The sequence below is a fragment of the Cryptomeria japonica genome, chromosome 3, assembly GCF_030272615.1.
Source record: "Cryptomeria japonica chromosome 3, Sugi_1.0, whole genome shotgun sequence".
NCBI classification, from domain to species: Eukaryota; Viridiplantae; Streptophyta; class Pinopsida; order Cupressales; family Cupressaceae; genus Cryptomeria; species Cryptomeria japonica.
This window is the reverse complement of record NC_081407.1, coordinates 65,899,681-66,043,859: the sequence shown is the minus strand read 5'-3', so window position 1 is coordinate 66,043,859 and position 144,179 is coordinate 65,899,681. Positions and strand designations below refer to the sequence as shown.

The window sequence follows — 144,179 nt, the reverse complement described above, 5'->3', positions numbered from 1 at the left end:
ATTTCACAATATATTTTCAACATAATTTCTTGCGTCCTCCTTGTCTATTTTCATGTCCCAATGAAACACTTTATGTATTCCTCTTGTATCTCCTTGTGCATATAGCATGATGTGTTGTGTTATATAATATTGTAGCAATACTTATGCTCTTGGACAACCCTGTTTGCTTCATGCAATGGCACCATGACCATGGTTCTTAAATCACCTGCAAGTGCAATATCAGACACCATTGTTCTCTCTATCTAATTTGAGACCATTATCTCTATGCAACCTCCATGCATGTACATTCAACCTGCACAACTCTTTTATCCTAATGCAACACTATATCAGCCAACCTAATCTTCCTTTTGGGTACACATCTTGCATCTTTATCAATCTAAGACCATACCATTTCTCTGCATCTCTATTGATCCTCTCTCTCGAACACTCATCCTCTTAGACCTTATATCTTCATCTAGTACTGCAACTGTTGACATCAATCATCTCTGCATTCCTGCAACTTCATCAACTCAGTCATGCACACACACATTTTGACATCAATGACAACCTTAATGCCAACAATCTCCTCCTTTGGCATTGATGTCAATACCAAGATTCACTCTCCCCCTTTGACAACAATGGCAAAGGGTCCTGATAGAAAACATACTCAGACTTGTTCTTCTCCCCCTTTGAATCTGCAGTATGTAACATGAGATATATCTCAAACTTTGTATGCCTTGACTTGTCTGTGCATTTCGCCCCCTAGGACACATGATTGTATACACCATTGTAGCTAGATGAACCATTATTACAATATACAGAAATGATCCAAAATTACAAAAATAACCTATGATCAAATCTTCTCAACTCCCACTATGACAATTGCAATCAATAGCATGTTGTAAGCATCAATGACACATTTCCTTGTATGACTATGCCCCTGCAACACTTGCTATCATTTTGCTGACCCAGTTCAACAATAGTCTCCCCCTGGGAACCATAATATTTATGCTCTATCTCCCTTGGAGTGAACCAACCTTCTCAGGAAGGTATAATCTGAAGCTATGATCTCCCCCTGAACCAAATACTCTTTTCCTTGATCCAATTCATGTATCATGATTGCATGCAGACATGTAACATCTCTTCTTGCAACGTTGTGACCTTTCAAAATTATTTTTGTATTGCTGAATTTGTCACCATCTTTTCACTTTTGATTGTATGTCAATTATTAGCTCATAGTTGCATCTATTGTCTTGTCATCCTTATGAATGGGCTACCTCTATTTCAATGTGCATTAACTCCATACATCTCTTTCCTTTTCTCTGCTACAAAGTTCTAATCAGATTTATTTTTGATTTCACACTTACTGCTACAAATATTCTTCCATTTGCCTTGAATCAATCAAAATCATTGATGGTCATCCCTTTGTTCTCTTCTATATTGTTGTAAGCATACTCTCAACTTCTCTCCTTTGTTCTGTCAAATCTCTTGTGTATGCTACATATTCTTTCATGTTGTCACCATCTGTTTTGTCCTTCATGTCTTGTTGTATCAAACAATCCTCTTGCAAACATTGTATTTACAATCACATAGCATAATATCAATGGTTTCATACACACAACTCTTGTTTCCACATTCATTTGTCCATTCATCTTCAATATACATTGTCTTCAACCACTCAAACATCTTCACAATGTGGACTGTCATCAAAATATCTTCAGCACTTGCAACTATATTCAACCTTATATATTTAAAGTATGTAGCGACAATCAAAGGCAATTTTACATTAAACTATAATTGTATGGCAACAATGTTGACCTTAATCTCTGCCAAGGCATAAAATTCTCTACCAAAAACAACTACTACTGATATGTACTAACTTCAATAAAAATTATACAAAATTTTTTGTCAAACACAATCAACAATTGAACTAAGTATATACAATCATCATCCCTATCAACTTTTCAAACAATTATTCTTCTAGTAATTAGGGGGTTAATGATGTCTTCTATTGGAATCAAGGAACCCTGAGAGGGGGGGTGAATTAGTGTTCTATTGGTTAACAATTTTTTTTATTTAACTATAAACCACTAGAAGCACAAGTATGAAACTGAAATGCAGAAACTCAAAAATAACCAACCACAAAATCATAAAACCAAGATTTTTACAAGGAAACCCAAATGGGAAAACACGATGGGATTTGAACCCACGATATTATTCAACTATGACTAGTAGAAAAAAAATATTGCATGAGGGGGAATGCACAAGCATTCAGGCACACTACCTAGAGCTCTCTGCTCAATTACAATAAGGGATACAACCCTGAAAGGCTCAATGCCTTACTGATCAATTACAATGATGAAATACAATGAAATAAATCTGAAATAGAATCTAACAATTACTAGATGAGTTTCGTTTAAGTGCCAAATCTCTGACTGTATCTACCCTACAACTCTTCTCTGTTTCCTATCTCAATCAGCTATCGGATCAAGAATGTGCACATGAAACTGCGCTATAAAGGATTCTTGATCACCACTCACTCGCATATCAATCATAACACACACCAAAAAGATCTTCTACACCAGTCTTATATATCCATAATCACAAAATAATCATTTATCAAGCCCTCCTGTTGATGTAATATGTAATCATGAGTTGACTTGAACAGATCTTCAAAAACAAATGCAGATCACCAAATTGATGATAAAATATTCTCTATGTCAAAGAAATCATCCCATGCATGATTCATAACACTACAATCATCGGAAAGCTTCCAGACCAAAACTACTCTACTCAACCTATAATATGGGTTAACTGGCTACCAGTTGACATCCACTTCCAGATATCAAGATTCGTGATTACTGGGTAGGAATATTAAGAAGAGTTTCCATCAATGACAACCCTAAACCATTAATTAAGCATCAACCACCACCAAATGAGTGTCAATTTCCAACAATCTCCCCCTTTGGCATTGATGGCAACACTCATGAAGAATGACTAAGTGTTGAAACCTATACACCAGATCAAAATTGCTAAGGCTCTCCCTTAGACAAAGAATTCAAAAAACCTATAAGATGCACAGTACATTACACTCTTCTACTATACATTTTTCACCTTTACTCTCCCCCTTTGACAACCATACCAAAGATGGGGTGTTGTCCAAAACTTATATACAAAGATATCTACTAGAGACTTTACAAGTACTTGAAGATATCAACAAAAATGTTCTTCAAAAATCCTAGGTGAGTGTCCCACCCATTCTTCAAATTGTCCAAGACTTTAATGAATGCACTAAAAACATATGCATGGATATCTACATCCTTCAATTCAGATGGAACAATTTGTCCCATAGACTTCATAAAATCAACCTTATTGCTCAACATGGTGTCTAGCCGAGGGGCAATCAAATTCCGGAGTTCACCAACTCTCCTCAAAATTATATCCTTATCTACATTAAGGCTCAAGATTTGATCATTGAGATCCATTATCTTCCCTTCTACACTACTGGTTAGGGATACATTAAGATCAAAAGACTGTGAGATACCAGTAAGTTTATCCTGGCAAACACTTATTTGCTTGTCTATATCTATTATGAACTTTGGCAAAATTAGACAAGACATATATTTTACCGCCTTTAGCCAATGCATCTGAAATAGTATACAGACCTTTATTCAATCTTATTCTATCATCCTCTATCATTTTCCAGAATGTTTGCATTGTTACCTCCTTAAATCTATCTAATACTCGCTTAGTAGTAGACTTCTCGAAAGAATCAAATTTGGTATTTACATTGTTAAGAAGTTGCAATAGTTTTCTGGAGGGGCTAGAATTGGGATCTAGCTGCAAACATGGTACCACTTCCTGCAATACATCAATAGACATTTGGATCAGCTTCTTATCTTCATTTTCAAAATTGACCGGATCCTGACTGGCATGAGCCTATACTACTGTTGCAAGCATTAGCTTCTCAGTAGGTGACATTTGTCCAATATCAAGAGGGCCATCAATATTAACTAAGATTTAGGGTAGGGTCCTTGTGCCTTTGACTGGAGGAGTGTCAATTGTCAGATCAACAACTCCCTTCCCTTTTTCTACCTTTGTCTTCTCAGGCTCCTTTTCCTCATCTTCATCCCCTTTATCTTGTGCCCCAGTGTTGCCACATGGTGCAGTGTCATCCTTTGGAATCTCAGGAACATCTCTAGAACTATCTACCACTAGAGGATTCACACTAATCTCAACATTAGTGTTTGTATTGCCTTAATCTTCTATATGACCCTCAGTCTGAGTTTCATCATTTTGATCACTGGAGACACCTTCCTTTACTTCCGGTTGAGAAGTCTTAACTGCATCACTATACAAAGTATTGTTCTTCACGATTCTTCTCCATATTTCCTCAGTTTTATTCCTCACTTCTTCCACCCTGTCAATCATCAACTTGTTCACCTTGTTTCTGCTTTTGAATTCTTTCTTATTATCTTCCTCAATGAGCCTTTTTGATTCATCTTGGGATACATAGGTGCAGACATTGATCAATTCTCTTTCTTTTATTTTCTTATCTATTTTACTATTTTTTAGCCTCCTTGCATGAATAATGTTATATAGATCCTTCGGGATGCTCTGCTCTAGTTCAATCAAAGATTTACTCAATTTATGCAAGTATAAAACAACAACTTCAAATTTTCTTTGATCTGCCTTATCTATATTTTCATAATATGTTCCAATATTCTTTAAATTTACATCAACAATTATCTCATCAATCAATTGATTTGTTGTTATTGGAGGAACAAATGTGTATTTATCTTTCAATTTGCCTATTTCAAGATCATCATCCAATTGATTTCTGAGCTTTCTTTCCCCTCTTGGGTCTTCTGGTAAGGGTAGGTTCAGATTTAGCTTTCTTTCTTTGTTGGGCTCCATCAAACTGCACTTTCTTCACCACCCTAATAAATTCACCTTTCTTCTTAGCCTTGTCTTCTTCTTCATCTGACTCAGTCTCAGATGCCACCAGAGATACAACAACATAAGTTTTCTTAGGATTCTCCTTTTTCTTCAAAACTCCCTTTCAAGATGAGCTTTATCCTGTAGATGGTGCTACCAGAGTAGGGGCAGACTTGGTCTCTTTTAGCTTGGCTTTAGAGAGAACCGGTTCAACCTTAGGCTTCTTGGATTCCTTCTTAGCCTCCATCTGAGCATGTTTCTCCCTATATTACTTCACTACCTCTCTGGTGAATCCCATTTGTACAGCTACTTCCTCAGCCATCTTAGAAACTTTTCTCTTCCTAGCTGGTGCGGTGAACTGCTTGTGCAACTCTAGGTCTTTCTACTTAAATGTGCCAAACCTTCCTTCTTTCTCATTAACTGGCTGACTCAACATATGTTGATCATATGCATCTAGGGTAGCAATATCAACTTCATAACCCATTGGAACAATCCACACAATCCTTGGCTCAACAACTTCCATTAGACATTGGTCTTTTTCAACCATGAAGCAAATTGTTTTCTCATACTTTTCCATTATCTCTTTTGGGATTCTTTCTCTGCTCTTCATTGTGGCTTCAAAGTTTTTGAAATAACCCCATAGAGTGGATATCCTCATTTTTCCATCACCAATCCCCATAATCCCTTCCTTGATTTGCATGGCAACTGGCTTGTCATAGGCCCATTGGACCTTTCCTTGAACTCTAGGGATTTCATTCATGAAATATAAAGCCAAACAGATAATAAGGGTGGCAAACTTAAAGGTTTTCTTCTTGTCTTGTTTAATTTTCTTCAAATTTCTCAACAACTCATTCAAGAGAACCATGCATAAATCATACCTCTTATCTTCCTTCAACATCTGATAGGCAGAGTGTATTGTTGTACCGGAGATAGAGTTTTGTCTGCTAGACTGGTATACTTTATATCCAACCACCATTGATGCAAACTTGACATCATGCTCTAGAATATCATTGATTGTCATTGATTTGCTGTCAAATTGAGAACTAGTGGCAAAAATCATAGTGTTGTTTGATATTTTCCTTAAGATAGGAACTTCATCGGATGCACTTAGACAAGTCACGATCTAGATTGCTTGCTTAGTGATCTTGTAAGGCTTATCCAACCACATAAATTCATCATGAGTTCTATTGAGTATGAATTGGATCCATTATTTCTCATCAAATGTTTGAAAGTGTACGAACATAGAGAAAACCTTGGCCTAAAACTGCTAATACTCTATCTTGAGATTCCCCAAGTTGTCCACCAGATGCTTGTTGTACAGGGTCAACATATTGGTGCTCTCGAGTTCTTCAAGATCACAATGGATATATGCCCTTAAGTCTTCATTATGAAGAATGTCGTAGGGTAGAGAAGAAAATGCTCCTTTGGGATCATCCTTGATTGATTTGAAAGGATGTTTCTTGAAAATAGGTTGAGCCCTATCCTTGATTTCCACAACCAGCGAGGTAGCAATTCCAGATACTAAAGCCATTGAGAACTTAGGGTTTTCAGAAATTGATAGCTTGAAATAGATAAATACCTCAATTTGCAACTGGACATAGGAATTCACTTTGGGATCATTACAATCACTGTATAGATCACCAAATTACTTTGCTCTACTTCTCTATACTTTCTCTTGATTTCATTGTGAGAAATAAAGCTTCAAAATGCCTTTTTAACCTTCGAAAACCTAATTCTACATTGTACTAAATGCTACAACCAATTACCTTTATTTTTATGGAGTCACTTATCGAGCATCAAATCTTCACTAAATCTTTTGGATAACATCTGCATATATGATTTAAGCCTTCTACAAACTTCCAGAATCGATTGTAGATCTCCAAAGACAGGGTTCTTAGAATCTGCATGAAAAGTTCCCCCAAGGCAAAAAGTCCTAGTTACTGGATGAAAATCCTGCACCAGATTCAGGTGTAGATCCATTGTCTTCTTTAGATTCATCCTTTCTAACCCACATCTTCTCCTGCTTGTCTTTTATCTCCTCTACCTTTTCCTTTCATTTCTCATCTAATTTGTTCTTGTCTACCAGAGAACTCTTGTTCACATTTTTGCTTTTGCAATATTTTGCAATGTGACCGGTTTTATTGCAAGCACGACAAACAACATTTCTATACATAGGTATGAAGTTCATTTTATTTTGTCTCATCCTACACTTGTTAGAAATATGTCCAAACATCCTACAAGCATATAATATCTTGTTTTGAAAATTATTCATTGTTGCTCTACACATGTTTGACTTGTGACCAAAATTATTGCATATGAAACACTGACCGGTAAAGGTAGGGCCATTGTTCACATTATTCATTCCATTATTCATCCTACTTCTATATTGATTCACCATATGACAAAATTTATTGCAATTAAATCATCTACCATTGAATTTATGAGCATTAGGTTGTCTTATCAGAGAATTATTTCTCTTCTTCTGATTAGGTTTTGTATTTCTTTGTCCAGATCCAGAGGATTCTCCTTTATCAAATTCGAGTCCTTGTATGTCCTTTCCATATTTATGACTTTCCACCATCTCATCAAGCCTTGTTGAGATAGCTTTGAATTTGTCTTTCTATTCATTTGTAGTAGCAAGTTAATTTCTTAGGGCAACAATCTGGCTTTCAAGTTCTTGACCATTATTCCTTGATTTTGTCAACTCAAGCTTCAACTGATCATTCTCATAGGTAAGCCTGAAGGATTCATCTTCTCTTTCCTTCAATGATTGTGTCAAGTTCTCTTCATTATTCTTTCATTCTTAAATATCCTTGGTTAGCTTCATCAGAATGGATTGCATTTCATTCTTCAAGACAACATTCTCTCTTGCAAGTTTGTCACATTTAGCAGCTTTTCCTTGATTCCTCTTGTCTCTTGAAGTGTTCATTTGATCCTTCAAGTCATTAATAAATTCATAAGAAGAATTCAAGTTTCTCTTCAAGGAAGTGATCTCATTTCTTGCTACATCAAGATCCTCAAGTGCCACACCAAGCTATCTTTGAAAACCGGAATCCATTGATTCAATCTCCTGGACCATCCTTAAGTGGTTAGGCTTCCTCAGAGGAACTAGGCTCTCATACCAATTATTGGAATCAAAGAACACTGAGAGGGGGGGATGAATCAATGTTCTACTAGTTAACAAATTTTCTGATTTAACTTTAAACCACTGAAAGCTTAAGTATGAAACTAAAATGCAACTCAAAATAACCAACCACAAAATCATAGCACCAATATTTTTACGTGGAAACCCAAATGGGATAAAACACGGTGGGATTTGAACCCACAATATTATTCCACTATGGCCAGTAGAAAAATAATATTACATGAGGGGGAATGCACAAGCATTCAGGTACACTACCTAGAGCTCACTGCTCAATTACAATAAGGGATACAATCCTTGAAGGCTCACTACCTTACTAATCAATTACAATGATGAAATACAGTTAAAGAACTCCAAAATAGCATCTAACAATTCTTGGATGAGTTTCAGTTAAGTGTCAAATCTCTAACTGTATCTTCTCTACAACTCTGCTATGTTTCCTATCTCAGTCAACTATTGGATCAGGAATGCACACACCACTCACTCGCTTATCAATCATACCACACACCAAAAAGATCTTCTACACTGGTCTTATATACCCACAATCACAAAATAATCATTTATCAAGTCGGCCTGTTGATGTAACATGTAATCATGATTTGGCTTGACCGGATCACCAAAAACAAATGTGTATCACCAAATCAATGATAAAATGATGTCTCTATGTGGGCCCAATCACCCCATGCATAATTCATAGCACCGCACTCACCGGAAAGCCTCTAGACCAAATTTTCTCTACTCAACCTGAAATATCAGTTAACTGGCTACCGGTTGACATCCTCTTCTGGATATCAAGATCCATGATTACTGGATAGGAATCTCAAGAATATTTTCCATCAATGACAACCCTAAACCATTAATCAAGCATCAATAGTCACCGAATGAGTGTCAATCACCAACAGTCTTTATGCATAGCTCCCCTCGGGGATTTACTTCTCCTTGAGATTGAGGAGATATTGTTAGGATTCCCAAAGATACTGAGAGGGGGGGTGAATCAGTATCTAACCAGTTAATGGATTTTCTGAACTTATTAAATGAATTACATTCCAAAACAGTGTACCGGTAAACAAGAATTAATGCAGTAAATAAGAACAGTAAACACAGCATAGAAAGCATACCATAACACAATATTTTTGGTGAGGAAAACCGATGTGGGAAAAATCTCGGTGGGATTTGTGACCCACAATATTCTCTCACTAGCTAATAAGTGAATATTACTTACAATAGGGGCTGCACATGTAGGAAGGCCAATTGCCTAAAGCTCACTGCTTAATTACAAAAGGGAAGTCTCACTGACTTACAAAAATGGATTATACAAATCCAATATCATGTACTGCTTTAGTTCAGCATCTTCTATGCCAGGTTCAATACCAGTTTAAGCTCATACAACTTCCATAAACCTTATTCCAAAATATACCTTAATATTTGCATCTGCCTATTACATTCCTTTCTTGCTTACACAAATCATTTACAAGATCTCATACTTATATGAGTCCTATTACAATTCACCTTGTCGGCTTAACAAAAAGATTTTACAATTACATACAAAATATAATAAACAAAATCCTGTCAGCCAAGGTGTCAGTAATCATCTTTGTCGGTGCCTGTGTTGGTGCCATAGGATTGTAAGGTTGCCATCAGTGACAATACCTTCTGTCATGTCCAAAATTTAGGGCAAAAACGGAATGATTTTTTTTTTTAAAACAACTAGTTAATTAACATAGTTTGCTTTCACGACATGTGTTAACATGTTGGTCATAACAAAGTTTAAACTAACTCTTGATACTAACTAAGTATCGTAACTTAATTAAAATCTATTTGCGGAAAACTAAATGTTTTAATTTATTTTATTTGAATAAACTCATTTAAATTGTAGACGTATAAAATAAAATTGATCTTCAAAGATTCCATATTGTCTGAAAGACATTTTAAATCATTGCTTAGTTTAATGGATTATCGTGTCAAATAACTTCTCAATGACATTGTCCGATGAGGATAATTAACTTTCAAAAAAATTCAAATTTAGTTCTCAAGGAATTAATTTTCCCTTCCTATTTATTCCAAGGCTCCACAATTAGTTAGTTCTAAAAATAATTAAATGGAATTAAAAATTCCCCGCCTATCTAATATGAAACCCTAACTAATTTTAATTATAATATCCCACTACTAAATAATAATTATCATGAAAAACTAATTTAAAATACACTATAAAAATTACTTCTTGGACTCCTTTTTATTTTAAAAATAAACTTAATCTTATTTACTTCCCCTCTACCCTAGCTCTAACCGAGCTAGGGTTTCTTTTTTTTTTTTTTTAAATTTATTATATTATTTTCTTTTTGGTTTAACCCCATTTCCACACAGGGCGGCCATGGCGGATTTAGCAATACGTAGGAGGAGGCAAAAATGTGGAGGTCGGCGTTGCCGAAGTCTTCACTGTGCAAGGCACAGTGGGCTCGGCCGCCGGCCACTATGCATCGTACAGTGAGCACGGCCGCCGGCCACTGTGCAGTGCACAGTGAGCTCAGCTCGCCGGCCACTGTGCAATACACAGTGCGCTCGGCCCGCCGGCCACTGTGCCATGCACAGTGCGCTCGGCCCGCCGGCCACTGTGCCATGCACAGTGCGCTCGGCCCGCCGGCCACTGTGCCATGCACAGTGCGCTCGGTCGCCGGCCACTGTGCATTGCACAGTGCGCTCGGCCCCGGCCGAAAACCCTCTGCTATCAAGTTTTTTTTTGTTTTAAATTTAAAAAAAATATATATATATAAATATATTATATATATATATTTACATATATATATATATACATATTTACATATATATATATATATGTTGGTTATTACGAATGTAAAAAAAAGAATACTGAAAGAAGTTTATATATTTTATTTTTTTATTTTTTTTCTAATACAGAGATGAATAATGCATATATTTTAACATTCTGATTTTATTTTAAACTGTTTAATATCAAAGGCTTAAATTGATTTTCTGCTAAAATCTAAAGTAAATAAATGTAAAATAAAATCACAGCAAAGTAAACAGATATAGATTTATTTCCTACAATAAAATAACCATAGATATCAATAAATTTCAATAGCATCTTATCATTCTGAAGTTTAATAAACTCAAGTTAAGGAATTAGAAGAGAGGAATGCTTTAGATTTTATTCCTAAAATTAATTGTGTAATTTCATTCTTGCAACTATCATTTTCTATGATCCAAAAACTTAAATCTTACAATAGGAAATTTAAACTGCAATATACGCCTTTAATACAACATGCATACATTCATTAAAATATTAACAATAATATTACTCATATTTTTCTGCAAGTAGAATGAAGGTAAAGTTAATTAAAAACTGATTTTTCCATATTACAAAAGAAGCTTTTGCATGCAATTAAAAGCAACCCTTTTCTTTCCAAAATAGAAATAGAAGCATATCTGGTTTTTTACAACTCTGTCAATATTCTGCAAAATTACAAGATGTTTCCTTATCTATCTACAATATTAAATCTCATGTCCTATTTCAAAATTACAACTTGCCTCTCATTCAACGAATGAGAGTATATTTCTCCTATCAAATTTAGACAAATAACTGCAAATGGATTTAAGTATCTTCAACAATAATCTTCTGCATCTTTTCACTGTTCCTGTTCTCTTCTCCTGACTTTCCTGCATAATAAATCACAATATGACCACGGAGTGCTCAACTCCCAGCCTAGGCTAATTGGTAGCCACCCCCGAGCTCAGAGAACCAATTCCTAGACGGGTAACAAACATGCAAACTCGAAGAAGACAAAAAAATACACACACAGATTTTCAGGCACACTCCCAACTTGGCTACACAGCACCACACTTTGGTGATGATCTTTTCAAGGGTGGTAGTGGACCAATACCCTGAGGAGAACTGCAAGTATGGAAAAACAAGTAGCCACCTCATGGCACAATAAATACATCAAGAATCTCAACCCCTTATTCCTTATGCCCCCAAAGGCATTCTAGCCTTATAACCCTCCTTATGACCCCCATTGCACAAACAGGCCATGCAGCAAGGGTCACACAAAGATCCCTTGTGATCACTCTCAAACGAGAGTCTCTCACTTGAGGGTTGTCACTGCTACCACCCACAAGATCCTCCTCTCTCCCAAGGGTAAGAGGTCTTGAGGAAACTCTCAAAACACAACAAAGCATAATGCAAAATTTTCAAATGAATTTCTAAAACAAGCCATTCAAGAAACTCAGATTTCTTCACCAATCATACACTCAAACACATGCAAGAAAATAACCATTTTAAAGAATAATCAAACTAACCTTAATCTGCCCAATGGTAGTATAATATTTGAGGAAGAGCTGCCCAATCCACGGATCTTCTTCTTCTTCCCTTAGTTAAATTTTCTATTCCAAAACTATTCTTTTCTTTTCAAAATTTCTCTTGTCTCCAAAAATGGAGAGTGGTTGATTACCCTCAAATTCTCAAAATCTTGCTTAAGAAGCTCCTTCTCTGAGTTCTCACAAGTTTCTAAAAACCAAAAAAAAGAAAGTAAAGCAGAATGGGAAAAAGACTCCCATTTGAATAGGAAAAATCTAAATTAGATTTAACTTCTAATTTTTCAATTTTCGCACAACTCAAAAAAGCCAATTTTTAAAGCATCAAAAAGATCATTTAAAAGTAGAAACTTGCCTAAAATTACCCCTAACCCCTAGGTATACCTTATGGGCTTTAGGAAACCCTATTAAACTACCCCTAGGTGTTCATTTAACCCATTTTAAACCCCTCTGAAGTTTATTTTCGGGTCAAACATATGTTGACCTCTCCAAGATTCTTTTCCCAAAGTATTTATGACAATACATTATATTATTAAAAAAAAGACTATAGTTAAACACTTTCCCACCAAGAGACAAAAATAAAACATTTAAATTTAAATCCACACATGTGTCAAGTGACACAAATAAAACACTTTTACAAAATAAAACATGAAATTGTCTCTTGTGGTTTTTACACATTAAAGTTAAATAACACTTAACACTCATGCAGCATATACTGTTACGAATAAAATACAACACAAATGGGGTGTTGTCTCTCCAAATAGACAACCCCTGGCTTACGAACATACATAAGTCTAGGTTTGATTCTCCGTAATTTTCCATGGTCACATGGTAAATTTCCTGCGCATCTCAATTTACACATTAGTACTTCCAAATATCCATATATAATATAATTCAATAATATAACAATACACATCATCACTTGCATAAAATTTTCATCTGCATAGATTAAATTCATCTTTTATCAAGCAAATTCTCATAAGCAATTTCATCCCAATTCACATAAACTTAACCATACATCATAGTTCTATATTCATAGTAAAGTCCTGCAAATTCAATAACGACATCTATCATTGCAATATCATCCTATCTAACAATCATGTAGTGTTCTATCTCATAAAGCATGTAAGTAAATCATCAAATCATAGCAATGTTATCCAAATCCTGAAATCATATAAGTTCTAAGTCTCAAAATGCATCGAAATAAAGTATCCATAATAGTCTAAATATAAAATCCACTGAATGTCAGACTGAGTCGAGGTGAGGCCTCACATCCTCCCCCTCTAGGCATGAACTTCCTCCTGGAGTTCATCAAAGAGGTGGGGGTACTCTGATCTCATACATGCTGCATCCTCCTATGAAGCCGTAACCTCATCATAACAATCCCACTGGACCCTAACCTGGTCCAGCTCTCGACCTCGAAGGGACAACGTCCGGCATGCCAAAATGCGAATGGGCTCCAAAGCTAGCTGCCCGTCTGACTCCACCTGCAAGGCATCCCAATCTAAAATGTGAGACTCATCATAGATATATTTTCTCAAAACTGATACATGAAACACATCGTGGATGCGTGACAGGCTAGGTGGCAATGCTAAATGGTAGGCAACTGGGCCTATCCTCTCAAGAATCTCAAAAGGTCCTACAAAGAGAGGTGCGAGCTTAGAACCCTTTCCGTAACGGATTGGACTCTTATGCAGTCGCACTCTAAAGAAAACTCTGTCTCCAACCAAGTAGCTACGATCTATCCTCTTTGTATCAGCATATTTCTTCTATCTATCCTGAGCCTCTCCAAGACACTGCCTAATCAAATCCACCTGCTGTTCCATATCCCGAACTATCTCAGGACCAATAACAACTCTATCCTCTATGCGATCCCAACTCAAGGGCATCCTGCAAGGCCTGCCGTATAATGCCTGATAGGGTGGCATCCCCAAAGAAGTATGATGCCCATTGTTATAGGCAAACTCCACTAAGGGAAGATACTCCTCCCACCGGGTCTGATGATCCATGATGTACATGCGGAGCATATCCTCTAACACCTGATTGACCCTCTCTGTCTGACCATCTGTCTCCCGGTGATAGGCTGTACTGAAATTGAGCTTAGTGCCCATAGCTGCCTATAATGACTTCCAAAAGGAAGAAGTGAAAAGAGAATCCCTGTCAGATATAATCTTGCGGGGTACGCCATGTAGTCTAACAATGTCTCGCAAGAACACCTATGCTACTGCTGGAGCTGTGAATGTAGTACGAACTGGTGAAAAGTGAGCTACTTTGGTCAACTTGTCAATTGTCACCAAGATAGTATCATGGCGACGAGAAGACATAGGAAGACCAATGATGAAATCCATGGATATAGTATCCCACTTCCACTCTGGTATAGCATGAGACTAAAGCAACCCACCTGGATGGCAGTGCTCCGCCTTTACCCTCTGACACTCGAGGCATTGAGCTACTATCTCAGCAATGAGCTGTCGCATTCCCAGCCAATGATACAACTGCCTCAAGTCAACATGCAACTTCTTAACCCCGGGATGCGCTGCATAAGGAGCTCTATGAGCCTCCGTGACAATGCACTCTCGCAATCCTCCGAAGGAAGGTACATAAATGCGCCCTCTGTGGCATAACAGTCCACCGGAATCCAAAGAATAATCCACATATTTCCCTTCTAGAGTAACCTGAGATCGTATTACCTGACCAACCTCTGCATACCATCCATCCTCTGGCAAGTGCTGTAGTATACGGTCTCTCAAGTCCGTGCCCATGGATATGGTGTAAATCTCGTGACGTCTCCTACTCAAGGCATCTGCAACTACATTTTCCTTTCCCTTGATGTAGTTAATGTCAAAATCATATTCGCACAAGAACTCCATCCATCTCCTCTGACGTGCATTAAGGTTCGGCTGAGTGAAGATGTACTGAAGACTCTGATGATCTGAATGCAACTCGAAGTGATGACCTAAAAGGAAGTGTCTCCACCTCACAAGTGCATGCACTACTGCTGCGAGCTCAAGGTCGTGAGTGGGATAATTAAGTTCATGAGTCTTAAGTTTCCTAGACTCGAAAGCTATGGCCCTACCATCCTGCATAAGAACTACCCCTAAACCCTCTAGTGAAGCATCTATACAAACCATGAAGTCAGCTATAGGATCTGGTACAACAAGGATAGGAGCGCTAGTAAGTGCCTTCTTGAGTTCCTGAAAGGCCTTCTCGCACTTCTCTGTCCACTCAAATTTCTTCCCTTTACGCTGAAGAGAAGTAATAGGGTGTGCGACTCTGGAGAATCCCTTGACGAAACGTCGGTAATACGCTGCTAAGCCCATGAAACTCCTGACCTCTGTCACACTGGAAGGTACTGGCCAATCCATAATAGCCTTAATCTTTGATGGGTCAACTGAGATCGCATCACCGGAAATAACGTGCCCAAGGTACTTAACCTCAGACCGAAAGAAAGCACACTTCGACAAACTTCCAAACAACTGGTTATCTCGCAAACACTGCAATACCTGTCTCAGGTGCTCCTCATGCTCCTTCTCATTCCGAGAATATATCAGTATATCATCGAGGAACATAATAATAAAATGGTCCAGAAAGGTACAGAACACCCCATTCATGAGGCTCATAAAAACTTCTGGGGCATTCGTAAGTCCAAAGGGGACTACGGTAAACTCATAGTGACCATATCTAGTGCGAAAAGCAGTCTTGTGGATATCACTTTCCACTATTCTCAACTGATGGTATCCTGACTTCAGATCGATTTTGGAAAAGACTTTGGCACCCTGAAGCTGGTCGAATAAATCATCAATTCTGGGCAAAGGATATCGGTTCTTGATGGTTACTTTATTTAGCTGCCAATAATCCATACACAATCGAAGAGATCCATCCTTCTTCTTAACGAAGATGACTGGTGCACCCCAAGGGGATACGCTAGGACGAATATGACCCTTCTCAAGGAGTTCCTCGAGCTATATTTTAAGTTCATTTAGCTCATTTGTGGTCATCCTATAAGGTGCTCTGGAAACTGGCTCGGCTCCTGGTACTAGGTCTATATGAAAATCAATCTCTCTATGGGGAGGCATTCCCGGTAACTCTGAAGGAAATACATCTGAATATCCCTTAAGGATAGGATGGTCATTGAACGATGTTTCTTTTTCCTCCTCTTCTCCTCTGTCACTGATAGTGATAGCAAAAAGTTGACATCCCTTCCGCATGCTCCGCTTAAGCTGCATTGCGAAGATCATACGAAGAGACACGGGCCTCTGAATCCCAGTGATGACTATGGGTGAACCATGATCATCCTCACACTCAATCTTTTTCAGGCAGCAATCCATCTTGGCTCTGTGGGCATAAAGCCAATCCATGCCAAGTACGATTCTGTAAGATCCAAGTGGAGTCACTCTAAGGTCTACTAAAGTGGTAGTCTTGCCAATCTACAGCTGACATGGCCTAACCTCTGATTCCACTGACACTAGCCCCTGAAGCTAATTCCACTTCCCAACTGACACCCTGTCTAGTTGCCACTAGCCCGCAACGCTCCACAACCAATGAAGATATAAAGGAGTCAGTAGCTCCTAAATCAAACAAAATAGATACATTATTACCTTTGATTATACCTATAGATTCGATAACCGTGGCCTGATGTTCAGCCTGGCAGTTGTCAACCGCTACGAATACTCTATGGGACCTGCCCATATCACCAACTGTCGGCTCTGAAGCGATCACTCGTTGACTCCCTGCTACCTGTCCCTGAGGGCAATCCCTCTCCATATGCCCCATGGCTCCACACGTAAAGCAAGCACCCCGTGCCTGGAACTGGGCACCCTGAGGCCTAGAGAATGCCTGACCTCCTATCCTACTAGATCCGCTGTACCCACCCCTGGAGGACTGCTGAGTCCCCGCCGGCTATGTGTACTACCCCTGTGCTCTCTGATCCTGTTTCTGTCCCTGAGTCTGCCACTATTTGGGCTTGGAGCCTTGCTGATACTGTGGAGGCTTTTGCCTCTGGTTCTGTGGTGTCTGTTGCGGAGGAGAGGGTTTGGAGAATCCCTGAGAATTTTGGTTGTTTCCTTTCCAATGTGGTTTCTGGAATCCATAAGTCTGAGGTGCGGGATTTCGGTTCTGAAATCGATCCCTATTGTCCTGTGGTCTGACCTGAATTTCCTCGGTAATCAGTGCCTTCTCCACAGCAACCCGAAGGCTCTCTAGAGCGGACATCCTAACAGGCCCAACTATATCGGCATTTAATCCCCTGATGAAGCGGTTTACAAGAAGTTTCTCATCCTTTAGATAATCTACATAAGGCAACAGCTCAAAGAATTTACTCTCATACTGGGTTATTGACAAGCCTTTTTGTTGGAGATCATGAAATTCGTCTATACGACGCTGCCTGAAGTGTTCTGATAGGTACCTCTCATGGAACCTCTCTATGAATATCTCCCAAGTGAGAGTATCAGGAACTAATCTGCATTTGTACTCTTCCTGTCTCCACCAAGTGGAGGCTGTCCCTCTCAGAAGATGAATTGTGACATGTGCTTTCAAGTTGCTCTCATAAGAACGCAACGCAAAGCACCTCTCAAGACTCAGAAGCCATGCCTCGGCCTCTACTCCATCTATAGAACCTCCAAAGGATGGTGGTTGGAGGCGCATGACCTCCCTGATGAGATCCCCTGGATCTCGACGAGCTCTCTCAAAATAAACTGGTTCCACTGCTGGAGGTGGTCCTAGCATATGCACAGACTTTGGCTCATTACCACCCTGACTCTCTACAGGAATCGGAGCTGGGCTCCTGCTTCGTTCTCTATCAATAGATCTATGACTCCCAGAGTCATGACTTCTAACCTGAGGGTTCTCTACTGGGATCCTTTCCTGAACTATGCCAATAAGATTCTGGATTGCTGCTAAGAGGTCTCGGTTAGGTTCATTTGGTTGTTCGGGAGGTGCTCCTAGGTTCTCCTCTGGAACCAATGCCTCCCTCACAACCTCTTCGCATGCTATGCGCACACGTCTAGGACCCTGTCCGCACTTGCGAGCTTGTCGCATCGTCGGAGGCATCCTAAGAGGAAAATAAAGCCAATTAATTAATTAATTCCTTTTTAGAATAATATTAATTCAATTAAATTCAAAAGTCTGATAAAATCAATTTAACAAAATAATTTAAATAATCTAAGGCGAAACGTAAGTGGAGTAAGGTTCCTAGTGTGGAAACCTTGCTCTGATACCAAAATGTCATGCCCAAAATTTAGGGCAAAAACGGAATGATTTTTTTTTTTAAAACAACTAGTTAATTAACATAGTTTGCTTTCACGACATGTGTTAACATGTTGGTCATAACAAAGTTTAAACTAACTCTTGATACTAACTAAGTATCGTAACTTAATTAAAATCTATTTGCGGAAAACTAAATGTTTTAATTTATTTAATTTGAATAAACTCATTTAAATTGTAGACGTATAAAATAAAATTGATCTCCAAAGATTTCATATTGTCTGAAAGACATTTTAAATCATTACTTAGTTTAATGGATTATCGTGTCAAATAACTTCTCAATGACATTGTCCGATGAGGATAATTAACTTTCAAAAAAATTCAAATTTAGTTCTCAAGGAATTAATTTTCCCTTCCTATTTATTCCAAGGCTCCACAATTAGTTAGTTCTAAAAATAATTAAATGGAATTAAAAATTCCTCGCCTATCTAATATGAAACCCTAACTAATTTTAATTATAATATCCCACTACTAAATAATAATTATCATGAAAACCTAATTTAAAATACACTATAAAAATTACTTCTTGGACTCCTTTTTATTTTAAAAATAAACTTAATCTTATTTACTTCCCCTCTACCCTAGCTCTAACCGAGCTAGGGTTTCTTTTTTTTTTTAAATTTATTATATTTTTTTTTTTTTGGTTTAACCCCATTTCCACACAGGGCGGCCATGGTGGATTTAGCAATACGTAGGAGGAGGCGAAAATGTGGAGGTCGGAGTTGCCGAAGTCTCCACTGTGCAAGGCACAGTGGGCTCGGCCACCGGCCACTGTGCATCGCACAGTGAGCACGGTCGCTGGCCACTGTGCAGTGCACAGTGAGCTCGGCTCGCCGGCCACTGTGCAATACACAGTGTGCTTGGCCTGCCGGCCACTGTGCCATGCACAGTGCGCTCGGCCGCCGGCCACTGTGCATTGCACAGTGCGCTCGGCCCCGGCCGAAAACCCTCCGCTATCAAGTTTTTTTTTTGTTTTAAATTTTTAAAAAATATATATATATAAATATATTATATATATATATATATATTTACATATATATATATATATATATATGTTGGTTATTACGAATGTAAAAAAAAAGAATACTGAAAGAAGTTTATATATTTAATTTTTTTATTTTTTTTCTAATACAGAGATGAATAATGCATATATTTTAACATTCTGATTTTATTTTAAACTGTTTAATATCAAAGGCTTAAATTGATTTTCTGCTAAAATCTAAAGTAAATAAATGTAAAATAAAATCACAGCAAAGTAAATAGATATAGATTTATTTCCTACAATAAAATAACCATAGATATCAATAAATTTCAATAGCATCTTATCATTCTGAAGTTTAATAAACTCAAGTTAAGGAATTAGAAGAGAGGAATGCTTTAGATTTTATTCCTAAAATTAATTGTGTAATTTCATTCTTGCAACTATCATTTTCTATGATCCAAAAACTTAAATCTTACAATAGGAAATTTAAACTGCAATATACGCCTTTAATACAACATGCATACATTCATTAAAATATTAACAATAATATTTCTCATATTTTTCTGCAAGTAGAATGAAGGTAAAGTTAATTAAAAACTGATTTTTCCATATTACAAAAGAAGCTTTTGCATGCAATTCAAAGCAACCCTTTTCTTTCCAAAATAGAAATAGAAGCATATCTGGCTTTTTACAACTCTGTCGATATTCTGCAAAATTACAAGATGTTTCCTTATCTATCTACAATATTAAATCTCATGTCCTATTTCAAAATTACAACTAGCCTCTCATTCAACGAATGAGAGTATATTTCTCCTATCAAATTTAGACAAATAACTGCAAATGGATTTAAGTATCTTCAACAATAATCTTCTGCATATTTTCACTATTCCTATTCTCTTCTCCTGACTTTCCTGCATAATAAATCACAATATGACCACGGAGTGCTCACCTTCCAGCCTAGGCTAACTGGTAGCCACCCCCAAGCTCGGAGAACCAATTCCTAGACGGGTAACAAACATGCAAACTCGAAGAAGACAAAAATACACACACAGATTTTCAGGCACACTCCCAACTTGGCTACACAGCACCACACTTTGGTGATGATCTTTTCAAGGGTGGTAGTGGACCAATACCCTGAGGAGAACTGCAAGTATGGAAAAACAAGTAGCCACCTCATGGCACAATAAATACATCAAGAATCTCAACCCCTTATTCCTTATGGCCCCCAAAGGCATTCTAGCCTTATAACCCTCCTTATGACCCCCATTGCACAAACAGGCCATGCAGCAAGGGTCACACAAAGATCCCTTGTGATCGCTCTCAAACGAGAGTCTCTCACTCGAGGGTTGTCACTGCTACCACCCACAAGATCCTCCTCTCTCCCAAGAGTAAGAGGTCTTGAGAAAACTCCCAAAACACAACAAAGCATAATGCAAAATTTTCAAATGAATTTCTAAAACAAGCCATTCAAGAAACTCAGATTTCTTCACCAATCATACACTCAAACACATGGAAGAAAATAACCAGTTTAAAGAATAATCAAACTAACCTTAATCTGCACAATGGTAGTATAATATTTGAGGAAGAGCTGCCCAATCCACGAATCTTCTTCTTCTTCCCTTAGTTAAATTTTCTATTCCAAAACTATTCTTTTCTTTTCAAAATTTCTCTTGTCTCCAAAAATGGAGAGTGGGTGATTACCCTCAAATTCTCAAAATCTTGCTTAAGAAGCTCCTTCTCTGAGTTCTCACAAGTTTCTAAAAACCAAAAAAAAGAAAGTAAAGCAGAATGGGAAAAAGACTCCCATTCGAATAGGAAAAATCTAAATTAGATTTAACTTCTAATTTTTCAATTTTCGCACAACTCAAAAAAGCCAATTTTTAAAGCGTCAAAAAGATCATTTAAAAGTAGAAACTTGCCTAAAATTACCCCTAAGCCCTAGGTATACCTTATGGGCTTTAGGAAACCCTATTAAACTACCCCTAGGTGTTCATTTAACCCATTTTAAACCCCTCTGAAGTTTATTTTCGGGTCAAACATATGTTGACCTCTCCAAGATTCTTTTCCCAAAGTATTTATGACAATACGTTATATTATTAAAAAAAAAGACTATAGTTAAACACTTTCCCACCAAGAGACAAAAATAAAACATTTAAATTTAAATCCACACGTGTCAAGTGACACAAATAAAACACTTTTACAAAATAAAACATGAAATTGTCTCTTGTGGTTTTTACACATTAAATTTAAATAACACTTAACACTCATGCAGCATATACTGTTACAAATAAAATACAACACAAACGGGGTGTTGTCTCTCGAAATAGACAACCCTTGGCTTACGAACATACATAAGTCTAGGTTTGATTCTCCGTAATTTTCCATGGTCACATGGTAAATTTCTTGCGCATCTCAATTTACACATTAGTACTTCCAAATATCCATATATAATATAATTCAATAATATAACAATAACACATCATCACTTGCATAAAAATTTTATCTGCATAGATTAAATTCATCTTTTATCAAGCAAATTCTCATAAGCAATTTCATCCCAATTCACATAAACTTAACCATACATCATAGTTCTATATTCATAGTAAAGTCCTACAAATTCAATAACAACATCTATCATTGCAATATCATCCTATCTAACAATCATGTAGTGTTCTATCTCATAAAGCATGTAAGTAAATCATCAAATCATAGCAATGTTATCCAAATCCTGAAATCATATGAGTTCTAAGTCTCAAAATGCATCGAAATAAAGTATCCATAATAGTCTAAATATAAAATCCACTGAATGTCAGACTGAGTCGAGGTGAGGCCTCACACCTTCAATCACCTACAATTTCTCATTGGAGTATGCATTTTCCAACAATCTCCCCCTTTGGCATTGTTGGCAACACTCATGAGAAAAAGCCAAAATTGTATCCAAAAAGTGTTGTCCAAAAATCTTACCAAAACTGTCTACTCCAAAACTATGTGCTTCCCCTGAGCAGATGATCTCTTCTGCCATTTATTAATTGTGTGATCCTTACTCCTTTTTCTCATCCTGTACTACTCCCCCTTTGGCATCAATTACAAAGGCTATCATTCAATGTCAATTGAGTGTATTTCTTGTCTGGATCCCTGTAATCGATTGGTTACAATCTGATACAGATTCGCTAATGCAAAATTTAGGCTGTTATAGAACCTCTCACTATCCTTTAGTGTTGCTTCTATCCTTTGGATTGTATCGATGAGTATGTGTATTTTCTCTTCCGGTGTCTTAAGTCCTGGAACAAGAGCCTTAGAAATCTCTTTTCTCAAAGAGATGAGGATATCTAGTTTAGGACCTAGTCCGTATTTCAGTTCCTTTGCCTTAAACTTTAATCTCTCCTTATCTTTTTCAAGTTTTTCAATCTTCTCTTCATAGTCAGTAATTTCCTGTTCTACTACTGATATGGAGTTTGATAAACCTATTAAATTATCAGCAATATTATTGATTTCCTTCTATGCTTTGCTGATCTTTGTATCTATATCCTTTGTCAGAAAGTTGGTCTTACATGTATCTCTATACAATTTCTTAAAGGCCAAAATTATCTTTCCTAGTGCTGGTAATAATGTATCAAGATGTTCCTTACTCTTCTTTACTGTCTCCTCAAATAAATTTTCCTTCTCTTTATTTATTTTCTCTCTGAATGTCTCCTTATTGATTTGATCAATTGTTAGTAGGTTGTTGGTTATGTACTTAGACAATGTGTCTAATTGGCTTAAAGAATCTTTGCTTTCTATGTTACACTTGGGTGCAATCATCTTCAAAACTGGTATGGTGTCATCAATTGCCTTATATGCAAGTGCATTACAATCAGTTTTTTCTTAATTGAATCAAGCAATACCTCTGTTACATTGGTTGGCCGGAATTCTGTCAGTGAAGAACCAGATGATTGACCAACTGCCTTAATGATCTGTAATCCATTGGTGTGAGGAACCTCTTTGCTTGTGGTGACCTCTATTAGGTCAGTTTGAGTCTGCATTTCTACTACCAAGGGTTTTGGTTTCTCAGCTGATATCAGTGGCATAGTCTCTATCTGAACCTTTACCTCATCCTTCTTCTCTTCTGATTTCTCAGTGTGTATCTCTGCCTATTTCTCAGAGCTTTCCACTATCGGTTTCTCTGATTGTGACTATGGGTTTTCTACCAGTTTCTCTGTGTTTACCTTTGAATTGTCTACAACTAGTATCTCAATAGATTTTTCAGTGTCAATAGTTGTCGGTTGCTCAGTAGATACATCAGTATGTACACCAGTGGTATTTGCCTTTCCTATATCCAGGGGGTTAGTTGACTATTCAGTTTGTTGCTCAGCCCCAATTTCAATATGGCCAACTGTGTCCTCAACATTTGTCTCAACTGTAATGTCTTCTATCAGTGGATCAATTGCCACATCTCTCTTTTCAGTTGTTTCCTTATCAACCATAATGTTGACTTCCTATGTGTCAATATTCATTGTATACAACACCTCTGAATCAGGATTTGTGTCCTCATGTGTTGTCTCCATACTCTCAACATTATTTGTTACTGGTGGTGTATCAACAATTTGTGCTGGTGGAGTATGAGAAGAAGGTGGGGGCATGTTATCTATTATCTTTATGCTTGGAGGTCCACCTACCTTACCTTTACCTTTATCCTTTTCTTTTTGATAGACTTTAAAAGTCTTTGGTCGTTTAAGCTCTCCTTGCTTTTCCTTGTCTATAAAGAAGATATCTCATTTATCCATAGTCTCTTTAGTGATCTCATTTATTCTGCCAGCCATTAATGCTACATGCCAGTGACTTGTGGAAAATACAGTCTTGTTTGCCTCACTTATTAGTTCATCAATCTCTTCTGTTGAATTCACTAGGTGAATTGCAAGTAGTTTTTCTATTTTCATCTTTTTATCTAGTTCAACAATTTCTACTCTTCTTGCTTCTAACCTTCTATACAAGTCATTGGGTAAATCATCTACAAACTCAATAAAAAATTTCTTGTAGATATCCAAGTCTAGGATAACACTGTTTTCTATGCTTTCTTTTTCTTCATTTGAAAATGTGTTATACAACTTGCTAATGTTTGACAAGTTACCATCTTCAGTTATTTCATGTAGAAGATTGTCAAGTGGAGGGACAACTTTTTTTTCTTTCTTCTTTCTTGGAGTCATCTTCTTTGTCGGAGGCCTAACTCCCTGTTGTTTCTGTCTTGTTTTCTTAGGTGCATGAGAGGGTACTGGTGAGGGTTTTCTTTTTCTTTCTACCCTTTTAAACTCTGTCAGTAGTTCACTGTCAGAGGAGGTAGAAACCAGTGAAAGATGTGTTTCCAGTTGTAATCCTTCTAAGTCAGTCTCCTTAATACCAGTTTTATTCAATATATCTTCCTTGATTGCTTTTTCCTGCCTTGTTCCTTTTCTAACTATTTGTTTAGTTTTCTTTATTCTTTTCTGTGATTGAATTTTACTTTCAATTGTTTCTGCATTTCCTAATACTTTTTTTGTTGGTTCTTTGGGGGCTTCTAGAAGAGCTTTTGCATAAGTTTCTATTATGTTCTCATATGCCTCATATACCATTTTTGTAACCCAAACTGTCCTTAGAATTACTACCACCATCCAGATTTCATCTTTCTTTATCACAAAGCATATTTCCTTTTGATATTTATCAACTATGGATTGAGATAGTCTTTCCCTAATTTTAATTCTAGCCTTCAATGCCTAAAAATGTTCATTTATATTCTTCTCCCTATCATCTCCCATGTTGTTTAGAATATCCAGAAGTTATTTTCCTACCGATATGTCAAATCCAAAATCCTTTCTACCAATACCGAGAACTTCCTTGGTGATATATAGCAATAAGCATACAAGTAAGTTGCCAAATCTGAATGTCCCTTTCTTGTCCCCTTTGATTTTCTTACGATTGTCTATTAGCTCATCTTTTAACCATTCACATATGTCAATCTTTGCATTGTTGTTTACCATGTCATAAACACTTTTGATACATAAGCTAGAAACAGAGTTTAATCTGTTGGCATGTGTAGCCTTGTATCTAAGAATCATGCCAATGAATTTTACATTGATATCCTTTACATTGTTGACTCTCAAGGATCTCTTGTCATAGGTTGCACTAGTTAGGGTCATTACAGTGTCATTTGGAACCTTTTTAGTTTTGTGAGGCTTGCTACCGGTGGAAGGTAAGCCTATCACTACCCTAACTACCTCTTTTGTTATATTGTGAATGGAATCCAACCAAAAGAACTCCCCGTCTACTCTACTTAACACAATCCTTATAACATCCTTTGGAAAATCAGGGATACTAAGAATCTCCACAAAACCTAGGGTTTCAACTATCTTATGGTCCGGTTTCACATTTCCATTAACATCACAAATTACTGCTCTATACATGTTCATTATATCTTCAGCTCCTAGTTCTTCAATATGGAAATGTATGTAAATTCTAGGATCTTCAGCATATACAACTCCTTTGGGTATTTTTGAAAATACTCCTAGGGTATCATCTTTCTTCACAATTTTGGGAATAATTTTAAATACGGGTCTAGGGTGCTTAACAACTTCAATTACAGTAGGATTTACAATGAATTCAGGTGTAGAGGAGGAAGCCATTGTATAAATACCTTAATTTGCCTTTAGGTACGAATGCTTGAATGATTTGCTTCACTTCTCGCTATGGATGCCTTCGCTCGATATTTTCACGCTCTAAGGAATTTGAATGCTCGGTGAATGAAAAAGAGCCAAAATACTTGCTTTATAATGTCATTTCCTTCAACTACCACATTAAATGTCTGTCAGTTAAGTGAAACTTAACACATCTCCCAATAAAGAAGTAATTCAACTTCTCACCATCAACCGAGGGTAAATTAGCATGTTTTTAAATTTTTTGTCATACCCCCAAAAGGTTTCTTTTCAGTTAGATGAAGAATCTCCTGTCGGTGGAGTGATACTCTATTCTACCGATGAAGGAATAGCTTCATTAACATTCTGATCTGACTTTCTAATCCATTGTTTTGAGAATTCTTGTTTTACCTCTTCAACCTTCTCTTTACCTTTCAAACTGGGTCCTTTGTTATTTGTCGGTGATGCCTTACTTCTATAAAAATTTGCAATATGTCCAATCTTGTTACAAGCATAACAAGTCACATTGTTTTTTTGAATAGCTTTTCCATATCCTATGCCAATATGTGTTCTGCATTGATTAGATAAGTGTCCAAATCTTCCACAAACATAACATCTTACACTCATTTTGCAATTTTCTAAATTATAACCAACTCTATTGCATTTAATAATTGACTGGTGGGTGCATTGGTGTTCTGATAATTTCTAGATCTACATTGATTTGCTTTATGACCATACTTGTTATAGTTAAAGCATTTCCCATTAAATTTGTAGGCATTAGGTTATCTTACCGGTGTACTGTGATCATGATTGTTTGCAGTACCAGAGCTTTCACCAACTTCAAAGCCAAGACCATTAGTATCTCCATTAGGTTTCTAATTTTTCAACATGTCATCAAGTTCTTCTGAAATTTTCTTGAATTTCTCCTTGTGTTGATTTGCAGTAGCCAACTCATTTTCTAAGAAATCCTTTTATCTCATGAGTTCAGTTTTATCATGCTCCAATTGAATTATATATGTCTTCAACATATCATTTTCATGACTGAGTCTTATATTTTCATTTCGAGCATCATTTCTTCTCCTAGTAAAGTCATCTTCATTCTTCTTTCGGTCTTCAATGTCTTTACAAAACCTCATAGTCATATCTTGCATCTCATTCCTCAAGGTCATGTTTTCTTGCTTCATCTTGCTTACAAGATCATTAAGAGTTTCTTTTTCACCATCATCACTATGAATCTTCTTAGAAAGTTCTCTTCTTTTGTTCCTAGCAATAGTGAGATTTTCCTAAAGTTTTTGAATGATTTCCTGTGCAGCCTTCAGATCATCTTCAAGTTTCATATTCTTCAACTTTTCTGCATCATAATCTAAAAGAGCTATTTCCAATTGCTTTCTCAGGTTTTCCATCTCTATCAGTGTCAGAATCTTCCTCAAGCTATTAGGCTTTTGAAAATAGAGGACCAGGCTCTGATACCAATTGTTAGGATTCCTAAAGATACTGAGAGGGGGGGGGTGAATCAGTATCTAGCCAATTAATGGATTTTCTGAAATTATTAAATGAATTGCATTCCAAAACAGTGTACCGATAAACAAGAATCAATGTAGTAAATAAGAATAGTAAACACAACATAGAAAGCACACCATAACATAATATTATTGGTGAGGAAACCCGGTGTGGGAAAAACCTCAGTGGGATTTGTGACCCACAATATTCGCTCACTGGCCAATAAGTGAATATTACTTACAATAGGGGTCTGGACATGCAGGAAGGCTAACTGCCTAAAGCTCACTGCTTAATTACAAAAAGGGAAGTCTCACTGACTTACAAAAATGGATTATGCAAATCCAATATCATGTACTACTTTAGTTCAGCATCTTCTATGCCAGGTTCAGTACCGGTTTAAGCTCATACAACTTCCATAAACCTTATTCCAAAATTTGCCTTAATATTCACATCTGCCTATTACATTCCTTTCTTGCTTACACAAATGATTTACAAGATCTCATACTTATATGCATCCTATTACAATTCGCCCTATCGGCTTTACAAAAATATTTTACAATTAATTACAAAATATAATAAACAAAATCCTCTCAGCCAGGGTGCCAGTAATCATCTTTGCCACTGTCGATGCTAGTGCTTGTGTCAGTACCATAGGATTGTAAGGTTTCCATCAGTGACAATAACTTCAATCACCTACAATTTATCATTGGAGTGTGCATTTTTCAACTGATATCACTTGTGCATGGTATGCATAATGTATGTTCACGAATACGTTCTTTCCATTCTCATTTCCTTGGCTGCCCTTTGTCCTCCAGATTTATTTGAGCTCCCTTTGTCTTTCATTTGCAACATTTGGAGGAGCATAAATTTTCTTCTTGTGGTGAACAGTCCTTTCTTTACAATATTTTGTAGTGTGACTAAGGTTGTTGCAGTAGTAGCACACTATGTTCTCACCAAACAGATGATTAGAGGGCCTTCTATCAATCTAATTTGTTCTCCTCCAAACCATGACTTTGTAAAAAGATGATGGAACAAAAGAATTTCTTGACCTTTTAGGAGCATTTCTGATCTTTTTCCATATAGAAACTTGTCTTACATAATGATCATTGTAGTTATCATTACACTTTTGTCATAGGAGGAGGTGTAGGGGTTGCCATGATATGACTTTCTTCTACATTCATGACTTTTATGACCAAGTTTATTTCAGCTACAACATACAATATTTACATTTCTTGGAGTAGAAAATGGACTCTTCCTATCGCAGATAGGAGAAAATCTATGCATGTGTCTACAACTTGACATGTTATGCCCATATGCATTACATCTTTGACAAACTACATACTTATTTTTAGAAGATGCACTTTGATCTTTCCTAGACCTTTTTCTACATTCACTTGCCTTATGCCCATAACCTTTGCATGAAAAATAATAACAAAAGAAAGAAGGATTGTAACTTACATATTGGTTTTGCCAAACGTGTGGAGATCTTGTTGACTGATTTCCTCCATTTCTTCTTCCTTTGTTGTTGATTGTGAGATGTTGATTTGGAGAGATCTCATGTTCTGATTTCCTCCTGTTCTCAGTCTTGTGTGTAGTAGCATTGTTTGATCTTCTATATCTCTTTCTTGGGTTCTTATCTCTTATGAAGCCATCTCCATTCAATTTTCCTTTTCCTTTTGAATCAACATTGTTCTTTCTTGTGGTGGCAGCCAGTGCATTTAAAATTTCAGTTGCAGTGGTCAGATCAATCTTCTATTGGCATGATTGGAATAACTGATGCAGATGAAGAATGGTGATTGAACCGGTAAAGGACTATTTGTGATGACATTGTGATGAAGAGATTGAGATTGCAAGATCAAATAAATTTGATCAGTTATTTGTGTTGTCATTGATGGCAACTAATGTTTACTATGTTGTATTTTGTCATCTAAGTCTTTTTGGTCTACCAGAAATGCATTACCAGTATTATAGACAATGAACAAAGAATCAAGAGGTAGATGTCAACATATAGAACTCCACAATAGAATGGGATAGTAGAGAGAATGAATAGAACAATTGTTGAATCTGCTAAAACCATGTTGATTCAAGGTCAAGTACCCAAAATATTTTGGAGAGAAGTAGTTAGCACTGTTGTTTACACTTTGAACCAGGTACTTGTCAAGACAGGTAGCAACAAAACACCTTATGAATTATGGCATGGAAAGACTCCTATTGTAAGTTACTTTAAAAAATTTGGGAGTAGATGTTTCATTAAACGTGATGATTACACTGGAAAGTTTGATGCAAAGTGTGATGAAGGTATTTTTCTTGGTTACTCTACAAAGAGTAAGGATTTCAAATGTTATAACAAGGGAACAAAAAAGATCATTGAGATTGATAATGTAAAGGTACATGAACTCTCTGAGATATCTGATGAGACCAGTAGATATGAACTTGAGAAAGATGAAGATAAACTTGTGTTTATTGAACCAGAGGTACCAAAGAATGATGAGCATAACAATGCATAAATAGGTGCCCAACTGGTAAATGAAGAGAGTGACAGAGAAGATGAAGAACATGAATCAGAAGGCACAACACCAAAACCGGTAATGCCAAGATATGTCATACTAAATCATTCAGAAGAACAAATTATAGGAGACAAAAATGCTAGTGTACAAACAAGAAGGAAAATCAGAGAAAACTCTTGTCTGATTTCAACTATAGAGCCTAAAATAGTTAGAGAGGCATTGAAGGATGATGATTGGATTAATGCCATGAATGAGGAATTAGATCAGATAGATAAGAACAAGACATGGACACTTATTCCTAGACCGGAAGACAAGAATGTGATCGACGCTAAATGGGTCTTTAGAAACAAGTTGAATGAAGAAGGAAAGGTTGTGAGTAGTAAAGAAAGGTTGGTATGAAAAGGCTATGCACAAGAAGAAGGAGAAGAGTATGGAGAAACCTTTGCACCGGTGGCAAGATTGGAAGGAGTAATAATGTTACTTGCTTATGATGTATTTAAAGGATTTAAAGTCTACTAGATGGATGTTAAATCTGCTTTTCTTAATGGCATCCTTGGGGAAGAAGTGTACATAGAACAACCAGATAGATTTTATTTAATTGAAGATAAAGATATGATTTTCAAGATACATAAGGCAATGTATGAATTGAAGCAGGAACCAAGGGCATGGTTTGAAAGATTGCATGCACACCTGATCAAGGTAGGATTCCAGTGTACTAGTGAGGATAGTAACATATTTATGTAAGACTGATGGAGACAAAGTGTTGACAACCAAAGTATTTGCAGATAATATAATTTTTGGAGGTGATGATGATTTATGTATGGTGTTTGCTAAGGAGATGAAGAAAGAATTTGAGATGTCTCTTATTGGTGAGATTAAGTATTTCATTGGGTTGCAGGTCTAGAAATTGGATGGTTTAATATTTATCTGTCAGAGTAAGTATGTAAAGGAAGTGTTGAAAATATTTGGCATGGAGGATTGTAAACCGGTTGGTACTCCGATGGTGACAAGTTGTAAACTATCTAAACAAGATGATTTACCCTTTGTTGATGAAAAATAATATAGTTCCATGATTGGTAAGTTGCATTATGTTGTTTACAGTAGACTTGATATTGCACATTTTGTTGGTTTGGTTGCTAGATTTTAGAAGGATCCCAAGGAGACTCACTTGGTAGCGATGAAAAGGATATTCTGGTACTTGAAAAACACAATAGATTATGGTTTATGGTATCCTTATAAAAATGATTTTTTGGAAGTGTTTACTAATGCATATTGGGTAGGCAATGTTGATGACCAAAAAAATACTATCGGTGGAGATTTTCATCTTGGGGGTAGATTGGTTGCTTGGACAAGTAAGAAAAAAACATGTGTATCATAGTCAACAGAAGAGGCAGAGTATGTTGCAGAATCAATGAATTGCACATAGGCAATCTGGATGAGACATGTATTAGAAGGTTTTAAACTTGATATGTCTGAATCGGTAACTATTTATCGTGACAATACAATTTCTATTAATATCTTAAAAAATATTGTGTTACATGCAAGGACAATGAACATAGAATTGAAATATCACTTTCTAAGGGAGAGAGTCCAGGAGAAGCAAGTTAGAATGGAGTATGTGTCCAACAAAGTGTAGACACTTAAAAATAATTATTTTAATTATTTTAAGTTCTTTGCATAATTAATTTATTAACTGTACCAATTCCTATTTCTCCTCAACATTGATTAAATATAATTAATTTTGTCACTATAGTCTATTGATTGATTTAATAAATCAATCCACCTTTATTCTTCTAAAAATCCCTAATATTAAGTCTTCTCAAATTCCTCCTTTTAATTAATTAATTTCAATTAATTTATTAATCTAGGTGATTCCTACAAATCACCTTTTTCCTAATAAATCATTAACCTAATGAATTCTTCTAGAAGCTCCCTAAAACCACTTAGCATTATTCTTCTAATTTTTAATTCTCTCCACTCATTCTCTCTCCTAGTCAAATCCTCCTACAAATATTATCTACCCTAATCTCATCTAATCATTCTTCTAATCCCTCTCTTGGTGAGTTTCTAGTGGCTAATCATTATGATTAGCCACAAAATCATCTCTTTGTCCCTTCCATCCAACCACTTTCCTTAAATGCTCCTTTCCTCACATTCCTCTACACATCCCATCCTCCAAAAAAAATTTAATTCCTCCTTATTCCTCCAATCCCCATGAACATCCTTTTTGAAGAATTTTTAATTCTTCATCCCCATCCCTCAAGGAATATTTTATTCCTTGTTCTTCCCTAGGCACATTGGGAAGTCCTCCCAATGAGCCTTAAGGAGTGTGGAGACAAGAAATGCCTTTAAGGCATATCTCTTGGTCTCCACACTTGTCTTGTCATCTCCTCTTGGGCCTTGTGTGGGATCACAAGAGATCCTGACCCTCCATCTTGGGTCAATCCTAGCCCTCCATTTCTCCTCTTCTCCTCCTATAAATTGAGGACTCCATTCCCTTATATCTCATCTCCAAGTTTAGTAAATCCATGCTGCTATTTTGTGCCCAAGAAATCATCCTCATACCCTTATCATGCCAAAATTTGCACTCATCCATACTTAGCCATTTCATATTTTGATCATCAATCCATTTATCCTATATCCATTGTGTACAATATTGGAGAGCCAACCACATCATTCTTATCGGACCAATTAGATCAAGCTAGGAAGAGGTGCATTCTTGGCTTCAATAAGAGTCCAAATCCGAGGAACGAGAGAACTCTCTTGGCAAGGTATAAAGATTGCTTTCATATTTCATTATTTGAATGTTTTGTGTCTTTTGTTCATTGATTCAATCTAACCTTGATACCAAGACTTTTCCTTTGGTTCATTTTGGCACGCCCGATGAGACCGAGTCCCTAAAAATTTAATGTTTTTTGATTTTTTTGTAAGTTTTTGATCGCAGGTATCGGAACAACACGAGCGCTTGCAAATCGATGCCATAGACTCGGGTTCAGCGCAAACGAAAATAATTTCAGTGCGTATGTAGGCACATTAGCGCGAGCGCTAAGAATTCAAATTTTTTTTATCACTCCCCTGCAGGTCTGCACATCAACACGAGCGCTTCTAGAACAGCGCGTCTGATCTCAGAACTCACTCCCTAATCTAACAATATTCTCTATTTCTCATTCTTCTTTTTTATCTTTCTTTTAAGATCCAAAAAACACCTAAAAATTAAAAAATCCAGGAATTTTTTTTTAAGTTAGTTTTACTAATTAGACATTTTTTTTTTCAATATTCCCGGTTCAACATGAGCGACCTGCGAATAGCATGGTCGCTCTACCGGGCCCCCACCTAAATTTAAAATTTTTAATTTTTGAATACTGCTGACTGTATTGACCTCTTTCAGTGTGTACACTCGTGCTTCAACGCAGGTGAATCTGTATCGGCACGACCGTTTCTCAGAATACTGCCCAGCTTAAAAATTTTGAATTTTTTGTTTAACCGCTAACTTGTTTCTAAGTTTCTGTGTTTTTAGTGCGAGTGCATGCGCTTCAGCGCAACTGAATCAAAACATTGCGACAGTCAGGTATAAAACAACAATTTTGTTTTGTTTTATTTTTTCCATTCTTTTTTTTGCTTTCAGTCTACTTTAGCGTGTATGCGGGCATTTCAGTGCCTGCACAGGCGCTTCAACACGGTTGACTACAGATCAACGCATGTGCTATTTCTGTAAGCATGTGTCTACTAATTGCATTTTTTTTGTGAGTTTTGCAGCTTTGTCGATTGTCCAAGACCTAAAAATAAAAAAACTACTAATCAAGTGGTTTTGCAGGTTGCCTAGGAGTTTCAAACAAACATTGTGTTTCTTTTATTAGGCACCTAGATCTAATTAGCGGTAAATGAATCATTGTATTTCATGTTTGTGAAAAGTGTAAAGGTAGGAGAGTATGATATCATCTATCTAGACGATTAGAAATCCAAACCCTCCAAGTTTTTCATGTTTAATGCATGTTTACCCTTAGTGTGTCTGCCCTCCCGAGTTTCTCTTTGAGCTGGTGAGAGGGGAACAACCCAAGTGAGTACACCCGAACCTGGGGTTCCCAACTCACTGTAATAAATAGGCCATTGAGATCAAAAGAATCAATGGTTGGGGCTATATGAGAGTTCACTCTCACATTGGGTACTTAGTAGGATCCTAGAGATCTCAATCACACTTGTGTGACTACTAAGTTCTTGGTGCTTCGTTGGACTACAGGCCTCAATTGTGCTTGTGCAACTATGAAGGGTAGCTCCTAATAGGAATCCATATTAAACACCTTGTGCATAGTGGCCAAAAACCTTCTATTCATTGGTGTAGGAGGTCGGACCTCCGAAGCCAGCCATATATTTTGGCCCTTAGTAGAGACACAAAGTTTTCCATGAGGAGTTTTCATGGGAATTGATGCTTGGTTGCCCCAGAGAAGTGAGTGTCATGGAGGGGAGCCAGTGGGGTCAAGCATCTAAGTGTCCGCTCTAGGTAAGCGTAGTTGGGAAACCAATTGGGATCCAATGACTATTGTCCTTGCTATCCTTAAGAGTGTTGTATATGAGCATGAGTGTCTTTGAGTTAAAATTCAATTGATTATTGTGTTTTCTTTGCTTGATACTTACTTGCCAAGAGTAGATTAAACACATCATTGTCCTTAAACACATTGCAAAAACACTTGTTTAAAAATAAATAATCATCCAAGTCAAAGTCCTAGTCACAATTCCAATCATAGTCATACCCAAGTCACATCCTCCCCATTGTGTCAAAACTCCGTTCATCTCATGTTTCATAAACCCAAGTCATATAAGCTTCCCAAGAAGTCAATCCACCTACCTATCAAGAAGAAGAAGCTCACACAAGCATAACTCATTAGACGTCGGAGGTTTTGGTACACAAACCACAAACTCTTGCTTAAACATAGGACCTTCTTGCATCATTACCATGATTACGTCCATGGTCATAGCAATGAGTTTGATGCTAGTGACAAATTAAGAGTTTGTACCCTCCATCAAGGTTCAAGTTTGTCTTTTAACACCAACTATCATCAGAATCAGGGTGGTCGTATCCCTTCATACAACTTGTCATCCAAACCAATCATCTATTGAGTCATGTTCATGCCAAGGATAACCTAGTCACCAAATTTCTTCTAATCATCACTATCATCCCTCTTCAATCAATCATCATCAATCTTTTCCTAAGGACTTAGCACATCAATTGATCACAAAATCAATCACCTTCAATTATCAAATAAATTCTCAAATCCAAATCAAATCATCCTTTAATCCAATTTAACCTCACCTTAAGGTTGTATGACTCATGAAGTTTCATTTAGACCTCATCCTTAATCAATCAATCACTTGGCTTTGTGCTTGAAGAAGAGTCCTCTCCAAGTACTTTTTGTCTATCCTTTGAGTCAATCAAGAATCTTATCTCGCGTCTTTATTTTGCTTAAGGTCACTAGTCAACCCTTAGTAGAAGAAAGGCTTTTGATCATCATTCCAAGGTCTAAATTTTACCCAACCTGGGCATTACCTCGCTTGTGATTTCATCAACATTTCCCACCTAAAATCATCATCCAAGGACTAAGGTGCAATCCTAATCAAATCTGTGTCCTAATCCAAGGACCCTATCAATCAACAAAATCTGTTTTCATCAAATCCAAATCCTAAAAATCCAAGTGCCTTGCTAAGTCCTCTCATCAAAATTTCTTCCTTCTCCAATTGATATTTTCTAAGGTTATTCTTGTATGGTCACAACTCGATCTCAAAAGAAAAAGATGGTCGAATAACAATATGGTATGCCAAACATTAGCATCTTGTATGAAGACCCTACAGATGATCCTACACAAAGTGTGCAACCTAGCATTCAAAATCAACCGCAAGATCCTAATATGGTTGACCAAGATGAACTCTCTCCAGAAGTGAAAAATTTCTTAGAAGACTCTTATAATCAAGAAATGTTGGAGAAATTTATCTGACGCAATCCTATTGCTCTTCTAAAGACTCTCCTTGAAAATGGAGCTCAACTCCCACTTGATTTTGATAGATCCACCCTTGGTCAACAACCGCAATGAGACCTTGCTCCTACTCATACCATCACACCTGTTATTCAAAATCAATAAATTGCACCCCCACCAATCATTCTACCTTACCTCGAGGTTCTTGTCCTTACCTCGAGGTTCCATTACCTCCTTCCTAGATTTAGCAGAGAAGTTCATGGCACACTATGCCTACAACATGGCTAATGATGTTTCCATGATGGACCTTTGTAATAGAAAGCAAAGGCTTGGAGAAACTTTTGCTAACTTCTTGCAAAGATGGTGACACCTCATCAAGAAATTCAATTGGGACATGCCAAAACAACACCAAATTGAATTATTTCAAAATAATCTAGTGCCTGAACTATCAAGGCCTCTAACATCTCAATGTATTAAATCTTTCCAAAAATTGATTGATAAGGGCCTAGCCCTCAAACATGTCTTGTTAGAGGAAGTAACCTTGAAACATTACCAAAAATCAAGTCAAAATTATTCCTCTTATCATAATGATAAACCAAAATTCTGGTCCAAAAACAAGAATGTAGTCAATGATGGTGTAACTAATGCAAAATGGGTCCACACCGTGGCCACTCCTCCAAAGCCCACCAGCACCAATCGCCAATTCAACAATCAAAATAATCAAAATCAATATCAAAAACTCATAACAATGTCTCACTCCAGGGGCGACCACCTCGATCCAATAATAGGACTCCAAGAGATTTCACTCCTCTTGCTGAGCCCATTGAAGTGGTATTTAAAAAGCTTGTTCAAGCAGGCACAGTGGTTTTTCTGATTACTCGCTCATTTGATCCCAATCAACCCAGACCTAGGTGGTATAATGAGAATGAATATTGTGAGTATCATCCTATCAAGGGGCATGATACACGAAAGTGCATGAAGCTTAAAATCTACATACAAGATCTCATTGATAGGGGTGAGATTAAGGTAGAGAATTCAAAACCTGGTAATCGAAATGACAAAATCAAAATGTACTAGGACCCCTTCCCAAAACATGATAAAGGAAAAGGCTCATCATCTAAAATTATGAACTATGACTACACTAATCAGATAATAGGCTTTGACTCTTTAGTAGGTCACATTGATCCCGCAGACAACCATGTCAATGTCATAACTATCCAAGGAGCTAACCCTCCCTCTTACCAAAGAATACCTAACCCTACTAGGATAGCCATTCAAGGTGCTACACCTTCCACTTCCCACTCTCAGAATGACTGCAATGTAACCACCCACCGAGGCAGAGTCACTATTCAAGGAGCCCCTCCACCACCAAACCCTCCCCCCATGTCTTCCACCCGCCGATATGACCTCCTTGACCAAATCGGGAAGACCCCCACATAGATCTCCATCCTAGAACTCCTTAATAATTCCCCTGTCCATAAGGGAATTTTGGAACAAGCCCTCCTTGAGTCTCATGTTCTTGATAATATCAATGCTACCCAATTTCAAGCTCTCATTGGAAACCTTTCCACCCAACAACACCTTGTGTTCACTTCCAATGATGCTCCTATAGATGAAGACCATAATAAACCTTTTCACATCGAAGCCCTTATCCAGAAACACAAGGTCAAACGTATCCTGATAGACGTTGGATCCAGACTCAATTTGTGTACATACAAGTTAATAAAACAACTAGGATCTTCTGAGGACCTGGTAGATACATCAGGAAGGATCACAATAAAAGCATATGATGATGCAGAAAGAGTTTCTAAAGGCATGATCACCTTACCTCTTCAAGTGGGCCCTATCACAATTGAAACCCCTTGCCAAGTCCTAGCTCTTTATCTTCCCTACAACATCCTTCTCATTCACCCATGGATTCACTCCTTCCAAGTTGTACCCTCCACTTATCACCAATGCATCAAATTCCCCTTCAATGGAAGAGAGATCACTACCAAAGGTGATCCACAACCTTTTCAATATTGCAAGCTCCTAGAGGGGAAGCACCCATATCATTGCCCACTAAATAGACCCTCGCCCACTCCTCCATCTGACACATCAAATGTTGCCTCCACCTCATCCCAAGCGGACCCACAAATCAAGATCCTGGATAATGGATGCACAAAATACAAATTGGAGGATGTCTTATTAATAGGCAACCTTCCCTTATCTCCCGAGTCATTTGGTAAACCAAAAGAACTCAAAAAAGATCAAAAACTGGTTATACAATGCAAAGATACCACCTATCAGCAATGGGGCCCACTTGATGAAGAGAGCCTCGACACAGATGTCTCTTCATGGTTGTATCATGAAGAAGATGAAGACCCAACAAAAATACCTAAAATAATGTATCCAAAAGCATCAGCTATAGTCCAAAAAATGGGTCACATTGGACACGACTTGGGACTAGAGGAGAAAGAAAGAAATGAACCCATAGATCCTATCTCCTACAAGTACAATAGAGGCTTGGGATACACCTAGTTCCTAAGATCACTATCACTGGTTCTCCTTCAAGTCCTTCTTTGGATATCAAAAACTCTGACGAAGAGGAGTTCCATGAAATGCCTTATGAATACGAAAAATGACATCTTCTTTGACACTCACATCAACACCATCACTCCCATAACCCCTCTTATTTCACACAAGCTACATCTTGTCCATCCCAAACTCATAGACTGTGGCCAACAAGACAAACCCACTTTAGATATCTGCACCAATGATAACGCTCTCATTACTCTTCTGACTATGCAAATTTTGGAAGACTGCAATAGAGTACACGGGATTCAACTACATGAAAAGGGATACTTTGGTAGTCAGGTCAATACCCTTAGCCACAAAAAAGGTAATAAAAAGAAAAACATGATTCCCTACGTGAAAACCTCTCCGAGGCACCTTTGGATGAGCAAAAAGTAAAAAACAAAGGGCGTATCTGAAAGTGAAAACCTAGAAAAGGCACTTGAAGATGAGGGACTTGACATCCCTACCACTAGTCACCTTCCATGGGACAAGTCAAATTTGTTAATAGAGAAAATAGACAGTATCAATATGGGCACCAAAGACATTCCAAAAAAAGTGCTCATTTCCAATTACCTCATAGAGCAAGAGAAGCAAGACTTCATCAATTTCCTCATAGAGACAAAAACCAGCTTCGCAAGGTCCTATGATAACATGCCAGGTCTAGATCCTGACTTGGTGGTTCATAATCTTGTTGTCCACCCAGATGCAAAACCCGTAAAACAGAAGTTGCACAAAATGCATCCACATATTGCACTCCTAGTCAAGGCAAAACTCCAAAAGGTGTTGGATGCAGAATTCATCAAACCAATAGACTACATTGAATGGATATCCAACATTGTACCTATCGAAAAACCTGCAAGGGGGCATCCACATCTGTACTGGTTTTTGAGATCTAAACAAGGCTTTCCCTAATGATGATTTCCCGCTCCCCAACATAGATATGATTGTGGACCTTACAACGAGACATGAGATGCTATCACTTATGGATAGATTTGCTGAATATAATGAAATCAAGATTGCAGAAGAAGATCAACACAAAACTACGTTCACAACACCATGGGGGACTTTCTATTACCGGGTCATGCCTTTTGGCCTCAAAAATGCCAAAGCCACATACAAGCGTGCCACGACAATAATTTTTCATGACCTCTTGCACAAAATTATGGAGGACTATGTGTATGATCTTCTAGGAAAATAAAAAACAAGACAGGAGCACATCCCTATCTTAAGGCAGATATTTAAAAGATGGGAAAAATACAAACTGTGCCTCAATCCTAAGAAGTGTGTTTTTGGGGTCACACCGAGAAAACTACTAGGTTTCATTATTTCTCACAGAGGCATCAAGGTTGATCCTACAAAGGTGAAATCCATCATGGAAATGCCTCCCCCAAAGACCCTCAGACAATTGCGTAGCCTCCAAGGAGAACTTCAATCTATTAGGTGTTTTATTTCACAGCTTGCAGATAAATGCCATCCATTTGCACACCTATTGCACAAAGACACAAATTTCAAATGGGACTACTTGTGTCAAAAGGCCTTTGAAAAACTCAAAGAATATCTAGCGTCACCTCTAGTTCTTATGCCTCCTACTCCTGGAAAGCCTCTTATTTTGTACATATGTGCTACTACAGTGGCATTGGGGGCATTATTGGCACAAACAGATGATCAAGGGAAGGAACATTGCATATACTACATTAGTCGTACACTAGTGGGTTATGAACTCAATTATAACCCCATTGAAAGAGCATGCTTGGCATTGGTATTTAGTACACAAAAACTCTGACACTACATGCTAAACAACAAAACAAAACTGATTGCTAAGATTAACCCTCTTAAATATCTCTTGTCAAAAGTTGCCCTCATGGGAATAATTGCTAAATGGGTCATGTTATTAAGCAAGTTTGAAATTGAATATGTAGATAGAAAAGAAATCAAGGGACAGGTTTTCACAGACCAACTGGTTGACGCTCCACTTCTAGGTGACCATCCGATCCTTACAGAACTTCTAGATGAATTCATAATGTTTGTCACCACTTCCTCCACATGGGAGTTGTACTTTGATGGCTCTTGCACCCAAAATGGATTGGGGGAAGGAATAATATTGATCACACCTCAAGGAGATTGCTTCCCAAAGTCAACCAAGATAGCTTTTGCTTGTACCAACAACATCGCAGAATATGGGGAACTCATTACCAGGCTACGCTTGGCTATCCAATGGAAGATAATGAAATTACAACTCTATGGTGATTCCCAACTTGTCGTAAAGCAAGTCAATGATGAATACCAAACAAAAGATGAAAAAATTCTTCTCTATCATAGCATGGTTGAAGATCTTAAGCAGCATTTCATAATAATCAAGTTTGATCAAGTCCCATGAACAAACAACAAAGCTACAGATGCAGTGGCCACCATTGGGTCCCTCTTTCAGATGCCAACACATAGTCAGAAGTGTGAGTTCTTGGTTGAGAAATTATTCATACCAACATATGATCTACCAGAATCCAAAATGGTGTGCGTACTCGTTGGTCCCAAATCCCCCTAGTATCAAGAGACCTTCACTTTCCTAAAAGATAACACCATTCCCCCACACCTTACCAAAACCCAACAATAGATCTTCATCCACTGATGTGCTCGTTACACTATCCTTGGAGACACCTTAATTAGAAGGTATTTCAATGGTTCCCTCCTAAGGTGTTTAGATAAACAAGAGGTTGAATGGGCACTAAATGAAGTGCATGAAGGCATCTATGGGGAACACTCAAGTGGGCTCACCTTGGCTAAAAAGATTTTGAGAACAGGATATTACTAGCCTAAAATGGAAGTAGATGCATATAACTATGTGAAGAAATGTATCCCTTTCCAACAACATGGTGATAAGATCCATGCACCATCACAAGAATTGCAGTCATTCATCACACCCTGGCCCTTCTCACAATGGGGACTCAATCTCATTGGTAAAATCCAACCTACATCCTCCAATGGGCATAAATTCATTATCACTACTACCTAATATTTCACCAAGTGGGTAGAGGCCATCCCTCTTACTTTCACCACTGGTAAGAAGATATCCAAATTCATCCTGAACTACTTGATCTATCAATATGGGATCCCAAAAGTTCATTACAAATAATGGTAGAAAATTCAAGAACTAGGATGTTAAAGAAAATTGCCACAAATTCGACATCCAACATCGCTTCTCCACCCCATATTACCCACAAGGAAATGATCAAGTTGAGGCTTCTAACAAAACACTAATCAAAATCCTCAAAAAGATAGTCAATAAAGCTCGTCATGATTGGCACCTCCAACTCCACCCTACTTTGTGGGCCTAGCGCACTTCCATCCGTACACCCATAGGTGCCACCCCCTATTCCCTTGTCTTTGGCTTTGAAGTCATCCTCCCGCTTGAGATCGAGATCCCCTCTCTAAGGGTGTCACTACAAAATATCCTACTAGATGAAGAATACAAAATTGCTAGACTACAAGAGATAGAATTGTTGGATGAAAGGCACCTCAAGGCCTTGAACCATCTCTGGGTATATCAGAATCTCCTACGCATGAGTTACCACAAGAAGGTCAGAACCCAGGAATTTGAAATTAGTGATCTTTTCCTCATGGTGAATCAAAAAAACCTTCAAGAAAGAGAAAAGAAAGGCAAGTTTGATCCTAATTGGCTTGGACCATATGTAATCATAGCCAAATATAAATTAGGGGCCTATCAGTTGGCTACTCCTAAAGGAGATCCTTTGGATGATCCAATGAATATCATGCACCTAAAAAACTTCTATGCCTAGTCCTCAGAAAGTCATCAATTGTCAAAAAGAAAAAAAAGAATTCAATTTGTCCATCAGTGAAAACCACTTTTTGGCGCTATGGGAAAGTACCTTGGTGAAAACCCACATACAAGAGCCAAGGTAAATAATCTAGATTCATTATCTATCAGGTAGGTACTCCATCACCCTCATTATCCAATTCGCCCATCATGACATCCCCCCCTCCTACCTTGGAATAAATCATGTGTATGATGATGAGTCTTCACCTAGATCATGAATAAAAAGTGTCCCATCAAAGTGAGCTTGTGTGCCTCTGTGTGAGCTTCATCAAGTCTTGAGGTCAATCCCAAGTCCACAAGTTAATCTTCAAGGTCATCTGATCACTTGCCTAATCCAAAAATCCACCCACTCTATCCTTTTCCCTAGGGATGAATCCTTCCCTCGCCTGGCAATTTAATCCTCCATCCTAGTCCTACTCTTGGCAAGAGGTGTCAGTTGGTCATGAATGAGTGACCTATTTGATTTCTTGGATTTTTTATTTAGACTTGCATCTTTTTCCCTATGACTACACAGATTTTCCATATCCAGGTATGTTTACAATAGGTGCATACTGGGGCATATTTACATAACATGGCATGTTTTGGATCTCGCTTGTATGAACTGGTGACCTGGTACTAGTGTTTATCAACACTTACATTCTCATGTACAAGAGTTATCGGTGTGTTTGAGGGTTTCCTTGCATGTACCCACAACTTTGTATTAGTGTTCCTCAACACTTGCATAGCTGTGTGTAAGGATTTCCTGTTTGACTATGAGTCAGTCCATGCCTTGGGTTTCTCATGGAATCCTGATTCCTATAATAATTGGTGTAGGTTACCTAGGGCAATATCAAACTAGGTTGGATCTCCACATTTTTGTGCACAACTCTCACCATCATTCCATAATGTCCTAATCTAATAACCCCATGGAGTCCTTAATTCCCCCCCCATTACTATTCCATATTCTTCTATTTTCTATCTAAGATCATTGTATTACTACCAACATATTCCCTCTTTGCATTATCCATTCATTTTATCCAATTAGGTGACATTATTCATATAGATTTCATTGTTTATCCATCTAGGTTGCATTACCTATTCATTTCATTACACTACTCATTTAGATTCTTATTTTTCACACACTTACCACATAGATTGCATTTAGATTTCATTGAAGTTGCATTATTCATTCATAGTAGATGACATTAATTCATTTATTTACATTGCATTACATTACACACACATTTCATCATTCATTTACATCACATCATTTGCATAGCATTAATGATTTACATTTCAATAGTTGTATAAGTGACATTATATTCATTCCTCATATAGATTGCACCTACGTTAAATAATCATTCATCATAAATAATTTACATGTACATCTATTATTGCATCACATATCCATCATACATCTACATATACAACATATACACACCAAAACCATGATCATTCATCTTGCATCGATAAACATGTCAGCAACATATCATAAGTGTACATATATATGCATCCACACTGCACCACAAACAAGCCAGAACAACATATCCATAATCATCATCCATGCATCACATCATAAAATAATAAATAAAATCCATCATAATAAACTACACACATCATCCACCACTGCAATTCATATATATGCATATAAGCTCAAAAAGATGAATATGTCTATAATAATACAATGATCACCCCGAAGGGTCAAAATATGATACACAAGCCAAAATGGAGCTAGCTCTCCCCTCTTGATCCTCCTCCTCTAGGTGGCCTAAAACACAGTAATCCACCAGTCTGTTGGCTTTGTGTGGGTTGTTGACTCTATGTCATGTGGGATCGTTGATAGGGATACCCTAGTTTGCTCACACTTCACCTAGTTGGTATGCTCAATTCCACCAACCTCATCAAATCTAGCTATGCTTCAAGACCTCCAATTCCTTCTCAATCTCTTCTATAACTCTCTCTTTTCCAATCTTAAGGTGTTTACAACATGTGTTTTGACTAGGAACTCTACCAATTCAATATGCTTCTCATATACTCAATCTTGCAACCTTGACAACAACTTGTCAACTTCTCACTTTTCACCCCCATACTATTATGAGACATTGCACAGGTATGGAGGTTATATTTACCATGAAATGAGGTCAACTAGGTCCATTTCAGGGTTTGCAATCTTCAATTCCCTTACCGATTTCATAAAATTGCTTAGAAATAGGGCTACAAAGATGAGCCCCAATTAGGCCTCCTAAATCCGGTCTTTTAGAGATTTTTTGGTCTTATGGTCCAAAAAACCCTACAAAGAGTTTTATTTTTCTTCAATCACTCACTGAGCCCCAAGAGATTTAGTTGGTTTTAGACCCCCAAGTGTCCATACAATGCCCTAACCCAAAAATGAGGTTTTCCTAGGGTTTAAATGGCTTCTAGGACTGTGACTATCCAACTTTGTGAAAAGGGAATCAAATGGACTTGTCAAGGATCCTCCTTACAATTGCAACTCTATATGGGCCTCTTGAACAATTCCAAATTATTAGGCTAAGGTTTTGATTTCACCCCTGCAATCTTTTGTCATTTCTCCACCTTATCTTCCTAGTCGAGTTGCAACAAGACTCACCTAGAAAAAGGTGGCAACAATGGTAAAATTCACTTCTAGAAATCCTCCTTGCATATTTACAATGTACATAGGGTTTCCTTCCATGTCCAAATAGTTCATGATAGTATCACAAAGGGATTTTATGGGGCAACCATTTTTCACTGATAAGCTATTTACAAGCCAAAACTGGTTGTTTGAAAACAAAATAGTAAAAGAAGTAATAATATCTATTTACAAAGAATGAAATGGATAAAATGGCACTAGAACACACCAAATAAAAACTATCCAAGGTTGGATCAATGGATTCAATCTATTTGTATTTACTTTTTATGCAAAATAAGACAAAAACAATGATAACAGTCCAAAAATGAGTGGTTTTAGATTGTCATACAAAAAAATCAATGCTTCCAACCTTGGTATCCATGCAAGAGAAGGTTTAAATAGTCTTTCCCATGTGTGGAGGAATATTAGGTCAATTTTTTAACCCCAAATCCACCGCTAAGCTCTTTTAGGACCAAAGTTGTCATGACAACTTAAAAATTTGTCATGACAACTTTTACATTTTTCCACATTTTGCCTTTCCCACTTAGGCAACCTATCACATGTCATCATTCATGTCTTTTTCAACATTCCTAAGACTATTATAAACCTCTCTAATGCTCTCAACAAGTTATGCCTCTTTTGACCATCAAGAAGGCAATTTAACTACTCAACCTAACACCTACTCACAAAGTGCAAACTGTTGGGTCTCAAATCAACAGATTGGATAGGTTCTAAGGAAACGCCAGTCCCTATGGTCAAACCCTCCAATTGACTTGGCCAACATGTAGAGTGAACCTGTTTGGTTGCTTGCTCTCTCACTTTAGGCTCTGCAGGACCTAGGTAGGTATACCTATTCACTGAATGTCTTCAATAAACAGTGCTTTTTATAGCAGATATGTTATCCTAATCTGATATCTCCTGATCTTGAAATGGCATGAGTTCCTTGAATGGAGATATAGCAGATGAGTTCAAGATTGTTGTTATGATAATTGTTTGCTTTATGTTTCTTAATTACTTCTATAGCTGTCAAAATGAAGAAATGATGAGGGTAATTTGTAATTTAGCCAGTGCCTTCTTCGTTAATTGGGTTGCAGAGTCATTACAATTTTCTTCAGGACTTATGGTGCGAATCTGTGAGACAGTTTTTAATTCATCCCTTATGAACCTATCAGTTACTATTTCTGTTAAAACCAAATGAATGCTTATATTATATGCTGATTGAGTGAATTTAACCCTACCCTTAAGGGACCAGTCAATTAAGCTTTGCAAGGAACAATTACAATCCGCAAGCAAAACTTTTGTTGCAACATTATAACATAAAGCATAGATTTGATCTTAAGAACATGAATAACCTTATCTTTATCAGACAATATCACAGACGATTGCCAAAAGAAAATGAAATAATCCACAACACACATGTAGGGAAACAATTGATCAAGATTTGTATTCCATTATAGTTCGTACACAGAAGACTTACAGGGTGTCGTTCTTTCGCTCTTAATCCTATCTAATATCTGTCCCCTTACATTACAAAAATCATTCTCATATATATATGAGGATGAAAGCTCTTCACGAAGAGACACGACCCTTTACAATATTAATCATTAACTTTGGATATTTCTAAACTTAAGTAAAAAGAGATTTAAGAGCCCCAAATGATGAATGTAATCATCGTCTTTGAATGTTTTGATTCGAGGAGTTTGCTTCTTCAATTCATCCCCCAACGACAGATACTTGAATATTATCTGGTTGACAGTAGGGGCCATATCCTTACTCCGATCAATCTCTGACAAGGCCCAATCCTTGACGCTGATGAGTTCTTTTCGCAGATCCTCCAAAGATATCACCTCTCCTTCCTTGTAGACGGAAGGCATTCCAACGGGTTTATCATCATCTAATTCTTTTAAGTCTCTCCTCAGCGTATCCTCGAGTTTGACATGATTGTCCATATACGCGTTTCCCTCAGCCTTTTCCTCTGGTGGCATGGTATCGACATTGCTCAGTACTCCCTGCAATCGTGCTCTTAACCGTTCATGCTCTATTAGCGCTTTTATCGTTCCATTGTAAACTGTCCAATATGGTTCGACCTGTAAGAGCATGGTGTTAAACCGATGTCCTATAATGTCGTTGACCAATTTGTCCATCTTTTGTTGGACATTGTCTGCATGTTTATTGGCCTTTTCTGCCTGATACTTCCAGTACAGAGCATCAGAGACGTCATCCAAGCTGCGTCCTACGGGGTATGAGGTGTATTCGTTGATAGGAGTCCCCGTCTCTAATTGCAATACCTTTGCCTGTAGCTTCTGATTTTCCTCCTTGGATTTTTCATATAGTCCCTTATATGTAACGTTCTCTCTGACCAAAAACTCTGTCTGGTCCAAGTTCAATCTTGCAACATCCAGGTTGAGCTTTGCAGTGACCCTAGGATCAGTCTTTCCAACCTGATGAACCATGAGATGCCCAAAGGTTTCTTCTATATCCACAATGATAGGCCTCTTCCCCTTTGGATATAGTGCCCACTGTAGGAGAGCTTTCTTGTCTGGATCATATCCAGAGCCTAGGAACAGTTTATCTACCTCCTGGGGCAACAGTTGTTGATTCAAATCTTGTTTTTTCAAGAAGCCATCAAATAAGAGTGCTGAATTGATATCCCAACCAGAGAAGATGATTACACCGGCCTCTTTTAATAATCTCCTCCCCTTTTCAGGAGTCATGTCTTTCATGAGGACATCAATTTCATCCTGTAATCTCTTCACCAGTTCCTCCTCTGGTCTTCCAGCCATGCTTCGTTTGACATGAGCCCCTTTGTATTGGTATAAAAATGAAAGGAATTCCCTAGAGGAGGCGAATCCATCATCAGCAACGAAGTCCTCATGCTCAGTCATTCTTATGTCAACAACATCCTTTATGTTGATTTCTCCTGTGTCCATGTTCATTTCTGTTTCGAAACCAGGAGGATAATCCTCTCTAGGAGAATCAGGTGGGATACTACTGGCGGTTGATTTTGGTGACATGTGAGCTAGGGGTTGACTGTCCTTCTCAGTATTAATGAAGTGAAGGAATTGTGAAGGAACTCTGTGCATAATTTCTGCTTCATGTTGAAGCAGCCTTTTAGCTACTTCTAGAGGATCTTGGAGATTTCCAATTAGGTCTCCATCTATCATTCCCCTTGCCCTTTTCCATTTGTAGGCCTCCCAGACTAACTCACTCTTTCCTTTTAAAGCTTTGGCCTCCTCTCTTTCAAGGTTCTTAATTAGGTCATCTGGCATTTTGGCCATATGTATCCCAGCTTTGAGTTTCTGTGAGGCTCTGGCAGCTCTTGTATATCCTTCAGGATCAAAATTCTCCCTAGGCTCACCCAGAGTCATGCCATAGTAATCTAATTTATTCTGTAATAAATGATAACTCTTTGAACTTTTGACAATGAAATCAGAGAAAACTAATAAACCTGGAACAATAGATTGTTTACCAAAATCAGTTAAATGTTTAGCACTGGCAATAGATAATTGCCTTATAATCTCCAAGCTAGCCACTCTGTTTGGTACCGTAATTGGAAGCATGTGGGGTTGTCCTTCAAATCCAAATACCCTTATTTCTGTGTGATTATCATGGCAATACCAATCACCCCAATTATGTTCAATCTGTGATTCTGGAGAGAAATCCTTTGGCCTGAGAAATCTCTTGATTTCAGGAGACAAAGTGTAATCCCTGTGTTGCCCAAAAGCTGCACTGAGAGGTTTCACAAAGTATTCTTGAAAATGCCAATATTGGTTATTCATAAACCTCTGGTCCCATGCTGATACCCACAACTGAACTGGCTTCTTTAGACCATTCTTATCATAAGACCTAATGCTGAACTCTTCTGGCCAGAAGTTAATTTCTTGTCCACAATAGAGAAGAATATGCATTAACATGGAGTATAATGAAAAGTGAACATTCACAAGGTCTCCTTTCAGTTTTTCCAGCCCATGATTCAAGGCATCTGCAACATAAGTGGCAAAATCAAATGACCTAGGGTCTTTTGATTGTATATCAGCACATAGAACCATAACCCCAATATCCATGAGTGGATGAGCCTCTAGGCCTAGTACTTGGGCTGCAGCATAATACGTATACTTGAAATATGGATGGAAGTGGTTGACATCAAACGGCACCTTGTCATCTTTGCCAAACTGAACAAATGACCCACCCACTTTTGGCCTGTGAACAGGTAGCCTCCAAGTCCTATAGATATTTTCCAAACTAAAGAATTCCTGTGAAAGTTTCTTCATATCGATAGTCTCCTCTACTTCCCAGTCCAAATCAAAAACCATATCAATAGTCTGCTTATTAATCACTACTAATGTGTTCCCTCTATAATCACATATGGTTTTGGTTCTTGGGTTGTAACAATCTACCAGGGCTTTCATTAATTCTACGTCCACAAACACATTTGGGACTACTAATTTGCCTAATTTCTTCTTCCATAGATTATTTATGGGTTCAGGTGCATCCCTTCTTTTGTAGCCAAATAAAAATAGCTCATGCCCTCTTATCTCAGTCCAAATGTCTCCTAAATTTTCAAATCTGTCTTCTAATCCTTCTTCTTCACTTTTGCTCTTTTTTGACCTTACACTAGACAATGGACACTGGTCTAATAAGTCCTGAGTCAGAGCTCTCCCTTCTTTCTTCTGTCTTTTGGGCTTCTCTTCAGGGTTCAACTCTTTTCCTTTCCTACTCTTTTTAGAAGAGGAAGATGAAGGTTCCATAGTCACAGTAAAATAAGAGAGACAACACTTACTTGGTGAATGCTCAATTTCTCTGGTTATCGCTTGCAAGTCTCTGCAGGTTCTTCGCAGCTTTCAATCTTTTAGCATCGATCTGATTCTTACAAAAATTCACTCAGTTCAACTGTAATCGAATGGGCAACTTGTGCACAGTTAATGTTCTGCATCTACAATGGCTACTCAAGTGTTTAAACTTAATTGCAGATGTGACACTTTTCAATTGGGCCTTTAACTCTTTCGTGGGAAGTACAGTTCGCTCAAAGTGCGCACATTTCAAGTCATCGATGAAACCCTTGTCTTCGACCGAGCGTTTAAACCTTCCATCGAAAGCTCATTTTCTTCGATACAATTGTTTTGGTGAACAGCTCATGTCGAGAGGCCGCTTTTAAGACTCATCGAAATCACTCTTTCATCGATAGACCCCTTTTTCGATAAGTCGCTCGCAAGTTTCATCGATGTCATACTTTCGATGAGTTTCTTTCTTTGGTGTAGGCTTATGCGCGTTCATCGATATCCCTTTTTCATCGATATCCTTCTTTATCGATGAAACAGCCTTACTTTTGCTCGACACTACGTTCATCGATGAAAACTTGCATTTCGATGAATGCCTTTTGAGTTTCTTCGGTAATGACATCCCTTCGAAATCACCTTTTTGCCTTTTCGCCTTTTGTTTTCACTTTTTCGATGAAACTTAGAGTATCGATGAGTGGTTTTCTACGTTCATCGAAGGTAACCTTTTGCCGAAATACCTTTGCTTAGTGCTTGTGTCGATGAAAACACTTCTTTCGATGAAACTTCCTCTGCAATGCTTGATACAGTTTGCTGGTTGAAATATCCATTAGTCTTCATGCTTATGGAAACATACATTTTTTTTTTATATATTTTTATTTTTTAAATATAGTGCTCAACACAAACCTAGAAAGAAAACTAACTCAACTAGGCATACACTTGACTCAAACCAAATATTACACACACACTTTGGACCTTGCTGGAGTCCATATTAGAAATCTGACTTGGATAAGGTCATTACAAGCCAAAATTGAAGGACTATTAGCCTAAGTCCTAGGTTCTCCTGCACCATTATCCCAAGCAAAATAAAATTAAGTCACCTCTTTTGGGATCAGATTATGATCAATGCCTAACTTCTTGAACTCTATCTCAGGTACCCATGTAGCCTCTGGATCATCCATCCCATTCCACTTAACTAGGTTCTCCCAATAATTTTTGTGTCTAGTCTTTGTAGCGACCCTTGAACTCATTATCTTTTCAGCCTTTGGATTTGGTTTTGTTGGCATTTGAAGGTTATTTGCATCATCTGCTATCTTTGTTTGACTGTGATCTAAATCTGCTACATTGAAAACTAGTGACAATCCTATTTCACTTGGTAGGTCCACCTTGTATGCATTTTCTCCACACTTGGTCGGGATGGCACATGGACCCAATCTTCTCATCTGCAATTTATTAGGTACCCCCTACTACAACCTTGCTTTGTTAAGGTGTACCATGACAAGATCTCCTACTTGGAATTGTAGGTTCTTCCTTCTCTCATCAACCTTTTGCTTGATCTTACTTGTGTTCTTCATCAATGCTTGCTTAACTGATTCATGTACCTCTTTCATTGACTCAGCAAAATCTTCAGCATATCCACTCCTTGTTGTTGTATTTCCTAAATCCCTTAGCTCTAGAATACCCCTTGGGTGAAGACCATAGACCACCTCAAAAGGACTCTTGCCTATGGTTCTATTTATAGTGTCATTGTAATCATATCCATCTTGTGATAACACTTGATCCCATGTCTAACCATACTCCTTGATAAGGCACCTCAATAGGTTTCCTAAGCTCCTATTAACCACTTCGGTCTGCCCATCTATTTGTGGATGGTAGGCTGATCCAAAGGATAGGTTGGTACCAATTTTTTTCCAAAGTGTCTTCCAAAAATGACTCATGAACTTTGAGTCCCTGTCTAAAATAATGCTCATGGGTAAACCATGTATCCTTATCACTTCCTTGAAGAACAAATGAGCTATATGAAATGCATCATGAGTAGTCTTGCAAGGTACAAAGTGGGTCATCTTACTAAACCTATCCACTATGACATAAATTTTGTCAAATCCCTGCTTTGTCCTTGGCAAACCCACTACAAAGTCCATACTAATACACTCCCAAGATCTATTTGGTATTGGAAGAGGTTGGTATAAACCGGCATTTGGAGATGTGCCCTTGTCCTTTTGACAAACAATACAAGTTTCCACATACTTCCTAACATCTTGATTCATCTTAGGCCAATAGTAATACCTTTGGACTAACTCTTGAGTTTTGTTGACCCTAAAATGACCACTAAGACTTCCATTATGCTTCTCTTGTATGAAATTTTCTCTTAATGAACCTCTAGGCACACAAAGTTGCACACCTTTAAACAATAACCCATATTGCAAGGTATAATCAGGAAACTCACTATGGAAATGGTTTTGATACTCTTTTCATACCTTATAAGCTTTGGAGAAGTCTTCATCATCTGAGTATAGGTCTCTAAAATTGCCAACACCTATGCTTCTTAACTGAATTTCTTGGACTGTCAAGAGTCTCCTGCTCAATGCATCAACAAACCTATTTAATTGACATTTTTTTTAATTTATTGTAAATGTGTAGGCTTGCATATATTCTACCCACTTCATGTGCTCGTGACTAAGCTTGTCTTGTGAGTTTAGGAACTTAAAGCTTCATTGTCTGTGTAGACTACAAATTCCTTAGGAAGGAGATAGTGTCTCCACTTCCTCAAAGCCTGTACTAATGCATATAACTCCAAGTCATATGAGGAGTATTTCCTCTTAGAATCACTTATATTCTCACTATGAAAATCTATTGGTCTTTCTTTCTGACTTAGGACAACACCTACTACAACATTGCTTGAATCACATTCTACTATGAAGAGTTTCTCAAAACTAGGCAACACCAAAACCGGTTGAGTGGCTATCCTTTCCTTCAAGGTTTTAAAACCTCTATTTTCTTTTTCATTCCACTAAAAATTTTCCTTCATTCCACCTCTAACAGTGTCCAACATTGGTGCACATATAGCACTGAATTGCCTAATGAATTTCCTATAATATTGAGCTAGACCATGGAAGCTTCTCACCTTTGTTGTTGAATTAGGAGTAGGCCAATTTACTATGGATTCAACCTTGCTAGGATCCATCTTGATATCTCCATGTGACAACACAAACCCAAGGTAAATCAACTCCTGCTTTATAAATTCACACTTGTCTGAGTTCATGGTTAGCTTCTCTTCATACAATCTATGTAGTACAATTTGAAAATGCTTAACATGATCCAGCCTTATCCTTACTAAAAATGAGAATATCATCTAAATATACCACCACAAACTTACCTATGAAGTCCTTCATCACCTCATTCATGAGCCTCATGAAGGTGCTTGAAGAATTTGATAAGCCAAATAGCATTACAAGCCATTCATAAAGACCCTATGTTGTCTTGAATGTTGTTTTCCATTCATCAACCTCCTTAATCCTAATTTGGTGGTATCCAGTTTTAAGGTCAATCTTGGTAAAATATGGCTTCCCCTAAGCAATCCATTATTTCCTCTATTATAGGAATTGGAAACCTATGTCTAATGGTTATTATATTTATAGCCCTAGAGTCAGTGCACAATCTCCAAGTACCACATTTCTTTGGGGCTAAGATAGTGGGTACAACACATGGGCTAATTCTTTTCCTAATTAGGCCTTGGTCTAAGAGCTCTTGAATTTGTTTAGCGATTTCAACATTGTTTGGGGAGTCATTTTGTAATCCTCTTTGTTAGGTAAGGATGCTCCGGATATGAAGTCAATTTGATGGCTTATGGCTCTTTCAGGAGGTAAGGTGGCTAGTTGTCCATCACTCACTATCCCTTTGAACTATTTCAATAGGTCTTGAACCTCCATTGGCAAATTTGATTTCTCCTTATCTTCCTATTTAGGTTTCATCACTAATGGAAACCCTATTCCTTCACCTTCCTCAAGTGTCATCAAGAACTATTTTTCACTCACCAAAAGGACATTAGGACTTGTTGCTCTCTTTTTAGCTTCCTCAAGGATAGATTGTATCTTGAATGTGACTCATTCTTTCCTGAATGAATATGCATTCTTGTCTCCATCATGAATAGATTGTCTATCAAATTTCCATGGTCTTCCTAATAGAAGATGGCATGCATCCATTATTAGGAAACTCACAGATACTCAGAGGGGGGGGGGGGTGAATCAATATCTAACTAGTAATTAGAATTTTTCAACTTAAAACATGCAGAACATATTGTAACAGTGTACCGGTATACAAGAAATAATGCAATAAACAAAAATGAAAGAAACCACATGAAAATCACACCATAACACAATGATTTAATGAGGAAACCCAGTGTGGGAAAAACCTCAGTGGGATTTGTGACCCACAATATTCACTTACTGGCCAATAAGAGAATATTACTTACAATAGGGGCCTACACATGCAGGAAGGCCAAGTGCCTAGAGCTCACTGCTCAAATGGGAAGTCTCACTAACTTACAATGTGGATTATACAAATCCAATAACTTGTACTGCTTTACAATAGCATCTTCAATGCTAGATTCAGTACCAATTTCTGCTCTATTCTTTACATATACCCTTTAACCTATATTTCGCATAATAGGTCTGCCTAATCTTTTTCTCCTTACTTTTTGCTTACATCACTTCCTTACAAAATGTCTACAATGATCTCTTTTATATATAAGAGTCATTTTACAACTTGCCAAGTCGGCTTACAAGGTTTTTATAATAATAAACAAAAATGTAATATATCAAAAATCATGTCGGCCTCTGTGTCGGTATGCTTCCTTTCTCTACGCCAGTGCCAGTGTTCTGAGTGCCGGTGTAGAGTGTGTTCTGTTGATGCCGGTGTCATAGGATTGTAAGGTTTCCATCAATGACAAAACCTTCAATCACATACAATGTCTCATTGGAGTGTGCATATGCCAACATCCATGGGTAGGACATCACATAGCACTTTGTCCTTATACCTCCCAATGGTGAAATCCACCCATGCTTGCTCATTTACTAGGACATGTTGGCCTTTGTTTAGCCAAGTAACCCTATATGGGTTGTTGTGAGGTATCCTTTGTAATTTAAGCTTACTCACTACCTCTTCTGACACAATGTTGTCTGTTGACGCTGGGTCAATTATCACCTTACAAACTTTGCCCATAATCTTGCATTTGATTCTAAATAGTGATCTCCTTTGGCAAGGCTCTTTCTTGACAAGCTCTTTTATCAGAGTTCTTCTTATCATTAGGTTTTCACCTACCTCTGATTCTAAAGCCACTTTTGAGGTCTTACTACTTGAAGATTCTTCTTGAAGGTAGTTTACCCTTCTCTCACCACTATGTGATGAAGATCCCTTCTCTGGACATCTATATGCTCAATGACCAAGATGATTGCAATGGTAACATTTCATTATTGAAAAATATGAGGAGCCTCTACCTTGTTCACTAGTTCTTCCTCTAAAACCACTATTTGATCCTCTTCCTCTATTGAATCCTCTTTTACCAATGCCAACTTCTTGCTGCTCAGTAAGTTTAGACTCACCTTGTGTTCTTTGCTCTAAATTTCTTCCTCCAAAGCCTCCCCTATGGCCTCTATATTATTTCCCTCTACCTCTACCCCTGCTACTAATTGAATCATGTTTCCTTTTAAGTTTTTCTTCCACTTTAAGGGCAAGCTGATAGCTTTGATGTACTATCTTTGGGCTCAATAGACTGATTTCTTCTTGGATATTCCATCTTAGTCCATTTAGATATCTAGCTACTTTTAGGCTTTCTTCTTCCATAACATGAGTCCTAAGACTAAGTTTGTGGAACTCCTTTGTATAACCACTTACATCAAGGTCTTTTTGTCTTAGGTTTTGTCTTTTCCTATGGATCTACACCTCATAGTCATCAGGGAGATAAGCTTCTTTGATTTTGACTAACATCCCCTTCCAAGAAGAGATGGGGGTTTTACCCACTTTCTTTCTCTCATTCTACACAAATTTCTAACATATGAGAGTGGCTCCCCTCATCCTAGACTTGGCCACTTTGACTCTTTGAGCTTCACTTATGCCTTCACATTCAAAATTGTTCTCCATGCCCTCTATCCATTCTAGAACCACTTCTACTTCCATCTTACCAATGAACAATGACAATCCTTTTAGTGATTTACCACTCATGGCTTTCAATGCCTTTAGGAAAGGTTCCTGTTCCAAAACAAGATCAGGTTCAGGTACACTGTCTATTTCTGACACCTCTTTACCCTTCTCTTTTTCTCCTTCAACCTTTACCAACACTTCATCTTCCTTGGTTTCAATTACACCAAGCTTACCTTCCAATTCTACCAATTTTTCCTTCAGGAGCCTAGTCTCTTCCTCCTGATCATCCACTTTCTTTGCCAACTCTGCATTTGTAACCATGGTGCTATCTCCTACTGATTCCACTGAGGATATCAACTCTCCTAGCCCAAATCTTATATTCTCTTATACCAATTTGATAGGGCTACCCTAGTTTGCTCACACTTCACCTAGTTGGTGTGCTCAATTCCACCAACCTCACTAGGTCTAGCTATGCTTCAAGACCTTTAAGTCCTTCTCAATCTCTTCTAGGACTCTCTCTTTGCCAATCTTAAGGTGTTTGCAACAAGTGTTTTGACTAGGAACTCTACCAATTCAATATGCTCCTCATATGCTCAATCTTGCAACCTTGACAACAACTTGTCAACTTCTCACTTTTCACCCCCATACTATTATGAGACATTGCAGAGGTCTAGAGGTGGTATTTACCATGAAATGAGGTCAACTAGGTCCATTTTAGGTTTTTCAATCTTCAATTCCCTTACCAATTTTTGCTTAGAAATAGGGCTACAAGGATGAGCCCCAATTAGGCCTCCTAAATTCAGTCTTTTGGGGATTTTTTGGTCTTATGGTCCAAAAGACCCTGCAAAGAGTTTTATTTTTCTTCAATCGCTCACTGAACCCCAAGAGATTTAGTTAGTTTTAGACCCCCAAGTGTCCATACAATGCCCTAGCTCAAAAATGAGGTTTTGCTAGGGTTTCAATGGCTTCTAAGACTGTGACTGTCCAACTTTGTGATAAGGGCATCTGATAACTCAATGATGAATAGATAGTACCAAACTGATACTGAGAGGGGGGGTGAATCAATACAGACAAAAACACATTCCTAAAACCGGTTTGTCAGCAAACAATGTGCTTTGGTAAACAAACAGTAACACCGGTCTTAAACATAGTACAACCGGCAAAACCCATAATAACTAAGACAAGCATAAACCGTATTCACACTTATCTTTCCACACAATCTAATACCTCATTTCCATTTCACCCTAGTGCATGAACAAGTAATCTATCATCAAAAATATATAAACAACTAGATCAACATGATTTACCTTCAAACACAAATCACTTAAACCATCACATGAATAACACCACACATGACACATAGATTTTTCACATGGAAACCCAACTGGGAAAAACCATGATGGGGATGAATACCCATAAGCTATTTTTGAACTCTTTAGAAGTTCGCTCTATTAGGAGCCTTGTCCGATTAAAGACTGATACAATAGGTTCTGTTAGGAACCAATCCTATTAGGGATCACCCAGTTAAGGGTTAAACCCTGTTAAAGGTTACCTTGTTAGAGGATTTCAAGAACTCAATGGTTTTGATTCACCCTGTCAAAGGATTTATAGTAAGCCGGTTAAAGCTACCCTGTTAAGGGATTTCCCAACTATTGAAGTGGTTAGAGATCAATAGGTATTACAATGATTTGGTAACAACACTCAATGCCAATGCAGATTCGCTTTAGCTCCTCTTCACCTTCTGCACTTACACTCTATAGGTATCACTTCTCTCCTCTGGTCTAGCAAGAATCACGTATCTCTTCACTTGGATACACACACACAACTTTTTCCAACAACCTCAGAAAGAAACACAACATTGACCTTATAGGAAATAGATAGGTCGGTAGCATAAACCCTAAACCCTAAACCTGTTAGGTTAAGCAATTCAAATGGTTCAATCCTGACCGTTGAGCTCATTGCATTAAATGCAATAGTCTTGAATCGATCTCAAGATGTTCTCCATCATTTTTTTTCCACCACTTTCATGGCGGATGATAACCCATCATGCATTTTCACCATTTACAGACTTCACACATTCTTGAGGTAGATAGGAACAATCTCCTTCATGCAAGATCCTTCACGCGCACAAGGTTGACGTGGCAACACGATCTGTTCTTCATTACAATGCTAACTCATCACACAAAGTCACCGGTTGAGTCACACAGGCTTGAAGCACTTCAACCGGAAACCCTGAAGCTAAGACTACCAACCGATAGTCATACAAAGCTTCCATGTACCGGTTCCCATACCAACATGCTGGTTCACCTTGAACAAACACACCGCTTCACTTTGGCACATATACCAGTTCACAATGTTATACTGGTTCTCACATATACCGATTCTCTCTTCTTCAGAATATTGACATCAATGACAACATACAATGTCATCATGTCCTCATACCGGTTCACATAATTCCAACAATCTCCCCCTTTGGCATTGATGGCAATATATAAAGATATCTCTCTACTTCACATCTTCTCCCCCAATTTCTATAGATATCTTCTTCACTTCACTTCTTCTCCCCCTTTGTCAACAATGCCAAAGTGGAGGCACAAGCTTCCCTATTCCATTATGCTACTCCCCCTGAGGAGTAGCATCCTTCAACACATCAATCCTGAAAAAAAATTTGACTATGCAATACCTGACTGATGTGGAGCATATACCTTTAATTTACCTCCTGAAGGGGTAGCACCCCTAATTCACCTCTTAAGTACATAAATGTAGCCTTTGGGAGAGGTTTGGTGAATATGTCTGCTAACTTCTCCTTACTGGAAACATGTTCTAGTGCAATCTCTTTGTTCTGAACCTTTTCCCTCAAGAAATTATACTTAAGCTCAAAGTGCTTGGTTCTAGAATGTAAAACTGGATTCTTAGAGATGTTAATTGCACTCGTATTGTCACAAAATATACTTACCGATTCAGATACATGAACTTTGAAGCCATTCAATACATGCTTCATCCAAATAGTCTGGCTACAGTTCATAAAGGCTGCTACATACTCTGCTTCCACTATAGACTGAGAGATACAACTCTGCTTCTTACTCATCCATGAGACCAGTTTACCATCGAGAAAGAATGCACCATAGGTTGTGCTCTTCCAGTCATCTACATTACCAGCCCAATTAGCATCTGTGAACACTTTCAAGTTAAAATCATTATTGTATGGATACCATAACCCATAGTCAATAGTTCCCTTCAGATATATAAGAATCCGCTTGACTGCTACCAAGTGGGATTCTCTAGGGCTTTGCTGAAACCAAGCGGTAATACCCACTGCATGTGCAATGTCTGGTCTTCTATGCACTACATAATGCAACTTACCAATCATTGATCGATATTCCTTCTCATTAACCAGTGCTGAGTCATCCTCTTTGGATAGTTTACAACAGGTCAGCATCAGTGTGCCAACCGGTTTGCTATCTTCCATGCCAAAGGTCTTCAACACCTCATTGACATACTTGGACTGAGTGATAAAGATTCCATCTTTCATCTACTAAATCTGCAGTCCAATGAAGAACTTAATCTCCCCTATGAGTGACACCTCAAACTCTTTCTTCATCTCATTTGCAAACTCATGACTCATCTTGTCATCTCCACCAAAGATAATGTCATCAACAAATACCTCACAGATCACGATCTGATCTCCTTCAGATTTCAAGTAGATATTTCTATCTTCGCTTGTTCTCTCAAATCCAATCTTCACAAGATGGGAGTGCAGGCGTTCATACCATGCTCTAGGTGCCTACTTTAGACCATATAAGGCTTTATGTAGCCTACACTCCATGTCATTGTCTTCAGATAGGGCAAACCCATCTGGCTGCTCTATATACACCTCCTCTTTAAGTACACCATTTAGGAATGTAGATTTTACATCCATTTGATATACTTTGAATCCTTTAAAAGCTGCATATGCAAGAAGCATATGACCTCCTTCCAATCTGGCTACAGGAGCAAAGGTTTCTCCATAGTCTTCTCCTTCTTCTTGGGCATATCCTTTACACACTAGTCTGGCTTTGTTTCTAATCACTATGCCATCCTCATTCAGCTTATTTCTAAAAACCCATTTGGTACCAATGACATTTTTATGCTCTGGTCTGGGTACCAAACACCATGTACCATTTCTCTCTATCTGGTCAAGTTCCTCTTCCACTGCCTTGATCCAATCTTCATCTTTATGCGCCTCTTTGAATGATTTAGGTTCAAATTCAGAGATCATACATGACTTTTCTCTGACCTGTCTTCTTGTAAGGATTCCTGCATCCTTATCTCCTATGATCTGCTTAGGATCATGATTTATCTTGACATACTGAGGAATGGTCTTAATAGATTCCTCTTGCTTTTCTTCTTCATCCTCATCTCCATCAGTATCAGCATCAACATTTACCGGTGTAGGAACACTGTTACTGGTACTTGGTTGACTAGCAACTGGTTCCCAGAAGGTTACAACTGGTTCATTTATTGCTTGCTCACTACCAGTTTCCTTAGTTTTCTCAGAGGTTTCATCAACTCTCACGTTGATGCTTTCCATAATTTTATGAGTCCTATTATTGAAACACTTGAGAGCATTTCTCTTGGTGGAATACCCTAGGAATATTCCCTCATCACATTTTGCATCAAATTTGCTCTGGTGTTCACTCCTCTTGATGTAACACTTGCTACCAAACACTCTAAAGTAGCTAACCACAGGTGTCTTACCAGTCCAATACTCATAAGGAGTTTTATCCTTACCTTTCTTGATGAGTACTCGATTCATTGTGTAGACTGCAGTGCTCACCACTTCTCTCCAAAAGGTGTGATCAACCTTTCCTTGAATCAACATTGTTCTTGCTGCTTCAACCATAGTCCGGTTATTCCTCTCTGCTAGCCCATTCTACTGTGGAGTCCGGGGGGCAGACAGTTGCCTCTTGATGCCATGTTCTTCACAGTACTTGTTGAATTCATCGGAAGTGAATTTCCCTCCTTAATCAGTTCTAAGGCACTTGATCCTTTTACTGCTTTCCTTCTCCACTAATGCTCTGAAAGCTTTGAAATTTCCAAAAGCTTCAAACTTATCTTTCAAGAATGTGACCCACATCATTCTTGAGCAGTCATCAGTGAGAATCATGAAGTGCCTATCACCCTGCACACTCCTAGTTTTCATAGGACCACACAAATCAGTATGCACAAGATCAAGTAAATTGTTAGCAATGAAAGGTTCACCTTTAAAGGTTGAGGAAGACATTTTCCCCAGTTGACACTCTCTGCACAAGGTATTTTTTGGTTTGCTCAGCACCGGCAACCCTCTAACTGCCTTGATCTTACTGGCCTTCACAATGTTATCAAAGTTTACATGGTAGAGTCTCCTATGCCATATCCATCTCTCATCAAACTTGGCCATAAGACATGTATTGATATTTGCATTCAGCTGAAATAGGTTACCTTTGGTCTGCATGCTGGTGGCCACCAATTCACCATTCTTTCCTTTGATTCTACACAATCCATTCTTGAATTCCAGAGTGAGACCACTATCATTCAGCTGGGCAACACTCAGAAGGTTGTGTCTGAGACCTTCAACCCAATACACATTGTCAACACTACTCTTTCCATTCAGAGAGATTGACCCTCTGCCTTTGACCATACATGGTGCATCATTACCAAAGTGAACGACACCACCATCATACTCTTCCAAGGATAGAAACTTGCTCCGGTCACCAGTCATATGGTGAGAACAACCACTATCAATAATCCACTCATTGGAATTATCAAAGTAGGAGACAAGAGCCTTCTTGTCTGACACATCTTCCTTGACAGCAACAAACACAATATCTTCATTTTCTTCATCTTCTGATTCCTCATCTGTGACACCTTCATCAACTACCATAAAACAGTTTCTCTAGTTTCCTCCTTTGAATTTCTTGAACCTTTCCGGTTTGTCCTTGTTGTTACCATTAGGACAGTTTATAGCAATATGTCCTATCTGGTTACAAGAAAAGCATTTCAAAGGAAGCTTACCTCTGTATTTACCAGTTCCTTTAGGAAGTTTCCTGGCAAGAAGAGCTTCAAATTTCATCAAGATCTCCTCATCATCCATTTATCTGCTCTATCTTGGTTCACCATTGGTGCACACTTCTTTTCCTTTTCTAGATGGTACAACAGAAGCTTTAAAAGTTGATTCAGTCTTTTGAACACTGCCATCAAAACTATTTAGCTCATAGGTTGTCAACTTTGCAATGATGGAGTCTAGGGATACCCTAGTTTTATCTATTGATCTCAACTCCTAAATAGCAGGAACCCTTATTGCATAGACCAGTAATAAGGATCTCAGAACTTTTCTTACCACAATGGAATCTTCCATTTTACCACTCGCACTCTTGATATCTCTGACAATAGTTTTGATTCTTATTTCATATTGTTGAATGGTCTCACCTTCAACCATCTGCATGTCTTCAAACTTCCCTCTAAGGCTTTCTTCCTTAGCTTGTTTTACATGCTCTTCACCACCATAGATATTTTCAAGAGTATCCCATACTTCTTTGGAATTTACTTTATCTTGGACATCAATAAACTCAATGTTAGATAAACTACTAATTAGGGCTTCCATGTGTATATGGTGAAAATGGATAACAATAATAACGATATTGAAAGGCTAAATAGATTCAACCACAAAACCCTAGCCTAACAATCAACAAAGATCCACCATAACATATGAAGATTACCTAAGACAATGCAAATCAAATGAAATCACAAAGATTATACCATCACATGTCCAATAGGGTTTTGATCTCCATTCTTCCTATCTCCATTGATCTTGCTTGATATATTTGCTCTCAAATTTTATGTGCACAAGAGCTCAACAAAGAACGGAATGTGGTTGCAAGTAGGATCGTAGTGTAGTCAAGTCCTCCAAATTGTCGATTAGGGTTTGATAATGAAGAAGGCATCTCCTTAAATAGAAGACACAATATGAAATGGAGGGATAAGATTGAGAGGTGTAAAAGGAGGTCGGCTATGATTAGAGGGTAGGTAGAAGAAATAATAAAATAATGAGAGGGGTAGGTAGTGTATGAATTAAGAGATGAATGACATGTGTCATGTGTAGAAAAGGATAATGAATTAATTAAATAAATAAAGATTTATTTAATTAATAGAAGAAGTAGGATAATTAAATAAATAAGAATATTTATTTAATTTAGGAAAAGGATAATTTAAATAAATAAATGTATTTATTTAAATGAGAAATAAGGCTAGAAGAGGATAAATGAATTAATTAAATAAATAAGGATTTATTTAATTAATAGAAGAATTAAGCTTAGATAATTAAATAAATAAAATATTTATTTAATTAGACATGACAATTTTGGGTGTCTACACCATGACTTGCCCATTCTCCTGCATCTCTCTCTTTTGGTCATCGGTGAGAGTACCGGTAGGGGCAACATAAGCATTCTCAACATAGCTCTAGTATTGAGCACCCATGCTTCTGATGTATATCTTCATTTTGTCTTTCCATATATTGAAATTATCTTTGTTGAACTTTGGACCTTCCCTCTTCATCTTCAGACTAGGATCTTTTCCTCAAGCAGTTAAGCTTATAACACAGAGGACCTGGAGGACGCTCTGATACCAATTGATAACTCAATGATGAATGGATAGTACCAAACCAGTACTGAGAGGGGGGGTGAATCAGTACAGACAAAAACACATTCCTAAAATTGGTTTGTCAGCAGACACTGTGCTTTGGCAAACAAACACTAACACCGGTCTTAACCAGAGTACAATCAGCAAAACCCAGAATAACTGAGATAAGCATAAACCAGTTGACACTTATCTCTTCACACAATCTAATACTTCATTTCCATTTCACCCTAATGCATGAACAGGTAATCTATCATCAAAAATATATAAACAACTAGATCAACATGATTTACCATCAGACACAAATCACTTAAACCATCACATGAATAACACCACACATGACACACAGATTTTTCACATGGAAACCCAACTAAGAAAAACCACAGTGGGGATGAATACCCACAAGCTATTTTTGAACTCTTTAGAAGTCTGCTCTGTTAGGAGCCTTGTCCGGTTAAAGACTGATACAATAGGTTCTGTTGGGAACCAATCCTGTTAGGGATCACCCGGTTAAGGGATGGCTAGAATACCCGGTTAAGGGTTAAACCCTGTTAAAGGTTACCTTGTTAGAGGATTTCAAGAACTCAATGGTTTTAAGTCACCTTGTCAAAGGATTTACAGTAAGACAATTAAAGCTACCCTGTTAAGGGATTTCCGAACTATTGAAGTGGTTAGAGATCAATAGGTATTACAATGATCTAGTAACAACACTCAATGTCAATGCAGATCCGCTTTAGCTCCTCTTCACCTTCTGCACTTACACTCTGCAGGTATCACTTCTCTCCTCTGGTCTGGCAAGAATCATGTATCTCTTAACTTGGATACACACACACAACTTTTTCCAACAATCTCAGAAAGAAACACAACATCGACCTTATAAGAAATAGATAGGTTGGTAGCATAAACCCTAAACCCTAAACCTGTTAGGTTAAGCAATTCAAATGGTTCAATCCCAATCATTGATCTCATTGCATTAAATGCAATAGTCTTGAACTGATCTCAAGACGTTCTCCATCGTTCATTTTCCACTACTTTCATGGCGGCTGATAACCCATCACGTGTTTTCACCGTTTACAGACTTCACACATTCTTGAGGTAGATAGGAACAATCTCCTTCATGCAAGATCCTTCACGTGCACAAGGTTGATGTGGCAACATGATCTGTTCTTTGTTACAATGCTAACTCATCACACAAAGTCATTAGTTGAGTCACACAGGCTTGAAGCACTTCAACCGGAAACCCTGAAGTTGAGACTACCAATCAGTAGTCATACAAAGCTTCCATGTCCTGGTTCCCATACCAACATGCCAGTTCACCTTGAACAAACACACCACTTCACTTTGGCACATATACCAGTTCATAATGTTATACCGGTTCTCACATATACCGATTCTCTCTTCTTCAACATATTGACATCAATGACAACATACAATGTCATCATGTCCTCATACCGGTTCACATAATGCCAACAACATCAAATGGACTTGTCAAGGCTCCTCCTTACAGCTACAACTCTGTATGGACCTCATGAACAATGCCAAATTATTAGGCTAAGGTTTTTATTTCACCCCTGCAATCTTTTGTCATTTCTCCACCTTGTCTTCCTAGCCAGGTTGCAACGGGACTCGCCTAGAACAAGGTGGGAACAATGGTAAACTTCACTTCCAAAACTCCTCCCTGCATATTTACAATTTACATAGGATTGCCTTCCATTTACCAACAGGCCATGATGGTAGCACAGAGGGATTTTATGGGGCAACCATTTTTCACTGATAAGCTATTTATAAGCCAAAACTAGCTGTTTGAAAACAAAACAATAAAAGAAGTAATAATATCTATTTACAAAGCATGAAATGGATTAAATGGCACTAGAACAAACCAAAGAACAACTATCCAAGGTTAGATCAATGGATTCAATCCATTTGTATTTACTTTTTATGCAAAATAAGACAAAAACATTGATAACAGTCCAAAAATGAGTGGTTTCAGATTGTCATACACAAAAACCAATGCTTCCAACCTTGGTATCCATGCAAGAGAAGGTTTAAATAGTATTTCCCACATGTGGAGGCATCTTAGGTCAATTTTTTAACTCTAACTCAACCACTAAGCTCTTTTAGGACCAGAGTTGTCATGACAACTTTTACATTTTTCCATATTTTGCCTCCCACTTAGGCAACCTATCACATATCATCATTCATTTTTTTTTCAACATTCCTAAGACTATTCTAAACCTCTCTAATACTCTCAACAATTTATGCCTCTTTTGACCATCAAGAAGGAAATTTAACTACTCAACCTAACACCTACTCACAAAGTGCAAACCTAGAAAGAAAACTAACTCAACTAGGCCTACACTTCACTCAAACCGAATATTACACACACATTTTGGACCCTCCTGGAATCCTTATTAGAAATCTGAGTTGGCTAAGTTTAGTACAAGACAAAATAGAAGAATGACTATTAGCCTAAGTCCTAGGTGCTCCTGCACCAATTGCACACTCTCAGTGTACGAGGCTACTCACTGCATCGCACGTACTACTCTTTGGCATAGCCCCCTATAGTAGCCTGCCTCCTAAACTATCCTCTCTACCCTATCCATTTGCTGCATCATATTAGAGTACATCTACCTGTACCCTATAGGAACCAACATCTGATGAGCCACATCTCTCTCCCCCCACAGTTGTGTCACATCTGGCTCTGCCCTCTGTGTTTGGCCCCGTAGCTCCTCTAGCTCATCATCCTGCCGATAACGAGCATCATGTAAGGCCTCAATATTCATCCCTATCCATGCCTCCTCTAACATCTAGTCAGACTCCTCCCTCTCCTCCCTTAGAGCATCTACCTATGTCCTCATTGTATGGAGGCTCTCTATCAAATCTGCTATCTCTCGCCGCAACCGCTCCATCTTTGCCTCTAGGGTCTCCCCCCCAGCTCTCTCTATCTGTATCTCATCCTTGAGGGAGTGAAGCCTCACCTGGGTCATGTCTCTCTCATGCTGCACTCTGCCAAGATCAACATATGATACTCCTATTCTACCCTCCACCTCTACCTCAGGAATATCTATGGGTACAACATCCTCTCCCCCACCAACCCCTCCCTCTGTGACCTCTCTTGCTGGTAGTGCTCTTGCCTCCTCATCTCCCACCTTGGTATCCCTCCTCCATACCACCCTAACCCTCCTTTTCTATCCACTAGCACCCCTCCCTACTGCAACCATGACTCTCTCACCCGGTTTGTCATCCTCTCTACCGACTATCTGGTCTACTGTCGGCTGCAGCTCATCCTCCTCCAAAACCCCAGGAATGGTTAGATGCACTGGAAAGTGTCCCTCCCACCAGCTCTTGTATCCCCCTATCATCTTTGGATCCTCTCCTACCCCCAACTTCTCATCCCAAACCAAGTATGACATTGTCTGAAAACTGGTCCTACCCTCCAGTGGACTCGCTGTCGGGCCCCAAGATCTCACCTATCGTGTAATCCGAGGATATAATGGTATGTCTCCCACTATATCCTGAACTAGGCCAAACTATCTCACTACTCTATATGGTGCATAATACTCCATGATATATACTGACCTACCAAACATCCATATCTCCACTCCAGCCCAGTGTAACTGCCAATCCCCCCTCCATCTCTCACAACCCAAAAACGGCCACCATGTAAATTGCATAAGCTCATCAAAGATGTGGCGCCAAAACCATATAGATCCTATCTGGGTATAATGTAGAAGGCCCCTATACCTATCTATATATAGCTGACGGTTCTTCCTGTCTTGTACACCTAGTGGCCGAGTAACCGCAATATATATGATCAGTGAAAACAAGGAGGTTTGGGGGGGTTTAGATTCTTAGATCCGATAGATAGATCTTAGTTGCCTTCAAATGAAGAAAGAGAGCTCTTATGTATGAAAGCCTAGATCTTAATTTTGACTTAATTCCACCTTTTGGTCGACCTAGGAATTGAATTTACCACTAATCTTTTGGGGTTAAGCATTATAATATCATAGAATTGTGCTCCCGAAATTTCAAGAAAAAAGTCGAGGACCCTGTGCATTCCTACCATGGTCTGACCAACTTTTCTCAAAATTTTCAAGGCTATTAGATATGATGATATTAGAGTGAATCCCAAAATTACAGCTGATTTCGACATGTTTTGATATCCGAAATCAGACCTTTAAGGTAAAAATAAGACATAATTAGGGTTTATGATTAAATGATTTATTAGAGGAATAAAATTAAAAAGGGGCATACTTACGGTAAAGGGCCCAATTTTGTAATGTAGGGAGTGATGAAACATGACTTTAGATTTAATTAAATTAATTAATTAAATTCTTAAAGGGAAATTAGAAATGCAAGATGCAAGACATACTAAGGTGGGTGCTAACATAAGTGTGAAATTATACCACCCTACCAAAGGTGTACAATTTACGACACTGCATTTAGCCCCCACTTTAGTGGTCATATGACACTAAGTGAATATGCAAGCTAAAGTAAAGAAAAGTAAACATTCATGAAAAAGGATATATCCATGATTTGTCAGACAAATCCCCCAATGGTATCTACAGTACACAATTAGGATCCGCACCCTACAAAAACACATGTTAGATAAAATCAGAAAATCACCTAAATGTTTACTAAGGAAGGTGATGAAAATTTGAGGGTAGCTATATGCCCCACCCCTCCCCCCTTTCATCTTGCTAACTTTAGTGAGTTGAAATAGGGTATCATGTTTACCACATCAAATTGTGAAAGAATATTGATGATAAATTCTCACAAGAAGATTTGATACAAGATCAAAAAACTAATGGAGAATCATTTGGTAAGAAAGAGAACTAAGCCTCAATTCCAACACAACAAAGAGTGTGAGTATTTGAGAGCTCTCTAACACAAGATGAAAGATTTAAATGGAGACAAATGCAAAGAGAAGGAAGAAGAGATAGAAAGCATGAATACACACTTTGGTGATCCATGAAAAGAGAAAATGAACCATGGACATCTCGCCCCTAAAATAGGTGATCCATGGGGAGAATGACATGGAAAACTAGCCCTTAGAGTCTGTCTAGGTGATCCATGTAAGGGAGGAGAGTTAGAACATCGTTAGTTCCACTCCACCTCGTGCATGTGTGTGTAAGTATAACAAGGATACCTACCTTCGATACCAAGAAGATATCCATCATGCAACAATGTCATAAATCCAAGCAAGAGAGAGAATACTCTTCAAGAAAGGATAAGATGGTTAAAAAGAGATATCTTGCTATAAGTGTACAGAAGATCCTTGGAGGAGAAGATATCTTTATTCAAAAGACATCTACCTTCAAGAGGAGTTGTCTTAGACAAATATAACATCTACTATAATTAATGAATGCAAGATTTTTGAAAAGAGTAGAGGATTGAGATGACATCAAAGAGAGATTATTTATAATAACACTCTTCTAAAAGAAGGTAAGATATCCTCATCAGGGATATGAATGTGCACAAAATAGAAGGGTTTATTATAAAAGACACTACTCAATGAAGAAAAGAAATTGATGAATGATTAAAGACTTCCAACACCAAGGAGGGGGTCCCAATTAAGGATATGTACTTAAGATACCCATTAGGGATGCTTGTTCCAGTATGAGAGAAGGAATTCAAGTATGAATACACCTCTACAATAAATAAGAAATCCTTATGGAAGACATTACTTCACAAAGGGGAAATTTTAATCTTAAGAAGGAGAGATGTTTGAAATCACTCTTGCCCTCATATATAGGAGAAGAATAGGCCAATAAGTCAAACAAGAAATATTAGGAGAGGGATAAGTATAATTCATTAGATCCTTATTCCCAGAAGAAGAGATTTTAGAATGAGTAGAAAATAAAGCCTCATACGTGGGATTAGAAATCTCTGGAGGAGATTCATAAAGAGATTTGTTCATCACCAAGATTTCCTTATGAGGGGGATGAACCTTGAAACAAGTAAAAGATGATTTAATTGAGGTGAGGTTATTATCACTACTAAATATAGCATTCACATTGAGGGATGGTCTTTTAGATGCTTTGGTGGGATTAGAAGGATTATATCCAAGTCCAAATGAATATTCATGTGTATTATGTTCTAAAGGAACTTTAATTCCTTGTTCATTTACACCACAACCATTGCCATCATAGCCACTCTTAACTAAAATGTGAAATACAGGACCCTAAAGCGATGCCAAATAAAAAAGAGATGGTTGTGCCTCATAGGTCTCAGTGCTATATAAATTACAGGAAGGATTTGAAGAATTATTTGAATTAAAAGCAGCCACAAAGTTGTTACTTAGTTGCTTAGACAAGGTGGGTTTCTCTTTGGGTTCCTCCTTAGATATCTCCTTCTCAGTCTTAGATCCTTTCCAAGATACTCTATACTCTCCTATAAAATTAAGGGTAAATTCTAGAGATTCCCAATCATCATCTAAGAGAACTCCTTCAGGACAAAATATATCTTTGTGAGGGGATTCTGATTGAGTAGAAGAATCGGGAGTACTAGAAGGAACAAAATCATTAAAGGAAGTAGATGTATTTGAAGAAGTAGAATAATTAGGAGAAGAATGGGAAGTAGTTGAACAAGAAGATCCAAATTTTAATGGTTCTTGAGGTTTGGTATCAGCTAATAAGGTGTATGTTGTACTAACAATATAGTGTCTGAAGAGATGGTTAGGAAGTTGAAGTTGAAGAGAGAAAGGCATCCACATCCGTATCAGATATCTTGGTTGCAGGATGACCACAAAGTTTTGGTCAATGAGTAGTGCCTAGTAAAATTCAAGATTGACAATTACTAGGATGAGATATAGTGTGATATCATACCAATGGATGCATGTCACATGCTGTTAGGGAGGTCATGGTAGTTTGATAGGTGTGGCCATGCTAATACCTACACCTTGACAAAGGATGGAGTTCGTCATAAGTTGAAGCCCTTGAAGGATGTGGAAGAAAAGGTATGTAGTAATGTTAGGATGTGTTTTGTTGGTGGAAAAGAATTTTTGAAAGATAAGAAACACAAATGTGTGTGTTTTGCTTCAATTCCTAGAATGGGTAGAGAAGTTAATGAAGAAGTGCCTGTAAAAGTTTCAAGTAATTTGTTGAGTGAGTTTCAGAACATTGTGTCTGAAAATGTGTCTAAGGGTTTATCAAGTGGACAATCTAATGGAGTTGCAAATGACTTTAGTAGGAGGCAAACTTTGTTGAAAAAGATAAAGTTGAAGGTGGTTGGGTTCAACGTACTCAAGAAGTTGTATCCTAAGGATCCTAATTTTGCAGAAGCTTGGAAAGCTTGCAAGGAAACTGTTACTTTAGATGGGATAGGGTGGTTGTATTTTATAATCCAAGATGACATTTTGTTTAAGGGAAGCCAATTGTGCATTCCAATGAGCTCTATGAGAGAGAATCTAATTAAATAAAAGCATGGTGGAGGAATGGCAGGACATTTTGCTCGAGATAAGACCATAGCCATCATTAGTGAGAATTATTATTGGCTTATCATAGGATGTAGATAAATTTGTACAGAGTTGCAAAGTATGTCGGGTGGTGAAAGAAAGGAGTGAGTTGGAATACAGGGCTATATCAGCCATTACCTGTACCTGAGAGGCCATGGGAGGATATAAGTATGGATTTTGTTCTTGGTTTACCAAGGACACAAAGAGGGAATGATTCAATTTTTGTGGTTGTTGATAGGGTTTTGAAGATGGCACATTTCATCCCATGCCAGAAGACCCATGATGATATCCACATTGTTTATTTGTTCTTCAAGGAGGTGGTAAGACTTCATGGTTTACCAAAAATTATTGTTTTAGATCGTGATACCAAGTTTGTTGGATACTTTTGGAGGACCTTGTGGAAGAAGTTGAAGAAAAAATTAAAGTTTAGTTCTACACACCATCCGTAGACCGATGGGTAGACTGAAGTTGTGAACAGGAGTCTAGGTAACCTACTGAGATGTTTGGTAGGAGATAAACCCAAGGGATGGGATTTGATCTTACCATAGGCAAAATTTGCTTACAATAATTCTATTAATATGAGCACAGGTAGATCACCATTCCAAATTGTGTTTGGAGGCAGTCCAAGGACTGCTCCAGAATTGAGGAGGATGGACAAGGAAAAGCATACAAGTCTCAAAGCTGAAGACTTTGCAAAACACATTAGAAATATACATGAAGAGGTGAGAAAGCACATCGATGAGATGAATCTATAGTATAAGGCAAAGGTAGATCAGAAAAGGAGGCATAAGGAGTTCCAGGTTGGTGATGAGGTGATGGTCCATTCAAGGAAGGAAAGTTTCCCAATGGGAACATATAATACACTAAAAATGAAGAAGTTTGATCCCTGCAAGATTTTGAAGAAGTATAATTCAAGGAGTGCATATGGGGTAGAGTTGTCGGATGGAATAAATATTTCCCTTAAGTTTAACATTTCAGATTTAACAGAGTATTATGAAGGTGACACACAGGAGGGACAAGTCATAGAGCCATGTGAAGAGTACCAGAAATAGGCAATATGAGGAGTATCTAGTGAAATGGAGGGAAAGACCTGTTGAGGATTCTTCATGGTTGTCCAAGAAGAGGTTGATCGTTTGGGTTTTCCTCAACTAGCTGAGACGTGACGAGGTCACTTATTAATCTAAGAAAAATAAGACCTTACCGTTCTTTGTATTATTTTCGGAGCCAGAGAATCAATTTATTTTCAGAGCCAGAGAATCAATTTAGTAATAGAAAAATATATGCTCAATTTAAGGAGCAAAAACTTCAAAAACTTCGAAGAAGAAAGGATCTTTTGGTTAGACGTATGAGATTTGCTAAATATTTTCTTCGAACAAATGTAGAACAACAATGGATGGTTCTATGCCTATTACTAGTTCTTCCTCCCGACCTGAGGCCAATGTTTCAATTAAATGAAGGTGGAGTGATTACTTCGGATCTTAATGAACTTTATCAAACGGTTATCCGTCGAAATAATAATGTTTTACAATTCATAGAAACCACTAGTGCATTTCTAATACCGGATTTATTTCCTGACCAAAAGAAATTAGTCCAACAAGTCGTAGATGCACTTCTTGATAACAGTATAGGCACACAACCGGTGAGAGATAGTCACGATAGACCTTATAAATCGTTCTCAGATTTCATCCAAGGTAAAGAAGGAAGATTCCATGAAAATTTACTTGGAAAATGGGTCAATTATTCAGGTCATTCTATTATTGTGGTAGGTCCCCTTCTCTCATTGTATCAACGTGGATTGCCCCGAGAAATCGCAATAGAGCTTTTTCAAGCATTTTTAATTCGTGATCTGGTTGAACGACAGATTGCTCCCAATCTAAGAGCTGCTAAATTTTTAATTCAAGATAGGGGACCTATTATATGGAACGTACTTAAACAGATTATGCAAAAACATCCCATATTGTTAAATCGAGCACCCACCTTACACAGATTATGAATACAAGCGTTTATACCTGTTTTAATAAACGAACGTGCCATTTGGCTACACCCATTGGTTTGTGCAGGATTTAATGCGGACTTTGATGCAGATCAGATGGCTGTCCACGTACCTTTATCTATGGAAGCTCAAGTAGAAGCTCGTTTACTTATGTTTTCTCATCTCAATCTTATCTCTCCAACCATAGGAGATCCTATTTGTGTACCGACTCAAGATATGCTTCTAGGACTTTATAGATCAACTCTTCAAAAAAAATAGGGTATTTATGAAAATAGGTACCATCCAAATAGCTCAAAAAAGAAGATCGTCTCGCCTTCGTTTTATAGCTATGATGATGCGCTTAAATCTTATGAACAAAAACAAATTGATTTAGACAGTCCTTTATGGCTCCGATGGGGGAGAGAGATAGATACCTCTATTATTAATTCAATAAACCAAGAACTTCCTATCGAATGGCTCCGATGGGGAAGAGAGATAGATACCTCTATTATTAATTCAGTAAACCGAGAACTTCCTATCGAAGTTCAATATGAATGTTTAGGTACCTTCTACGAAATCTATGATAATTTTCGAATAAGAAAAGGTAGAGTGGGGGAAATACTTAATAAATACATTCGAACAACCGTTGGTTGCATTCGTTTTAATCGAGAAATAGAAGAAGCTATAAAAGGCTTGTGGACTTATGATATTTGACAAGAAATGTTACTATTCAAAATTTAATGTTATTAATCTTACGCTTATCTCATTGATGCAGAGATAAAGATCAAGGGAGCCTCCCAGCTTAAACCCATTGCTTAATTCTTCTCCCCAAAATAAAATGGGGATATCTTATTCTTATGACACAAAATCCTGTCAAATTTGTCCATCCCTTTCCCTTTGAAGTGCCCTTTTTTAATAAAGGGATGGATAAATTTGTTATGAAGCACCTTATTAGAAGATTCGTAAATCAATTTGGAATGACATATACATCACATATATTAGATCAACTAAAGATTTTAGGTTTCTAGCAAGCTACTGACGCAACTATTTCATTAGGAATTGATGATCTTTTAACAACACCATCTAAAGCATGGCTTATCCAAGATGCGCAGCAATGAGGGTTTGCTTCAGAAAGACATCATGATTATGGGAATGTACATGCAGTAGAAAAATTGCATCAATTGATTGAGGTATGGCATGCTACTAGTGAATATTTGAGACGAGAAATGAATCCGAATTTTAGGATGACTGATCCTCTTAATCCAGTACATATGATGTCCTTTTCAGGAGCTAGAGGAAGTACATCCCAGGTTCACCAATTAGTAGGTATGAGAGGATTAATGTCAGATCCTCGAGGAAAAATTGTTGATCTACCCATTCAAGGGAATTTTCGCGAAGGACTTTCTTTAACGGAATATATTATTTCATGTTACGGTGCTCGTAAAGGAGTTGTGGATACTTCTATACGAATAGCAGATGCTGGATACCTCACACGTAGACTTGTTGAAGTAGTACAACACCTCATTGTACGTAAAGTAGATTGTGGTACTATCCAAGGTCTTTTTGTAAATTTCATTCAAGATCGAGAAACAATAGTAAAAAGTCATAGCAAAACCGGTAGCTACTTGTACCAAAAAAGAAGTCAGTGTGATTCCCCCTAGGCAATAAAATATATTCACATGGGGAGGAACATATTTACTAGTGATATCATCCGCAATCGCCTAAATCTCGAGACGCTCTTCAAACCAATCGTATACTTTATTGAGATAGGTAAACTCAAATTCCCCCTCTGAAAACCGTATATGAAAATTTCCTTTCATACGGCTTAAACAAGAACACCTAAATACTTTTTTGAAGAAAGTACATTGTTTGTAAAATACAAAATTTCATTTCTTTGTATGAAGGAAGAGGATTGAGAATAATCCATCCTTTCCTACAATAAGAAGGAAAAAAACTTCATAGTGATAAGGCTCAAATTTCAAGTTGGCTCATTCTTATGCAAAATAAATCGCTATAGGCCTTTTGAACGATCTTTTATCCTATTTGTGGTATAAATCACCTAGAGAACAACTAGTATGGACGATCAATAGGAATTATCTTGTCGAGATCTCAATAGATGAATAAATCTAAACCTTAGATTTTCATTTCACCCCGATGATTTTTTGAATACTCAGAAGGTTTTATGGGTTATAACCTTCCCATTTCATTGTTACTCACTTAATGAAATATACTAACTAATAAAAATAAAAACTGGAATACTATCTCATTCTTTAGTCAGCATTAGTATAGTTCTTTCAAATTATTGATGAGAAGCTTGGTCACGAGGTCTTAAAAATAGGCATAAACCATAGTTCAGATTTTCTTGAATATATTATATACCTCGTGCTCCGGATATTAACTATTAGAGCAATATCTAACGAGATAGGAGGACCATCTTTATTTTATAAAGACAACAGATCGGTTTTCTGTTGTAGTTTCTGGATTTTCCATCCTTATTTTTGCAATTTATTCATAGTCAAATTTGAAGTCCTTAGAGGCTCTGGATGAGCCTAGAAGTTGGTGGAAATCCAAAGTAGTTGGCCTTTAGGCCCTATTTTGCGTCATCATCTTTTCAAGAGCTTTCCGAAAAGGTATTATCATTGAAACTCCAACAGTTAGATCAAAAGTTATAGCTGCCAGAATTTGGACATTTATGTTTCAAAAAGTTTCCAGTTAATGAATTTGGCTTTAGTGAAATTATGCAGTTTCTTGTTCTAGCGCTAGTTAATCCACCAAGTTTCTATTTCAAATGTAATCTTAGCTCCTAAGGAAAGAAAGTCTATTTAAGACTCATCTTTGAGGAAGATAGTTAAGTTTTTGGAGTTGAGTTTTTGAGAGCTTAGAGTTGGGAGATTGTATTGTGGGATGGGTATTTTCCAGAATCTATAAGCTGCATGTGTGGCAACCTGTGAGGTTTTAATCCTCTGAAATTGTAATGCATGTAGTGCATGTTTTTTGCAAATAATAATAAAATTTCTCTTTTGTTTCTAAATTGTTGTGTTTTTTTGTTCTCAGGTTGTTCCCTCATCACATATCCATTGTCCATAAGGGTTCATCTTATAGAACTATCATTGATAATGACCACAATCATAAGAGGATCATATTGATGTTGAATTTCATGAGAAGGTAACTCATCTTGTGTGAATACAATTTGAGCTTTGGATTTATTTGTAGAATCAATCGAAGCGGACATGCTATTAGGTGTCACTGCAAGTGGGACATCTAAGTTTTTCAAAGCATCTTGTAACATCCTATGATAGGCAGGAGAATTTTGAACCAAATCCCAAAGAGAAATCTTGGCTGGAGTAGCTTTAAGCTGTTCAATAAGATCATACTCCTTGCTAAGAGTTGATATGTGAGGTGCTTGTGGAAGAATAGGTTGAGAGAGAGGAAGTGAAGCTGGGATAACTAGAGGAGAACTAGGTTGCCTATTGTTTCTTGTGTTGTAAGTATGAGCAACCGTATTGTAACTCTCTCTAGTAATTTTCTTAGCATACTCATAAGGGCTCTTAGTAGGATAATTGTTAGGATTCCCATAGATACTGAGAGGGGGGGGGTGAATTGGTATCTAACCGGTTATAAGATTTTCTTAACTTAAAACATGTAGAGCATATCAATACTGTATATCGGTAAACAAGAAATAATGCAATAAATAGAGATAACAACAACCACATGAAAAACACACCATATCACAGTAGTTTAATGAGGAAACCCGGTGTGGGAAAAACCTCAGTGGAATTTGTGACCCACAATATTCACTTACTGGCCAATACGAGAATATTAGTGCTACAAGAGGGGCCTGCACATGCAAGAAGGCCAAGTGCCTAGAGCTCACTGCTCAATTACAAAATGGGAAGTCCCCCTGACTTACAAAATGGATTATATAAATCCAATATCTTTTACTGCTTCAAAATAACATCTACTATGCCAGATCCAGTACCAATTTATAGCTCTGCTTCATACATAAACCCTTAACCTATAATTCGCATAATAGGTCTGCCTTATTTCGCCTATATATTTTCTTTCCTCTATTACAAAATGTTCTACAATGATCTCTTATATATATGAGTCATTTTACAACTTGCCAAGTCAGCTTACAATGATTTTACAATAATTAACAAAATTTATTACAAACAAAATTCCTATCGGCTTCTGTGTCGGTATGTTTCCTGTTACTGTCGGTGGTCTCTGTGTCAGTGTAGAGTCTGTCTTTGCCGATGCCAGTAAATTGTCTTGCCGGTGTCATAGGATTGTAAGGTTGCCATCAATGACAAAACCTTTTATCACCTACAATATCTGATTGGAGTGTGCATTTTCCAACAATCTCCCCCTTTGGCATTGATGACAACACTCATGAGAAAAATCCAAAAATTGTTATTCAAAAGAGTGTCGGAATTGTCTTACCAAAAATTTGTGTACCAAAAGAATATGTGCTCTCCCTGAGCTGATGAGTCATTTGCTGGTTATTTTTCTCATTCCACTACTCCCCCTTTGGCATCAATGGCAAAGGTTGTCAAAGTGTCAATTGAGTGTGGTTTCCTGTTTCATCCTTGTAACCGGTTGGTTACAATCTGAAAAAGATCTGCCAAAACTAGATTCAGGCTCCCAATGAACTTTTTGTTGTCTTTTATTGCAGCCTTAGTCCTCTGAACTGTACCAGTGAGGTGTTGCATTTGCTTTGTCTATGTTTTCTGTCCTTGAATCAAAGCATCAAATATTTATTTTCTTTAGGAGGTGAGGTAGTCCAATTTTGGACTAAGTCTCCATTGTAGATCTTTAGCCTTTCATTTTATTCTTTCCTTCTCTCTTTCCAACTTTAGTAGTTCTTCCTCAAAACCTATTATTTTCTGCTCAAAAACTGATAATGAATCAAATGAATAAATGAAGTTATCAGCTAGTTGATTTAATTCCTCTTGTACCTTGCTGATTTTCTTGTCTATATCTACTATCAAAAAGTTAGTTTTACATGTATCCCTGTACAAAGTTTTAAATTCCTTCAGTGTACTACACAGTTCTGGTAAAAGTGTGTCAAATTGCCTTGTACACTTCTTTATTTCCTCCTCAAAGAATTTGTGTTTTTCTTTCTCTAGTCTCTCCTTGAATGCTTCCTCTTTTATTTGTTCAACTGTCATAGTGTTGTCGGTAATATACTTAGACAAAGTGTCAAGTTGACTCAAGGCATCTTTATTATCTACATTACATTTAGGTGCTATCATTTTCAAAATTGGAATGGTATCATCTATTTCCTTGTATGCTTGTGAGCTACAATCTATTATCTTCTTAATGGAATCCAAAAGAGCTTCTATTACATTAGTTGATTTGAATTCTGCATTTGAAGAGCCAACACTATGTATCCCTCCGATGGGAGAAATTTCCTTGCTTGTGGTGACCTTTGGTAGGTCAGTTTGTGTTTCCATTTCTTTAAGCAAAGGTTTGGATTGCTCAGCTGATGTCGGTGGCACTGTCTCTGTATGAACCTGCTATTGTGATGGAGCTTGTTGCTCTGTGTTGTCATTTGCTAGTTTACCTTCTGTACCATTTGTTACCGGTGGCTCATTAGCCATATCTATTTTCCCAGTTGTATCCTTATCTACCAAAATATTGACTTTTTGTGTGTCAATGTCCACTGCATATAAAACCTCAGAATTGGGATTGGTCTTGTGGTATGTCCATACTCTCACTAGCTGGTTGATTGTCAGTGGTAACTACCAGTGGAGTATCTAGAGGCGGTGGGGATAAGTTATCTTTTATTTTTATGCTAGGTGGTCCACCAACCTTTCCTTTTCCCTTATCCTTATCCTTCTGATATACTTTGATGGGTTTAGGCTTTCTATATTCTTCCTACTTTTCCTTTTCTACAAGGAATATGTCCCATGCATTCACAGTTTCCTCTGCTACCTCATTCACTCTACCAACCATAAGTGCTACATGTCGGTGTGCAGTTGAAAATACTGATCAGTTAGCCTCTGAGATCAATTTATCTATCTCATTTGGTGAGTTGACTGGATATATAGAAAGAAGTTTTTCAATTTTTATTTTCTTATCAAGCTCTACAACAGCTTGCCTTCTATCTTCAAGTCTTTTGAATAGTTCTGCCAGTAATTCATCCACAACTTGCATCAAAAATTTCTTGTACATATCCAAGTGTAGGATTACACTGTTTTCAACTTTTTCCTTGTCATCGGTTGATAATGAATCATACAATTTATTGATGTTTTTCAGCTTTCCATCCTCTGTTATTTCATTTAGAAGTTTGTCAATTAGAGCAATGATTTGTTGAGTCTTCTTCTTGGGTGTTAACTTCTTCTTCGAAGTCAATTTCCTAGCTGAGGGCCTTACTGTCTGTTGTTTCTATCTGGTTCTTCTAGGAGAAGGTGTAGATACCAGTGAAGGTTTCATTTTTCTCACAACTCTTTTAAATTCAGCTGGTATATCACTTTCTGAAGAATTTCCAACCGGTGAAAGGTGAGTTTCCGGTTGAAGTGATTCTAACTCATCTTCAGTAATGCCAATTTGTTTAAGTACATCTTCTTTGATAGCTTTAGCTTGTCTAGATCCTCTTCTAACTGTTTCTTCCACCTTCTTTACCCTTTTCTTTGATTGGATTTGATTTTCAATAGTCTTAGCACTGCCAAATACCTCTTCTTTAGGCTCCTTAGGTGCTTCCAGGAGGGCTTTTGCATATGTTTCAATTATGTGGTCATCAGTTTCATAACCCATTTCAGTAACCCAAATGGTTCTCGGGACAACTGCCTCCATCCAAATTTCATCCTTCTTAATAACAAAGCATATTTCATTCTTATACTTATTTACAATTGCTTGTGATAATCTAAATCTGGTATTCATCTGGGCCTTTAATGCCTAAAAATACTCATCTATGTTCTTTTCTCTATTCTCTCCCATGTTGTTTAGTAAATTAGACAATTGTTTGTCTACCAGTATATCAAAACCAAGATTTTTGTTACCGATACCGGGCACTTGTTTTGTTATGTATAGCATTAAATAGACAAGTAGTTTTCCAAATATGAATGTCCCCTTTTTGTCTTTCTTCATCTTTCCAATATTGTCAATAAGTTCATCTTTCAACCATTCACACACATCTATTTTTGCATTATCTTTAATCATATCATAGGCACTCTTTATGCATAGGCTAGAGACTGAATTTAACCTATTTGCATGTGTGGTTTTGTAGCCTAAAATCATGCTAATGAATCTGACATTGATGTCGGTTACATCATTTACTCTTAAGGATCTCTTATCAGATGTTGCACCAATTAGATTAATCACTAGGTCATTTGAGACCTTCTTTGCCTTATTAGGTCTATTACCGGTGGAAGGTAACCCTGTCACAGCTTTTACTGCCTCTTTTGTAATTTTGTGAACTGAGTCTAACCAGAAGAATGCACCATGTACTTTTCTTAATACTATCCTTATAACATCCTCAGGAAAATCTGGAATACTAAGAATTTTAGTGAATCCTAGGGTTTCAACTATTTTGTGTTCAGGTTTCACATTACCGAAATCATCACAAATTACAGTCTTATACATGCTCTTGATTTCCTCATCACCTAATTCTTCTATGTGACAATGAATGTACATTCGAGGGTCTTCAGCAAAAACTACTCCTTTGGGGATTTGATAAAAAGCACCAACATTATCATCTTTCCTGGCAATCTCGGGAACTAACTGAAATGCGAATCTAGGGCATTTAATCACTTCGACTATAGTAGGGTTTGCTATGAATTTGAGAATAGATGAAGAAGCCATGATTATAAATACCTTTACTTGCCTTAGGAATGATTGCTTGCTGAATTGCTTCACTTCTTTTCTCAGAATGCCTTTGCTCTCGAATTTTCACACTCTCAAAGGTTTGAATGCTCAGTGAAATGAAATTGGAGCCAAAACACTTTATTTATAATGTTAATTTTGCCAACCACCACATTTAATGCTTGTCAGTTAAGTAATGACTTAACTTATCTGCCGATATAGAAGTAATTTCAACTTCTCACCATCAACCGAGAGAATAATAGCATGTTTCACATTTGATTGCTAAACCCTCAAGGGAATTTTCTCCAGTTAGAAGAAGAGCCTCCTACCGGTGGAGTGTTACTCTCTTCTATCGGTGGAGTGTTACTTTGTTCTGTCGATGGAGGAGTGTTCCTATCACCATTTAGATTTGATTTCTTGATCCATTGTTTTGAGAATTCCTTCTTTACTTCTTCAACCTTCTCTCTACCTTTCAAACTAGGACCTTTGTTATTTACTAGTGAGGACTTGCTTCTACAAAATTTTGCAATATGTCCAATCTTATTACAGGCATAACAAGTCACATTATTTTTCTGAATAGCTTTCCCATATCCTATGTCGGTTTGTGTTCTGCATTGATTAGATAAATGTCCAAATCTTCCACAAACATAACATCTTACATTCATTCTGCAATTCTCTGAATTGTGACCAACTTTGTTTCATTTTTAACGTTGACCGGTGGGTGTATTGGTATTCTAATAATTTCTAGATCTACATTGATTTTCTCTATGACCATACTTGTTAAAGTTAAATCATTTGCCATTAAATTTATAAGAAGTAGGTTGTCTTACCGGTTTGCCTTGATCTTGTGTGTTTGTAGTACCGGAGCTTTCACCAACTTCAAAGCCAAGACCATTAGTGTCACCATTAGGTTTCTGATTCTTCAACAAGTCAGCAAGTTCTTCTGAGCTTTTCTTGAATTTTTCTTTATGTTGATTTTCAGTAGCCAGTTCTCCTTCCAAGATACCTTTTTGTCTCATGAGTTCATTTGAGTCATTTTGTGGATGCATCAAATCTGTCTTTAACATATCATTTTCATAACTAAGTATTGTGTTTTCATTTGTAGCATCATTCAATCTTCTAGTCAAGTCTTCTTCATTCTTCTTTCTATCTTCAATTTCTTTACAAAATCTCATAGTCATATCCTGCATCTCATTCTTTGTTGTCATGTTTTCTTGTTTCAGCTTATTCATCAGATCACTAAGAGTTTCCTTTTCATCATTCTCATTTTGTATCTTTTCACAAAGTTCTCTTCTCTTGTTTCTTGTAATGGTAAGATTTTCTTGAAGTACCTGACTAATATCTTGTGCAGCTTTTAGATCATCTTCAAGTTTGATATTTTTCAATTTTTCTGCATCATAGTCTGAGAGAGCTGCTTCTAATTGCTTCATCAAGTTTTCCATCTCTACCGGTGTCAAGATCTTCCTCAAGTTGTTACACTTCTAAAAATAGAGGACCAAGCTCTGATACCAATTGTTAAGATTCCCACAGATACTGAGAGGGGGGGTGAATCAGTATCTAATCGATTATAAGTTTTTCTTAACTTAAAACATGTAGAGCATATCAATAATGTATATCAGTGAACAAGAAATAATGCAATAAACAGAGATAACAACAACCACATGAAAAACACACCATAACATAGTATTTTAACGAGGAAACCCGATGTCGGAAAAACCTCAGTGGGATTTGTGACCCACAATATTCATTTACTAGCCAATAAGAGAGTATTACTACTACAAGAGGGGCCTGCACCTACAGAAAGGCCAAGTGCCTAGAGCTCACTGCTCAATTACAAAATGGGAAGTCTCACTAACTTACAAAATGGATTATATAAATCCAATGTCTTGTACTGCTTCAAAATAGCATCTACTATGCCAAATCCAGTACCAGTTTATAGCTTTGCTTCATACATAAACCCTTAACCTATAATTTGCATAATAGGTCTGCCTTATTTCGCCTATATATTTTCTTTCCTCTATTACAAAATGTTCTACAATGATCTCTTATATATATGAGTCATTTTACAACTTTCCAAGTCGGCTTACAATAATTTTATAATAATTAACAAAATATATTACAAACAAAATTTATATCGGCTTATGTGTCGGTATGCTTCCTTTTACTGTCGGTGGTCTATGTGCCGATGTAGAGTCTGTCTTTGCCGTTGTCGATAAATTGTCTTGCCGGTGTTATAGGATTGTAAGGTTGCCATCAATGACAAAACCTTCAATCACCTACAATATCTCATTGGAGTGTGCATTTGCCAACAATAACCTCCTTGCACAGTAATAATAGGTTTCTTAGGAGTGAAAAAAGAATCATTAGCATAACCACCTCGAACCACTAAGATAGGCTTACGTAGGGAATTTTAAGAAGGAAAAGCACCTTGAACTATGAAGAGAGGTTTATTAGGTGTTTCATTCACATGTATCAAATTGATTGAGGATGGTTTAGGAATATCAAAGGTTTCCTTAGAAGAAGAATGAACAAGAAGGTTGGAAGAATTATTGATACTCTCTCCTTGCACTAAAATTTTATAATGGATAAGACCAATTTTAGGAGGGAGACTGGAAGTAGACATTGACGATTTAGGAAAGGTCATATCATCCTCTATCACCAAAGGGTCTACATGGGGAATAAAATCTCTAGGATAAGGATCAACATTATTCTTTAAAGTCTCACCTTTGAGAGGGAGATATTCGAAAAAGATTTTAACCATGTTATCTTGAACTAGGGTATCCTTATGAGTAGAAGCAAGTTGATGAGAGGGAGAAGCTTTACCTTTATAGAAAAAAATATTGAGATTCATGGAAGGTGAGATGCTATCAAGAGAGTTATCAATCATGATTTTATCCCCTTTGGCTAGGGCTCTCTTATGGGGGAGAGAATAATCAACACCTTCTTCTAATGGTATATCCCAAGTAGTGAGGTCATTAGTAAAAGTATTAGAAATATCTTGCACAAAGATGTCCTTATTGCTATTGCCAATTTTGGGAGAAGGGATAACATTGTTCATTAATTCTTCATCCTTAGGAAGGATAGAATCACTACATATATTTAAATCATCCTCTTTCCTCAAAATGTCTTCAATAGGATCTTTAGGGAAGAGAGAATTAAGGAAATTTATTATGATTTCATCTTCTTTTTCTAAGGCATCTTTAGGGGTAAGGCAAACATTAGGAGAAGGGAAAGCATTTCTCATTAATGCATTATCTCTAGTGGGAATTTTGTTGGAATCAAAAGAGGAAATGCTCTAACTAGGAAAAGTAGAGACAATACCATCTTCTTGCACAAAATGAACCTCATGAGGGGAGTATTATTTAGGAGGGAGATGAACATATTTCTCCAAAGATTCATGCTTAGGAAGGAGATGTTTGGAAGAAGTGCTCATAACGTCTTGTTGTACTAACATGACCCCATTGGTAAGACCAAATTTAGGAGAAGATAAGTCAATGTCCATCAATACCTTTTCACTTAGAGAGGCATCATGTAAGTAAGGTAAGGTAACATTAAGAAAAGTGTTTATGATATCATCCTCTTCCTCTAAGATAGCTAGATGAGAAAGGCACATTTTAGGAGAATTGTCAAGTTCACTCTTCAAATCTTCATCTTTAAAACATGGGAGAGTTTTAAATGGATTCGTAACAACTCTTTTAGGCACTAAAATGTTGTCATAAATAAGAGGTGGTTCTCTAAGAGATGGAAAAATTGGAATAAGGGAAGCTAACCCATTATCACATTTACGAAATGAATGCATCATGACAAAAAAAATTCCCCATTCAAATGATAACATATGCAAAAAAGAAGGAAATGTTCAATTTTAACAAATGCAAGCACTCTAAATGTTGATTTAGAAAATCAAATTTATAAGTGAAATGAGTTCCTAAATCATATCTGAAAATAATGATCCAAATTAAGCTATCCACTAGTTCAATTTTGAATTGAAAACTTAGGGTTTTAACAAAATAACCTCTAAATTTTGAAATTTGCAAGGAATTGAAACTTGTAAATGTAAATTTGAATTTGAAGTTGAAAAAATACTTAGATCTCAGAAAATGAATCATAATTAAAGAAGATTGGATTCACATTGGGTTCATCAAAATGTGGAAGCGGGCAAAACGAGACCGGGTGACTAGGACCTCATCCTACTTTTGCGAACACATTGGGAATACGAAAGAGCCTAGGGAGATAGCTCACTTTGGATACTTCTTGTGGGAAAGAGAGAGCCAAGGATCACCTCTTAGGGTTTCTATTCCTCTTGTTGCAAATGATGAGAAAAACTAGGGTTTGAATGATCAACTAGATTAGGAGATAAAGAATGAAGCATAAATGAACTTGGAATTGCACAAACTTGTAGATATGAAACTGAGATACTAAAATAATTAAAGGGGGAGGATTTTGGATGTGTACCTGATGTTTCAAACTAATCCAAACTGACCAGGACCAAGGTGCCATGCCACTATCCCTGAGAATCTAACAGAGAGCTGCAACTGAAAGGCTAAAATCAGAAGGGCCTGAGGCTGCAACCTGTCAAAATTCACTTGAAAGTGGAAGGACCATGGCGCCATGCCATTGCCCTAGGTAGGACCAGGGTGCCACACCCTTGTCCCAAGAAGATTAGGGAAAATATGAAGATTCTGGACTATTCCTGTGGCTTTTCCTGATCCAAAACTGCCTTCAAGTGTCTGCTTCTGCACCTCCAACTGAAAAAGAAGGGTTTGGGTGGCTATATAGGGTTTTTCCTCAGTCAAACCCCTCTGTTGGTGATTTCCACCTCCACATATAGCCAATAATGTACTGAAAATGTGTGTGCTAGAACCTTGTGTGTATGCAAGATCCTAAAATGAAAGAAACTAGAGCTACCCTATGCATGAGAGTAAACCTTAAATGTAAATATGAATGTAAAAGATAATGCTTCAAACCAAATATACTAAATGATCTAAATCATGAATGTAAATATGCAAATTGATGTAAAGAAGCTCATACAAAGACATGAAAATAACATGAAATCATATCAATCCCAAAGGGAGAGATATTGCCACTAGATCTCCAATTATTCTTCAATGTCTTCAAGGCTCCTAATTGATGATGAATGCTTCACAAATGCTTGATGAATATTATTGAATGTTTTTGAAGACTCCACATAGGCTTCTCTTACATAGAAGGCTCCTTGTGCTCCAAAAACCTGCTCTTAGATTCTTAGATCCGATAGGTAGATCTTAGTTGCCTTATGTTGGTGTAAATAAATATTCATCATGGATATTATTACACTTTACTTAAGTTAACTTAAGATAATGCATCTCTTCATAGTTTGGATATGAGACATTTAGGGTCATGTGCACATAGGGATATAGCTTGTAGGAGAAATTCCACCTTTTGTGGTCTTATTTTGTTGTTACACTCCACATTCGGTGGGTCATCCACCTCTTGTAGAATATTATATTATTTCTCCTACCTACCCCTAGTATTTCTCACCTACCCTTGTTTCTCATTGATCCACATGTCATGATTGTGTGCTTATATATACACATGACCTTGCCTATATAAGTAGGCTCATACTCATTGTATTGGTGAATCTAGTTGATCATTTGTATATTGATGAGAATACAGTTTGTTCTTGTCATTCTTTTGTCTCTCTTTTATGTTTTTCATTTTGCCCTTGATCTTGGAAAAAATTGTAATGGTATCAGAGCTATTGGGGCTTCATTTATTGGTTTTGAGAGACATCTTGGAAGGATTCTATTTTTGGATCTGAGGTACTACATGTTTTCGAGGCATCCTAGAGCGTTTTCGACCTCACCATTGCGTCTAGGAGGCCATTTCCATAAAAATCGAGTATAAACTTGACCTATTTTGGCGAAAGTCAAATTTTGGGTGTTGGAGAAATTTTTTGCCCAATTCGGGTGGTACGATAAGGAATTTTTGGATTTTTTCAAAAAAAAAAAATTCTGAAAAATAATTTTCCAATTGAAAATCTTTTTTTTTTTTAAAAAAAAATTTGAAGATTTTTTTTGGTGATCCGTACCTGCTACCCAATCAGCAGCGCCCAGACATCATTTTTTGAAAAATTTTAGACCCCTCTTCGTTGAGCAGTTTGGATTTTTGGGTCAACTTTGGAGGCTCATAACTTGCTCAATTTTGCTCCTTTTTGGGTGCAATTTTTTTTAATTTGGGTTAATTTTTCATGCTCTTCACAGTGGTGTGGTTATTTTCTGATTTTGGTGCACAGGTGTTTTGGAATTTTCATATTCTCTCAGTTGTACTTGTCCAATCCTCAATTTCACAACTTCAAAGGCTTCATTTGAGCTCATACGACCTCCTTTTCAGGTGTCATTTTCTTTGAAAGTGCATATTGTTTCGTCTACTTTTATAATCTATAATCAGGTTTTAGAGATTTTGAGTGGATATTGTACTTTCATATATTGGTCTTTTTTGGCCTATTTGGTACTTGTAATTTGCTTGGATCTTAGTTTAGATCTATTGCATTATCAGTTTGAGTTTCCTTTGGCCTCTTTGAGGCAATTGTAAATTTGAAATCAAAAATCCACTTTGTCATTTTTTGCAAGTGGCCCATTGTACACACACTAAGTATAAAGTGCCAAATCATCATTTAGGGGGGGGGGGGGGTCTTTGATTGAGTGAATTTGGGGGGGTGTCTTGTGTTATTGTGTCTCTCTTTCCTTGTGCTCTTTCATTTTTGTTGCAATGAATCCTCATAAATTTTCACCTTTAACTCCACATAATTATGCATCATGGAAAATTAAAGTATGGAGCAAATTAATGGAAAAAGGTCTCATACATTACATAGATGGAACAATAGCAGCATCACTTCATCCTAAGGTTGATCATAATGCTCAGTTAGAATGGCTCATTAAGAATCGCATGGCTCTTGGAACATTGTGTAAGTATGTATCAGATGACCTCATTTTTCACATTGAGGAGTGTACTACAATCAAAGAGGCTTGGGATATGTTTCAGAAATTGTATGGTCAAGTTGATGAAATCAGAGGTTACAAGATTGACAATGAGCTCACCAACTTGGATCCCAAGAGTTTTGATACAATCCAAGATTATCTCACCAAAGCAAATGAGCTAAGAGCAAAGCTTTAAGGATTGGGGAATTGACAAAAATGATGCTCAGTTGATATTCAACTTGTTGGACAAGCCTGCACCAGAATATGCAACATTTGTTTCAAGCTTCCAAACTCATTGTTTGACAATATGGAGTTCCTACATTATACCTTCATTTGATGCTTTCATAGAAATGTTGATATTGGAACAATCTAAGTTGTTGAACATGGGGCTTCTCAGGTCCTCAAAGTCCAAGGCTTTGGTGGCTAATCAAGGAAGTCAAGGGAGTCAAGGCAAAGACTCCAACAATAACAAGAAGCAATCTAAGTCAAAGCCATAGTAGGAAAAAGGGCAATCATCCTCTCCATCACAGGGTGATTTTTCATCCTCTTCCGAGGAGGGAACTCCACCTAAGAAGGATAAACCAACTTGTGCTTATTGCAAGAAGTATGGTCATGATGAGCATTGATGCCACACCAAGCAAGTTGATGAGTTGAAGAATCTTCTTACTAAAAATAACATTAACACGTCATCCACCTACACAAAGAAGGATTCATCTCCTTCCTCTTCCTCACAGTCTAAGGGAAAAGGGAAAGCATTTGTGGCTACAACAGGTTCTTCATAGCAGTGGATACTTGAGTTGGGTGCCTCTTATCACATGGGCTCTACAAAGGAGAAGTTTTGTTCATTGGAGCCATCAAAGATACCTCACATTTACATAGGTGATGATACACAAGTTGAGGTTGAAGGGAAAGGTTCAGCTGACATTGATGATAGAACATTTGAGAATGTTCTCTATGTTCCTAACTTGTCTACCAAGCTTCTCTCTATCTACCAAATCACTCACTATGGGAATGGGAAAAGGTTGAGTTTACACCTGTTTAAGTTGTGGTAAAGGCTTTATTCATTCTCCCATTTTATGCCAAGTTCTCCTTCTAGGGCCTTGCTTACCCATTCAAATTTTGAAAGTAAGCTATGGCATGAGTGGTTTGGTCACCTCAACTACCGCTATCTTCAATAGCTCAGCACTAAATACATGGTCACAGGTCTACCTCAAATCAATTTTTCAGAGGGTGTATGTTCAGGTTGTTCCATGGGCAAGCATCCCGAGGAGAATTTTGATAAGGGGAAATCTTGGAGATCTTTGGAAGTTCTTCAACTTGTTCACAATGATGTAGCAGGTCCATTTCCAACACCTTCATTTAGTAAGGCCTGCTATGTCCTCACCTTCATTGATGACTACTCCCACTTCACTTGGGTCTACTTTCTTATTCATAAGAGTGAAGTATTTGATAGATTTCAAGACTTCAAGACTCGTGTGGAGAAGAAATCTGGGAAAGTGATCAAGATTCTTCGCACAGATAATGGAAGGGAATATGTGAACAAAAGACTTGAGGATTTTTGTACATTTGAAGGGATTGATCTTCAGCATTCTGTTGCATACACTCCACAGCATAATGGAGTTGCAGAGCACAAGAATAGAACTCTCGAAGAAATGGATATCTATATGATACATGCACGTTCTCTTGATCCTACCTTTTGGGCAGAGGCTATCAATTGTGCCACACACATCCAGAATTGGGTTCCTCACAAATCTTTGCAAGGTATTACTCCTTTTGAGGCTTGGGCTGGTAGGAAACCGATTGTGAGACATTTTAGAGTCTTTGGGTGTCCAGCGTGGGCTCGCATTCCTCCACAAAACACAAGGCATTGGAATCTCAAAGTAGGCCTTACATATTTATTGGATATCCTGAGGGTGTTAAGGCATATAGATTGATGGATCCTGAGACACATGAGGTGTTCATTGAGAGGAGTGTTCATTTTGAGGAAATATCTCCTAGCTTAGCCTCTCTACCTCCTCCACCCTCCTCCATTGTGGATAGTGATTCTAGTGATTCAGATGATGACACTCCTTCAACTCTGACTTGTAGGGTTACACCTACGCAAGGTCCACTTGCAGTTGAGGAGCCTCATTCTCCACCTCCACCTAGACCTTGTTGGGCTCGACAGACACTTGAGTCAGTGGGTTCTCTTGTTGGGGATCCTTCAGATACACGGAGGACTCGATCATAGCATCAGGACTTTCCACACGCATTCATTTCTACCACTTCTGATCTATAGACATTTCGAGAAGCATTAGGGGTTCCTGAGTGGGACAAAGCTATGTAGGAAGAGTATAGTTCCTTGATGAGGAACAACACATGGGAGTTAGTCCCTCTCCCTAATGGGAGAACGATGGTTCGATGTAAGTGGATCTATCGAACCAAGTTTGTAGCGGATGGTAGTGTGGATAAGTATAAGGCTCGGCTTGTTGTGAAAGGTTTCTCTTAGGTTCTAGGTGTTGACTATACTGAGACCTTTGCACCCGTAGCCAAGATGAACTCCATTCGCTTGACACTTGTTATTGTTGTAGCTCATGATTAGGTTGTACATCAGATGGATGTGAAGAGTTCTTTTCTTCATGGGGATCTTGATGAGGAGATTTATATGGAGCAACCACAGGGTTTCATCCAGGATTCTTCCTTGGTTTCCATACTAAGGAAATCTCTCTATGGCCTTAAGCAGGCCCCCAGGGGCTTGGTACGCCAAGATGGATTCCTTTCTTCTCTCAGTAGGGTTCACCAAGTGTCATTCTGATCCGAATGTCTACATTTTTCAACAGGATGACTCACACTTGATACTTGTGCTCTATGTTGATGATTTGATCATTACAGGGAGCATTGCATCCATCATTAGCAGTGTCAAATCTACTTTGCATGACAGATTTGGTATGACTGACTTGGGTCTTTTGCACTACTTTCTTAGGATAGAGATTTCATAGTCATCTTCTAGGATTACTCTTTTGTAACCCAAGTATGCTCTTGATCTTCTTACACACTTTCACATGGATAATTGTAAGCCTGCCCTGACTCCCTTTCTTTCAGGAGTCAAGTTTGAGGCTCAGTGCTCTTCTCCACCAGTTGATGCCATATTGTATCATCGGCTTGTGGGTATTCTCATCTACTTGACTCACACATGCCTTGATATTTCATTTGCAGTTGGCATGGTTTCCTGCTTCAAGAAGGAACCACACGAGCTTCATTGGAAAGCCACCAAACACATCCTTCATTTAATCCAAGGTACACATCACTATGGGATTCACTATGCAGCAAGCATAGGACTTCGCTTGGTTGGTTACACAGACTCCAATTGGGCTGGCAATCTTGATGATCATAAGTCTACTTTAGGTTATAGCTTTCACCTTGGTTTGGGCCCCATTTGTTGGTAGAGAAAGAAGCAGCACGCTATTGCTCTCTCTTTGACTGAGGCTGAGTATCAAGGAGTTGTTAACATAGCAACTGAGATCATTTGGCTTCATAAGATTCTCATAGAGTTTGGGTTCACCACTCCATGACCGACAGTTCTACATTGCAATAATCAAAGTGCTAGTGCTATCTCAAAGAACCCGGTCCAACATTAGTAGATCAAACACATCGAGATCCATATGTACTACATCTGAGATCTGATTCAAGAGCAAGTCATTGATTTGCAGTATTGTCCTATAGCAGAGCAAGTTGCTGACATCTTTACCAAACCTTTCACCAAGATTAAGTCTCAGCAATTGCAAGCTCTCTTGGGGGTGTGGGGTGTCTCATTAGGGGGGGTCAGCTGACTTCTCCTTCCTCTTTTATGGGGGGACTTTTTTCTCTTTGAGGTTTTTTCCTTCTTCTTTGAGAGTCTTTTGTACATTCATCTCTCTTTTGGGGGGGATTTTTTTCCCATTGGGTTTTCTTCCTTTCTCTGTTTTTGAGAGATTGCATTGCATAGTTTTGCTTGCATTTGCATATTGTACATGTGTACCTATCATGGCCTAGTAGTCGAGACCCATCTTGCATTGTTGACTTGAGTCTTCATTCCCCTACGTTGCACTTAAGGGGGAGTGTTGGTATAAATCAATATTCATCATGAATATTATTACACTTTACTTAACTTAGGATGATGCATCTCTTCGTAGTTCAGATATGAGACACTTAGGGAAGTGTGCACATAGGGATATAGCTTGTAGGAGAAATTACACCTTTTGTGGTCTTATTTTTCTGTTATACTCCACATTCGGTGGGTCATCCACCTCTTGTGGAATATTATATTATTTCTCCTACCTACCACTAGTATTTCTTACCTACCCTTATTTCTCATTGAGCCACATGTCATGATTGTGTGCTCGTATATCCATATGGCATTGCCTATATAAGTTGTTGGCATTGTACACTCCAATGAGAATTGTAGGTGATTGAAGGTATTGTCATTGATGGCAATCTTGCAATCCTATGGCACTGGTAGGCACTGGCACCGACAGACTCCACACCGGCAGATATTTCATCGGCAGCGACAAAGATGATTATCAACACCATAGCCGACAAGATTTTGATTATTGTATATTGTATTTAATTGTAATATCTTTTTGTGAGCCGACATGGCATATTGTAATAAGACTCATATATAGGTATGAGATCTTGAAGATCATTTTGGACATACATATAGATGATAGGATGGATATGATGAGCAAATATTAAGGCAGACTTTGGAGTAAGGTTTATGGTTGTTGTATGAGCTTAAACCGGTACTGAATCTGGCATATCAGATGCTTTTTGTAGTAGTACATCACATTGGATTTCCATAATCCATTTTGTAACTCAGTGAGACTTCCTTTTGTAATTGAGTAGTGAGCTCTAGGCAGTTGGCCTTTTTGCATGTGCAGGCACCACCTATTGTAAGTAATATACATTCATTGGCCAATGAGTGAATATTGTGTGTCACAAATCCCACCGAGGTTTTTCCCACACCGGGTTTCCTCACCAAAAATATTGTGTTATGGTGTTCTTTCTATGTTGTGTTTATTGTTCATATTTACTGCATTAATTCTTATTTACCGGTACACTATTTTGGAATGCAATTTATTTAATAAGGTCAGAAAATCTGTTAACCGGTTAGATACTGATTCACCCCCCCCTCTCAGTATCTTTGGGAATCCTAACAATTGGTATTAGAGTTGCGTCCTCTATTTTAAAAATTCTAATAGCTTGAGGGAGATTCTGACACTGGTACAAATGGAAAACTTGAGAAAGCAATTGGAAACAGCTCTTTCAGATTATGATGCAGAAAAGTTGAAGAACATGAAACTTGAAGATGATCTGAAGACTGCATGGGAATTCATTCAAGGACTTCAAGAGAATCTCACTATTTCTAGGAACAAAAGAAGAGAACTTCATGAGAAGATACAGAGTGATGATGATGAAAAGCAACTCTTAATGACCTTGTGAACAAGTTGAGACAAGAAAACAGTGCTATGAGAAATGAGATGCAAGATATGAATATGAGGTTTTGTAAAGACATCGAAGACAGAAAGAAGAATGAAGATGACTTGATTAGAAGACTAAATGATGTTGGAAATTAAAATACAAGACTTAGTCATGAAAATGATATGTTGAAGACAGATTTGATGCACACACAAAATGACAAAACTGAACTTATGAGACAGAAGGGAATCTTGGAAAATGATCACAATAAACCAGTAAGATAACCTAATGCCTACAAATTTAATGGGAAATGCTTTAACTGTAACAAGTATGGTCATAGAGAAAATCAGTGTAGATCTAGAAACTATCAGAACACTAATGCACCCACTGGTCAATGTTCCAAATGCAACAAAATTGGTCATAATTCAGAAAATTGTAGAATGAATGTAAGATGTTATGTTTGTGGAAGATTTGGACACTTATCTAATCAATGCAGAACACATACCAGCATAAGATATGGAAAGGCTATTCAGAAAAACAATGTGACTTGTTATGCTTGTAACAAGATTGGACATATTGCAAAATTTTGTAGAAGTAAGGCATCACCAACAAATAACAAAGGACCCAGTTGGAAAGGCAAAGAGAAGGTTGAAGAGGTAAAGCAAGAATTTTCAAAACAATGGATTAGAAAGGAAGATTAGAATGTTGATGAGACTATTCCTTCACCAGTAGAACAAAGTATCACTCCACCGGTAGGAGATTCTTCATCTAACTAAAAAGAAACCTTTTTGGGGGTATGCCAACAAATTAAAAATCATGCTAATTTACTCTCGGTTGATGGTAAGAAGATGAATTGCTTCTTTACCGGCAGATATGTTAAGTTTCAATTAACCGACAAACATTTATTGTGGTATTTGAAGGAAAAGACATTATAAAGAAAGTGTTTTTCACTCTTTTTCACTCACCAAGCATTCAAATTTCCTAAGAGCGCAAAAAACCCGAGCGAAGGCATCCACAGCGAGAAGTGAAGAAAAATCTTTCAAGCATCCAAACCTAAAGGCATATTAAGGTTTTTATCAATGGCTTCCTCCTCTGCTCCTAAATTCATTACAAACCCTACTATTATTGAAGTGGTTAAAAGCCTTAGGCCCGTATTCAAGATCATACCCGAAGTAGCGAAGTAGGATGATACCCTAGGTGCATTCTCTAAAATAGCTAAAGGAGTTGCATATGTAGAAGACCCTAGGATATACATACATTGTCATATTGAGGAACTAGGTGTTGATGAAATCATGAATATTTATAAGACTATCATTTGTGATGAGAATGGTGTTGTGAAATCGGAACACAAGATCATTGAAACCCTAGGTTTTGTGGAAATACTTGATATTCCGGATTTCTTTAAGGAATTTGTGAGGATTGTAATGAATATATTTCATGGAGAATTATTTTGGCTTGACTCCATCCACAAGATCACAAGAGAAGCAGTTAGGGTAGTGACTGGCTTACCTTCCACCAGTAGCACGCCTGACAAAACTAAGAAAGTTTCAAACAACACTGTGATGACCCTAACCGGTGCAACCCATGACAGTAGATCTTTGAGAGTCAATGATGTGAAAGACATAAATGTTAGATTCATTAGCATGATACTAGGATACAAAACTACACATGCTAACAGATTGAACTTTGTTTCTAGTCTATGTATCAAGAGTGCTTATGATATGGTGAACAGTAATGCTAAGATAGATATATTTGAATGGTTGAAGGATGAATTGATTGACAACTTGAAGAAAATTAAAGGTGATAAGGTACTTTCAGATTTGGTAATCTACTTGTGTGCCTAATGCTATATATTACAAAGGAAGTTCCCGGTATAGGAAAGAAAGAATTTAGTTTTGACATACCAGTAGGTAAACAATTATTGGATATCTTTACCGGCATGGGAACAGACAGGGAAAACAATATAATTGAATATTTCCAAGATTTCAAGGCTAGAATGAAAACAAGGGAAAGGCTACCTCAGAACATTATTGACAAATATCAGAAAGAAATTTGTTTTTTTATTAAGAAAGATGAAATTTGGATGGAAGCAGTGGTTCCTAGAACTGTTTGGGTGACAAAAATGGGTTATGAGGCTGATGTAAACATAATTGAGACATATGCCAAAGCCCTACTTGAAGCCCCTATAGAACCTAAAGAGAAAATATTTGGTAATGCTGAAACCATTGAGAGCAAAGTACAAACACTTAAACAAAGGAAGAAAAGAGAAGAATATATCATAAAATCAACAAAACAGGTGAAAGAGATCAAGGAAAATGTATTGAATATCATCCATATTAAGGGAAGTGACTTGGAAGGGTTACAATGCGAAGCTCACCTCTCACCAGTTGGAACTTCATCTGACAGTGAAATACCAGCTTAGTTTAAGAGAGTAGAAAGAAAAAGAAAACCTTCACTGACACCCTCTCCTGCACCAAAGAAAGCAAGAAAGAAACAACAGGCAGTAAGGCCTCCAGCTAAAAAGATGACACCAAGGAAGAAGAAAGAAAAACAAGTTATCTCTCCTCTTGACAATCTTTTGAATGAAATAATAGATGATGGAAATTTATCAAATGTTAGTAAACTATATGATACTTTTACAAATAAGGAAAAGGAAAGCATAGAAAACAGTATTATTCTACACCTAGACTTTTATAAGAAAGTTTTGATAGAGGTTGTAGATGTGTTACCTAGTGATTTGTATAGGCGTCTATATGCAAAGAGGATAGCTATTATGGAGTTAGATAAGAAAATAAAAATTGAGAAGCTACTTGCAGTTCACCCTATTAAATTAGCAGAAGAAATTGATGAGTTAATAAGTGAGGCTAACAGGACAATATTTTCCAGTGGTCACCAGCATGTATCTTTAATGACATGCAGAGTTAATGAGATCATAGAAGAGCCAATAGATAATTGGAATATCTTCTTTGTGGAGAAAGAGAAGCAAGAATAACTTAAGAGACGCAAAAATTTTAAGGTCTACCAAAAGGATAAGGAAAAAGGTAAAGGCAAGGTAGGTGGACTACCCAACATAAAAGTAATAGACAATTTTCGACCACCTCCTTCTATTACTTCACCGGTTGAGACTGTTGACACACTGGCAACTGAGAATATGGAAACTACACATGAGGATACAAATCCTGAATCAGAGATCCTATACACAATGAATATTGATACACAAGAGGTCAATATTGTGGTTGATAAGGAAACCACTGGTGAGAAGAAAGATGTGGCTACTGAGCCACTCGTTGACAATATTGCAGTTGAAACACATGTAGAGAATACAATTGAAAATATTGAGATTGGGGTTGAGACACAAGTTGAACAATTAGTTGATCCCCTGGCTACTGGAATGGTGATTAATACAAACATTGAGAAACCCACAGAGTTAGAGAAACTGACTGCTGATAACATAGTGAAACCAATTCAGATACTAGCAGTGGATAGTATAGAGGTGTATACTGAGAAACCGACAGTGAATACCATTAAGTCTTCATCAGAGAAACCAGCAGTAGAGAGCACAGTGAAACCCACTGAGGTACAGGTTGAGAAACGGGAAGAGAAAAAGGTTGAGTCACAGGTTCATATAGAGACAGTGCCACCGGAAATGACTGAGAAGCCCAAGCCTTTGCTATTTGAAATGTAGACACAAACTGACCTACCAGAGGTCAATACAAGAAAAGAGGTTACTCACACTGGTGGAATGCAGATTGTTAAGGTAGTTGGACAATCATCTGGTTCTTCCATGACAGAATTCAGACCAACTAATGTGACAGAGGTATTATTGGATTCAATTAAGAAAATCACATATTGAAATGTGCTAGCATATAAGGCTATTAATGACACCATTCCTATTCTAAAATTGATTGCACCCAAGTGCAATGTGGAAAATAAAGATTCTTTAAGTCAATTAGACACATTGTCTAAGTATATCACCGGCAACATATTGACTATTGACCAAATAAATGAGGAGACATTTAAAGAGAAAATAAATAAGGAAAAAGAGAAATTCTTTGATGAGATAATAAAGAAGTGCATGGGACACATTGACACCCTCTTACCGGCACTAAACAAAACAATAATGGAGTTTAAGGAATTGTATAGAGACACATGCAAGACTAATATCTTGACAGTGGATATAGACAAGAAGATCAGTAAAGTACAAAAATAAATAAATGATATAGCTGACAACATCATTGGTTCCTTCAAACCAATATCAGTTATAAAGAAGGAGATAGCAGGTTTTGAGGAGAAACTTGAAAAATTGGAGAAAGAAAAGGAAAGAATAAAATACAAGGCAAAATAACTTAAAAGCAGACTCGGTCCCAAATTGGATTACCTCATCTCTTTGAGCAGAGAGATCTCAGAGGCACTTGTTCAAGGATTGAAGACACCGGAAGAGAAAATGCATCACCTCACTGGTACAATTCAAAGAATAGAGGCAGCATTGAAGGACAGTGACAGGTTCACTGAGAGCCTAAATTTTGTATTGGTAGACCTTTTCAGATTGTAACCAACCGGTTACAGGGATCTAGCTGGTAACTACAGTCAGTTGACATTTTGATAGCCTTTGTCATTGATTTCAAAGGGGGAATAGTAGAGAAGAGATCATCTGCTCAAGGGGAGCACACAGTTTTGGTAAGATTTTTTTTGGACTTCAATTTTTGGATACAATTTTAAATTTTTCTCATGGGTGTTGCCATCAATGCCAAACGGGGAGATTGTTGGCATTGCACACTCCAATGACAATTGTAGGTGATTGAAGGTATTGTCATTGATGGAAACCTTGCAATCCTATGGCACCGGCAGGCACCAATACCCGCATACTCTACACCAGCAGATAGTTCATCGGCAGCGACAAAGATGATTACCAACACCCTAGCCGACAGGATTTTGATTATAGTATATTGTATTTAATTGTAATATATTTTTGTAAGTCGACATGGCATATTGTAATAAGACTCATATATAAGTATGAGATCTTGAAGATTATTTTGGACATACATATAGATGATAGGATGGATATGATGAGCGAATATTAAGGCAGATTTTAGAGTAAGGTTTATGGTTGTTGTATGAGCTTAAACCGGTACTGAACCTGGCATAGCAGATGTTTTTTGTAGTAGTACATCACATTGGATTTCCATAATCCATTTTGTAAGTTAGTGAGACTTCCTTTTGTAATTGAGCAGTGAGCTCTAGGCAGCTGGCCTTCCTACATGTGCAAGCACCACCTATTGTAAGTAATATCCATTCATTGTCCAGTGAGTGAATATTGTGGGTCACAAATCCCATCGAGGTTTTTCCCACATCGGGTTTCCTCACCAAAAATATTGTGTTATGGTGTGCTTTCTATGTTGTGTTTATTGTTCATATTTACTGTATTAATTCTTATTTAATGATACACTATTTTGGAATGCAATTTATTTAATAACGTTAGAAAATTTGTTAACCTGTTAGATACTGATTCACCGCCCCTCTCAGTATCTTTGGGAATCCTAACATAAGAAGGCTCATATTTATTGTATTGGTGAATCCAGTTGATCATTTTTATATTGATGAGAATATAGTTTGTTCTTGTCATTTTTTTGTCTCTCTTTTATGCTTTTCATTGTGCCCTTGATCTTGGCAAAATCTAACACCTTCAAATGAAGAAATAGAGCTCTTATGTATGAAACCCTAGAACTTAATTTCGACTTAATTCCACCTTTTGGTCAACCTAGGAATTTTCCAGCCAATCTTTTGGGGTTAAGTATTATAATATCATAGAATTGTGCTCCCAAAATTTTAGGAAAAAATCTGAGGATCATGTGCATTCCCGCCATGGTCCGGCCAACTTTTCACCAAATTTTCAAGGCCGCTAGATATGATGATATTAGAGAGAATCCCAAAGGCACAACTGATTTTGAGGTGTTTTGATATGTGAAATCGATCCTTAAAGGTCGAAATAAGACATAATTAGGGTTTATGATTAAATGATTTATTGGAGGAATAAAATAAAAAGGGGCAAACCTAGGGTAAAGGGCCCAATTTTATAATGTAGGGAGTGATGAAACATGACTTTAGATTTAATTAAATTCTTAAAGGGAAATTAAAAATGCAAGATGCAAGAAACACTAAGGCAGGTACTAACCTAAGTGTGAAATTGTACCACCCTAGCAAGGGTGTACAATTTACGACACTACACTTCCATTGAGGTTTTTTATGGTGATTTTGCTTCTTTGGTACAGGCGGAACACGTTCACCATACCCAAGTCCTATTTTGTCTTTTACAAATTGTGAACGAAGTTTTAGGGGTTCTATGATACCTTCTTGGTGCTTTCCAATAGGTCATTTTCCTTTGTATCCCATTCATTGCATGTGTAGACACCTAAAAATGTCTCATTGATCATGTACTAATTATTCCTCTAAATTGATTAAATAATTATTTAATTAAGTTAATTAATCTTACTCTTCTAATTTCATATTTCCTCATCATCTTACTAATTATTCTATTTTAATTCTATCATCGTTTTATCATTTAAACCATTGTTTAACTGTTAATTAAATATTTATAATCTTTCAATTTAAATCATCTTTATTATTTAAATAAATTCATTTTCAATTTCTATCTCTATTTAATTAATCATTTAACCCTTTTCTAAATATTAATTAAATATTATTATTTAATTAATTATGATTTAATTCCTTTAATTTAAATAATCTTTATTATTTAATTAAATTCAATTTCTAAATAATTAAATAGTTTCTTTAAATTATTTAATTAGCTAATTAATTCTTCAATTCCAAATCCCCAGATTCTAATTTCATCTAATTTCGTTTAAATTTCATATTTCTTCTAATTTCATTTAATTTCATTTAATTTCATTAATTCTCCAAATTCTTCTAATTTCTCCTACTTTCGAATACATGTGCATGATTTCAAAAATCAAATTGAATTCCAAAGTCAAGTTCTAAATATATTCAAATAATAAATTGAATTTAAAATAAATTCAATATTTGAATTAAATCTCATGCAAAGATTAAATTGAAAATCTAAGTTAAAGTTCAAGCACATGCTAAAATAATTAAATCAATTGTCTTTTCAATTCCTCTTTCTATCTTTTAATTAGCTTTTTCTAAATAAAGATTTCTTTGTCATCAATCAATTATCTTCCAATCATTCTTTTTCATCTTTCAATCGGCTTTTTCTCAATCAGTTAACTCCTATATCTATTCAATCTAATCAGTTCCACTTCCAAATTAGTAGTTCAACTATCAATCAGCATGTGAGCTCACCTGAGTTCCACCTCTTAATCAATCTATTCCACCTCTCAATCAATCTTCTCCAATAATCTATAAATTGAGCATTCAATCTCTATTTTCCTCTGAATCATGAACTTTGAATCTTTTTGTAGGTTGTCAGTGCAATATCTGAGAGCCACTATACCACAAAGAGGAAAAGAGCAATGGAAGCTATATGAAGCCTTGGAATAGGGGATTTTGATTGAATATTTACATTCCTATTTGATTGTTTGCATTATTCTATTGTTTTGTTTGTTTGAATTCTAATTAGGATAGGGATTCGTGATTTCCCTAGTATTCCTAGTTTGCTTTACATTAGATGAATTTATACATGCGATATTTTGGTGAACCCGACGTGAACTAACAATAATTTAACCTCATTTTTTCTTCTATGTATTCTTGCAGATCATACGGATTTTTTTTAATTTTTTTGTAGGTTTGTACGGATTTGCAGAACAAATTCCAAATCACGCAATCACGCTTACATCATCACACAATTGCATAGACAAGCTCACGCAATCAAGAAGACCAAGTTATGCATTCGTGCGGAACCCATCAAGCAAACACCTTTACAGGATCACACAATTGCTCTGTTAGGATCACACATTCATCAGGAATATTGTTGTTTTGTTTATTTTGTGTTATTTATTTTCTGCTCTTTGTTTTGTCAAATTTTGTATGAAATTAGGTAAATCTGAATATGGTTTATTTTTATTGCATGCTTAATTATGATATTTTATGGCACGTAAGGTGCAATTCAGAATTTCAGGTGCGAGGAGGATGAAAGAGAAAAGAAGACAAGCCAGATGCTATCAGCAAATCCTTAAAGTAGAAAAGAAGATACAAGATCTAGAGGATCAACCAACCATCGACAGATACAATAGCTTAGTTCTTTCTTATAGAGTGAAATGTGATTTGCTTAATATAGAGTGGATGATGAGAGATCTTGCTAGGGAATCACAATCTGTTTTGCAAGTTCCTGATCAGAATTAGCTTTCCTTTGTTTTTAGTTTTTGTTTTGTCTATCTTCGGATCACGCAGTCACTCTGTTAGGATCACATAATCATTCTATTAGGATCACGTAATCACTCTGTCATGATCATGCAATTGACCTAACAGAATTACACAATCGACCTTGCAGGATCACGCAATCGCTCAAGTATAATCACGCATTCATCTTAGTCATAGTTTATTTCTCTATTTTATGTAGGTTTTATTGTTGTGTGCAGCATGTGGCAAATTTATAGAGAGGATCAAATCTTTACTGAATCATAAACACTCATGTTCTCACACTTCAGTTTTGGGCTTAAAATTAACAATGGTTAAAATGGACATGCATGTTATAACACTTCAGTTTCGGGCTTAAAATTAACAATGGTTAAAATTGACATGCATGTATTCACATTTCAATTTGGTATTTTAAAATTGGCATGCACATGCGTATCTCACACCTAAATTTGGGTTTTAAAATGAACGTGAATCAGGATGCTCAATAGATTAACTCACATTTCATTTTCATAAGGCAAAGAACTTTTATTGTGTTTGGGGTGGACCTACTGTTGCATCAACTACCTTTCCACCCACCTTTGGGGTCTTGGGAGAAAGGGAGAAGGTGATAACAACGCCCAAATTTTTCATTTTAATAGTGAGATGTATCTTTAAATGGGGATTTCATCACCCCACAGAGGTACTATGAATTGGGATGCATTGGGGATATCATCTCTCCCAGCATACTCTCGAGCGGGTTTTTCGAGCTACTATATAAATATACTGGTCAGGCAGCTAGAGTGTTGAGTAAATTCGACGTATGTGGGGGCCTTCCCTGCACCAATAAGTTCAACTAAAGTCTCAAGTGGCTTTCTCTAGGAATTCATCATTGGATTGGGACCCCTCAAAATTTTACAATAAGAACCAACTTAGTAGCCCAAATCCTACATTCAATGATTCCAGAGGTGCAGATCATACCCCATAGATACCCCTCGTGCATCTTGCATTATGAGATAGAAATCCCTCGATGATAAGATCTTCAAATCTTTAGGGTAAAAGAGATTGGCATGCCTGAGAAGTGTGTGTTGTGGAGTGGAGCCAATGCTGCTAGACTCTCTATCTGTCTATCTTGTTTCAATATTTTTTGTGGGGGGCTCATTGAATGGTGTCCACTTTCTAGCCTAAGATTGTATTCTATGATTTTTTATGTATCATTGTACCAGACCAATATTGAGTCATCTTTTTGGGCTATTTCAGGCCCTATCTTACGTATCTCTGAATTTTTAGAATTGGTCTGAACACAGTTCAATCAGCAATACTTGTCTTCAAACAACTGTTCTCAGATTTGGACAACAAACTTGTCCTACACATAGAATTACTGGAAACAAAGTCCATTTTGAAACGTCAGACAGTCCTACAAACTCAAAATTTTATATACTTGTGACCATAGGTAGTCCTTGCATAGTCCTCATTTACATCCTTATTATCATCCATTTTCCTTGCATAGTCCTTGCATAGTCTTTATTTACGTCCTTATTATCATCCATACTCCTAGACTAGTCCTTGCATAGTCTTCATTTACATCCTTATTATCATCCTTAGTCCTACATAGTCCTTTCATAGTCTTCATTTGCGTCCTTTTTATCATCCTTTGTCCTAGTATAGTCCTTGCATAGTCTTCATTTACGTCCTTATTATCGTCCTTAGAAGTTTCATGGTCCTTATTTACCTCCTCATTATCATCCTCATATACATCCTTCAATTTAAGTCCTTGTCTAGACCTCATATACGTCTGTCTTAGTCCATCATCATTTGCATAATCATCCTAGAAATTCATAGCATACATCCTAAAGGGTCTCCCAGGTGATGGTTTTCTTCCCTTTGAGCAACTTAATCTAGTACCAAACAACAGTCAATGAGAAATCCTTGGCGGTTTAGGTAACTTGGCCTGGAAATTAAAGAGAAATGCACCCCATTATATAGGAGTCAAGTATGAGCTAAATTTAGAGTATAAAATTTCTTGTAGAATTAATAGAGAAATTGAGGCGGAACGTCTAAGAGAAGAACTTAAAAAACTTGCGTTACAAAAATCTCAAAATACTCAACAAGTCTCACATCAAGATCCTCAATAGAGAGTCTGGTCTAGTATTACATATTCCATATTTAGGTCTAGAGTCTTGCATTAGTGTTGTCTTGCATTAGGTTCTAAACCATCCTCATATAGAAGTCTTAAATGCCCGTCACAAGGTTGCAAAAAGCAAAAAGTATAATGGACCCAAATAGTGACTTGTCAGTAAATACAACTTGGAACATGGACATATCAACTAGTCAATAGTCAAATTCTCAGGAATGCCCACAATACATGAACTACAATAAAGTTTAATACACAAAGAGATTGAATCATCTCGACAGGACCCACATGTCCTTATGATCTTAGATGCTCTTATACATAATGATAGGGACAATTATCTCTCATTGTTATTACAAAATGGGGCCAAATTACCTAAAGATTTTGATATCACAACAATTTTACCACTGGGAAATACTCTAGGTCAAAACAACAATCAAATGCCACATATGACACAAATACAAGCGACGACCTCAAGTTTTTCTCAAAATACATCAACATCATATATACAAATAAATGACATTTCAAACTACTATTCGGGACGAGGCTCTTAGGGTTGAAGACACAACTACTATTCGGGACACCCCAAAAAAGGAACAGAATATCCCTGGTAAGGTTGATCCTCCCCCTAACCCTCCTCTAGAGGGTATGCAAGGTTTCATGGATACTATGGAGTGGCTTATAACTGGTTACAAGAAAGTTGTGGATGACAACAAAAAACTCGACAACAAAATTCAGATTTTGGAAACCATCAACACTGGGGAAGGGAAGACCATGGCTGATTACATAGAGGACCTGAAAAATACCATTGCTAAAGACGAAAAAATAAGAGACTCATTCAACCCCAGGTTTGAGAAAATAGAGAAAGATCTGCTGGAAAGGAAAAATCTTGCTGATGCTAATGATCAAACTATCTTGGGTACTGCCAGTAAAGTCGGCAAAATTGAGGAGTGTCTGAAGAGCATTGTTGAACAGAGTTTAAGCATTCTGAAGATTTTTGGTAGCAACACTAACACTCTCATTAGCAAACTGGATGAAGAGAAGGAGATCCTGGATATTGACCCAGACACTGAAGGTACAGGGGAAGCTCAAGGACCCAGAACCCATACCAGAGGCAAAAAGAAAGAAAAGAAACCTAATAAGGACCTGGAAGATCTCAGAGCTGTTGGGGCCACCTATGACCAACTGGTGAAAAAGGTGGAGGACCTGCTAAAGACTATAGCTGTGTAGCACTTTCCTTGTTTCTTTGTTGTTTTTATCTTAGCTGTCTTTTTGGTTTGCTGGCTTTTTTGCTAGTCATTTTGTAAGCGGTGCTTATGTACTAGACTTTTTAGTGTCTTATCTTAATCTCCTTTGTTAAAGGTTTTGGGTCCTGAAAACCTATTTTTCTAATTAATCAGAACAAATGACACTTCAAATGTGAATTCTCAATCAAGTGCATCATCCTCAATAATAAACGTCAGCGCACCATCACAAGCTATACCAATGATGTCAAGTATCTCAGTACCTATTCAAACACAAGTTCCTCATAAAACAAGTGCAACTCAACCTCCAATTTCCTATTCTATAGGATCTACATACAATCACCAGAATGTAAACCTAGGTTCCGCTAATACGATGAGTACAACTCAGTCAAACATGGGTTCACATATCACTTATTTCACATTACCTTGTGGAACTCATAACATGCAAAATTATAATTATGGTACCTTTCAACAACCTCCTAGTTATACTACCATGAATCCTTTTGTGGGAAAAATACATTCGCAAAGTCTACCTCTGACTCAAATGGATATTTTTTCCCAACAATTACAGAATCTAAAACAACAGATGACAACTATGCAAACTGGTAACGATAAAAAGAGCTACACAATGCAAGACTTGTGTTCTTATCCTTTTGATCACACATTATACATGTCACCTTTCCCACCACATTTTGAAACACCAAAATTTGATAGATATCAAGGGAAAGGTGATCCTAGAGATCACATCAAAGAGTTTTTTAAGACATGTATATGTTGGCAATAAGAAGGAGTTGATTATGTGTTGCATTGATGTTTTGTCATTGATGTCAACACTAGTTGTTATGATCGGTTAGCAGCAGACAAATTTTGGTTACCGGTAGGAGAACTAGTGTTACTGGTAGAAGGGACTATCAGTTGGATACTATCGACATGTTTGGATCAATGGAATATGTTTGGTTTGATGTTTATGGAGTATGTTTTGGTCAGTTGGTATTGACTTTATGATCAGATGCTATCATACACTCTAGTAAGCCTATACCGGTAAGGGTTTAAGGTTTTATCGGCAAAGATTTTACTGAGAATCTTTAACATGATGCATAAGTGGTATTGGTGCAGCTTCTAGATGGAATTCAGGATGCAGAAGGTGATCCTTGATCATGCCTTGATTGATTGGAGACAATGCTTTCACGTGGTGGACCCAAATTAGGTCTGGTACCTATCTAGATTATGAATCGATATCATGTAATGTGTTCTCTACACGTTACCAAGATGATTTATGGATTGGTTAATGTTGCTTTTGTCTAAAGCCAACATGGCATATCATTGTAATATGGATGTATGTAATGATCTTATTGTAATATCTTTTAGGTGACCGACCTAATTGGTTTAGGCCTTAGGGTTTGTATAAATTGATGTAAGATCTCATTGTAGATTATGGTCATGGTCAGGAAATGAAAAATCATATGCGAAGGAGATTTGGTTGATCATAGGTGATCAAATTGGGTTTATGTAAGAGGTCAAAGGCCTCTAGTATTGAGCTTAACTGAGATTGTAATCAAGCAAGGTAGATGATATCACTAGCATTTCATTCTTTTGGATTGTTGTCCAATTATATGGAGGTGGTTATAACCTCTCTATAGTTAGTGAGACTCCTTTGTAATGAGCAGTACGCTCTAGTCAATATGTCTTCCTGCATGTACAGGCCCCTTATTGTATCACATACTTTCTACAGAAGTATTATCTGACTGTGGGTAGGCTTCCCATCATGGTTTTTCCCTTTACCAAGTTTTCCACATACAAATCTTGGTGTTATGTGGTATGGTTGCATTGTGTTAATTATCTGTTTCATTCTTAAGTTTTATTTCTTACCGGTATCTGTTTATGTTATTCTGGTATTCAATGTTTGTTTATGTGCTCCGGTTAAAGGTTGTAAAGTGGTTTTCTTAATATAATCTATTGACAACTGATTTACCCCCCCCCCTCTTAGTTGTCTACTGGTTATTCTAATAGTATAGAGGTTGCAACTGAAGACACTTATCTAATGAGACGGTTTCCTAAAAGTCTGAGAGGCTCGGCCTTGGAGTGGTTTTCACATTTACCACCAACTGTCACATCATGGGGTGAATTAGTTGAACACTTCATTGCTAAATTCTCGCATAACATTGAAACCCTAGTCACTTTGATGGACTTATGTGCCGAAAAACAATACAAGAATGAAATATTTGCGTCCTTCATACAATGATGGAGATCTCTCTATAGGAGGTGCAAGACTATTATTCCATAAACAAAGCAAGTTGACATGTTCACATAAAACTTAATCCCTAAAACCAAGTACCTGATACAAATGCAATGTTTGAACACATTTTAACAAATCACTAAAAAAGCCCTAAAGTGTGAGAAAGGACTAGTAGAACAAGGTCTCATAAAATATGGCAATAACAACAACAAGGATAAAACCAAATTTTGGTCAAAAACCAAAAATGTGACCAACTATGGTGTTGTAGACGCCCGTACAGTGAACAAAACTCAACTGATTATGTCTTTACAAGGTCCAAGTCAATCATTTAATCTGCACAAAGAGAATAACACTGTCTCAACAAATGTAAACGTTGCGCAAACTATGAACACAAGATTTCCAAGGGTAAATTCTCCAAGAAGGAATTACACACCTCTAGGGGAACCTATTGAATCAACGTTAAAAAAGTTGATATAGGCAAACATGATCACATTACCAGAAGTAAGAGTATACAAACCAAGTCCTTTCAAACCTACATGGTGGAATGATAGTGATTTTTGTGACTATCATCGTACTAAAGGTCACAAAACTGCAAGTTTCTATAAATTGAAAAACTTAGTCCAAGACATGATCGATCAAGGTGACATCACGATTGATACCAATAAAACGTCAGCAAACATGAATCACACTATCTTTAAGGATCAATTTGTCAAACATGACAAAGGGAATGCATCTACATCAAGTACACAAGATAATACAACTAACTACACAAAAGTCTCGTACGACTATACTATTCATGCCATTAGCTCGGGAGATGTAGTAAATGATCATTCACAAGAAGAACTTGATAATGATGAGCAATATCAAGAGACTCACAATGATGGTAACCAAATTTGCATGCTGTCATAAGCACCAAAATATTATGAAGACAAGAATATTTGTCTTATGGACTAGGGACATGAAGAACCATTTCATTCGGGATGGTTTGAAGATGAATTTATAGCACATATCATAGATGTCAGACTTGCACATGATGACTATAGGGAGGGATACAACATAAACCTTGATAACACAGCATATGTTACACACAGTTCCTTCACAAGAGATGATACAATGGCTACAATAATGAAAACTCCCAGAGACAAAGACTATGCAGTAGTTACTCGCAGATCTAAAGTAACTTTACAAGGAGTACCATCAAACCCACCACCAATAGTAGGGACTTATAACGTTGTTGAGAAACTCGAGAAAACCCCGACACAAATATCACTCTTTTAACTATTACATATATCCCCAACTCATAAAGCTATATTGGACAAAGAACTTCAAGATTCAGTAGTGGACAAAAATATAGATAAAAATGCCTTCCAATCCATGGTGGGGAATTTGACACAAGGTACCCGCATTGCATTCACAGAACATGATATTCCTAGTGATAGACTTCTCCATAATGACCCACTACATCTAGAAGCTTACATACATAAGAGAAGAATCATAAGAGTACTTATAGATGGAGGATTCAGTCTCAACATTTGTACATTAAAGTTGGTTAAGGCATTGGGTTATTATGAGCTTTATATTAATTCTTCAAAGAAAATAAACATCAAAGCATATGATGATGAAGAGCATCCCTCAAAAGGTATAGTTATGCTACCAGTGCAAATAGGACCTATAACAACAGAGGTTACTTTCCAAGTGTTGGACAGAGAACTAGGGTACAACATGTTATTGGGTCACCCATGAATTCACACCATGAAAGCTATACCATCAACATTTCATCAATGTGTCAAATTCTCGTATAATGGCATTGAAATCACCATAAAGGGTGATCCAAATCCATTCCAATGTTATAATCACTTAAAGGCAAGTGTAGATAATCAAGTACCAATTAATCAAGAAGCACCATCACTACACAAATGGAGTCATTAACAATCATACAAACATAGAAGAATGTGCCTACAACATCTTCTTTGCAGATAAAAGATATTGGTTGTGGAGAATACTCTATTTCAAGTACCTCAAATGGAAAAAAATTATCTCTATCTCCTAGGTCTTTTGGGAAACCTCAAAATGCAATAATGAAACAAGATAAAGGAAAATAAATAGTCAGATACTCATATTCATCCTCTTTCATTAGGTGGGGTGATTTATAAGAATAATCTCTGAATGAAGATGTCAATCACTAGATATACAGAGAAGAAGATGGCATGACAATACGCAGATTACCTTTAGATCAGTATGGGAACGAATTCAAGATTTTACAAAAAAATGGGTATGATGGTACCACAAGCTTGGGGTTATAAAACCAAGGAAGATTAGAACCCATTGTACCAAACGACAATCCAAAGAATCAAGGGTTAGGATATAAACATGTACCAAATATAACAGAATCAAGACAACGTACATTGGATATACTAAACAGACCAAGGCTACCATCAAAGTACATATCTCAAAGTCAGTTGTCAACATGAGTGTTTCCCTCTTCATCTCAAACAAGAAAGAAAGTACCAACATCGCCTAGTGCGAAATCAAATGGTGAAGATATGAGACAACTTCTACAAGCACCTAGCATGGAATCACCCAACAATACAGTATCTGACACATCTGCACAAGAAAATATGGTAATAGACATAGGCTTAGCACTCGTAAATAAGCCTAATCCTTGGTTATTGTCAATACTTCTGCCAAGGAAAACAACTCAATCTCTACCCAATGAATCATATGAAGAAAAGATACAAAGACTTATACCAGGTTTAAGAAGGGTAACCCCCATACAAAGGAGGCCCGCCAATCTACAACAAAATCAGATGCAAAAACAAGAGGAGATAAGTGATACAACCTCAGAAGTTGAAGCATACATAGAAAGTGAGACAAATTCTCGTGACTATGAGTTTCTATCTAATTATGATTCCAGCCCATGAACAATTGACATGATAAGGTATCATAAATCGCCTATAGAGGATGAAAATGTTAGGTCCTAGAGACAACTTAGAGGGGGGTGAATCAGTTGTCCAATAAATTCAAACCAAAATTAACTTAACTAGAACTTAATGCTTAATGTCAGTAAACCAAACTTTATGCCGGTAGACAGTTTTATCAGTTAATTGCAGTACTGGTAAAGATTAATGCACGAAATAGAAAGACAATAACATCCACAACACATAATACAAATATTTGTACGTGGAAACCCTGTAAGGGGAAAAACCATGGTGGGAAGTATTACCCACAATCAGATGATACTATTGTAGATAGTATGTGTGTACAATATGGAGTCTGCACATGCAGAAAGGCCAGCTGCCTAGAGCTCACTGCTCAATCACAAATGGGAGTCACACTGACTACAATTGGATGATTAAATCCAATGATAATGTACTGCTCAAAATAGCATCTTTATATGCTGGATTCAGTGCCGGTTAAGCTCTGATATGCCTTCTTCAAACATTCCTTCAATCTTCAAATGATGTCTACGTGTATAGCTCTGCTTCTTTTCACATATTGTCATGCCCAAACTTTTGGGCAAAAACACAAACAAATTTTTATTTTTTTTCACACTTAAATATAAGTAACCCTAGCTTAATAATTGTGACAACTCCACAAATTGTTCCAAATGAAACCTTATTTAACATTATAAGGAAAATGGGTTTCTAAAGAGATCGATGAATTAAAGTTTAAATAGAAACCTAAAGTTTCGATAAAACTCATAGACGATAAAATCAAAATATTACTTATGTAACAATTACAATAACTCTAATAATCAAGAGATCAAATTAACTAAATAAGGGTACTATTCAATTCACTCAAAAGTCCCCTTTTTTTTTCAGTTGTGTTTATTAGTAATTAATTAGATCCATTTCTTCTAAATAGACTTTAACATAATTACTAGGTTCAATAACAATTATTTATTAAATAAATATCAAGTTTTCTCCATCCTGTTATTACTTCCTTCCTTAATAACTAAACTAAATATGGCTTCTATTATTCCAACACTATTACTATTTCGTTGTATTAATATTATCTAGCTGAGCAAATACAATTAAAGTATCAAACATCGTTAAGATAATTAAATTATCTGATAAAAGTCTCCACCTGGGTTGATAAGGTTCGCAAGGTTTAGGCCATTTATTTTATTTCAGAGGAAATATTTTATGCCCCTACAATATCCCCTTAAATTAATTATTCAATTAACTATGTTAAATTATTCCATTTATTTATTAAAAAAACCATTTAGAACTCCAAAATGTAATTATAAAATTTAAATACAAGTTGTTATGTATTACTTCTTCCCAACACCAATTATTAAGTATTTTGTATTCATTATCACATTACCTCTTGCTTTAAATTCAATCGATTAAACCTTTTAAAATATATTTATCCAAATATGCTAACTATAAAGTTGTAGAAAAATTCATTATATTTTCCATTAAATTCCAACTTCAAAATAACTCAAGTTGAAAAGAATAAATCACATCGATATGGGCATATTTATCTTCTAAAATAAAACTCTTCCATATAACTAAAATGTTAGGTTACATTGAAAACCTAATTTAAAATAACATAAATTGCTCTTTCAATATATATTATTCCCTTTTTTTTTTTTTCTTGGAATACCCTAACCCCACTGGGTTAGGGTTTCGTATTTATTTATTTTTTTGGTGTTGCAACGAGGGCCGAGCGATGAACAATGGCAGAGCATTTTTTTTTAAAGAGCGGCGAAATGAAATGGAAGGCAGTGGCCATGAGGGGGGGCTCCCCATAGGGACGACCGTAGCCGAGCCCTGCGGGTCGCTTCCCACGGTGGCGGCCTTGGTCGCCGCTGTGAGGCGCGGCCCGTAGCCCCGGCGGTGCCGTCACTGTGGGGCACTGCCCACAGCGGAGGGGGGTCGCCCTGCGGGAACATCCGCAGGGGCTGAGCCCCTTTTCCAAGGTTCTTCTAATTTTCTTTTTTTATTTATTTTTTTTTTTTTAATATTAAAAATGTAATTTTATTTATTTATATATTCATGCACAAACATATATTGAATATATAAATATATTTTAACTATATATATATATATAGGATGTTTATTGAAATTTAGAACTATCTCCACTATGCAATATGTATTTTTTTTTTCTTTTTTAAACTTTTTAACAGTTTGATCTAAATATTCAGATTTAATCCCTTGTAAAAAAAAAAATTTAAAGAATTAAATACCATAAATCCGAGATAGCCTATTTAACTGTAGATTTAATTTCTGCAATTAATTAACTAACAGAGTTAAGCAACTATATAGATATGTTAATTTTAAAAAATTAGATAAACCATTTAATTCCAGATTTTAATTTCTGCAAACAAGTAAAATGACAGAATTAAATAAAATTAAAACATCAACTATATTTAGATTAGAAAGTAATGAAGTAAATCTTAGGAATAGACATGTTATATTTCTTTTTGTTTGATTTATTTTCTGCAAGTAACTAAAAGGAAATGACAGAGTTTAATACCTTTAGCAATCTCATTAATTTTAGAATTTTTTTTGTCTATTCTTAGAGATATGCAAGAGGAAAATAAACAGAGCTTTTTATTTTCAGAATAAACATGCATGCAAGCATTAAAATTTTAAGAACAATGCAAACTGATACTCAACAGAATCTTTTCATTTATGCAATATTAAATTAATAGAAATAATGTATTTATTTAAGGCATTTTTAGAATACAATATAGACATTATTACAAGAGGGTGAAATACCCAAACTAGTCCCTCATTCCTATTAAATGAGGACTTCAATTAAATTAGATGCATCTTCTTTCCTAAATAGGTACAACATATAGTTTCCTTTTACATTTTTGTAACTTATAATATCAATTACTCCATTTCCAAATCTTTTTCTGCAAACAATTAAAAATAGCAACTTCTACTTGCCCTTTTCTTTTCTTCCAACCACCTGCAAATAAATCAAAATACTATAACCATGGAGTGCTCACCTCCCAGCCTAGGCTAACTAGTAGCCACCCCCGAGCTCAGAGAACCAAGCCCTAGATAGGTAACACAAATGCAAACACAAAAGACAAGGGAAAACACAATCTCGAACACAATCCCAACCCAGGCTACACTGCACCACACATTCGTGATGTCTTTTCAAGGGTGGTAGTGGACCAAGTACCCTGAGGAGACTGCAAGTATGGAAAAACATATAGCCACCTCATGGCAAACCAAAACATATAGCCACCTCGTGGCAAACCAAATACATCAAGTATTACAACCCCACATTCCTTATGCCCCCCAAGGCATTCATGCCTTATTTCCCTCCTTATGACCCCCAATGCATAAACAAGCCATGTAGCAAGGGTCACATAAAATCCCTTGTGATCACTCTCATAACGAGAGCCTCTCACTCGAGGGCTGTCACTTCTACCACCCACAAGACATCCTCTCTCCCAAGAGTAGGAGGTCTTGATTACTCCCAAAACACATAAATTGCATAATCATAAAACACCAAATAAATTTCCAAGGAATACATGCAAGGCAAACTAGCCTTTAACACAAGCAATTCTTTCAATTCAATATGCAATAAGAAAACATTACAAGAAAGGTAGAACCAACCTTAAACTGCCCAAGGGTATGCTAGTTTTGTTGGGGATGAGCAGCCCAATTCCACAAGTCTTTTCTTTCTACACTTAGTCAAATTTCTCAATCCCAAATCTATCTTTTTCTTTTCAAAAATTATTTGTCTCCAAAAATGGAGAGTGGGTGATTACCCACTAATTTTCTAATTCTTTCTTAAGAAGCCCTTTGTGAGAGTTCTCACAAGTTTCTAAAAAACTAAAAAGGAAGGTAAGGTAAAATGGAAAAGGGAACTTCTCATTCGAAAAGGAAGGTTTACAACTTAGTTCAAGTCTTCTAATTTCAATTTTCGCACAACTTAGAAAAGTCACTTTTTAGGGTGTCTAAAAGGTCACATGGGAGTTGAAACATGCCTAAAATTACTCCTAACCCTTAGGTATACCTTATGGGCTTTAGGAAACCCTAATAAACTACCCCTAGGAGTCCATTTAACCCTTTTTAAACCCCTCTGAAGTTAATTTTCGGGTCAAACCTAAGTTGACTACCCCAAAGATTCTCTACCTAAGGCAATTATGGAATCACATTAAATTTAATTGAAAAAGCTATAGTTAAACAATTCCCTCCAAGAGACAAATTTAAAAACTCAAACATAAATCAACACGTGTCAAGTGACACAAAGAAAATACTTTTACAAAATTGCACATGAAATCTTGTCTCTTGTTGGATTTAAATAAATCAAATAAATAACATTTAACACACATGCATCATTTACTATTATGAATAAAATACGACACAAATGGGGTGTTGTCTCTCCAAATAGACAAACCTTGGTTTTACGAACATACATAGGTCTACGTTTGGTTCTCCATAATATTTACATGGTCACATGGATATCTTTTCCTGCACCACTCAAATACACATTAGTAATTTCCAATAACCTCGTATAATATTAAACACATGAATTAGAATACACATCAAACACTTCGCATACAATTTACATTTGAACAATTCAATATATCTCATATCCAAATAAATCCACATAAGCAATTATCATAATTCTCATAATTTTGGTCCACACATAAAACATACATCCTAATTCTATCATCATAATAAAGTCCTTTAAATCCAATAATGACATACATCATCCCCAATTTATCCTATTCTAAAATCATATAGAGTTCTATATCATAAAGCATATAAATGAAGCATCAACATTCATCAATGTTATCCAAATCATGGAATCATATAAGTTTTAAATCTAGACATAGCTGACATACGTTAAATCACGATTATCCAATCAATGGATCTTTTAGGATTTCAAATTCATAACACATCAAAATGTACACCACAAGGTGCAATAACTCTATAACTTGGTTCAATTACTTTTCTCACCAATCTATCTGTCTAACACAGTCCATTCTATTGAATTATAAAGCATTTATTAATAGGGTCAAACATGGTCAACTAAGTTAATCAAAGCTTGGTTTGGGGAAGGCATTACACATATACCTTGTTACAATCCTTTTTCCAGTCCTATATCAATTCCATATCAATCTCATAAATGAGATCTTATATTTATACCATAACCTAAGACCAATTTAGTAGGTCGGCTCACTAAAGATATTACAATAGAAAAAATATGTGATGCATCATGTAGGATCAACGCATTTACAATAATAATAAATCATCTCCATAACATGTCGTGATGATCTGGAATAGATATTCTTGGCAATGCATAACCTAGACCTATTTGCTGGTAACAACAAATATGCAAACCCGAATAGATCAATAACCAAATCGCCAAAACCAAGTGATCAAATAATGTCTTCGACATAACCAGGTAGTCTCCAAGTCATTCCAAGTACTGGTGAACAATATAACCTATTGATGAACCAAATACCAGTGATTGTGCATAAGTCACTGACTTGCCGGTGAACATAACCAAAGATCTCCAAGTGTTGATAAGTGTGACAAGTGTTAACAAGTGTTGACATCAATGACAAAACCATATCAACATATCCAAAATACCAACAGAAAATATACCAAGTCCCTCAAATAACCAGGTATGCATGTTATCAAAATCTATTACAATAGAAGGGAGTAATGAATTACCCCTTGTACACTCACATTTGATTGATTGGGGACAAGAAGGAAAACCAACTCTAGATTGGTTTGAGAACAATGAAGCTATTGCAGAATTCTTTAGCATCAGAGAAGGATTTCCACAAGGTGATCACAAGGAAGGATTTGTTGTAGACCTGGATAGAACATCATACTTTGGAGAGGAAAATGCCTCTATAACAGAATATATGGATCAAAGTGACCGTAATGGCAAGAGTGAGTTAGATAACCTCCCTATTGAAAAAGAGAATTCAACATTACTCATGGAAGAAACTAAAGAAGTAAATATAGCGAAGGAAAAGTTGTACATAATATCCACTTAGCAAGATCATTGAACCAGGAAGAAAAGGAGAAATTCATATAGTTTTCAAACAGCGTCCTATCAATTTCAGTTGGTCCTATGTGGATATGCAAGGCTTGGATCCAGAATTGGTGTTAAATCATTTACCATTGCTACCAGGAATTAAACCATACAAACAAAAGCTAAGAAAGATGCATCCACAAATTGCATTACTGGTCAAAATAGAACTCCAAAAGTTGTTGTATGTGGGCTTCATTCGACCTATTGATTATGCGGAATCGATATCCAATTTGGTACCTATGACTAAGCCCACTAGGGGAATAAGAATTTGTACCAACTTCTGAGATCTAAACAAAGAATGTCCTAAGGATGATTTCCCATTACCCAACATAGATATGATAGTTGACTTAACTGTTGGGAATGAAATGCTTTCATTAATGGATGGCTTCTCAGGATACAACCAGATTAGGATTGCACCAGAAGATCAATGCAAGACGACATTTACATGTCCATGGGGGACATACTACTAGAACATCATGTCATTTTGTCTTAAGAATACAAGAGAAACATGTCAAAGGGGTACAACGACACTATTTCATGACATGATCCACAATATAATGGAAGATTATGTGGATGATCTACTGGCTAAAACATAGACAAGAGAAGGTCATCTTGAAGTCCTTGCAAATATATTTGATCGATTAGAGCCATACAATGTCAGGGTAAACCCAAAAATATGTGGGTTTGGTGTAACTACAGGAAAACTTTTAGGGTTTATTGTGTCTAATAGAGGAATTGAAGTAGATCCTACAAAATTCAAAGCAATCATGGATATGTAGCCTCCATCAACACTTAAGCAGTTAAGAGTGTTACAAGGAAGACTATAGTCCATAAGGAGATTCATAGCACAACTGGAAGATAAATGCCATCCATTCCAGTATTTACTCAGAAAAGGAGTTACCTTCCAATGGAAAGAACAATGTCAAGAAGCTTTCCAAGCTTTAAAAGATTATCTTCTGAATACTCCAATGTTAGTTCCACCTACTCCAAGAAAACCCCTATTACTATATATATCGACAACAAACTCATCTTTAGGAGCCTTTTTGGCACAACATGATGATCAAGGAAAGGAAAGAGAAATATACTATATAAGTAGAACCTTAATTGGATATGAGCTTAATTACACTCCTATAGAACGAGCATGTCTAGCAGTGATTTTCGCATCTTAGAAACTTAGACATTATATGCTGAGTCACAAAGTACAACTCAGCACACTTTGATCCACTCAAATATTTGTTAAGAAGAGAAATTTTGGGTTCACCAAAATGTCGCATGTATAAATTCATCTAATGTAAAGAAAACTAGGAATACCAGGGAAATTACGAATCGCTATCCTAATTAGAATTCAAACAAACAAAACAATAGAATTGGTGCAGGAGCACCTAGTTTTGAGTACATTTTCTAGTTTTTGGTTTGTTATTATTTATTTTGGTTTAGTTTTTTGAATAATGGTCTACTCATAGGTCCACATGTGTGTTTGATATGCATTTAGAGCATGAATATTAATTGGATCATGTATTTACTCAATTTTGGCTTTTGAGCCCTTATAAGCCTAAAATGGCATAAACGTGCATTTTGGCATCAAACATCTTCAAAAGCCTTATTTGGCATTGAGACATGTCATGTTAGTGGTTTTAAGTCATCCTAGGTGGTTTAGAATGAGTGACAATGCATAAAATGCAAAAATGCACTTTTTGGCAAAAGTTGTCAATGTTGCTCGACAACATTTTACAACTTTGAGCAACTTTTTGAAAGTTTCAAAAAATCGGTGGTTGGGAAACTGATGGAGAGTTGGTTAGGCTCTAAACGGCATATAAATTCTTTGTGGATGAATTTAATGGGGTGGGTGAACACCTTGAGAAAATTGTAATACATTTTGAAGACCTTTTTCAAGTTTTAACTTGCATTTTTCTCAAATTGTGAGCAGTTGTCTGTACTTCACGGATTGATTTATACATGTCTTTGTAGTGCTGAGGAGGCATTTGAGTTTTTTTTTAGTGCATGTTTGAATTAAGTTTTTCATTTTATAGTTCTCTCAGCCTGAGCAAGGGTTCTAGAGGCCCAAACATGGTTCCAGCTTGAAGTCCTTTGATTTTTGCTCAATAACCCTTGGGACTTGAGCCATGGAACCTTTTTAAAGTGTATATAAGCTTTGTTTTGGTTTGGAGGTCATGGAGATCCCATTGGACATCATTTCCTAAGAAAGCTTAGTCATAGCCGGTTAGGAAATGATTGAAATTTTGCAAGTGCTTACAGGGATGATCAGGTTTGAAGATGCCTTGTGTTTGGCATGAATAAGTGAGGTGTGGAAAACCAGGGAAGACAATAAACCCTTGGAGGAAGACCAAAAAGACCCAAAAAAACCTTCAAATATGCCAATTTTGGGTTTCATACCTATACGGATAGACCTGGTTTCCTCAACTGGTGAATCTCAAAGTTCATCCAAAAGGGTACTTAGATCATAAATATTTTTTCTTGGTTCTTTGAGAAAATTTTGAGTAATTCCAAAAAAATCGGTTAGGTAGGGCTAATTGGGGGCTCTAGGGCTACTATGCCTAGAAAATAGGAGAAAGAGGGAGCGATGGAGAAGTGAATGAAACCCAAACACAAAACTAGTTGATTGGCTTGGAAAAACCTTAAGGATGCCTACTACAACTCCTGTAAGCATATGTTAGAAGTTTGATAGATTGAGGTTAGATTTACCCCTGTGAATCTCAACCATGTCTGAGCAGTCAGTGAGCACGTTTTGATTGGGAGCACTCCTATAGAGTTTGAATGTTTTAATTGGTTGATAGACCCATGTAGAGTGAAGGGATCCCACTAATACATCACTCAACTTCCTATTGGAAAAGATAGACTCTCTTTGAGTACCCCTCCCCATCATAGTGGTATCAGAAAAACCAAGATTTGGGAAGAAGCCAATACATAATAGAAATTGAGTCAGTAGGAGAAAATAGCCTAAGGATGGTGACCAATGCTGAGTTAGCCAAGAAGGTAGAAGATCAAGAGGAAGATAATAGACTCCTCAAGGAAATATTACTAAAGTTGGAGAGCAAACTAGACGCAGTTGAAGACAAGGCTGAGAAAGTGACAATTAAGGTCAAAGAAGGGAAGGGTAAAGAAGTAGTAGAAGAGGATAGCACACCTAAACCAAATCCTATTCTATTTGAAGAACCTTTCCTTAGATAAATCAAATCCTTAGGAGGAAAATACTTAGAAGGAGTGCCACTTTTTTATGGAAAAATGGAACCAAAGGTAGTCATGGAATGGATTGAAAGTTTGGAGAATCACTCTAAATGTGATGGGATTAGTGAGGCACAAAAGGTGAAGGTAGATGAATCTAGATTGAGAGGAGCAGACTTGACTTAGTGAAAATTCATCCAAGAAGAGAGGGAAAAGGAGGGTAAGAACCCAATAGCCACTTGGAAAGGAAAGCTAGCCAAGATGAAATAAGCATATATCCCTAAAGGTTATGAGATCCAACTGCACAAAAGGAGACAAAACTTGAGATGAAGAGACTTAGACGTGAGCAGCTACACTAAGGAATTTTAGAAGTTGTGTCTGAGATCCAAGGTGGTGGAAGATGAAAGCATCAAGGTAGCCATATACTTGAATGGACTGCGATGTAATATTCAAGAAGAATTGAGTTTTTTATGTCCTAGTACCGTTCACAAGTGCTATCAATTGGCACTCAAGGTGGAAGAAAAGAGAAAAAAGAGACAAGAGCACAACAATAGAGGCAGAGGTAGGTGAAGAGATGGCAAAGGTCAGAGAGGTAGATTTGGTGGAAGAAGTGTAGACCAAATATCCCAAGGAGAATCCAAGTTGGTTGAGAAAAGTGGCGATTCCAATAGCAAGAGCAGCTATAGAGGAAGGGTATCTAGCAAATCTAGTAGAGGAAGGTCTAGTGGATCAGGAAGAGGGTCCTATTTCACCACAATGAAGTGCTACAATTTCCATCAACTTGGACACCTGACCTATAGATGTCATGAGAAGTCTTCTTCATCCCAAGGAGGTGAGAGGAGACTAAATTATGCTCAAGAAGATGCAGTAAACATGAAGGCATTAGAAGTAAGTTTAGATTCAGAGGTTGGAGAGAATCATATGATAAGAAGAGTCTTGATTAAAGAACCGGTTAAGGAGGAACCTATCCAAAGGAGATCCTTGTTTAGGATAAAATGCAAGATCATGGGAAAGGTATGTAGAGTGGTGGTGGATTTAGGATCCATAGATAACATAGTGTCAGAGGAAGCAGTGAGTAAGCTCAATTTACCAAGAATACCACATAGTGATCCTTATAGGGTTACATGGCTCAACAAGGGGTAGTATGTTCTTGTGAATGAACAAACATGAGTGGAGTTCACTATAGGAGGCTACGAGGACATAATATTGTGTGACATCTTTCTCATGGATGCTTGCCACCTACTCCTAGGTAGGCCATGGTAGTTTGACAGAAAATCAATACACCATGGAGAGAAGAATGCTTATACTTTTCAAAAGGATGGAATCACCTACAAAATTCAGTCAATAGGAGACCAAGAAGAGGGAAGATCAAAGGGTTCTAATGTGCTGCTAGTTGGTGAGAAATATTTTATGAACACACTCAAGGAAGGAGGAGTGGGGTTTTCCATTGTTGTAAAACCAAAAGAAGACAGTAAAGAGAAGAAAGTATACATTCCCAAAGAAGTGCAATAGGTCCTAAATAAGTTTAAGGACATTGTCAGTGATGTAACACCAGCAACTTTGCCTCCTTAACGTGCCATAAGCCACCAAATTGATTTCATACCTGGAGCTTCATTTCCCAATAAGGCATCTTATAAAATGACACTAGATCAGAACAAGGAGGTATCCAAGAAAATACAAGAACTCTTAGAAAATGGACTACTAAGAAAGAGCATCAACCCATGTGTAGTACCCATCATTTTGGCCCCAAAGAAGGGAGGTACTTGGAGACTTTGCACTGATTATAGAGCTATAAACCGGATTACCATCAAGTATAAATTTCCCATTCCAAGAATTGAAGATTTGATGGATTGTTTAGGATGTGTTGAATACTTCACCAAGATAGACTTCAAGAGTGGCTACCACCAAATCAGAATCAAGGAGGGAGATGAATGGAAGATAGCCTTCAAGACCACAGAAGGACTCTATGAATGGCTTGTCATACCATTTGAACTCACAAATGCTCCTAGCACATTCATGAGACTCATGAATGAAGTACTCAAGGACTATATTGGTAAATTTGTTGTTGTTTACTTAGATGATATCTTGATTTTTATCAAGTTTAAAGATGAACATCTTAAGCATATAGAAATTGTACTGAGGAAACTATGTGATAAGCAACTAACCATCAATTTAGAGAAATGTGAGTTTAAGAAATGGGAATTGATATATCTTGGGTTTTTCATCTCAAGAGGTGATTTGAAGATGGATACCTCTAAGGTGGAAGCCATAATCAGTTGGCCTACACCTAAGACAACAAGTGAAGTAAGAAGTTTTCATGGTTTGGCACAATTCTATAGGAAGTTCATCAGAGTATTTAGTGAGATATGTGCACCCATGCTTGATACAATCAAGGGAGGTATGAAAACCAAGTTTCATTGGACAAAGGAAGCACAAAGAGGATTTGATCTCTTGAAGACAAAGGTGGCTACTCAACCAGTACTTATTCTTCCAACCTTTGACAAGCTCTTCACCATTGAAAGTGATGCAAGCAACATAGTGGTTGGAGCAGTTTTAAGCCAAGACAATACATCGATTGTATTTTTTAGTAAGAAGATCAATGATGCAAATAAAAGGTATTCCTCTTATAATTTGGAGTTGTATGCACTTGTTAAATCTCTTAGGAAATGGAGGCATTATTTGTTGCCTAAGGAATTTGTGGTTTATACTAATAATCAAGCTCTTAGCTTCCTTAATTCTCAAGAAAAGTTGAATCATAGGCATATTAAATGGGTAGAGTATTTGCAGTCATATATCTTTACCATTAAACACAAGAAAGGACAATGTAATAAAGTAGCTGATGCATTAAGTAGAAGGTTGCTAGCAGTGCAAGAAGTGCAACTCAAAAGTATTGGAGTGGATAGTTTCAAGGATTTGTATGAAGATGATGCAGACTTTGCTTCTACCTACAAGGTTTGCCAAGAGTTTGGAAACCATTTTCATAGTGAATATGCAGATTACACCTTACAAGATGGACTTTTGTTTAAGGGAGGACAGCTATATGTACCTAAAAGATCTATGAGAGAAAATTTGAGGCAAGAGAAGCACAATGGATGCCTAAGTGGACATTTTGGTTTGAACAAGAATTTGGAACTTCTCCAAAGATTCTACTATTGGCCTAAGATGCAAAGAGATTTCAGGAAATATGTGGAACAATGTGTGTTTTTCCAAAGAGCTAAAGGTACCTCTTCCAATGTTGGTCTTTATCAGCCTTTATCTATCCCAAACCGGCCATGGGAGTGTGTAAGTATGCATTTTGTTGTTGGTTTGCCTAAAACCAAATCAGGTTTTGATAGTATCTATGTTGTGGTAGATAGATTTAGCAAGATGGCCCATTTTATTCCATGTAAGATCACTCATGATGCTAGTCACATTGCTCACTTGTTTTTCAAGGAGCTTATTATAATTCATGGTTTACCTATCAGCATTGTATCAGATAGAGATGCAAAGTTTATTGGTCATTTTTTGAAGACTTTGTGCCAGAGATTGGGTACTAACTTGTTTTTCAGTTCATCCTATCATCCCCAAATGGATGAGGTGGTCAATAGAAAACTTGGAAACCTTCTTAGATACCTGACAAAGGAGTATGGACAAGCTTGGGATTAGATCATCCATCAAGCTGATTTTGCCTACAATGACAGTGTGAATAGGTCCACCTGTAAAATCCCTTTTGAGATTGTGTATGGCCTTCATCCTAGAGGTGTTTTGGAGCTCAAAGATGTTGGAAATATGGGAAAGTAGAGTGGACATGCTTTGGACATAGCTCAATCCATGCAAGAGGTTTATGAGTAGGTTAGGACAGACCTAGTAGACACCTCCCAAAGAATCAAAGAAAAAGTAAATGAGAATAGAAAAGATGTACAATTTATAGTTGGGGACATGGTCATGGTTCACTTGAACAAAGAAAGGCTTCAGAAAGGTGTCCCTAGTAAGCTTCAGATGAGGAGGATTGGTCCTTGCAAAATCTTGGTGATGTATTGCAACAATGCTTACAAGTTAGACCTACCCGGTGATATGGCTTTATCTCCCATCTTCAATGTTGCCAATCTGGTATAGTATAAAGGCACACTTCCAAAACAAGGTAGTAGAATCTCAGAGGTCTCTCAATCACTTTCAGACCTGCCCTTACCACCTGCACCCATTCCACAAGCTGAGAAGGTGTTAGACTCCAGAGTTCTCAAGCAAACAAGGCATACCGTCTATATGAAGCACTTGATCAAATGGCACCACCTTTCAGCATCTGAGGCTACATGGGTACCTAAGGAAGACTTTTCTAAGCTTGGAGTTCCCCTTTCTTTTTTTCCTTAAAGGAGTCACTTGACTTCTTTCTCTTTGGGGGAATATGGTGCAGGAGCACCTAGTTTTGAGTACATTTTCTAGTTTTTGGTGTGTTAGTATTTAGTTTGGTTTATTTTTGTGAATAATGTTCTACTCATAGGTACACATGTGTGTTTGATATGCATTTCGAGGATGAATGTTAATTAGGTCATGTATTTACTCAATTTTGGCTTATGAGCCCTTGTAAGCCTAAAATGGCATAAACGTGTATTTTGGTGTCAAACATATTGAAAAGCCTTATTTGACATTGAGACATGTCATGTTAGTGGTTTTAATTCATCCTAGGTGATTTAGAATGAGTGACAATGCATAAAATGCAAAAATGCACTTTTTGGCAAAAGTTGTCAATGTTGCTCGACAACATTGTACAACTTTGAGCAACCATTTGAAAGTTTGAGCAAATCGGTGGTTGGGGAATCAATGGAGAGTTGGTTAGGTTCTAAATGGATTATAAATTCTTTTTGGATGAATGTAATGGGGTGGGTAAATGCATTGAGCAAATTATAATATATTTTGAAGACCTTTTTCCAATTTTAACTTGCATTTTTCTCAAATTGTGAGTAGCAGTCCGTACTTCATGGATTGATTTATTTACTATTCTCCCATGATTGATTTATACATGTATTTTTAGTTCTCAAGAGGAATTTGATTTTTTTTTTAGTGCAGGTTTGAATTAATTTTTTGATTTTATAGTGCTCTCGGCCTGAGCAAGGGTTCTAGAGTCCCAAACATGGTTCCAGCTTGAAGTCCTTTGAGTTTTTTTCAATAACCCTTGGGACTCAAGCCATGTAACCTTTTTACAGTGTATATAAGCTTTGTTTTGGTTTGGAGGTCATGGAAAGGCCATTGGACATCATTTCCTAGGAAAGCTCAGTCATAGCCTGGTTAAGAAATGATTGAAATTTTGCAAGTGCTTGCAGGGATGATCAGGTTTGAAGATGCCAAGTGTTTGGAATGAGTAATTGGGTTGTAAAAGAGCCTTTTTGGAAGTTTGGAGGTATGGAAAAACAAGGAAGACATTAAACCCTTGGAAGAAGACCAAAAAGACCCAAAAATCCTTCAAATATGTCATTTTCGGGTTTTGTACCTGTACAGACAGACCTGATTTCCTCACCTGGTGAATCTCAAAGTTCATCCAAAGGGGTACTCAGATCATAAATTATTTTTTGTGGTTCTTTGAGAAAATTTTGAGTAATTCCACATAAAACAATTAGGTAGGGCTAATTGAGGGCTCTAGGGCTACTAGGCCTAGAAAATAGGAGAAAGAGGGAGAGATGGAGAAATGAATGAAACCCAAACACAAAACCAGTTGATTGGCTTGGAAAAACCTTAAGGACACCTGCTACAACCCCTACAAGCATATCTTAGAAGTTTGATAGATTGAGGTTAGATTTACCCCTGTGAATCTCAACCATGCCTGAGTAGTCAATGAGCACATTTTGATTGGGAGCACTCCTAGAGAGTTTGAATGTTTTGATTGGTTGATAGACTAGTGTAGAGTGAAGGGAACCCACTAATACATCACTCAACCTCCTATTGGAAAAGGATAGACTCTCTTTGAGTACCCCTCCCCATCAAGAATAATGTAAATAATCAAATAGGAATGTAAATATTCAATCAAAATCCCCTATTCGAAGACTGCATATAGCTTTCATTTCTCTTCTCCTTTTCGTGGTATGGTGGCTCTTAGATAATGCACTAGCAGACTGCAATTGACACAAAGATTCAAAGTCCGTGATTGTTAAAAATGGAGATTGAATGCTCAATTTATAGATTATTGGATGAGATTGAATGAAAGGTGGAACAGATTGATCAAGAGGTGGAACCCAGGTGAGCTCACATTCTGATTGATAGTTGAACTGCTATTTTGGAGGTGAAAAAAAATAGATTAATTGAGTCAACTGATTGAGAAAAAGTTGACTAAAGGATGAAAAAAGGTGATTTGAGGAAATAAAGACGAGGAAATAGTTAACTAATTGAAAGTTGATTGAGAGGTTTATTTAGAACAAGCTAACTAAAAGATGGAAATAGGGATTTGAATTAGAAGAATTAATGTAATTAAATGAAATTATAAGAAATTAGAATTTGGGGATTTAGAATTTGAACAATTAATTAGTTAATTAATTATGATTTTAATCCTTTAATTTAAATAATCTTTATTATTTAATTAAATTCAATTTCTAAACAATTAAATAGTTTCCTTCCACTCACTACATAAATGCAGTCATTAACAATCATAGAAACACGGAAGAATGTGCCTACAACATCTTCTTTACAGATAAAAGATATTGGTTGTGGAGAATACTCTTTTTCAAGTACCTCAAACGAAAAACAGTTATCTCTATCTCCTAGGTCTTTTGGGAAACCTCAAAATACAGTAAAGAAACAAGACAAAGCAAAATAAATAGTCAGGTACTCAGATTCATGCTCTTTCATTAGGTGGGGTGATTTACAAGAAGAATCTCTGAATGGAGATGTCAATCACTGGATATATAGAGAAGAAGATGACATGACAATACCCAGATTACGTTTAGATCAGTATGGCAATGGATTCAAGATGTTACAAAAACATGGGTATGATGGTACCACAGGCTTGGGGTTAAAAAAGAAAGGAAGATTAGAACTTATTTTACCAAATGACAATCCAAAGAGTCAAGGGTTAGGATATGTTGTACCAAATATAAAAGAAGAAAGACAACATGCATTGGATATGATAAACAGACCAAGGCTACCGTCAAAGTACATATCTCAAAGTCAGTTGTCAACACGAGTGTTTCCCTCTTCATCTCAAACAAGCAATAAAGTACCAACATCGCTTAGTGCAAAATCAGATGGTGAAGATATGAGACAACTTCTACAAGAACCTAGCACGGAATCACCCAACAATACAGTATCTGACACATCCGCACAAGCAAATATGGTAACAGACAAAGGCTTAGTACCAGTAAATGAACCTAATCCTTGGTTATTGTCAATACTAGTGCCAAGGGAAACAACTCAAGCTCTACACAATGAATCAGACGAAGAAAGACTACAAAGACTTATACCAGGTTTGAGAAGGGTAACCCCCATACAAAGGAGGCCCACCAATCTACAACAAAATCAGATTCAAGAACAAGAGGAGATAAGTGATACAACCTCAAAAGTTGAAACATACATAGCAAGTGACATGATAAGGTATCACAAATCACCTATAGAGGATGAAAATATATCAAGTCCCTCAAATAATAAGGTATGCATGTTATTAGAATCTGTTACAATAGAAGGGGGTGATAAATTACCCTGTGTACACTCACATTTGATTGATTAGGGATGAGGAGGAAAACCAACTCTAGATTGGTTTGAGAATGATGAAGCTATTACAGAATTCCTTGGTGTCAAAGAAGGATTTCCACAAGGCAATCACAACGCAGGATTTGTTGTAGATCTGGATAGAACAACATACTTTGGAGAGGCAAGCACCTCTGTAATAGAAGATATGGGTCAAAGTGATTGTAATGGCAAGAGTGAGTTAGACAACCTCCCTATTGAAAAAGAGAATTCAACATTACTCATGGAAGAAACTGAAGAAGTAAATATAGAAGAAGGAGAAGTTGTACATAATATTCACTTAGCAAGATCATTGAACCAAGAAGAAAAGGACAAATTCATATCAATTTCACTTGGTCCTATGCGGATATGCAAGGCTTGGATCCAAAATTGTTGTTACATTATTTACCATTGCTACTAGGAATTAAATCATACAAACAAAAGATAAGAAAGATGCATCCACATATTGCATTACTAGTCAAAATAGAACTCAAAAAGTTGTTGGATGTGGGCTTCATTTGATCTATTGATTATGCAAAATGGATATCCAATCTAGTACATATGACTAAGTCCACTGGGGGCATAAGAATCTATACTGACTTTCGAGATCTAAACAAAGCATGTCTAAGGATGATTTCCCATTACCCAACATAGATATGATAGTTGACTTAACTTATGGGAATGAAATGCTTTCATAAATGGATGGCTTCTCAGGATACAACCAAATTAGGATTACAGCGAAAGATCAACATAAGATGGTATTTACTTATCCATGGGGGACATACTACTGAAACATCATGTTGTTTGGCCTTAAGAATGCAGGGGCAACATATCAAAGGGCAATGACAACACTATTTCATGATATGATCCACAATATCATGGAAGATTATGTGGATGGTCTACTAGCTAAATCACAGACAAAAGAAGGTCATCTTGAAGTCCTTGCAAAGATATTTGATCGATTAGAGCAATACAATATCAGGCTAAACCCAAAAAAGTATATGTTTAGTGTAATAGCAGGCAAACTTTTAGGGTTTATTGTGTCTAATAGAGGAATTGAAGTAGATCTTGTGAAAGTCAAAGTAATCATGGATATGCAGCCTCCATCAACACTTAAGTAGTTAAGAGGGTTACAAGGAAGACTACAATCCATAAGGAGATTCATAGCACAACAGGCAGATAAATGTCATCCATTCCAGTATTTACTCAAAAAAGGAGTTACCTTCAATTGGACAAAACAGTGCCAAGAAGCTTTCCAAGCTTTAAAAGATTATCTTCTGAATACTCCAGTGTTAGTTCCATTTACTCTAGTAGAACCCCTATTACTATATATATCAGCAACAAACTCATCTTTAGGAGCCTTGTTGATACAACATGATGATCAAGGAAAGGAAAGAGAAATCTACTATATAAGTAGAACCTTAATTGGATATGAGCTTAATTACACTCCTATAGAATGAGCATGTCTAACAACAATTTTTCGCATCTCAGAAACTTAGACATTATATGTTGAGTCACCAAGTACAAATCATAGTGTGCTTTGATCCACTCAAATATTTGTTAAGCAGAGCAACATTGAATGAAATATTCTCTAAGTGGGTCATGATTTTAAGTGAGTTTGATATAGAATATGTGGACAAAAAGGAAATCAAAGGGAAGATAATAACGGATTAGTTAGGAGAGGCTCTTTTGCAAGACAGTCATCTGCTACTAATAGACTTTTCTGATGAATCTGTGTTTATATTGATAGTATCTACCATGTGGAAACTATACTTTGATGGGTCATAGAACTTTGTATTATTGTCCAGTGGAGGATAAAATAATTACAGGTCTACGGTGACTCACAATTGATTGTAAATCAAGTCAATGATGACTATAAAACAAAAGATGATAAATTGTTTCCTTATAAACAAATGATAGAAGATTACAAAGAACATTTTAGTAACATCACTTTTGAACAGATTCCAAGGATGCAGAACAAGGCAGTCGATGCCATGGCTACAGTAGAGTTCTACTAAATATACCTAATAATGAAACTTAGTTTGAGTTTATTATAGAACAATTGATGATACCGGCCTATGAGATTCCCTCATCAAAATATGTATGTAAAATTGTGGGTCCTGAATCCTTTTGGTATAATGAGATATACACATACTTACATACTCAGTATATATCTCCTAATTTGTCTATAAATCAAAAGAAAACTCTTATTCGATAAGCATCCAGACATACTATTATTGTTGACACATTGTATAGAAAGGGCTTTGATGGAGCCCTTCTCTGATGTCTTGATGAAAGAGAAGCTCAACTTTCCCTAAAGGAGGTCCATGATAGAATTTGTGGGGCACATCAAAGTGGCCCACCACTATCAAAGAAATTGTTAAGAACATGATACTATTGGCCAACTATGGAAAAGGATGCCAATAAATATGTACAAAAATGTAAACAATGTTAAATACATGGAGACCTCGTGTTACAAGCTAGGGTTGTCATTGCACCAAAAGGTTGACATGTCAATGCTCGATACAACCACTAGACTTATAGAATCTACAAAAGGTTGTTAAACCATGTTGCAAATCCCCGTGAGGGACGTTGGCCCACTGCCAATAATCCCCCTCCTAGCATCACTCACTACAACCTGCGTGATTCAAACCTATGACCAAGCTCTGATACCACTTGTTACAAGCTAGGGTTGTCGTTGCACCAAAAGATTGACTTGTCAATGCCTGATACAACCACTAGACATATGGAATCCACACGAGGTTGTTGAACCATGCTGCGAATCCCCATGAGGGATGTTGACCCACTGCCAACACCTCATTCTTGCACTGATACAAGATCTTCAACCTATTACATCACCATGGCCATTTTCACAATGGGCATTAGATCTAGTTGGTAAAGTCAATCCTACTTCTTCCAATGGGCACAAATTCATCTTAACAACTATTGAGTATTTTACTAAATGAGTTGAGGCAATTCCCCTTACATATGATGAACTTGAAAAGCACTGAGAGGGGGGGTGAATTAGTGTCACCAAAAATAAAACTACTTCAAACACTAACCGGTAGATGAACTTAACAAAACTTTTAAACATAATGCATGCAATCCAAAATGATATAACATCATCCACAATAAGTAAAATATCCACCATAACACAAGTCTTTATACATGGAAAACCCAAATAGGTAAAAAACCATAGTGAGATGGAACTCATAAGTTAACTATCTACAGTAATAGATAATTGGTCGGTTAAGGTCTACAAAGTGCTCTGCTACGAGCAAATATTGTTAGAGATCCCAAAGCTTGATTAAAATTTATACCTTGTAAAAGGTAGTACCCTATTAGGAGTAACCTCAGTAGAGGATTTCTAAATCCAAACTAATGGATCACCCTGTTAGAGGATTTGAACAATGAAGCTTGTTAGAGCTTACCCGATTAGCGGGTTTTAATTATGTTGTAATTGTTAGAAGACAACAGGATTTGTTTGATCTGTCTGAGTAGCACAATACTTGCTTGGTGAGATCCTTTTAAGCGTATTCAACACTGCTTCTCAACATACTTTGCAACTTAACACTTTTACCTTTGCACATAACATATCACTTTCTCTCATACAAAATAATTCATTGTGATGTCAATATAAAGACATTTAGATTTCATGTCGGCCTCAAGAAATCATAACATAATTTCCTAGGTGCAGTGTATTTGGTCAAGTGATCATAACTCATGACAAAAATACTGCCAAACTTTTGGTGGTGATAACTCATCACATAATGTATGAATACCGGTTGGAACACTTAATACCGGTTAGAGTTAAACCGCTTGTCATTGATGCTTCCGAGATAGTCTCTGTTGGATCTTCATGTTGATGTTGAGACATGTATAACCAAGTGGTTATCTCCATGCATATACCGGTTGTCACCAAATACCAGTTAGAAATAAACAACTTTAAGTCATACTGGTAGACAATATAAACATATGTGTGTATGTGTTTCATCAATGACAACATATGATGAATTCATTACAATCATCATCAAGCCAACAATCTCCCCCTTTGACATTGATGGCAACACTTAGAAAATTTTACAACAATACCACTAAGTGGTTCTTAAAAGAAAAATTTATACACATACTCCCCCTTACTACATACATCATACAAAATTTTCAAAACACACATACATATTTCTACTCCCCCTTTGACAACAATGCCAAATTGAAAAAGTAAAATATATATATATATATATATATATATATATATATATATATATAGAGAGAGAGAGAGAGAGAGAGAGAGAATTTGTATCAAATTATTCATCATATACAACAATTTGAAAAACTGAATCAAGATTCATGCATTAGCAATCCTTAGAAAAATTGCACTAAAATCCTCTTCAACTGAGATAAAGCATGTTCCCATGTTTCTAGCAAATTCTCAGTGAACTCAAGTGTAGACATGATCTGATTATGAAATTCCTCCATGGAATCTAGTGAACAGGTTTCTGGGGTAGCTAAAATAGTTTTTGTATGTGTGTAGGCTCTCTGTAGGATGTCCACTTGTGTTGTGAGTTGACTCTTTAACTCCTTTAGTGACCGGAGTCTTTTAGATTTCTCAAGATCATAGGTGTCTAACCTGATGTGCAAATCATCCATAGATTTGCTAAAAGAAAAAACAGAGTCTTGAAGTGTTATATATGCATTGCATATCTTTTCTAGCTCCTGCTCAATTTTGGTATGCCTTCTATTGATATCAGTAAAAAAAATGAAATATTAGAAGTATATGCAAGATACTTCCCGCATGTTTAAATAGCTTGCCTTAATAAATCTTTATTAAGTGATAGAGCCAGTTTCCCAGTATCAATCTCCTTCATAAGATGTTCACCTCGCTTCTTCCTATAACTCTTATTGTTAGGACCCAGAGGCAACTGAGAGGGGTGGGTGAATTAGTTGTCTAATAATTTTATCTCAAATACAACTTGAAACATAATACTGATAAACCAAACTAAATGTCGGTAAACAGATTAATAGTTAATAATAGTACTGGTGAACCTTAATGCATGAAATAGAAAGAGAGACAATATCCAAAACACATAACATAGAGATTTGTACGTGGAAACCCTGTAAGGGGAAAAACCATAGTGGGAAACCTTACCCATAATCAGATGATACTACTACAGATAGTATGTGTTTACAAATGGAGTCTGCACATGCAGAAAGGCCAACTACCTAGAGCTCACTTCTCAATCACAGAATGAGAGTCACACTAACTACAAAATGGATAATTAAATCCAATGATAATGTACTGCTCAAAGTGGCATCTTCTATGCTGGATTCAGTACTGGTTAAGCTCTGATTGTCTTCTTCAAACCTTCCTTGAATCTTCAAATGATGTATGCATGAGTAGATCTTCTTATATTTGCATATACCAGATATAACCTTAGAATACCTTATTACATACCATACCCATACCATGTTAATCTCACAATTGAGATCTTGCATATATACCAAAACCTAAGACCAAATGTGTAGGTCTTCTCACTAAGAATATTACAATAAAAATCAATTACAACAAGTCAAGATGTGATGCATCATGTCGGGTCAACAATAATATTAATTGATTAAACCATCTCCATAACGTGTCGTGCTGATCCAGAATAGATAATGCATGTTAGTCCATAACCTAGACCAATTTTTTGGTAACAACAAATATGTCAACCCGATTAGACCAATAATTAAATCTCCAAAACCAAGTGTCCAAACCATGTCTTCGACATAACCAAGTGATCTCTAGATGATAACAAGTTATCCTCAGTGTCGATGACCAATATAACCTATCGGTGAACCAAATACCAGTGACTGTGCATAGGTCACTAAACTTGCCGGTGAACATAATCAAAGATCTCCAGAAGGATAAGTATTGATAAGTGTTTACATCAATGACAAAACCAAGCAACATATCCTTAATACTAAAACTTATCAGCATATGTTTGGGCTTCTTCTTCAAGTGATGTAATTTGGTCAAGTGCATCAACAACTAATTGACCAAGTTTGCTAAAGGGTGTTGTCAGGTGCCCTATAGCAGATTTGTCAAAATATCTACTTCTTTCTGAATGGTTTCTACTTTTATCCTTTGTTCCTTAAGTATTTTCTTGTGCGCTATATATTTGCATGACATTTACAATCTTCATCATTTAATATACACTCATATTATCAACATTTATAGGCCCCGAAATGCCCAATGAGTCATCTTCATCTTCATCATTCTGTTGTAAGACTAATGGTTTTGTTGGTCCAAAAGATGTTACCTTAACAATTTATTTTTCTTGATCTTTCTCTATTTCTTGTTCAGATGACTGAGTACCAATGTTTGTATCAGATTCCTCCTGAATATCTTGTGAAATCGGTGGGGATTGGGGTTTCTTAGGTTGATCTTTTGCTGGTGGATTTACCATCCTGGTTGAGTAGTCAGTTCCTCAACTGAAGTAACTTGTAAGATAGTGATCATAAGTGGCTATATATCAGGTGCAATGATGTCTTCAGATAGATCAATTATATCCTCGATATCATGAATAACATGCATGGTAGTGTCATCCTTCCTCTCATCATCTTGCACATCTTTATCTATTTTAGGTATATCATCATCATCTTGTTCATCTTGAGAAGAACGTATGAGCTCTTCCATCTGTTGGATGCTACAAGCTATTTGATGAGTTTCAGTCTAAATAATTTGCCTCTTTCCACTGAGTAGCTTCAATCTTCTTGCTTTGAAAGAAAATTGAATTTTGTACTAATCAACTAAAGCACGTATTTCATCCTTGGATAATTTAGGAAAATATTGCACAAATATCTCATCTATAATTTATTTTTTCTTCTTTACAGCTTCCTCCCATTTATTCAAAAGAATAGTGTACAAAGAATTAGAGATATCCTTTTCAATATCATGAGGTAATCTATTGTAATGACATAAATGATTGATTACATGTTGAATGATTTTCTCCTTCTCATCTTCAGTGAAGGAATCAAAATGTTCTTGGACATTGTCAAATCTGTTTCTCCCTAATGTCTTCACTGTTCTTTCAAAGTGGGTTTCAGGCTTGTAAGTTGAGATATCAATAGGCACAGTTGCCTTTGGCACATTTTTCACTGACTTTGCTACTCTAGCAGTAGCTTTCATCTTCTTAGGTTCTTCTTCAGTGTCGGTTCCTTCAAATTCTACTTGAAGAATTAACTTCTGACCTCTTTTCTTTGTCTCCTTTTTCATATACACCTTAGGTTCCAGTTCCCTTTTGTTTTGGACACTCTGTGTTGTTCTATTACTTGTCATCACTGGAGGTGCATCCTTAGCTTTATCTTTCTTACCTTTTCTACTTGTGGACAGAGCAATACATGTTCCAGCTTGTGTAGTATGTTCTTTCACTGAACTCAATTTTTCCCTCTTTTTATCTATTGGAGATGCCAATAGGTTATTGGCATATCCAATAAATAAGTCATAGTTAACCTCATAACTCATATCTTCCATTTCTTCCTCTCTAGGCCGAATTGCCTCCATTAAACAAAAATCATTGGTAACTGTAAAAACAATGTCTTTGGCAAAATGTTTTACCACATCATCAGGCAATCTTACTCTCATGCTCATCTTCTTCTAAAATTCATTGAAGTATTTGTTCATAGCGGCAGAGAAAGTATTCCTTACAACCTTGATGTTGTTCTTGATCTAGGTGGATACCTGTAGATCCTTAGACCATTCAAGATCTCCGATTCTCGATAGGAAATTCTAAAAATAAAAGAATAGCCCGATCAATAATTGTCCATATTTAAACTTTAGGTTGTTGTCCTTCTTGATAGATTGTAGATTTAAAAACAATTGGCTCCTTATGGCCTCACAAAGGTCATAATCTGCATTTTCAGCTATCATCCTGTAAGAAGTATGCACTGTTGTTGATGGAACACTATTCATTCTACTAGAGTAGAATACCCAGTAGCCTATGACCATAGCTTCTAATTTTATCGTTGGGTCTCTGATATCGTTAACAGGGAAGGCATGACCATTAGAGGTTGAACTGGTTAGGGTATTTACTATATCTTTTAAAATGCACCTCAACTGAGGTACTTCACCGGTTGAGTGAAAACTAGTTACAGCCTGAATGGCTTCCTTGGTTATGGTATGAGTCCTCTCTAAGTACATGTTCTCCCCATGAACTCGACTCAAGATAATTTGAATATGCTCTTCTTCAAAATTTTCAAGGAAGTAAGCGCGTTATGAAAACATTTCTCGAAAACCCTAATATACTCTATTTGAATTTTCCCATTTTCATCACAAAGTGATTTCAACTAAGAATATATTGACAGTGACCCTAAATCCTCAATTTTGTAATCAATGTAGTTGGACAAATCTCCTTTTACTACGACACCACTAGGAACTTGTGACAAAGCATTATAAGACACAATCTTTTATGCATTTACAACTTCCATAGGTTCCGACGTGATCATCAATTTCCCTACTGACTTAGAAGATGATGTCATTCAAGATAAAAATAGATTACAAAGCAAGATTATCAAGAAATACCTTATTTCACACACTGCCTTGTTTACCGGTTGTATGCCCAAGTGCACACCAGTTCTGTCTTTCCAACCTTCAAAAAAGCTTGATTACTCAAATCTCAATGAAACTTTGACTAAAATTAGCTAATAATCTTTAGTTATCTCTGCGAATGCTCAAAAAAAATTTCTTGAAAGCGCTAGGGTAAAAATAACAAAGAGAAAAATCGCTTTTATTTTTTTTACCAACTACAATAAATGCTCTCCCGTTAGGGTTACAAACCCTAATTACATCGCTCAAGAAGAAACCGGTTGATAACTAAATAAAAAAAAGTTATCAAAATCTCATGCTTTCAAATTCTCTTACCACATATTCACTTCAAGGGATCCGAACGTGGGTTTATTATTATGCTCCCCTTAGCCATATAAAAAGGCTTAATTCATCAGTGTAGGATTCTCTTCATTGGGTGAAGGAATAGATTGTTCTCCAAGTGAATATCACTCTTCTTCTTCTAAGTTTGATTCATTTCTTCTCTTATTTCTTCAAATTTGACCTTCTGCTTGCCTTTCTGATCTTCAGAAGGGTTGATCATTTTTCTCCTCTTGGATTTACAGAATTTTGCCAAGTGCCCCAGTTTGTTACAGTGATATCAGGCCATACCAGATGATTTCCAAGGTCCTACATTACCTCTCCCAGTTCTTCTTCTGCAATTCATAACCACATGACCAAAGTTGTTACAGATGGTGCATATGATATTTGTTACCTTTTCCATCTCAAATGAACTAAACTGGTTGTTGTAGGGTCTTTGTTAGTTCATATTTCCCTGGTTATCATAATTTCTCATCCAGTTGCCATTTGGTCTTGGATGCATATGTGGTACAGGATTATTTGCTCCATATCTGCACTCAACTAATCTATGTCCATACATTTTGCATGTAAAGCAATGAACTTCAAATTTCTTGGACACATACCTAGCATTAGTATTGTAGCTTACATTTATGTTAGGTTTGTCTCTACAAACATTTGTAGTGTGACTAGGTTTATGGCAAACCAAACAAACAGTTTTAAAGACCTTCTTACAGATAGCTTTCTTGACCTTAGGAGAAAATTTGTTCTTAAGAGTGTTTCTCTTTGTACCAAATGATTCTCCTTTCTCAGATATGCTCAATCCAAGCCCAGAGGTATCACCTTTCATCCTTTGTGATTGGATTTGTTCATCTAGAAAGGCATAACTCTTGTTGAATTTTTCCAGTTTCTCATTAGCTTCGGTGAGCTTCCTGGTGAGATCTTCATTATGTTTTGACAGGCTCTCTCTCAGAGATGATGCTAGTTCAAGATCTAGCTATAAATTCCCTTTTTCTTCTCTTTCTACAACCAAATGCTCATGCATAGTGACATTTTCTCGCTTGATCTTGGCCATCTCTTGATCTCTTTCCTTGATAAGATCTTCAGTTGTTCTTCTGGCTTCCAGTTCCCGACTCATGTGGATAGTCAAGTTTTCTAACTCTCTCCTCAGATTTAGTTTCTCACTGTTTAAATTTTCATCTTCCTCGGCTAAAGCATCAATATTAGCCTCATCTGAAGAACTGTTATCAGATATTTCCAACAGTTGTTCAGTTAGCTCTCTCCTTTTGACTTGTGAAGCTTTCAGTTTGAACCTAAGGTTTTCAAGCTCATTTCTACTAGCTTCAAGCTCTCTGGCCATCTCAAAGTAGCTCATGTCCCCCATGGTGGTTTCAAGGCTCCCTTCTAAATGATTAGGCTTTAAAGTTAGGCTCTGATACCAATTGATGGAATTGAAAAGCACTGAGAGGGGGGGTGAATTAGTGTCACCAAAAATAAAACTACTTCAAACACTAACCGGTAGATGAACTTAACAAAACTTTTAAACACACTGCATGCAATCCAAAATGATATAACAACATCCACAATAAGTAAAAGATCCACCATAACACAAGTGTTTGTACATGGAAAACCCAAATAGGTAAAAACCACGACGAGATGGAACTCACAAGTTAACTATCTGCAGTAATAGATAACTAATTGATTAAGGTCTACAAAGTGTTACGCTAGGAGCGAATCTTGTTAGAGATCCCAAAGCTTGATGAAAAGATACACCCTATAAAAGGTATTACCCTATTAGGAGTAACCTTGGTAGAGGATTTCTAAATCCAAACTAATGGATCACCCTGTTAGAGGATTTGAACAATGAATCTTGTTAGAGCTTACCCGGTTAGGGGATTTTAATTCTGTTGTAATTGTTAGAAGATAATGGGATTTGTTTGATCTATCTGAGTAGCACAATACTTGCTTGATCAGATCCTTTTAAGCGTATTCAACACTGCTTCTCAACATACTCTACAACTTAACACTTTTTCCTTTCCACATAGCATATCACTTTCGCTCATACAAAATAATTCATTGTGATGTCAATATAAAGACATTTAGATTTCATGTCGGGCTCAAGAAATCATAACACAATTTCTTAGGTGCAGTGTATCTGATCAAGTGACCATAACTCATCACAAAAATACCACCAAACTTGTTGGTGGTGATAACTCATCACACAATCTATGAATACCAGTTGGAACACTTAATATCGGTTAGAGTTAAACCTATTGTCCTTGATTCTTCTGAGATAGTCTCCACTGGATCTTCATGTTGATGCTGAGACATGTCTAACCAAGTGGTTATCTCCATGCATATACATGTTATCACCAAATACCGGTTAGAAATAAACAACTTGAAGTCATACCAATAGACAATATAAACATATGTGTGTGTATTTGTTTCAATGACAACATATGATGAGCTCATTACAATCATCATCAATCCAACAACATACACCACTGGTAAGAAAATAGCAAAGTTCATGCTTAATTACATTATCTGTTGGTATGGGATTCCAATGTGCATAGTGACAGACAATGAATGTCCATTCAAAAATAAGAAATGAGAGAATTGTGTGAAAAAATTCAAATACAATAGAGATTTGCAACACCATATTATTCACAAAGCAATGGACAAGTAGAAAAAACAAACAAGACAATATTGAAGATCCTAAAGAAAGTTGTCACTGATGCAGGATGGGACTGGCATCTCCAGTTAAATCTCACTCTTCGGGCTTACTAAACATGAGTCTGCACCCCTATAGGAGCAACACCATATTCCTTGGTCTATGGTACAGAAGTGATACTACCTATTGAAATAGAACTACTGTCTTTAAGAGTCTCCTTAAAAAACATCATATTAGAGGAAGACTATTTGGTTGCAAGATTACAAGAGCTTGAAATGCTCGATGAAAAGAGAGAAACTGCTTTAAATCATTTGCAAGGTTACCAGAACAGATTGAGAAGGAGTTACAATAAATGAGTATGCCCAAGGAATTTTGAAGTGGGAGATTTAGTTCTCAAGGAGAACCAAAGGAACCTAGCGGAACAAGAAAAGCTAGGGAAGTTTGAACCTAACTGGCTAGGTAATTTTATCATAACAACGGTTATAGGAAATGGAGCATACGATTTGGCTACCATGGAGGGAGATCCACTCCTTGGCCCTATGAATAGCATGCACCTTAAATGACATTATATCTAAGGGCTAGGTTAGTTTAGGTTTTACTTTCTGTATTGCATCTCATTTTCTTTAAAGCATTACATCATATAGTTTCTTTTTCAAGTGCATTGCATCACAAAATTTTTGCATTTACATATATCAGCATCAATAAATTAGGACAATTGTCCAAGTTTATCATTTGTCTACATTCAAGAGAAACAAGGGTCGTCTCCTTTCTTAGATATTTAGACATGAAGTCTTTGAGGTCCTAAGGTCATACATTTTCAACATTACCCTATGATGGTGCAATACTTATGGTTGGGTAGTGACTTCACTATTTGAGACTTGTTAACCCAAAATCTATCAATTGCTATATCTCAAACACATTAATCAAAATCTCTAATTCATTATAGACACCTAGTTGATCATATGACTAGTGAAAAATCTAAAATTCCACTTCAGCACCGTTGTAATTGTCACACCCAAGTATGTTTCATTAATTACAAGTCAAGGCAAGAAAATAAAAAAGAAAAAGTGATACCAAATATTCATCTCAAAGTAAAAGATAAATGATATATAATTTAAATATCATGCATACAAAGTGCGACAAAAAAGATTGACTATGGGAACATGAAATTAACTCTATCAGGGCTATGAACGTCAGCTGGCAATGGAGCAATATTTGAGAAATTATAGTCTATAACCTTGTCGGAGCTCTAAAATCTTGCTAGCAGCGAGGCTTTATTCGGGATGCTTTTGAAGCTAGGATAATCCATCTAGCTAGTCATATAGGATGCTAAGGATATTTAGTGAACACAAGAGTGGCAATTAACTCATTTGCACACACATGGTTAAAAGAAGATCAAAGTTTCAAGAACCAATGGGGAAGTTTTTCGCGTCTCAATTTGTAAATCCTAGTCACTAAGTGTGTTAATTTGGATGTTCCAAGGAACCTTAAGGATCGATTGACCGCTTATCTATGAAATGTTTTGTACCTCCAATTCAATTGGTGTATTACGAAATACTAAACAAGCACGGTCATCCTTGTTCGAATAGGAAATGCATCTTCACCATGCATATTGCATTAACATAGGTCATGTCAAAAATTCATTGTCCCTACATGTATTCTATAGATCATCATGGCATGCAGGTTTGCACATTGGGAATATATCTCAAAAAATCATAAAAATCATAAAAAGTCCTGAAAAAATCCAAAAACATTGGAAAAACTTTCAAAAATCCAAAAAACATTTGAAAATCTTTCAAAATTCAAAAACATTGAAAGGCAAGATATACCAAAAATAGCAAAAAGTCCTAAAAAAGTCAATCCAAAAACAATCAAAAAACTTGCAATGAATAATCTTGCAAGAAACAAATACCCTAGTAGATATCCAACAAATGCTTCACACGAAGTTAACAAAGGATACGACTACCCAGTCAAACATCTACAATCAGCTGATCAAACTATCTTATCAATCGTATCATATCCATATCAAGTGATCATTATCTTGTCTTAAACAGAAGTGGATACACTTGAAATCAGACAAGTTAGTCTTAAACAGGGTCCGCAACTTTCTGAGATCAGACATTATCAACTATCACATTAAACAATCAAAACGAAGACACAGATCAGTATGGTTGTTGGATTTTGTCTACGTTAGTCTTTATCTTTTATGATTTGGTGACAGATTATGTTCCTATGCTACTCAAGGATGTCCACAAGTGACTAGAGGAGCTAGGATGGTCATGATCTGTTTCTTTGTTTGTTGTTTGTGGTGTGGACCAGTGAAGTTATGGGGTAATATTTCTAGTGGGTATCTGTGTTGGTACATTCATTCAACAAATATCCTATGCAAAATTCAAGGATAGTTATGCTTGTGACTATCCCACATACCTCGACCCCTAGTGTATTTCCTAGAATGGAGGGTTTCACTCCTTGTCTACTACGTGTTTGTTTCTTCAGTGAGATATATTTACATCTTGGTTCCTTATACCCTGATGTGCAAAGCTCCATTGTTACATAATAAGGCTTAGTGATGAATATATATTGCTCAATAAATAATGACACGGGTTCGTGAATCAATCATTCTCATTTGATCTCATTTGCTTATTTCTAGTTTGCTAATTCTTTTCTCATCATCTCTTTCTAAATCATTTTCTATCATCTTCATTTTTTAGTCTATCATTATCAATCCATCATCTTCATTCTCATTTTCTATCATCTAACATTATTCTATTTCATTCTAAGGTTCATTCTTTTATATTCTAACTCAATATCATCTTCACATCACCCATCTCTATCTCTAATCAACTAACAATTCTTCTATATCACTTTTTTCTTCCTTCGAGAGATCATTCATACCTTTAATGCACAAACAATCTCTCGAGGGGGCATTACACCCTAAGCGTTGTTGGGGCATACTGGGGCAGAAATCTTTCGTTTTCTTTGAAACAATGTCATTCTGACTTTGTCTCAAAGAGGAGAAAATGTAGACACCTAAAAATGTCTCATTGATCATGTACTAATTATTCCTCTAAATTGATTAAATAATTATTTAATTAAGTTAATTAATCTTACTCTTTTAATTTCATATTTCCTCATCATCTTACTAATTATTCTATTTTAATTCTATCATCGTTTAATGATTTAAACTATTGTCTAAACGTTAATTAAATATTTATTATTTAATTAATTCTGAGTATTAATCTTTCAATTTGAATAATCTTTATTGTTTAAATAGATTCAATTTCAATTTCTATCTTTATTCAATTAATCATTTAACCCTTTCTAAATATTAATTAAATATTTATTATTTAATTAATTGTGATTTAATTGCTTTAATTTGAATAATCTTTATTATTTAATTAAATTCAATTTCTAAATAATTAAATAGTTTCTTTAAATTATTTAATTAGCTAATTAATTCTTCAATTCCAAATCCCCAAATTCTAATTTCATCTAATTTCGTTTAAATTTCATATTTCTTCTAATTTAATTTAATTTCTAATTTCTCCTAATTTCGAATACATGTGCATGATTTCAAAAATTGAATTGAATTCCAAAGTCAAGTTCTAAATATATTCAAATAATAAATAAAATTTAAAATAAATTCAATATTTGAATTAAATCTCATGCAAAGATTAAATTGAAAATCTAAGTTAAAGTTCAAGCACGTAATAAATTAATTAATTCAATCAATTAATTAATTGAATCAATTGTCTTTTCAATTCCTATTTCTATCTTTTAGTTAGCTTTTTCTAAATAAAGATTTCTTTGTCATCAATCAATTATCCTCCAATCATTCTTTTTCATCTTTCAATCAGCTTTTTCTCAATCAGTTAACTCCTTTATCTATTCAATCTAATCAATTCCACCTCCAAATCAGCAGTTTTACTATCAATCAGCATGTGAGCTCACTTGAGTTCCACCTCTTAATCAATTTGTTCCGCCTCTCAATCAATCATCTCCAATAATCTATAAATTGAGCATTCAATCTCTATATTTCTTTGAATCCCAAACTTTGAATCTTTGTGTCAATTGCAGGTTGTCAGCGCAATATCTGAGAGCCACCATACTACAAAGAGGAGAAAAGCAATGGAAGCTATATGCAGTCTTGGAATAGGGGATTTTGATTGAATATTTACATTCCTATTTGATTGTTTGCATTATTCTATTGTTTTGTTTGTTTGAATTCTAATTAGGATAGGGATCCGTGATTTCCCTAGTATTCCTAGTTTGCTTTACATTATATGAATTTATAAATGTGACAGCATGATCCAAAACCCATTGCCATATTGTTTTGTTGGTATGGCCACTTGTATGGTAGCAGCTCTAATTTCTTCCTCATCTTTGTATAGCCAACTGAGAATTCCTTTATCTTTTGATTTATCAGCCAGTGTACCCATTTGGATAAATTTACCATAAAACTTTGTGAGGGGTTGTGTTTCTTGATGTCTTGATGTGGAAGGTTGTCCATAAGACCTTGGTGAAGTTGGCAATTTAGATAGACATAAGGGTTCAAAAGAGTACTCCCCCATGCCTTGGTCCTTTATTTTCATCTTTTGTTTGAGGTTCATGGATAGGGACTTGAGTTATTCTTGATGGTTGGATGTTGAGGAAGCTTGGGCCTCCTTGTTGTGTGGAACCAGGCTATCTTGAGCTGCCCCCATAGCATTGCAATACTAAAAAGGGTTATTATCTGCAGATATCAAAATTTCATATCCATTGTAGGGGAACTTGATACATTGATGGTACGTGGAAGGCACCGCTTGTATTTCATGGATCCATGGATGACCCAATATTATATTGTATGTCAAGTCTATGTCTAAGACTTGGCACATGGTATCTCTTTGTACATGACCTAGCTGAATGGGTAGTATTATAGTTCCTTCGAATGACCTCTCTTCTGTTGGAATCCAAGAACACTAAGAGGGGGGGAGTGAATCAGTGTTCTACCAAAATGATCAATTTTAACCTTATTAAAACATGCATTCACCAACCAGTATACCGCTACATATAGAATTGAAATAAGTAAAGCAACCAATAAGTCAATCACACAAATGAATATCATAACACAGAGAATTATACATGGAAAACCTCAAAGAGGAAAAACCACAGTGGGATTTGTGACCCACAATATCAATCCACTGGCCATATGAAAAGATATTACAAAATATGGGGGCCTACACTTGCAGGAAGGCTTACACCCTAGAGCACACTGCTCAATCACAAAAGAAGCCTCACTGACTACATACAAATCCAGACTACAATCCGGAGAAATGATTGAACTGCAATAATAGTATCTTCTATGCATGAATACAGTTTCAGTTAAGCTCTATCTGTTATGGTTTGAAAC

General features: G+C 36.8%; 2 pseudogenes; both read left to right on the top strand.

The window, feature by feature from the left end:
• The first annotated feature begins 72,608 nt into the window (after positions 1 to 72,608).
• LOC131033839 (DNA-directed RNA polymerase subunit beta'-like) lies at positions 72,609 to 73,949 on the top strand (annotated as a pseudogene).
• Positions 73,950 to 74,092: 143 nt separating this feature from the next.
• Positions 74,093 to 133,659, top strand: LOC131033847 (DNA-directed RNA polymerase subunit beta''-like; annotated as a pseudogene).
• Positions 133,660 to 144,179: the final 10,520 nt, after the last annotated feature.